Source organism: Pseudopipra pipra, chromosome 6 (assembly GCF_036250125.1).
Source record: "Pseudopipra pipra isolate bDixPip1 chromosome 6, bDixPip1.hap1, whole genome shotgun sequence".
Taxonomy (NCBI): Eukaryota; Metazoa; Chordata; class Aves; order Passeriformes; family Pipridae; genus Pseudopipra; species Pseudopipra pipra.
This window is the reverse complement of record NC_087554.1, coordinates 54,998,572-55,136,244: the sequence shown is the minus strand read 5'-3', so window position 1 is coordinate 55,136,244 and position 137,673 is coordinate 54,998,572. Positions and strand designations below refer to the sequence as shown.

The 137,673-nt window shown below is 46.5% G+C and overlaps 3 protein-coding genes and 1 non-coding gene across 8 annotated transcripts; 1 reads left to right on the top strand and 3 right to left on the bottom strand.

The window, feature by feature from the left end:
* Positions 1–29,543: 29,543 nt before the first annotated feature.
* EIF5 (eukaryotic translation initiation factor 5) lies at positions 29,544–36,974 on the bottom strand. 3 transcript variants are annotated; one of them, XM_064659249.1, is made up of 13 exons: positions 36,779–36,912; positions 36,416–36,608; positions 34,923–35,119; positions 34,120–34,399; positions 33,807–33,888; positions 33,408–33,580; positions 32,996–33,107; positions 32,206–32,345; positions 31,677–31,835; positions 31,331–31,492; positions 30,945–31,109; positions 30,601–30,735; positions 29,544–29,943 (listed from the first exon to the last, which is right to left on the bottom strand). In XM_064659249.1, the coding sequence occupies exons 4-13, from the start codon at positions 34,189–34,191 to the stop codon at positions 29,851–29,853; spliced, it is 1,293 nt and encodes a 430-aa protein (XP_064515319.1). In that variant the 5' UTR covers positions 34,192–34,399; positions 34,923–35,119; positions 36,416–36,608; positions 36,779–36,912; the 3' UTR covers positions 29,544–29,850. The 3 variants fall into 3 exon arrangements, with proteins under 3 accessions (XP_064515319.1, XP_064515318.1, XP_064515317.1); XM_064659248.1 differs by lacking the exon at positions 34,923–35,119 and having other exon boundaries at positions 36,779–36,974; XM_064659247.1 differs by lacking the exons at positions 34,923–35,119; positions 36,779–36,912 and having other exon boundaries at positions 36,416–36,671.
* On the bottom strand, positions 32,546–32,669 carry LOC135416824 (small nucleolar RNA SNORA28). The gene has a single exon (XR_010431761.1). It is a non-coding gene; the product is annotated as a small nucleolar RNA SNORA28 (small nucleolar RNA).
* An 8,923-nt stretch (positions 36,975–45,897) lies between the features above and the next one.
* On the top strand, positions 45,898–88,130 carry LOC135416280 (uncharacterized). 3 transcript variants are annotated; one of them, XM_064659244.1, is made up of 13 exons: positions 45,898–46,035; positions 63,327–63,650; positions 65,267–65,861; positions 67,543–67,660; positions 71,589–71,663; positions 73,820–73,920; positions 74,955–75,047; positions 76,400–76,532; positions 77,513–77,623; positions 79,089–79,244; positions 82,264–82,385; positions 83,921–84,106; positions 86,048–88,130. In XM_064659244.1, the coding sequence occupies exons 1-12, from the start codon at positions 45,999–46,001 to the stop codon at positions 84,099–84,101; spliced, it is 2,046 nt and encodes a 681-aa protein (XP_064515314.1). In that variant the 5' UTR covers positions 45,898–45,998; the 3' UTR covers positions 84,102–84,106; positions 86,048–88,130. The 3 variants fall into 3 exon arrangements, with proteins under 3 accessions (XP_064515314.1, XP_064515316.1, XP_064515315.1); XM_064659246.1 differs by lacking the exon at positions 63,327–63,650; XM_064659245.1 differs by lacking the exon at positions 45,898–46,035 and having other exon boundaries at positions 63,173–63,650.
* A 23,059-nt stretch (positions 88,131–111,189) lies between these two features.
* Positions 111,190–130,259, bottom strand: TNFAIP2 (TNF alpha induced protein 2). The gene is made up of 12 exons (XM_064659243.1): positions 130,132–130,259; positions 124,421–124,769; positions 121,847–122,474; positions 120,121–120,235; positions 118,758–118,883; positions 117,887–117,987; positions 117,700–117,798; positions 117,386–117,509; positions 116,301–116,423; positions 115,272–115,427; positions 113,481–113,602; positions 111,190–113,100 (listed from the first exon to the last, which is right to left on the bottom strand). The coding sequence occupies exons 2-12, from the start codon at positions 124,755–124,757 to the stop codon at positions 112,959–112,961; spliced, it is 2,073 nt and encodes a 690-aa protein (XP_064515313.1). The 5' UTR covers positions 124,758–124,769; positions 130,132–130,259; the 3' UTR covers positions 111,190–112,958.
* Between the last annotated feature and the right edge of the window lie 7,414 nt (positions 130,260–137,673).

Genomic DNA, 137,673 nt, shown 5'->3' with positions numbered 1-137,673 from the left:
AGGACAAAGAATAATGGGTACAAATTGAAAGAGGGGAAACCTAGGTTAGATAATAGAAGTTCTTTACCATGAGGGTGGTGAGACACTGAAACAGGTTGTCCAGAGAAGTTGTGAATGCCCCATCGCTGGAAGTGTTCAAGGCCAGGTTGGATAAGGCCTTGAGCAACCTGGTCTAGTGAAAGGTGTCCCTGCCCATGGCCGAGGGTTGGGACTAGATGAACTTTAATATCCGTTCCAACCCCTTAATATTATATGATTCTATAAACAGGCCCTCAGGGAGCTGCAGAACCCCTATGTGAGAGGAGGCACAGTGTGAGGCAGGACAGAGAGCTCAGGTGTTGGGAAGCACAGTGGGGTGAAACTGCAGAGTGGCAGAAGAAATGGCAGCATCTCCCTCCCTGTGGAAGTCCAGTCAGGGAAAGGGGCAGATCCCACTGCCCACTCATGGCCAGGGACAGGGACAATGACATGGGTACTCCAGAAATGTGTCTGCTGTACAGCTGTATGCAGGGTTCAGTCCTCAGGTCATCTGCCAAAGAATGTCCTCCCTTTTCTTGGGTTTCCCAGCCCGTAGGATGGTGTGTGGTACAGAAGGGAGCCCAACCTGCCAGGGGTCTGAGGCTGGTGTTGGCAGATCTCACTTGGTGCAGTCAGGTACCCATGCAGTGTTCCAGCACTGTGTTTTTGTACCAGTGTGATGCTTGTCTCGCTTGGTAGAGGAGCCTAGGCTGTCAAAACATCATTTGTATATCCAGTAGTTACTTTGCACAATCATTTTTAAGTGTACAAGGAAGATCTTGTTATAGTCATGAGTAGATCTAATTATGAATGAAAAATAAGAAAGAGAAATAACTTCTGTATATTCAGTGTGTAGGTGGTTTAAAAGCAAATCTATTTCTGATTTTTTTTCAGAGAAAATATGAACCTCTGTAGAAAAAAAATGCTGGATCTGGTGGGATTTGTAGAAACTTGGCATCTCTGTGGATCTGGCAGCCTAGCAGTAACATTTTGTCTTTCTAAAGTGTAGTTTATCTGACAAACTTTATGGCTCTCATAAATATTTACTAGCCTAGCCCTGAAATCCATCCTATGATGTAGGTAATATTTTCCTTGCTTTTGGAGATACAAGCATAGAAAGATAGCCTTTGAACACTACCCAAGAAATAAGTTGCACGTCTGTTACTTCATCGTCAGGACTACAAAATTCTCCATAACACCTGACCTGCAGATCTTCCTTCCTTGCTCTCACGTTGAGCTAATGCCTTGGTCTGTGTTAATGACTGGAATTTTGGATTTGAGGACTCGCCTCTTGTGCAAATGATCAGTATTTCCGTGTGTACATGCACATCCATGTGCCTGTTTGCTCAGATGATACATACTTGTAGTAGAGTTGCTCTCCCTGGGAAGCAGGCAAGACCCAGTGGGGAGTGGGATTTGTCCATATCTAGATCTGATTCTGCCTTTGCCGTGGGGCTGCTGCTTCATCCTTTTCTTTTCTGTTGCCAGTAGAATGTGTTCTTTACAATGTGTTTGTAAAACATTGTAACTGACTTACAGCGGAGTCAGAAAAAGGGCAAAAAATAGGTTTACTTGGGTTGTTACCCAGTGCTTTCACCCTGCACTCGTGGGCACTCCAGCCAGCATGAGAAGGCTGAACTGCCCGTGTTGGGGCCAGGGAGTGATTCACAGCATGTGAGCTCTGTAATGTTGTTTGCACCTATGAGTGTGCCTGTCCTGAGCCTTGGCAAAACAGATCTGTGGAAGTTCTGTGCACAGGCATGAAAGGTGTTAAACTTAGCTAAGCATTGTGTTTTACATACTTGCATTGCTGCCCCGTGGAAGCAGTAGTCACTCCGATGAAACCTGAAATGTATAGTGGTGGATAGTCAGGTGAAAATGCTGGGCCTGTTGGTACAGCAGGAGTTCTGCTATCACCCTTGATAAAGCCAACATTTAATACTTGCAGTCCAAATTAAAAGGGGCTGGGGAAAGGGTGCAGGGGGAAGGGGAGTTGTAGGGAAGGACTGTGTGTCTTTCAGAGTCATGTTTCTGATTGACAAAGCGATTTTGAAATAAGAACTTTTGAATAAATGCTTGAGACCACAAAAACAACGGTAGCTGATTTTGCTATTTTCCATTAACTGGAAACATTGATTAAGGCTGATTTTTCTGGTTTTTTTCTGTTGCAAAACTTGCACAGGGAATGACAAACAGCATAGCAGGTGCTTTCTTCTATATTTCTTTGTTGCTATATTCTGTTTCTCCCATTTAAACAGATGAGTTAATTTCAAAGTGTATTCATTGGGCCATAATAAAAAAGCTGATTGCATGGGTTTCTTATTTCTTTGTTGCCCATAAATATTCTGCATATTATCAGGTACTACTTTAGCAGCATTCACAAATCAGAAGGTGATTTTTTTTTTCCTATCTAAATCTTCTGAAAACTCAGAAAGCAGTCTGATAATCATATTATGCTTTCTGGTTCTTGTGATAGTGACAGTGATTTCATAAGGGGGACTTAAATGACAATATTTGTATGTTATCTGGAGTAGGCTGCAATTTGCGCTTTGAGCTTTTCTGGCTACAGTGCTAACAGTAGAAAAAACTTGTTTTTGCCAGTAAAGTTGGAGAGTATGACTCAAAGACATACAGGAAGCAGATCTGCTAGTTAAGGTGCCTTTTTTGTGTCACTCTTTTGGCTGTCACCACACACAGAAAACAATATGATACAGAACGACATCATCATGGTGAAGAGTTTAGAATTTTTTTTCTTCCAGACATTAAAACCCCCACAAAGAACCTCTTAACACTGCACTGCACAGACAGAGTAGACCCTAACTTTAACAGCATTTGTGATCAGAGCAAAACACGTTGGAATTGATTATAATTGCTGGACAAAACTTGAGGATTAATTTTAATGTATTCATATGCACGGGTTTTGAGTCTTAATTCTGGAAGAAGGATTACAAATGCAGAACTGACTGAGGAATTTGTATTCCTCTCATCTCACCTTAAAGGCTGGGGACTGAAAGAAATGAGTTGGTAGAGGCAAGTAGAGAATCAGCTAATGTAATTGTTATAGCTGCCCTGTTGTACACTGCAGCTATGACAGTAATTACTGTCTAAGACTCTGCCCAGATATTAAACCATTTTAGTTTACACAAAAATTCCAGTTTAGACTGATAATCATTAGCCCTGATGGAATTTTTGGTTTTTTCCTTAAGCAAAAGACATCCTAAAATGTTACATCCGCAGGGAAGTAACCAGTATTATTCATTCTTCTTCCAATGCCTTGGTTTTTTTCTTATTCTAAGGTAGTCCCATGCAGTGAAAGATTTCCAGGACTGTTTCATCATCAGTGTTGTCTTTAAAACTGAAGTAATTCCTTGTGTTTGAAATAATTACTTGTATTTGGTTTAAAAATCTTAGCTTCCAGAGAATACCTAATCTTAACAGTGTTTTATGGTAGGAAGAAGTGTGTGATTTTTAAAATGTCAGTGACAAAGCTATTGATAGAAAAGGAATGATTACTGTCTGCAACCTGAATCAATAGTCCATGCTCAATTATAATGAGCCCCAAGTGCAACTTGCTGCAAGGCCAGGGCGAAATGCAGTGTTGGTGGCAGAGAAAACAATGGAAAAAAAAAAGATCTTCCTCCTCAGCTTCATGTCCAGATCTGAAAGGTGGAAGAAGATTCTGGATGTGTTGACTTCTTCCTATGATCCATACAGGAGAAGGGCAAGTCCCCGGGGGCAGCAGAGTGGCCGTGGCAGTGCAGCTGTTCTGCAGTGCTCAGGTGTGGGAGAGGTTCAGGCTCTGGGCTGGGGCGTGAGCAAACAGGAGTGAGCAGTGGTGGTTCCTGAGCTGCACGCCTCATTTAATTCCTTGCCTGTAAGGCCAAAGCATGCTGTGCTTTGCCTGCAGAGCCATATGGTGTGGTGCATGACACGTGAACCTTCATGATGGGATCGCTATCAAGTGCCTGAACTGCACTAATTCCACCACCATTTGACGCAAATGCCTATATGGATCATAGCTCCGGGACAGAATCACAGCGCTCCGGAGAGCCGGGTGAGACCATTGCTCTCATGGGTTGGCACAAGGTCACTGTTTAGAGAGGTGAGAGAATTGAAAATACCTCCTTAGCTTTCCATAACCCTGATGCCACGTGGGTTACAAAGGCAGTGCGAAGGTCAAGGAGCCAGTTGTGGTATTCCTAGCTCTGAATTTGACTCCCTATGTTGGACGCTAAAATAGGTGTTTTATAGCAAGCCTCTTCCAGTCCTACTAGTGCATGACCCCAACAAAGCAGTGTCTTTGCCATCTTAAGTCAGGCATGTTACTGTGGCTCCTACACCATTTCCTGTGTGGTTGGTACTGAATCAAAGACTCCATTCACAATGATGAGAAAAGAATAGATGACTAGCACACACAGTGTTTTCAAGTACAAATTAATAATTGGTGTGCCCAAGTGTTTGTGGGAAGTAATTGTTTTGTAGCAGTGAGATAAATTCCAGGTATTTTGGGCACAGGTTATCTAAAGATGGTATAGGCCACACTTTTTCAAAAAAGGAACATCTAAAATTGTCAACAGGCTAATTAATGAAAAGTACACAGCTTGGTTGAAACTCCCAGGGCCCATGATAAGCCCTGAAAGCTAGATTTTGCTTGGAAACATTTGCCAAGGAGTTGTTAGAGAGAGCTTCCTTCTCTGTCTCCAGCCCCGGAGCATCTGGCATGCAACTGGCAGCTCCTGCCTTTAACAGCCATTTGCATTTTTTGCCATTCCTGTTGGTTATAACCTTCCCTGAACTTCTCTGAAAAGAGTCCTGTATTCTCCAGAGACCTCCAAGTGTGTCTGCACAGGCAGCTCGGTGTACACCCAAATCCATGTGTAAATCCATTTAATTAATACAAGAGTGTGTGTTAAGGTCCAAACTTGGGCTGAGCCTCAGTAGTCTCTGAAGGCACTTTTGGTGAAGACCGAGGTTGTTGCTCATATGGTCTCCAAAACTTTGGCAAAACCAAGCCCTTAAGTCCCTGTGTATGGATTTCCCTGAAGTAACTTGTCTTCGATTTAGATTGTATCTTTCATTTAAACATTGCCAGAGGCAAGGATCTGTGAGCAATCCAGAAAGACTGTCCATGTGATTGTTTCCCCACACTTATAGAAACGTTTACTTCTGCTCTGGATATGCCTGCTAATGACATCTTCCAGCTATGGGATCTTTCCTGCTTTTGTGTCTTGGATGATCAGACTTTTACTCTCAGCCAGGACTCACTCAGCCCACATCCATCTCTTTAAGAGACTGAAGAGATTAAAATCTTGGGATCTGTCTTCAAAAGGCATCCTACTCCAATTTGTAGAGCACTAGTGTGCATGTTTTCTGTGATTCATCTCTACCTTATCTATTGGTTTCTGCTGTGGATACCAGATGTGAACATGGTTTTCCAGCTGTAATAACATGAAACCCAAATACAGACATGACGTAGCTTATTTTGCCGATGCCACAGCCTAAGAATCTGTTTAGCCCTCTCAGATACTATAACTCTGAACTCTGGAAACTCATGTTCAGCTGTGTCTCATGTGCCCTTTTCAGTGTCTCTGCCCCTTCCCCTGTACATGCATATCTCCTATCTCGAAACTACCATTTATTATTGTTCCTACAAGTATGATTTTTAACTTTGGTCATACTCAAATGTGTACGGTTCACCTGAATGCAATTTTGCAAACTGGTTTTCTCTGCACTGGTGACACCTCCTTTCAATTTCCACCTTTTCCCTCTGTCTTGGTGTCACCTGAAAATTTTGTCAGTAATCCTTTCGTTTCTTTATAGTTCTTGATAAAATATCAATTGGTAAAGATGAAGAACTGATTGTGCAGGGTTACAGGACCATATTGCGTTTTTCTGATGTTAGAAAATTGTTGATAAGTAATTGCCACCTTGAAAATTCACACAACGTATCAGCCATCTGAGGATGGGAAAGGGCTAGAGGGAAAAAGACCAACTCTGAGAAAAAAAGAACTCTGAGAACAAAACCAACTGATTGCTGAGGTCTGCCAGCAAGGAAAGGGAAGGGGTGAGAGGACTGAGGGCTGAATAAATGGTTGGAGTGGGACACTGAGCCAAAGGTCCCAGGGTGGCACCCAGGGAGCAGTGCCTGCTGCTCACAGTGCCCCAAGCACCCTTCCAGGAACCCCACAGTGGTGTCTAAGGGATGATTAGGTAGACAACCTAATTTATATGTGTCACGTTGGATTTGTATTGTTCCAGTTTCTTAATCAGCATGTCCTGCTGCAACAAGTTGAAGGCCTCAGAAGTCTGTTTTACATCAGCTCTGTTACATTTATCACTCAACCTTACAATCTCCTTGGTGAAAGATAACAAGTCAGTTTGAAAGGGTCTCTTCCAATAAACTCCTGTCGATTGGCATTAATTATATTTTCTTCCCTTAATTCTTTGTTAATCTACATCCACTTGAGTCATCCCATCCCATTGTACTGCTGGGACTCGTGTCGGGAGACAGGCCTATAAATACTTAGATCCTTCTCTCTACCTTTTCCAAAACCTTTCCCAACATCTGCTTTCCTTTGGAGCTTCCCACTGTCCAAAAAGTTACTGGATATCACACGCAGCTGTAGTGCTATGCTTATGTGTTGAAGGCATCCTTGATAATTACCCAGACAAAGTCAGCCACATTATATGTGCTACTGAAACAAGGGGGGATTGAACAAAGAATTCTATAATCATAAGCCCCATTTGCAAAAGCATGTGAAGAAATATTTTGTTTGCATGTTTGTCCTGAGTTTTTATATCACAGCTTAGTATTTTGGCTACAAAGGGTAGAAGGTCAATAGCTTCAAATTGAACTGGAAAAATATCAGATTAATGCTGTTGCCCCAATCCTGATTATGATTCACCTCAGATAAGAAGATAAAAACACATTTGGAGAGAGAGGGCATATTTTATCATCTAAGCAAAGGACAGTTTTCAAGATACATAGAAGAGCAAAATTATTTAGAAGGAATGTTTTAATATTATCAAAAAAGCAGGAATTAGGACTTCCATAATTTCAAACACACACAAATAATAAACTCAAGTCCTTTATTCATCTGCATTTGTATTTATCTGAACAGGTATCTGAAGTTGCTGGTGAGGGTCAGGTTCCCCCTGACTACCCCTGCAGCCAGCCTGGCTGGCGCTTCCTGGTGGGAAAGATGTACTCCCAGATCAGGCGTTGGAGGAACAGGATGTCTTTGTCCCAAAATAGTCAGGGCACCAACTCTGCTTCTTCCTGGCCAAGAGTGCCAGTCACAGCCTTTTCCTCACCGATGACAATGAACTTTTCGGGATTAGGTCTGCGGTCTGTGTGAACCACAGAGCTCTGTAGGACCTGCTTCAAGTGCCTGGCACTGTATTAACGTAATAAATGAGCAGTCCCCATTGGCAGTGAAGTCCATGCATGCTGCAGGTATTCTCTGTGGAGAAAACTGAGCCTGCAGCCTACAGCTGAAGAGCTTTCTCCATGTGTCACAGAGTTTCCCTTTGAATAGCTTGCATCAGTTTTCTTTTCACACGTAACACAGCATCACATGATTTACAGGCAAACATCTAGCTGCAACTATATGACACTAATCACCATTCATTGCTTTTATTCCCTTTTGCCCTTCTCTCTTTTAGCCTGCTACTTCTCCTGGGACTTGTTGAACCAAAGTCTCCTTTCACCATTCATAAAAATACCATTCGAACAGAGCTGCTCGGAGCGGTGGAGGCTCCAAGGAGCCCTCTGGCCTGGGGAATGCTGCTTTTCGGGGGCGCTGCACCAATCCCCTGCCCTCAGTGAATGCCCACTTTGCCACCTACCTTCTCCCTGGCCCCTTAGCTAGTCTGTCAACAGAGTGATAATTCTTGCTGGCAGGATCTACCCTTGCAAATATAGGATCCCGTTGAGCTAATAAATACTTCCTGTCATTGCCTAAGGTTGCCAACAGTAACATTCCCTTCTCCATTTATAGGAGATGCTGAATATGGCATTGGTACTATTAACACCTTTAGCATTTCTCCCATTAACATTTTCTGCCCTTGAAAGGATTTTCATATTTTCTGTTGGTTCTGGTTTTACTTTCTTTGGTGGCTACTGAAGCTTGAACCACCTGAACTTCAAGGAGTGGGCCCTTTAAATTTGTTTTAAAACTTTCACAATAATTATAGATTTTTCTGTCTCATTTTGAAAAGCAGGATAATATTGGCGAGGAATGTGGGTGTATGACGTTGAATGCTTTGGGAACCTTTTAAATTTATGCTTTTTTTTCCAGCAGCAATATGGAATCATATACCCACAAAAAGGAGCCACCAATAATTATTAATATAAAACTTTTCTATTACTTGAAAGGGAAAAAAGAGAAAGAAAAAAGGGCAGATTGAAAAAAGGGAAGATTTCTCCCTCTGGAAGGTAACAGAATGGAGAGGACTTTGCAGATTTTTAAAGGTTCAGTAAATGCTTGCTCCTGTTTTTCAAATGGCTTTTGCTGAAAGCGTGTCTGTGTGTCTACATTAGCAGATTATATGGTTTCAATCCCAGGAAGCAGGGAGATGGGAGCAGTGCTGGTTCCTGATGCCTTGCCCCAGGAGGGGAAGTGAAAGAGGGGCTGAGTGGGCTGTGTGAGTCTTCTCAGGGAGAGAGGAGAAAGGGAACATGTATATGGACATGAAGGAAGAATTGACAGACTGGAAAAGCACATGGATGTGAGGGATGGGGAAAGAGCTAGCGGCTGGAAAAACATGCAGACACTAAATCTGGGAGAATTCTTCTTTTGAGTAATCTGCTCCTCTCACAAGGAGGAGCGAACTGAGAGGACACATTAGGTCCCATGCTGGTTGTGATCCTGGATGGTCTGAGTTGTTTTTTCATGATACTACCTGGCTTCAGTGAATATTGGGCTTAGTTATTGTGGAGTTGAGCCTCTAGGACACCCTTTAAGAGAAGAAAACTCATTCTGCCTTCTCATATAAGACAGATGACCTGCTAGGGCACTAGTTCCCAGGGGACACTGCTGAAGGTCTGCGGCATCACCTGCAGCCTGGGCTCACCTGGGCCAAAGTCTGACCACAGTGAGCTGAGCAAGGATGCTTGGAGGACATTACAGGGCTCCTTTAATGGGGCTGCCTGTTAGAGGAAAACATGTTGTTTCCACTGAGCTACATTTTGCCATTTGCTGCCATGTCCCATAGCCTCCTCCACGACACTGTACCCTTGGACTTCAGGATCTCAGGGCTTCTCTGAAAAGACCCAGCACAGACTGGGAGAGGACTTGGGAAATGCACTCTCCTCTGGAGACAGTGGAGTGGGGTAGGCACAGCCAGTGCACCTTGGCAATGCTGACAAATGGTATGTAAGCAGACACACACACACATACATATATTTATATCCCTCTGTGTGTGCATACATATAGCAGGAATCCTTCTGCTCCCCTCATAACAGACCCTCCCAGTGTCTGTAAGTGTGACACACGCTCCCCTTGGGAATCCATGGGGGTCTGGGATGTCTTTATTGCATTCTCTAACACCTAGGGAAAAGACTAATACTATTTTCTAAAGTGCTTCATTGTTTTTGGGTTCAGCTATATTGATTTTAATATTTTATGCATGTGAATGTGATGTACTGCAATGAAAACACCCTTATATCTTTTTCTAGTAAGTGTGTCTTTCAAAACAAGGAACGATGTCAAATGATGGAGAGGAGCTCTGGGTCTGGAAGGCACAAGAAAATGCATAAAAGATGAAGGCCTATTTATGTTTCTCACACGCACAGAAAAAAAACCTCCAACCAAAAAAACAACCCACCTACATTAAAGAAACGCTATTCAAGCTACAAAGAAAATCAGCCAGCATGTGGCCTCCCTGTACTTGCACATTAGGATCCAGGCTTTAATTACAGCACTGCATGCTGCCTTTCCAGAGGCCCCTTTGTACAGGACCTGCCCCGGGAGCAGAGCTGTGCGTGGGAGAGGAATCCCCTTTGCTGGGTTAGCTGGGTTAGAGCAGGTACCTCTACCAAGAGCAATATTAGCACAGCAGGGCGGGCTGGTTTCCCCTAAGCTCAGCAGCTAAGCTGCTTTAGGGCTTGTGCAGGGCTGCCTCAGGTATCTCTCCAAGCAGGATTGTTGCTTAGGCGTTGTTCTGCCAGTGGGAACCGTCCATGTTGTGCATGGAGACAAGCCTGGGTGGGGAGCCTTGAGGAAACAGTGAAATGGGAAACCTGCAGAGGCAGCCTTTGCTCGGCATCTCCTGACCCTGGAGCTGTGTAACTTCAGCTCTCGGAAGGTCACTTGCACACACACTCAGTTCTGCAGGGGCACGCCCAGGTTACAGCAAACCTCACACTGGAGCTCCCCAGCAGGCCCACTGTGCCTTGGTGATGGGGACAGCAGCAGAGCCCGAGTGCAGAGGCCACCAGGTAGAAATGTGACGGGATCTAACAAAGCATTTGTCCCAGTGGAAGGCTGCCATCCACAATGTGGCAAATGATGGATGATGGAGGAGAAACACAGATGGGAATATGTTGTTCATCTGAGACAATCCAGGGTACACATCCTAAAGGGGAGGAGGGACTCCTTTCCTCCTGTCCCATGTCCTCTGGGGTCCATCCCTTCCTTTCCCCCAGCTCCTTATCCCAACTTGCCCCTCCTCATCCATCCCACCCCATCTCAGACTCTCCCCCTCTGTCCCCAGGATACCGACATCTCTTCTCTTTACCTCTTCACCCCAGAGCTTTCTCGAAAGGTCAGGGACAAACCTTGTCATCTCACAGCCTCCCCCTTGCCAAACTACCTTGACCGAGATCTCCTGGCGTGGCAGGCAGCTGGCACATCCGAGGCCTGCCCGGGGGGTTAGAGCCTGGCAAAATAAGTCTGGAACAGGTTTTACAGTGAGAACTGCCAGGCCATAGTGACAGCAGGAAGCGCTGCCAGTCGGCAGAGACATCCTGTGCCCGAGCAGCCTGCAAGGCTGGCTGGCAAAGGCAGGGCATGTTCCTGCAGGCTTGATTCCTGGTGGCTATTAGAACACAACTTGTGGATCATTCTGCCTTATTAATCTGGGAAAATAATTGGCTTGCTTCTCATGAGTGTCCTTCAGCACCACCAGTGCTGGGTTCATGGTGAGCCGGTTCTGGGAAGCAGTTCTGCATTTGGGAACAGACATTCCTGCTGAAGTCGGGAGCTTCTGCTTTCCACCAGGCAAGGTGCTGGCTCTGAAATTCCTTACAGTTGCCCTCTTTCCCGAGGAAGTTGAATCCATGCATGATTTTGTGAGCATTTTGTAACTTAATGATAGGTCACATTAATTTGTCTTTTTGCTCTGCCTTTACTCTTTAGAAAGATGGAAGTTATTTTTTAAAAATAAAGCATTGCATATGCTGCATGTGGGAAGTGGTGATTTCTAGCTATGGACTGAGGGGGCAAAATTGTATAATTTATAACTGTATCATAAATAATGAGTCTGATGCCTGTGTTACTGTGATTTTATACAAGTCTAAAAGTGGAGTCCTGAAGCCAAGACTCAGTCCCAATATGTTATCGCTCCGTTGCAGAGCTACAAAACAGTGGGAACTAGATCCTTGGCTGAACAAGAAGAGTTTCATTAACTCTATTTTTCAGTTCAGCTAATGAGCCAGGCTTGAAATCCTTTGCATGATTCAAACCCAGCACTTTTGCACCAGAAGGTAGGCTGGGGTAGGTGTGGAGTCCTGGACAGAAATCAAGGACTGGCAAGATGTCAGGAAAATATCTACTCATCTGGACTGCCTCAGTACAGCTACCCTGACTTGTCCCAACTGATGAGCTGGCCCTGAAGTCACAAGGCAGCTCCCAAACCTGCAGTATGCTATTCATTGCCTCTGATTTTGAGACACGCGTGCAAGGCAGGATGAGGTCCAAACCTCCTCAGCAGTGTGAGTTCAGAGAAGCAGAGATTTGCTGCTGACTTGGCAATTTTTTTGTCTTCCTCCAGCATGCCCACATCTACAGCAACTCCACTGCCATGAGGGGCTGAGATGTTTGAGCCTGATTCATTGCACACATTGAAGCACATAATATGGGCAGGGTGAAAAACCAAACCAAACCACAGCCACACAAAATGCCGAGGTACAGCTGCCCAGATGAGACTTGTGTCCTTCCAGCAGCTGCAGACTCTGAATAGGAAGGAAGATGAGGCCTGCACGAGGTCCCTCTGCTCTGCTGGCCCTTGCTGTGCTCTGTGCCGCTGGGATGCTGTCCCAAAACATGGCAGATTGGACCTGTCTGCAAGAAGCCCAGGGCAGACCACTCGCCAGTACACAGGCACACCCCCTCACCTTCGCAGCCTCTTGCACTGAGACAGAGCCACATGCCATTTGCTCTCATGGGCTTATCCATCCTTACACCCTTGGACTGTTCTGTTCCCACCCCACTGCCAGGAATGTTGCCCCCACTCCCAATGCTGCTGCCCCTGGGTGCTTGCACCCCTCGCTGCCTCTTGCACTGCCCACACATCCACTGCAAGCTCCAGGAGCTCCTCAAAGGCCTGATCCTCCTTCTGTGTCAAAGGGACAGCCAGTATTTCCACTGCTGGCTGCAAATTCTGTTTCCACATTTAAACAAGAGAAAACTCAGGCTCCTTCACTGGGAGAGGATGGCTCCCTGGCCAAGGGAAGAAGATACCCCTTTCCTGCCCTCCTACCAATGAGCCCTTTCCTTACAAGCACTAGCAGTCCTTTCACTACAAGCACACAACAGGGAAAACCATAGGTTTGGATTCCAACCACAAATTTTCTAGTCTTGATGAATCTTGTATTTTTCATTTCCCTGGTCATCCCTCCAGCTGCAGGACCAACGCTGTGGCAGAACTCCTTCCTCTCCCAGTACAAGAAGTATGGGATGATCCTTCAGTGGATTCACTGGGAAGACACCCGGGGCTGTGGCTCCCCATCCCCATGTCAGCCCCCCATCCCCAGGCCTGGCCACCCTGTGCTTTCCCAGTGAGGTTACACAATGGCTGCGGGGAACGGCGTGTTAGGACAAGACGTGTGAGTCACCAAAGGTACCGGAGTCTTACATAACCCCAGCATACATTTTTGGAGTGCACTTCATCTGAAAGGATTGTCAGGAGCCCTGACAAAAGCGACAGCCTGGGAGGAGCAGGGCAGAAGAAAGAAAATACTGCCATTCCTTTGCCTCCCCTCCTTACACTCGATCCTTCTGCCAAGACTTTGTCCAGATCCAGAAGGTCCTGGGCAGCTGTAGGACCAGGGCAGCTCTGACATGTCCTATGGTATGTGACAACAGCTCCTGCAGGACGGGCTTCACTGGGCTGTTTTGGGTCTGAACTTGAGATCTCCAGAAACAGAGTGAATTTACCTTCAAACCCCCTATCCGCTGCTTCTGACCCAGGACTTCATCTTCTCCTTCATCAGCTGAGCCTGTGTAATCCCACTTCTCCCTCTGTGCTCTTCTCTGAGCTGGTATCATGAGCCTTTCCTTAGATTTCTGCCATCCCATCTATACAAACTGCTGGGTCTACTGGAGTACAGCAACACCAGGGCTGAGAACATGCATCTGAAAACCCCTTATACAGGACCCATGTCAGGAAGTCAGGAGGGTCTACCTGGGCAGAAGGGCTTCACTTAGGTCATGGTCCATCCTGCACACTGGCAAAGAGGGATGTGACACAACCCAGCTTCCAGCCTGGGAGTGTGGCATACTCAGAGGTGTAGTTTAGGAGAGTGTAGGCAAGGATCAGAAGAGTTTCCAAGTGATGGGGTAAATTTCTGATTGCTTTAACTTTGAACTGAATGCATCTTCTATTTCCTGCATCTTCTCACATGGTGCAGACGATGTTTCATGTTTCAAGTTCAGCTAAAGTTTAATCAGACGGCTCTTCTGGCTCCAGGATGGAATTTTCAGGCAAATCCAGGACCAGAGGAGTGTGAAGGGTTATGGCATTCACCCGGACCAGCAGGATGCCAGCTCCCATCAGCAGCCAGATCCCAAACTGGCAGGCTAAACAGATGCAAGGTGTCTGAACAGCTCTTGCTGGGCTGGTCACACTTCTCCACCAGCAGAAATGCAGCATTTTGCATCATGATTCCAGCTCTCCAAGGGAGCGGAAAGCCTGGGTCCAAGTTCTGTCCCTGCCGAGGTTGAGTTGTGTCGGTGGAGGTGAACAGACCACTCATAGAGGCTGAGAGAGGGGCAGGAGAGCAGGACAGGGCACTTCTTGTGTAGGGGAGAAAGGGGAAAATGAAGGAATCTCTCATTATGATTCAGATAATTTCTGCATAAACAAACTCCTAAGGAAGTCTCGGCTCCCTCCCAACGCAGAAGGGGAGCGCTGCCTGCAACTGTTACATTACAGCTGAGTCTCCCCGGGCTGGCTGAGGCTTCCTGCGGAGCAGCGGAGCTCGGCTGCTGTGGAGGCAACCAGCACTGCCAGGGACTGACTCCAGCAGCCAGGAGTGACAACACATGGGCTGGGAAGAGCAGGGGCACGGCTCAGAGTTGGACATTGCTGAGCAGTGTCCACCGTGGACACCAGCATGGGCTGGCATCTTTGCAGGGAAGAAGGGACTGGCCCCTGGCACAGCTCCCTCTCACCTTGCTGGGGTGTTCTCTCCATGGAAGAGCTTTTCAGGATTGAGCTTGGAGGCTGCATACATCATATAATGCATGGGATATGTTCCCAGTGGGTGCTTCCCCCAGGAGTGTGCAAGCTCAGGCTGGGGTACCCTGAGCAGCATCTTTCCCCCACAATGCTCGGAGATAGTGAGGAGACCGAGAGCCACAAACACAGGTGAAAAATCCCTCTTCTAGCCAAAAGAACCCAAACATCTACCCCACACTTGCATGCTGTGAACCCAGATCCATACATGCATATCTCCATATTCCACAAACACAGGCCAACCCTGCAGGCATTTCTCATTCTGATGAGCCTGAAGGGGTCCTGCAAAAGAGCCATCTGCTTCCACAGCTGGAGGGAAATGATGTGCTTGGCAGCGCACCCCACGGCTGCAAAAAGAAATGTGCTTGTGCACACCAGCCCTGAGCATCCCTCCTTCCTGGGCCAGCCTGGGCTTAGGAAGGAAGCAGGGCTGAGAACTGAAAACCTCCTCCTGGTGGTGGGGTTGCCTGGTCAGGAGGCTGGAGCTGCCTGAGGCTCAGGTGGCAAAGTGCCACCACATCACGTGGAGCTGGTTCCTGGATCTCTTGCCCCGCACTGGGCCAAGCAGACCTGTCAGTGGAACTGGCCTTTCGGAGTTGTGCAAATTTTGACAGCCCAAGGCGTGTCCCGAAACGGGCTGGCCAGGTGCTGCTGCAGCAGGGCAGGGTGACTCCCCTTCCCTGTGAAGCAGCTAATCTTAACTGGGTACATGAGTGTCAACAGGTGCTGTGGAGGGAAGAGGGACGAGGGGATATTGGTGCAGCTGGAGGAAGTATTTATAGCTGCTTTTTAAAAAACCCTGTATAGATCACATCTCTGTTAACGTATGTAACACAATCGGGAACCTGAGCTTTTCATGATCCCATGGCTGCAGGATTTCCTGTGGAATCCTCTACAGGCCACAAAAACAAGCTAAAAATAAGTGCATTGAAAAGAGACACATACTGAAACATGTGCATGCCTGTGCCTCCTCTCTGGCCAATGAATGGGGTAGTGGCAAGGAGAGCAGGGAAGGGGACAGCCCCTGGAAAACCCTCTGTAATAACTGGTCTGCTGGGACACAGTCCCCGGAGAGCTCCAAGCATGTAAAGGTGAGAGCATTCACTTTGACAGGGGTTTCAGGAATCACAGACATAAAAAGCCAACCCCCACGGGTACCCCCATCGCTTCTCTTCAGGGCCTGTCACTGCTACATCCCTGCAGCCAGGCTCTGGACACCAGCTCCAGACATGCAGCAAGCTCCATTTGAAATCACAGCTGTGATAGGATGCAGTTGAGCTCCTGGAGGAAGCAATGGGGACTAAACAGGACCTGAAGATGATGGCAGCTCAGATTCTAACCCTTCCTTGAGCTACTCCCCTCCTCTGGAAGAGGACTAGGGTACCAGGACACCTTCTCTGCTCTGAAGGGCAAAGCCATCACCTTGCTGCTGCTGTGTGAATCACACATCACTGACACCTGCATTCACTGTGTAGGGTCAGCCATTAACAGGATACGTCATTAACAAGGACAGCACCAGAGCTCCTCAGGGATACAAGCAGTGTCCTTTGGAAGGAAGGGATGGAGAATCCCTGCATCTGAACTGAGCCCGAGCTTCATACCCTCTAATTGCTCCAGGCTGTTGTGATTCTGTTGTTACTTGCAGCAAACACCCTGCAGGCAGCACTGATGGAAGGTGGTTCTTTCTGCAGGTCAATTCAGCCTCTACCTTTGTTCCAGCACCATCACGCTGCACAGCAGCTGCCTACCCTGCATACTCCTGTATGGACTTCTGGCAGAAACACATGCTCCTGGCTTCCTCCAGCCTGTGCCTTCTGTGGTATCCCTCGAAACAGAGGTGCTCCATCCCTGTTCTGTTGTGGAGCTATCTCCTGCCACCCCCACAGAGGCAAAAGCATCCCTGGAACGTGGAGAGAGGGGAGATAATTCTGGTCACCACTCTGGCCACATGTCAAAACCTCTCTCTTGCTAGGGGGGCAGGTAATGTGATTAGTAAAAAGGTGCCTTAGATGAGCTGCTCTGGCATATTTTCCCTTCCCCCAGCACTCTGCTATTAGCTGCCAGAGATGAAAAGCTGCGATGTGCAGAGAGACAGCTGGAGGTGTCAAGGATGTCACCTGCAAGCTGCTCTTTGTGGAGATGGGGATAGGATGGGGATGGGAATGGGTGAGAGCAACCAGCTGGAGGGATCAGAGCAGCCTCATACCACAGGGGAATGCAGTCATGGCTGGGGCTGCTCAGCCTTCTTTCACCCTATGCCCACACTGCATCCCCACCTCCCACCCCACTTATGCCTGTATCCTCCCCCAGTGCAGGGGGTGTGAGCCCCTGGTGTTGCAGGAGTGCCTCCACACCCGGGAGCAGTAGGAGGGAGAGGGGCTGCTGCAGCATGGGGGCTGGGGAGCACAAAATGTGTTTCCTGCGGTCACCAGGAAAACTCCCTTCCCAAGGGGGTGTCTTGTACAGAACCAGCTACAGATGTAGGGTCTGATGCGTTTTTAATGCTTTCTTGAGTGACTTTTAAACAGCACCCAGGGAAGAGGGGCAACTCATCGGGAGAGAAATGGTTTTACCCATTGTGTGCTGGGGGAAAAGAAGATCTACAGGGATAAAGGCTGTTGGTGTCTACCTCTGTTCCTAGTGGTTGGAAGTCAGACCCTGTCTGCTTGGGTATTTCTAGGTACGCAGGCTATAGAAGAGTAGGATAAGATCCTTCATGTCTAGGCCAGCATCATCTCTCATCTTGCATGCTCTAACCTCTCTGGCTGTGATACATCCTCCTGTCATAGCATGTGCAGCCATTCAAAGCACTTCTGTAAAGCTTCTTTTCCTGGCTTGTTGCTTTGACAGGTTTTCTTTGAATCACTTCCCTGGCTCTTCTTTCCTCCTTGCATCCAGGAAAAAGTGATCTGCCTTTTGTGGGGAGGCCCTTTACATCATTTTCACATCGCAGTGCCAACCAGAGACTGATTGCTCCTTTGGTAGAGACTTGCCGAGTTTTCCAGCAAATCTTCCTCCTACAGAGGTATTTCTACCTTGAAGAAAGGTTCTTCCAAACATCTTCTCTTCAAGCCTTCTTTAACAACCTTCCTACTAAACTTTAAACATTAAGCAAATTAAGGTACCCATGGAGTCACACCCACTGCTGCAGCTGTGACCCTCCTGCAGGTCTGAACCCTCCCTCAGCCCCATCCATGGCTGCTCCACACAGGCATAGCCCCTTTCAGGTTTTCCCCTCCTGCAGCAGTTCTGTGAGCCTTGAGGAGCCCCAGGAAGCTCTTTGAACCTCCTTTGAAACCAAATCATCTGGGTTTCTACCCTCACCCTTATTGGCTGTCCTGGGCTTTCCCAAGGTGCTCCGCTAAGCTGCTGAGCTTGCCTTGTCTGCATCCACCAGCCAAACATTTCTGGGTTTGTTTCCTTGCACAGGTGGGTGCCTGCGCAGCAGCCTGGGGCTCTGCTGGGTGTGATGACTCTGAGCTGTGAGGAGGTCTGCTGGGGCCATGCTGGGGCTCCCTGATTCCCAAGGGAGCAATGCACCCACAGCAATGCACAGAGGACTCTGACCCACCCCACAGATGTCTTCAGGTTGATGCCGGGACATCAAGCCTCCAAGGAAATGGCAGTTTCCAGAAATGAGAACTTACCTCCAAATTTTGTTCTCCCTGATGTGGACCAGAGTATTGTCCAGAGAGGGCTGGCAGGTTCCAGCTGCTACAGTGGGAACTAGCCAAGCAGGGTGCATTCAGCATCCCACTTGTCCTAAGCTTGGAGTACAAGACTGCCCAAGCTTATTCCCTGCTGAGGGCAATCTCTGCTTTCTCAGCACCAAAAATGAGATGAATCAGTCCCAAAACACCCTCCCACCCTGGGCTGATATACATTGAATAGTGCAAGGAGCACTCAAAGAAAGCACAGTGCTATTAATGCAAAAGAGAAGGGGAAAGGGTTGTTTTTCAGAGATGGATTTGGGGTGTTTAAATGAGAAAGACTTACTTGCCCTCTGTGGCATTGCAGCTGCTGTGGAGGCAGCCACATTAGACCTCTCCCCATCCCAGCTGGATGGACTAGGCAGAATCCAGTCCTGACAGGACTGCAAGGCTGGGGTTGTTTTTCTGTAGAATTAAACATGAAGGCCCACATCCCTCCATCTGTCCCCCATAAAAACCATTTTCCTATGAAACTGGAAACCTTGATTAACAGCCTGCTAGGGGAGACAAATCCCTGGGGTCTTTCTGTATGCCCAGAAGACACCGTTCCAGGGTAAACCTATGCTTCATTTTGCTTTGCAAAAATCAGAAACAACAGAGCTGTCTTCAAGGAAGCCTACAGATTCACAGGAAAAACTAGGAAAAAAAAAAGGCAGTTTCTTTGGAAGTAATTTTCTCTTAAGAAGTTCTCTCTGCATTTTTTATTAATGATACAACACCCTGGATGTGTCAAAAAAATATGAGAATACATTTCCTGGTGGGGAGCTCCAGCCTTGCAGAGTCAGGCAGTGCAGCTGCGTTGTCATTTGCTTCTTGGAATTTCATTTCCTAATCAACACATCCATGAAATGACTGTATTTTCAAAGCTTAGTTTCCAGAGCTGGTGGGATCAAAGACTGGGGAGGTGGGGGAAAAAGCAGGGAGGGGGAATCTGCCATCTCCGTCAGCAGCTCAACACAGAGAAATACCTGCCTGGGAGAGCCTGAACAAAGGGTAGTTTAATGCCCTGACCTGGGTTTAATGTTTCAGAGACAAACAAGAAAATAGGGAGGCAGAGACCCAGCTCTCATCACACTCACCCTTCGGCAAAAAAAAATAAATCTACTTCTTAGAAACACGAGGGCCACCTTGATATTTGTATGGTCTGGCTGGCCCCTCCTGAGGTGGTGTGACAGAGTGTGACAGAGAGTCCTGGAGCACCGGTCCAGGATGGTGATTCACCTGTCTTTTTGCCTTTGTTGTCCAGCTGGTCCCATGGAGAGACTTGGGCCCAAGCATCCTTTCCCCAGGCACCTGATCTTACAGGTGTCAAGGAAGAGGAGCTCAAAATGCATTAAAATTTCCCAAATCTGAGTGAGACAATCAGGTTTTTGCTTCTCTGACACCTGCAAGACCATAAGTTCCCTTGTGTGGCAGTCACCTTAAAGCTTTCCCACAAGCAGTCTACGCTTGTCTTTCAAGAAGTTAGAAAGACTGGGGGAAAAAAAGTCTTTCATAAAAACACTCAAACCCCTGTGGTATCTTCATTTATCAGGAAAAGTGGATTTGCATCCGCTGATGTTTTGCAGCTGCTTTTTGGGTAGCAGCTTGGTCAGCCCCTCCACTGTGCCTGGCACAGCTACATGGATGCAGCCAGATGCCAGCAGCAAGATTTTAGACAACTCAGCCTCCATCAGTCCATCCCACCACCCTGCACCACCCCCCTCACTGCCCAGGCAAAGCCAAGATGCTCAACCCTGCTTCTCAGGAGCAGTTTCAGGCAGGATCATGTAGGGAGCTCTCTCTTCCTGCAGGGTTGATGCTGTTGCCATTGTACTTTTCATTTAAGTTTTGCTGTGAGTGACATGATCACAGAAAAATAACATCACAGGAAAATGAAGAAAACCAAAAAATAGATTCTCCGATTCATCCTGTCACACTGCTTGGCAGGAGCTGGATGGTGTTGCCATTAGTTTTATTTTCCCCGGGGCTCCCTGTGGCTCTGGGAGCTAACATAGCTCTTCAGAGGTGTTTAATTACATCATCCCAGGTACCAGGAATGCAGATGGAGGGGAGACAATGGAGCAGCAGGGTGCTGCCTGCTGAGTCACTGGTGCATAAGAGGGGACCTTCTTCCTCCCAGCACACATCCCGTGCTGGAGGAGGAAGGGTGAGCACTCAAGATCATCAGCAGGACAGGGCAGGCACTCGTGTGGCCTAAGCAGCACCTGGCTGAGTGTGCAGGATCTCCTCACATGACATTTGGGTGAGTGCAGCTGGTGAAATGGCTCATTCAAAAGATGTGTAACCTGAGAACGGAGTCGGGTAACACAGAGGTGTGGAGATGAGGTAGTCGTTCCTGCAGGTAAAAGTGCTGCTGAGGGTAAGCAGGCTATGTATGGCCTCAATATTTCCTCCACCACCAAGGGCATCATTTTGCCCTCAAAGAAAGTGCACTGAGATTACATGGATCAGGGTTTTAAGCACGTCCTGATGACACAGGTTGGAGGATATAAAAAAGCAAGTCCTCCCTGGGTGTAACATGGATTTACTACATACCTATGGACTGTGTGTGAAGGAGAGGCAACTGCAGCTCTCCATCTCTCTCAAATATTTTCTTGACAGTAGTTTCAGAACAGCATTTTTGCCACCACTCTCACGTCCCTGCCCTATCACACGGCTCCTTGCTGTTTCCCTTTAGAGAGATATCTCCACCACTGCAATGACTGGGCCACCTTAGGTTGGAGGGTGACAAGGTGGCCACTATGCCACCTCCCTATCCCAAGGCTCCCCAAGGTCTCTTGGAGCCACAGGGGTCCCACTGCAGGGGCAGATGTGATCCTGTTTCCCATGGCATCTGCCATCTGGGCAGGTGTGAGGCTGGGGCTGGGAATCCCCTTTCCATTCAACACAGAAAATCTTACACTTATTCCTGAAAAAATATGCAAAAGGCAACGCAAACTCAGTGGGTATTGGAAGAGAGAACACCAGTCTTGCTAGGTCTGTAGCCAGACAGTATCAGTATTCAGGAGTGTGAAAATTGGAGAGAGGGGAGGGGTTTTTGGTGTTTTTTCCTTTTTTCCTTTTTTCCTTTTTTCCTTTCCTTTCCTTTCCTTTCCTTTCCTTTCCTTTCCTTTCCTTTCCTTTCCTTTCCTTTCCTTTCCTTTCCTTTCCTTTCCTTTCCTTTCCTTTCCTTTCCTTTCCTTTCCTTTCCTTTCCTTTCCTTTCCTTTCCTTTCCTTTCCTTTCCTTTCCTTTCCTTTCCTTTCCTTTCCTTTCCTTTCCTTTCCTTTCCTTTCCTTTCCTTTCCTTTCCTTTCCTTTCCTTTCCTTTCCTTCCCTCTCCCGCCCCCAGTTTTTATTTTCTTTTTTTTTTCCTTTGCTTTTATTTTTTTTGGGGGTTTTGTTTTATGCCTTTTTTTTTTTTTTATCTTCCCCCCCCCCTCGCTTTTCTCTCCCACCCGTTCCCCTCGTCTCCATCCCCGCTTCGGGACCGCTCCGGGCCGGGCCGGGCGGGCGCCGCCGGCGCACGGGCTCCTCCCGGCGGCCACTGTGGGGTTCCTCGCCGGGATCCCGCATTCCCGGGACCCCGCTTTCCCGGGACCTCCTCATTCCCGGGATTCCCTCATTCCCGAACGGGTCCCCGCACTCATCCAGTGCCCAGCTCCAGCTCCCCCAGCCCGATCCCGCAGTTCCCCACCGCGACCCCGCAGCCGTTCCTGCCCCTGGGCTGGGGGTGGCGGGTGCTCGGGGTCACAGGTGGCATCGAAGCTTTGTGGCGGGTCACAACCTGCCCCTCTGCCCTTCCCATCGCCCGCCTGGGCTGTGTCCCAGGGGCCGTGCACGTGTGTTCTCCCGTTGGAGGGAGCAGGGCCAGTCCCGGCTGCGATGTCTCCTGAAGCCTGGGGACGGTCATGGGAAATGAGTATTTGCTGCTGTCAAGAAACAGAATTCAGGGAGGAAAAGTGGGTCATGGAAAATTCCCAGCACTGGCGGCTTGTCTGACGCCCAGAGAAGGTCCGCAGGGCACAGACCTCTCCACGATGTCAGCCCTCTGACAGCTTGCAGGCATCTCTGTGACAGACACCAAACCCCCACCGCTGAACAGCCCTGCACCAAGGCAGAGGATTTTTAACACTGAAGAAGAGCAAGTCCCGCGGAGCAGGAAAGGGAAAGCAGTCCAGGGGGGGACCCCCCCTCCAGCAGCTCCTTGCAGGTTACACCAAGTCAGCCCTGAACAGCAGCCGGCCTCTCTGATCCAGGGCTGAGAATGGGTGCATGGGAAAGGGGGAGGACAGAGGAAGGAGCCTGTCATCCCCCATCACCCTCCGGCCTGCTGTGTGCAGGACAGGTTGGGTCATGAGTGCAGCCGCTCCTTCCCCATCCTGCACACATCTGCAGGTTTTCCTGCAGAACAGGTTTTCTGGTATTAGTGATACTGCTGCTTCTTTCTCCCAGTCCCACCCCACAGTGCTGAAAAAAAAAAAAGGAACAAAGGCAACGACAATATCATAAAAGACTGTAAAAAAAAAAAAAAGAAATTGCAGCAGTTATTGCCTTTGCTTGTGAAGCTCCACAGTTCCTCAGTGCACATCCCTGAACGCCCCCAGAAAGGCTCTCACAACAGACAGGTACCTGCTCTCCCACTTTTCCTCCCACCAGGAACACTCAGTTCCTCTTCGATGATTCAGATAAAACCACCCCCTTGCCCAGGACAAGCCTGTTGGTGTTACCAAACAGGAAGGCCTCACTGATCACCTCTCACTCCTCACCACCCACATGTCACAGCCACCTCCGCTTCCTGGCTTCCCTCTCCCTGACCTGGAGCAGGATGCAGGCAGCCATGCCCGTGGTGCTGAGCCTGACCTCCTTTGTGTCTCTCTCTTGCCCTCCCCAAGGGATGGGTCCAGAGCAGATGTTTCACCCAGGCCCCCAAACCTGGCCATGCAAAACTGAGAGGACCTTCAGGTCCACACGAGTGAGGGGGTTCACTGAGGCTGGTTACCCATCTGCACAGCTCCAGGGGCTTCATGAGCAGCTCTTGCTTCCTATGGCATTTTTTTTTTTTTTTTGCCAAAGTCAAATTCATTGCTCCCATCTTCTGGCATCAGTATTGACCAGAAGCTGATTAGGAGAACTCATCACCCCTCCATCCCCTTTATTTTTAGTCAGCATTAGGAACACACAGTTGATTAGTTCTGCCTACATATTTACTGTTTTTATGGTGGTTTTTTCATCCCCAGAATCAACTTCAGCAAGTTTTGCTACTTGCTAAAAACTTTGGCACCTCCATTTGGCTACAAGGTGAAGGTGTTCATGGGGACCTCCATTGGATAGGATCCAGCCTGCTTTCCTTACAAAGGGGTTTCCCTTCCATTTTTCCATACCGCTCCACCCAAGCAGGTGTTTTGCTCTTCTGGAGGTGGTATGCTCCTGACAGCAGCCTCAGTGGATGCAGTTACCACACCATTCATCTTGTCTAAACTGGTTCTTTGTATTTTGGTAACAGTCCACCTGATAGTCAAGGACTTTTTTTTCCTTAAAATTGTCCCTTCTGCATTCTGGATCTTATACAGGAGTCTTTCAGCAGAACAAACAGAAACCAAAATCTAGCCAATCCTGTTCATGGAGAAGGCATGGAGAATGCAAACTCGTGTATTAAACTCCTGTCAGCTGATAAATAAGAATCTAAAAAAGATTGTTTAAAATCCTATTACTTCCCCCACACAGAGCAGTATTTTCCTGTCATTGCAGCTGTGATCCTGCTTCCCATTTCCCCCCGAGTGTGCCTGCCCACCACTCCCAACCACCCCAAGCCCCACAGCACATTCAGCTGGGACTACCAGCTTTTCTGCCTTGCAATAGAGAATATGAGCACATGCTGAAGGAACAAAGGAAGCAGGAGATGGAAGCCTTAAAATCCAAACTTCCCAGCCTCAGAGACCATATGAAAAATCCTTTAGTCTCTTCATTTAGTATTTTTCTTCTTTATTTAGTCTTTTCCTATGCGAACTACTCTGTTCGCAATTGTACGCCTGTGATTTTGTCCATAAGAGTGACTATTAATTAATAAATAATTTATTAACAATTCCCTGACAACACGGGGATGGGATTCTCTGGGGGAAATATACTTTCCTCATGTTTCTTTTAAAGATATCAGATGTCTACCTTAATTGCACAGATACAAAGGCGAACTCCATTGACGTCAGTGCAGTTATCTGGGTTTTATTAAAATCGGATAAATATAAAAAACAGTATCAAGCAAAAATTCACAGAGAATAATAAAACACCCACACAAACCTCCTGCTGAGTTGTTCCTGGTGGTGGTACTTCACTTACTTGCAATGTATGGCTGAAGTGGCTATAGTTCTTGGACCAAAGCTCTCCTTTGTGTCACCTCTTTCCCCCTTGAGAAAGAAAACACTGTGCAGAAAACAGCTCTACCACCACGGTAGTGGGGTGAGATTACCACTAGAAAAAACAGCACTCTCCAGCTCCAGCCTCAGAAAATGTCAGCATCCTGGGGAGCAGGAATAGGCTCTGCAACCTCTTTCCCCTCCTCGCAGGTGTGGGGCTGCCTGTGTTACAAGGTCAGCTCTGATATGGTGCAGCCAAGTGACCTTGGAGCTGAGCAGTGTGGAAGGAGCAGTGTGAGAAAGCCCTGAGAGAAGCCGTCTGGGGCCTCCCCACCACAGCACTTACGTGGGGGCCCTCACAAAGCTTGTGCACCCCCGCCCAGCCATGGGCCTTGCTGATCCCAGCCTTGCCTTACTGACCTGACTTCCTGGCTTCACCCTAGACCTGTCCCTTCACAACTGAGCTGCATGGCCAGCACTGGAAACTAATGGCATCCCACTCACAGAAATACAGGACTCTGTTTTTTGCTGTGGCTATAATACTGAAGAGCCTCAGCCATTGAGGAAGCAATGACTTTGAGGCATGTGCAAGTCGAAAAACTGACATTAGGAAAAGATGGCTTAGCATTTATTGGATTTGCCAGACACTAATTACAAGAGGAAGAACAATTCCCTCTGTTACACTTACAGTGATGAGGTGAACCTGTTTCTTGTGTTCCTAACCCAAAACACTGAACATGTTTTTTTCTTTTGCTCTGGAAAAAATTGAGGAGTTTTAGAATTTTACTGAATTAAAAGCAGCATCACCTGAGTGCTGGAGCCATGTCCTTGATGGATGTCAGCTGCAACAGCTCTAAGGAAGCTGTGGAGATGCCCTGGTGCTGGTCTGCACTAGGTAAGGAAGTGACATCCTGGGAAAGCTGCTCGGTGGCCCCAGAACAGCTCCTCTCCAATTCCAGGTTCGAAGACGAACTCCGACACCTCTGTGACAGCAAGATGATCGTCTTCGAAGTGAAAAACACAGACAATATCAGCAGCCTGTCGAGCATGTAAGCAATCTCAGTGGCTTCAACAGCTTCATAAACCTTAAGCTGAAATTTAAGCATGCAAACAGTATTTCACATACAAGGCTTAAAAGAGCATTGTTTTCAAGCTGCTTTTTGTTGTCTTCAGTTCTGGGTTTTCTGATCCACATCTTCACGGTTCAGTGGTGTGACTGAATGCCAAGGAGCCAATCCTCAGCAACAGCCCTCTGAAGCTTTTTGGAGTTATTAGTTTGAGAAGAAAACAGCTGGAAGACTAATTGGTGGGTCAGCTACTTTTGTTCCATCTCTCCTTGCCATTTCCCTTCACTGCTTTCACTGGGAGCCCGGAGTTCCTGTGACCTTCATTACTACCCTGCAGCAGCCCACAAATGAAAGCATAGCTTCGTTACAGATTGCTACCTTAAGTACTTTTCAGTGGCACTTCTTCTTTTCAGACACTAAGGTTCAGAACTTGCACAACTGAATACACCCACATGCTAAGCATTATTTATTAGAGTTATAAATCAATTCTTTTAACTCTGTGGTACATCTGGACAGCAACAAATCAACTGAGCTGTTTGATTTGGGTGGAGATTTGGATCTCCTGGCAACCCTCTTAACCCAAGGAATGGGAAGATCTTAGCAGAGAGGAATGACAGACTCATGGTAATGCCTCACACAAGCGATCCTGCAGAGTCGATCTCTGGGAGCATCACATTGTGGTTATGCTGGTAGGGGAAGCTGCTACCACAGCGAGGGAAACAAAAAGCATTCAGCACATTCGTTCTTCCTGTTGCGATGCCTTCAAATCCCTTTTCCTTATCTTTATTCAGTGCCTCGCTCCAAGCTTGAGCTGTGCACTCTCAGGAGCAAAGAGCATACTTTTATATAATACGCGTCCTACCCCATCCAGCTGGGGAAGAACTGGCCTAATGACAACTTTTAGGCTTTCACTGATAAAAGTAAAACCAGCCAACTTTACATCTTATGTGCACAACAGTCAGGATTTCAAACTCCATTTGAAGCCTCTGAGCCCCTTTCATCCACTCATGGTGCTGTCCCGAGCAAAGCTGTCAGCTGAGCAGCTCCTGTCACACTGGATGACGAGGAGCCGCTGCTGAACTGCAGGGTCCTGCAGGGAGATGAGGGTTTGTAAAGCCAAGGATAATGGACCTGCCGCTAGACCCTCCACCTGCCAAATGGCAGCACTCACACTGAGCTTCTCAAACAGACTGTACAACACGAAGTGAGGGAAATCACCCAATGCTGTTTCCTTTCTGGGTGCGGAGTCTCTTTGAAGCCTGGAGCAGAGTGCATCTAAAATCCAAGCTGCCTTTTGAAGATGCACTTGTTACTTTTAATCAGATAGCAGTGGCAATACATTTAAAAGATCATGAAACTTCTAAGTCAGGCTTCTTCCTTCTCTAAAGAAATACAAGACAAATACTCAATTTTTATTTGCTGGTGGAATCATCAGTTAATGATCTGAGACAGAAACAGCAACGTGCATGTGAAAATAGGGTGAGAAGTGTAACTCAGTACCAGGAATTTCATAGTGGTGGCCTTGGTGCTCTCAGAAGCCTCCACTGTGTCTGAAATTAGGGTACAACTTTGTAATGCACTTAATCTGATCCACCTGTGGCCTACTACACACAAGAATGCTTTCAGTCCCTGCACGCTCCCACCATGTTTACTCCAAATCTATCATCATATAGCTTTGCTATGGCATCACTTCACTGATCCTATGAAAAACATTTTTGGGTGGATTTGTTTCCTAGTTTCCCTACTGGAAGGAACAGGTCTGTCTTGCTAGTCTCTACATCTTGGGGAAAACAAAACAACCCAGAGATTATCCCCATTGGTGGCAGCCTGCAATTATGATCAAGTCTGCTCTAAAATGGGACTGACAGCCCCCGAAATGGTACCTCACTGTGTCACAGCTGGGAGCAGCCACCACACAACAGGTACCTCAGACAGACAGAAACCTTCCAGTCACATCCTAGAGACAGCACCAACCCGGATCCACAAAGCCACACCTGCAGACCATCGGCACAGAGCAACTGATGCTGTCAGTGAGCTGAGCTGACCTAGACTAGCTCAGAGCCAGGCTCAGAGAACCGGGAGAGGTTCTGCCCACGCTGCAGAGCTCCCTGGGGCAGTCAGGTAACAGCCAGAGCCTTTCTCAGCATGGTGGCTGTGACACACTTCCAGGAAAGAGCAAGGCTTCCCATTATTCCCTCAAAAGGAAGAACTCTGCTTAGAAAGGCAAAGACAACTCAAACCTCTACCTATAAAATGAGCCTAATATACAAGCATCCACCTCCCACTGCAGCAGGTATCAGGGAGGCACAATTTGAGATGTTTTATACCCACATCACCAACCCACCCTGCTACCATGTGACTAAAACCCAGCCCATAGACTTTTCTATAGCAACACCAGGCAAAATCATCAACTTTCTAACAGACATGCTGTGTTCAGCTGGGATTTTTTTCAGATCTCAACCTTCCAGCCTGGCAGGCAAACATTTGCCATGATGTGCTTGCAACAGTTCCATGGAGGAGGTGTGCGCCTGCACCAGGAGGAAACGGTGTATTCCTCAGAGGGCAGACAGGGATTAGTAATATGCCTTCCACGTTTTCAACATGCATGAGAATTGACACCTTGGAAATGCAAACCCAGTTTAAACATAGTGGTGAACAGATTTTCTTTTAGACAGAAGAAGCCAAGAATAAAACCTGTAATTGTGGTTTTGTACTATTGCAATAAACCTCCACCTTAAATGAAAGGGCACTTTCAAATGGTTTCACCCTATCTTTCTAGTACTGTTTGCCACCTGTGCTAGTGCCAAGTGACAGCTCACTGCCAGGGCCACATACAAGTTCCTAGACTCACACCCCCCACCACAGAACAGAACCTGCAGCTCAAGCCACCCCTGATGTAACCATCCAAACACAAACTTCACCTGTGTCCGATCTGAAGTTCAGCTAAAATGATTTGACTAGAAAAAGCAGCTCTGTGCACTGGAGCCTTGACCTCTCAAAACTGCTCAGTGAATCTATAATGAAAGAGACCACAAAAAGTAAACCCAGTCACTCTCTTGCCACTCCTGATTTTGCAGAGCAGACAGCTGTGAATGGCAACACAAACCTTGCCCCAATCTACTCTTAGGCCCAAACCTGTCACAAACCATATCACACTTGTTTTCTGATTTCAGTGGACCAGGTTTCTCTCTGTCCTGTTTTTCGAAGAATCTGATTCCTCAACATTGGCCTTCAGGACACTCACTTCCAGAGATAAGCAGGTCAGCTTTGGGGACTCCTGCACTCAAGGCACCAGATCTCACCCCCTCCCCAAATCACGCTAGAGCAGGACATGTCTGCTGCAGTGACCTCGACACCAACTACAGCAGTACCAGCTCCACAGCTCTAGTCCTGCAGTTGGAGCTGTTGAAAACGCCAGGGAAGGAAAAAACCCTACCAAACCAAAACCTAACTTCTGCAGTGAACACCAGTGGAAATATTTTTTAAGGAAAAAGCAGGCAAGGATCAGAATGCAGACAGCTGACTTCTGTTTTAAGAAGCTGGCAGCCACACACTGTAGATTACTCAACACCTGCTTCTTGCCTAGGTTTCAAATCTCCAGTGCTGGAACAGCCTCCAGGCTAAGGCTTTTTTTTCCTGTCTCATTCAAGAGTGTCGCTGCGTCTTCAACTTCGCAGATTTCAATGAGCTGTGTAAATACTTACTTGGAAAAGCAATAAGCGGGTTGAGTCACAAATGAAGATTGACCAAAACCAAATCCTTTATTTCCACAACTGTATAAATGTGCTCCAAGTATGTGTCCAACACAAGTTAGAAAAACAAAATAGAACATGCCAGTTGCAAACTAGATCAGTTCACTGACGTGCTGACTCCTTGGTATTAGGCTTAGTTACACAAGACCAGTCACAGTAAAAAGATACATTTTAGAGTACAAAGAGTAGCAGGATGTTAAGCCATTTCAGTTTGTGCACATACAAATCACACTTCTGGCAGAAAACGCAGAGAAGTTTGCATTACTATGCTGGAAGCTATGTTGCATCACTTTAAATGGCATCAATATCAATATCGTCATCTTTATTGTTTGCAGGCTTCACAGTTTCAACTTTAGGTACACTGGCAGTTGAAGAGTACACCACCTGTGAAGACAAGACACTTGCTTTTACTACAGCACCGACTGACACTAAGCACTGGACTAACTGTAACACCTACCCACCAACCACCCTCCTGTCCATGGCCATGACCCACTTAACATGCTGCTTTGTAAGGCAGAGCTGTGCATGTGCATCTGCAGGAAGCAGGATCTCATACCCAAGAAGAGAAGTGTACAGTACTGGCAGGAGAATAACCAAATCACCCACATGCAAAACTTGTTCCAGCCACAGCCACCTGGAGTGTAACTAACAGACTTTATCTAGGCCTAAACTGTGAGGAAAATGGTCAGTTATTCTTTCATCAGCTGCTTTAACAAACATCCCCCCACTAACTCATTTAGAACATGCAGGTTTTTGCATGATACCTCCCGTCAACCTTCTACTACTATGTGAGCTGCTACTGTGCAAGAGACTGTACCATTCCAGAGTGACAGTCTTGGGCTATCCAAATGCTCTTACACTTAGTGTAGTGTAGCAAGAACGCTCTGACCAAGCCCTAGGAATGGAGTGTTCTTCCAGTTCCCAACGGGCACAGTAATAAACCAAGGAAGCTATTTCAAATTGCACCAGGAAAAGGTTACAAGACTTAAACATGCAGGAACAGTGCAGCCTTGGAGCTGACAATGAACTAGCCTTTCCTACCTCTATATTTTCATCTTCATCCTCTTCTTCATTACCGGAAGATTCTTCTTCAGCTTCCTTTAGCCATTTAATAAATGGTTCTGCTTTGACACGGATTTCTTTGGCAAGCTCCTTTGAAACGTATTTCTTTGAGGCCTGAAAGACACAGACTTTGGTTGAACACTGAAGAGTTTACACCAGACCATACCCAAACACAGCAAGAACCCAACCTGGACCTCCAAACTCACCCACTGCCTTGAACAGCCCGTTTTTGGAAAGGTTTCTCTTAGCACAAGCTAACACACCAGAACACAGAAGCCAGATGCAACAGACTACATTCACGTACATAAAACACTACCCTTTACCTTTTCTGCCCAGCTAAGGATGACTTCTTCTTCCAGAAGATCTGCATCATACATTTCCTTCAAAATATGTGGTATTTTCGAAATAAGCTGAGACTGATGCATGGCTACCACACACTCAAAGCCATGGAGAAGGTACCTCTGGGCTTTCTTGTTGTTGTGGCAGAACTAGAGTTGTGATAAATGCAAAAGGGATTCAATTAGCTTTTTGAATTCTTTGAACCTTGAATTACAAGGTGTACAGCAGTTCATACTATCCCTCCCAGCAGTTCTCCCTAGGTAAGGAGCAGTTTAAAAGCAAAACGCTACAGTAAGTCTTCTTCCTCACAATACCAAGCTATTGCTATAAAACACTCAGAACAGTGAGTGCAGAAGAAGGAATTGCTTACACGAAGGAAGTGACGTCTGTATTTTCTTATTTGTTCACGAATCTTTTCATCAAAAAGGACTTCAGTGAGAACTAGCGGGCCCATGGCCTTCACATCCAGTCTCTCTGCTTCTGCTACAATGTCTTTGTCTGAAGTATCAATGACACCTTCTTCCTTCTTTTTCTACAGGGAAACGAGTACAGAGAGAAACACTTTAATGCCACTTGAGGTCTGCACCAACACTCTTTGCACCCTTCCCTTCCCACTGCTGGCAGAAACAGTGTTTTGATACAAGCTTAGAGATGTTGCTTTTAGTTTCCTTACAGACACTTTATACCACTAAAGCAAACAACCAGAGAATAGTCACCTTCACAAAATCAAACAGTATGTTGACTCTCTCCTCCACGGTTCTTTCCAAGTCTTCACTAAGCGTGAGGTTCTTTGCATGGTCACTGATTTCATCCATTCTACGCCTCTGGGCTTCTTCTGTTGTGTCCTCACCCCAGTCATCATCATCCTCCTCCTCCTAAAACACAAAAGCAAACCAAGAGATTCAGTGTTACTGCAGGTTTAGTAATAGGCAAGGGTAGAAATGATACCAACTTGAGAGCATTTTTACAAACCTAAAGAAAGGTTTACAGTACAATTTGCAAGTCAAAGACCACAGAAAACAGGAAAGAAGTAATGGAAACTAGAAGCTAGACATTAGTTTATAACCCTCTGTAAGGTTACTTCAAGTGCACTTTTACCTCTCTATATATATTCCAACATATAAGTTTTGGAGACAGTAAGAGCTTTTGGTGCAATGTTGACCAGCAGGGAATGCCAGTGATTTTTAAGTTTTAAATCAGAACAAGACACCACACCCTTATCTCCCCACTTTCCCTTCTACTTACCACAACCTGTGGAGGAGTAATCTCCTCTGGTGGTGGGGGTGGAAGTGTCTCATTGCTGGACACAGAACCATTCTCTTTGTCCTTGCCTTTTCTGTTCTTCTTCTCCTTTTCTTTCTTTCCTGTACCAGTGTCACCACTTTCTGCAAGTGAATTTTAATGTTTGTTCTATGAACTAGAGCAGGCTACAAAATCCCTGCACCTCTGCCAAATCCCTATGTGGGTCTGGATGCTTTCATTAGCAGCAAGTTATGTGTAGTACCAATCCCCAAATACACTCAGGGCAGATGTACATCTGGCAGGGAAACTCCTGGTTCCAGTCACGGTCTTATTTCTCACCAACATTGTCCAAGTCTATATAACAGGTGACCTCACAAAGCAGAGACCCCTGGAATAGGTTAGACTTTTCTATTCTTGCAAGCTTAAATTGCAGCAGGCAACTAGATGCTTACTACAGAGTGTTGCTTGCACAGAACATTACCCTTTTTACTTCCTACTCTTTTACTTCACACTGATTTTAAGGAACTGCCAGGAGCTACTGCTAACTACCTTTCCTCCTCCTAAGCTGTCCTGCACGGGTAAATCCAGCTCTTCACAAATAGTTCTACCTGGGAGGACACAGCATGATGAGGAAAAAGACAGAGCACAGCTCCTCCATCCTGATCCCCAAACATACTCTAGGAGTAGGCTGGAGCCTTTTTACACTAGCTGTGAGCTAATTATTTTTCTTTTTCATTAACAGCACTCATACACAAGTTCTCTTTACTCTCAGCAAGTAAGGAAAGGCACTTACCAGGTGGGTTTTTGAGAATGAACGTGCAGAGTTTATGGTTTGTGTCAAGCATGCCTCGATAGCCACAGGCTTTGCAAGAGTTACCTATAGTTTGTTTCTTAGGATTGACATGCTGCAAGAGAGAACAATCTTCAGTTAACATTTCATTTACAAAACAATTATGCATTAAAGCCTAAACCTTACTTTTACATTATCATCTCCACAGGATTAACGCAGAGGAAGTTAAGTAATAGCAATTTAGCTCAGCAGTTTTTAACTGTTATAGATTTAAAACTTTCCCAAAGAGTGTAAGCATGCGTACTGGGTTTTTTTTTTCATATTCAAGTCAGCTTTAAACTTTGCACCACTTGCACAAACACGTAATGAAGTGTTTCCATAGTGTCACCATTAATACAGACAAGAGAGCACTCACCAGATCAGTTTCAGGATTCTCACACTCAGGACAGAGAACAAATTTTTTAATGAATCCATCCAACATGTCTTGCAGCTTATTCGCCTCATGAGATCCATTGACAATGTAACGGTCATTCTTAACATCAAACTGGGTCTGTGCTCCCAGCTCACAACCAAAAAATTTGGTAGGATCTGTAGAGAAAGCGCAGGAAACACCACTTCCCTTGTATCTTCAAACTGATTTTTAAACAGCCAGTAAATACACTATTGCTTCTTTCTGTTCATTATTTCATCCTCAGATAATCACATTTCTTTCCTACCAATCTTTAAAGAATGGTATTAATGCTTTATTAGCTATTAACACTACCACTTCAAACACAAAAGCATTAAAAATGCTGTGTCACTCCACACTACTTACACGTTGGAGGCCGATTAAGCGCCTTTGCAACGTCAACCATGTTGACTATAACCGTCTTTATTCCATTTCCTTTGCCCTCCACCTAAAGAAAACAAATAGTATTCCAAGTCAAGTGACTGCAACAGTCAAACCCAGTCTGTATTTCCCATTTAACTACACCAGAATTCTGCTGAGAACTGCAGCTCCTTAGTCTGGACAGAAATAAGCAGACACTGTCCCCGACTTTTGAGTGGCCAAGTATTATCATATTCTCACACCTTTCTCCTCTTGGGAGACCAAGTGGAGTGCTTCCCACTAATGCTTAGGAAGTTACCTTGGCAATCAGACGGGGCATTTTGTAGCGATAGAACTGATCTGAAACACTGCGGTTGACGTTGACAGACATTTTGCCTTATTAGTAGCTTTATCAATAAGATGAAGAGATCTTTGATTGCAGTTTTTTGGTATCTTCTGTCTGGAGAAGACGGGATGACATAAACGACTGCAAGAGTTCTCGGTCTCTGACATGAAAAAATTTTCGCCACTGAGGCTGTAAGGTTCTTGCTTGTATGCTATGTTTCCCCAATACAGGTACCAGTGGCTGCGCAACAGCTCTGCAAGTATTAAGAAACAGAACAAAAAATTCATTTTAGCTTAACGCGCATCAATCCGCTCTTGCTACAAAGCTACGCAAGGGTGAAATATAGGGTAAAAAAAAAAAGAAGTATGTTCTTTATGCTATAACTTTCTTCAACCTATGGAACTGAAAATAGCAACCTTGGATTGTACTGCTAAGGAATTTATCCTTAACTACACCTACGAAGCTTTCCACCCTCTCTTACTATCCAAAAACTAATGAACAGCTTAAGACTATTTTCTGTACAATTAACTCCTGCAGGAGTTCTGGGATCAGTAAGGAAGGGCACACTTCTTTATTATGGAGACCCATGAATCTTGCACCATAAGGGTCATGTGGCAGGGCAGAGGAAATCAGGAGAAAGATCTGGAAATCAGATTCAAATTCCACAGCATAGCATGAACCTATCACACAAACGGAAGTCTATCACGATGTTGAGAAATATCAGTAAGATGAAGCAGCAGCAATCTGTAGCCCAACGTAGTTTTTACATGGCTTACCAGTTTTTGGATTGGAGTGGAAAAGAGTTGAAAATTACGTAATTCTCCCTCTCACTTATGGATTCTCATAGCAGCTTCTGTTGAGTTCTGACTTAACAATAAGCCTGATAAAGTCTGACAGAAGTTGCTTCACTGTAGAAAGCCTAGCAATGCAGAGGTACAGAGCAGTGCAGCAGCTTTTCCAGATGATTTTTTTTCTTGTGGGAAGGGGAGGGGGAGGAAGGGGAAGGAGGATGAATCCTATTATTAACGTTACCTTCAGCAGTATTTACATATTTAAATTAACATGTGCCTCTATAATCAGATCTAAGAGTACTTAAGCCACAACTGGCTGACTACACAGGCAACCCTGACTACAGAGCATGGCCACTTTGACACGTCATCATGTTATCATTAATGGCAGAAGCGCTGACACATTAAAGTAGCCTTCTTAGTATTTACACGTAAGAGCACATCTATGATGCAACATGATCCGAGTCCCTCTGGTCAGGTTTACAAATTCTTTACACAGAAGCAGTTAAGACTTGTATAAGCCTTGTGTTCTACATTAGCACAGACGCAGTTTTACCCTTCCTCAGCAAAAAGTACACCGCGGACTCTGTTTCGAACACGAGGTTTCCTTCCCCAGGGATGTCTAAAAAGAACCACCGCGCAGCGTGACCACGCGTTTGCGGCAGCAGCTATATCAGTGACCGAGCACCCAGAACGAGCGCGGCGCTTCCCCTCCTTCCAGATTACCGCTTTTGTCTGCCGCAGGCTGAAGCTCCCTCTCCTGGTCCTTAGGACACCTCATCCCAAGCACCACCTCCCCCCATACGCCTTGCACAGAGGAAAGAGCGGGAAGGCGAGACCCACTCCCTGCCGCACAGCGCCGCGTCCCCGCCCCGCTCGTGATGAGTCATAAATGCAGCAATTAAAGTACTGAGTCAGCGCTGCGAGAGATTGCGGGGGGGGGGGAAGCACCCCCAGCCGCGCATGCGCCCATCACACGGACACCCCCCCCCCCTCCACCCCAGGGCCGCCCCCCGAGTGTCCCCCCGGGGGCGGGGGCCGAGCGCCCCCCCCGCGGCGCGCGGGAGCTGCGCCACCGCCCCCCCCCTCCCCACAGCGCGGGAGGCGCGGCCCCGCCGCCGCCATCTTGTCTCGTCGCATGGCGGCGGCACGAAAATAAATAAATAACTAGGGGGGAAAAAAAAAAAAACAAACCCCAAAGAAGCCTTACCAAAAAGAAAAACCAACCGACCAACAAACAAACGAAAAACCCGGCAAGTGAAGCTCTAGCGGTTTTAGGTTGGTTTTTTTTTTTTAATTGTTCCCCTCCCGCCGTCGCTTCTCTCCCCCCTCTCCTCAAGGTCCCGGACACTTCGTTACACAAAAGCCTCTGCCCATTATCCGCCGTTTACCGACAAGCCGAGGCCCCAGCCTAGCCCAAACCGCTCCCCATAGCCTCACCCCGCTGCCGTCGCCCGCCCTACCCCAGTACTAACACTCACCGTTTTCGTCCAATAAAGACATAAACCCAACGCTGCTCGCCCCGGGCTGCGACGAAGCCGATTGTGCAAGGAGAACAGGGCCGAGGGGGCGCTTATATCCAGGCGGAGAGGGAAGCGGAGGCGGACGCCGCAGCCTCCGGGTCCCGGCGTCCTGGGGCTGGCGGTATCAGCAGGGAGAGCGGCGCCGGGCAATCTGCGGGCAAGACACAATCAGGGGCATCATTAGCGGCGGCACCTGTGAGGGAGAGGGAGGAGGAGGAGGGGGGAGAAGAGGGAAAGGGGGGAGGGAGAGGCGGCGGCGGCGCGCAGCCGAGGCAGGAGGGGGCGGCGGACGGGACCCGGCAATGGCTGCCCCGTACTCACCTCTAGAATGTTCTCGCTCCGACTGAACAACGCCAGAGCTGGGATCAATCAGCCAGCGGCGCGCCCCGCCCACCGACGCCGCCATTGGCTCCCCGCTCGCCTCTGAGCGGAGCTATTGGCCGGGACCTCGCCGCTCCCACCGTCTATTGGCGAAGACTGCCATCAATCAAGGCAGCCCTGGCTTCACCTCCCGCCCCCTTCGCCCTCCCCCCTGCCAGTGCCCCAAAGGACATCGCGTCTACAGCGACCGAGTCTCGCGAGAGAGCGCTGGACGGGCTGGGAGGGGGGCGGGAGCTGCGTAGGCTGAGTCAGTGTGGAGGGGCCGCGGCTGAAGGGTCAAGGCGGCTTGGGGGCTTCTGCGGGGGCTCCGAGGGGCTGTGGACGTTGTGAAGGGGCTCCGAGAGGCTGAGGGGACTCTGAAGGACTGAGGGGGCTCCTAGGGGGCCCCGAGCCCCCTCTAGCCCCACCGCACTGCCCCGTGTACCGAGAGACTTCGCCGTCCTCGGCTGCCCCTCAGGGCTGCCCTCCCTGCCGGGGAGGCGACCGGCTGCCTGGAGGGCAGTGACCGAATGCTTGACATCACTGTAACTATGTCACAAATGATTTAAAGCAATTAAACTTCTGAATAAGTTGTGTTTTTCCTGTACATCCGGCTTTCAGGGTGCAGGGAAGAGCCTGTTATTTAACTTCAGTGTCATAAAGACTCGGCGATGGGTGGCTCTGAGTGCCTGGGCTGCCTCACAAAGGATGACACAACTGTCGTATGCACATACGATATTCTTTATATAAAGTGTTGCCAGCCCTATGTAGCTGATTTGGGACCCTGGGTGAAATGCATGTTTGGATTTACATTCACAGAAAAAGCAGGAAACTTTAGTCCTTTCTTCCCTGTTACCCTTTCCCATCTTCTTCCATCTGCACTCTTGCAGTATCACAAGAACTACATATTTTGGGTATTTTAGATTGTCAATAATGTTCAAGTGGCAAAGAACTTTTTCCTGACTTTATGAATTGATTGGTGAAGCAGCTCTCTTACCCCTTTAAACACTCCCCAGCAGAACAATGCTCCTCGGTTCCTGTCACTGTCTTACTGAATAATGTTGTAAAGCTTTTTGATGGCTCTGTGGGTGTATAGAGGAAAAGAGAGGGAGCAACAATAAAACTAGTAGTGACATTAGATAATGTTATATACTCTGAATCTCTTCCTGCCTGAAGTTAGTTTTGAAGCATAGCTTTCCTGGCTGACTTTGATATCACATCGATGTGGTCACAGGAAACACCCCTCCTGTTCAAGTTCATCTTGGAACATTTTGGGTCTGATATGCAGAAGAACTGCATTCAAATATGAAAGTGACTGATAAACAGAAATCATAGAAGCTGGGCTATCGTTCTGGACACTTCTGGTGACACACAACAATAAAAGATCTTGTTCTCTCAGCTGGAGCAACAGAGAAAAATGTGCTCATCTCAGTGCTTTCTAACAAGACCCTCTTACGTGATGGCAGCTGCCCTCGTTACATGTCTCCTTTCAGCGTTCAGAATAGCCGGTCTTTGTAGCCAGGACACTGTCCTGTAAAGCATCATAGAATAGTTTGGGTTGGAAGGGACCTTAAAGATCATCCCGTTCCCTCCCCCCTCTATGGGCAGAGACACCTTCCACTAGACCAAGTTGCTCAAAGCCCCATCCAGCCTGGCCTTGAAAACTTCCAGGGATGCAGAGTCCATCTTGCGAGTTTGTCTTGGACTTCACTGTCTGCATTTGAAAAAGTTAAAAAATTCTTCAGGATATGTTATTTATCTCCTTGATAAACACACAACACTTTCTGAAATGTGAGCAAGAGCGTTAGGGCAAAATATTGAAGCATCTCCAAAAATATCTTGAGGGGAAAAAAGTCATAAAAAAAGTGGGAGGCAAGAAAAGCACAGCAGGAAATCCTTTGCTGTGAAAATATGCTGCACATATAACTTGCTAAATGCCTCCTGTCTGTGGCTTTAGCTCCATTTTACAACACCTAGGGGGTTAATAAATTACAAGTGTTAAAGCCTATTGCTGCCAACACCACTTTAGTGAGCTGCTAAAGGGAAAAGAGACCCTGGATTTGGTGCTATTTTACATAATGAATAACTGAACAGTTACAATTAGTAGCATAAATAAAGATTTTTTATATATATATAGTATATAAATTGACATAATTTAGTTAAAGAGGTACCTTTTAAGATGATATTTCTTCTGCAAAAAGCAGGCTCCATCCAAGTGAAGTCATATGACATTCTCCTGGATTATACAAACGAGACTAAAATTGTGGATTAATGACTTCTTGTTGCCTAGTTGTTGATTTTTTTCTCAATAGAAAATTCATTAGTATTAAATGTCAGATCTCAAATATTTTCTACTGAATCTTAATATTTGCAGTTTGCTCATTTAAATATTTTGTAGCTTGGACAAGACAGAAAAATCTTTTCTCTCTTCCCACTTTAAAATATCATGGTTTTATGAATCCTGAAGTTCATAGTTTACATTGCTTGTGTGATCTTCAAAATACAGACCACTTGTGTGTTTTGCATTTTTTTGGTAGAAACTAAGCAGGTTTTAGATATACTTTTGTAATCATGATGTTTGAAATGGTGTTAGTAAATCAGGTTTTGCAAGTGGTTTAATGTTTGAGAATAGAAAGTTTTCCACAGTGGACCTTAGGGTTCATTTGCTTATCACAGAAATGTTTTGCTATTGCTCCATTCAGCCTTGAATAATCTAAGTTTGTTCTATGTTGCCTTAGTCAGTTTTTATTAGAAATAACAAAAAATCAGTGCCTGTGGTAATGAAGCGAAATAAAATTCTATCAAAGATCTTAATATATTTAAAATCCAAAAAAATTGGTGTTGTAATCACATGTCTTTGTATCTCTGATTGGCAACTTTTTGTCCTGTCTGTGGTTTACTCCGTGAGTTTGTCCTCTCTCAGTGATGTGGCTGGCTAATTCAGGACCCATTCAGTAACCTTGGCCTTGGAGAATGTTTTGTCTCTGCTATAAGCTGTATGTGTTATCTCCCAGGGGCTGGTTCAGAGCTCTTGTTTTGCCCAGTGCAGGCAGGAACCCTGAGCATCTGAGTAAAGGATTCCTTGTTGTGCCATCTTCACAGTTTTGGCTGTAATTTCTGTAATTTCAGGAGATGGAAGGAGGGTCAAGATTATCTATAGTTAAGTGGAATAGCAATAGCCTTTCTTCTTCCTATCTTGGCAATGTGTAGAGAAAGTTTAATTATTTACATGCCAGGTTGGAATATGCAACGTTTGAGGAAGGGTGGGTCCAAAATCCATCGGGATTTACACTGGACATTGATCAGTCACAAGGGCAGAGGTTAATTCTGGTTTTACTGTTCAGGAGCTCCACAGTCACTGCTGTTCAGCACCTCACTGGTCATCCTGGGGCGACTCACTTTGTGAAATGCTCTCCTTTCCATGCTCTATAACACCATCATTCTTGTTAGCTATTAGTAGTGGTTCAGGAGTTAGTAAACAGAGAAAAAGAAGAGTGCAAGTGTATGACGTTAGACGCACATGTAGCCATTATTTAAGATAGTTGTTTTTATTGCTTCTTTTACTATGCAGAAATGCTAAAATCTCCCAGCTAGTGTTTGGGTGTGAGTGCCCTGAATGTGCTCAGTGTCAGCTGACAGCACGAGGCAAGCTCTGCTCCAAATCTCTTGCTGTCCTCAATAGGCACAGTGAGGTTTCTTCTGCCCTCCCTGTATGTCTGCCTATGTAAGGGAGTCACCTCAGCAAGGGGAGGCAAACAGCTTCTCTGCAGAATATAAACTAGTATTTGATAGCAGCGAAGTCCCTGCCTTGGAGACCTGTCTTTTCTCTGTGTGTCTCAGCAGTAGGTGGATGTGCTGGCGATAGGAATCAGGGAAGCCAGGTTTCTCAGTTTGTCCAGACAGCAGCTTTGGCTACGGGCCTAACTGGCAGCCAGTAGCATTATGCAGCACTCGCATGCTTGTGGTTGGCAAATCTGCCTGCTACATTTATATGGTTGCTGAAAGAAGTGGATGTGGAAGATAAGGAGTCCCTGGGAATATAGCTTCCAGCTGAGAACATGCTGTCAAAGCTACCTGCCTGTTCATTATGCCCATTAGTACCCACTGCATTTACATTTCCCTGCTACTTGTCATAGCCAGGCTTCAGAATAGCCTGTGTCATAGCACAGGCTTTCAGAATCTGCCTGTGCATTGAGTTAAATCTCTCTTCCAGTACCGTTTTAGCAATTTACACTTTCACTTCCATTTCATTACAGAAATTGCTCAGGTCCTCTGCAGCTGTCATGTGCTTTGCCAACACCTTCACAGATTAATCCTCTTTCATCCTCTTTCTTTGGCTTCTGATTGTCTGGCAACCAGTGCTGTGATTATCAGTATTGATTTCCCAGCAGATGTGAACTCTTAAGTAGCAACAAACAGTAATGAGGTATTAGAGTTACCTGTTGGCTAGGAACAGGCTAGAGGAAGGTGTGGTAGCCCCTGATACTGAGACCCTATCTCCAGACTTCCTCCTAGTCTGGGGAGACCTTGAAGATCTTAAGTGCTCTTAAAGACCTTCTCCTGTGAGCATAAATGTGGCTGCTGAGCTTGTTTTTGGGGGTTTGCACTGCTGGCTACAGCATATTTAGCTCATTTGTTCTACTCATTCGAGCATGGAGGAGTTTCTTTGCTTTAGAGCAATACAAGGACATTGCTGGGAGAGCTGGTGTTTGGAGGCAGTACTGAGGCCCAGCCAGGCATGATGTTTGTGCTTCTGCTGGCAGATCTAGAAGAGGAGAAGGTATCCCTGATGCTTGTGCTGAAAGCAAAAGAAAAGGCTGTTTTGAAGGCAAAGGAAAATCTTTGTATTCTCCGAAACAAAACCTTTGAAGGTGCTGCTTGCCTGGAAGGGCAGAGCTGTGCTTTTGGAAACAGACAGCACATTACAGAAAACATAGTTTTTTTCCCTCCAAAGTCTGATTTTAAATCCCTAGAGTTGCCTCTCTTGCAACATTGAAGGTATTTTTCAGGGAACTACAGGTCTTGTAGTGGGTAATGTTGAATTTGTACATCATGGTTGAGAATTTGCTGCTTGTTTGGTATATTTTGCCATCAGCCCGAGAACAGCTGGTGTGAGCTTCCTAATAAAAACACAGGGATTACCTTTTGTAATGAAGCAAATAATACATGACTGGGATACAGTGCCAAAGTCTTTGAATGCTCTGGTGGTTTGCAGCTCAAATATTTATATTACTAAAGTAAATTATTTGCCAAACTGAAAAACAAAGCAGGGGGAGTGGTGCTTAAAATATGAAAATAGAGGCAGAAACTTTGTCCTATGGTTTGCACATGCCAAGTGTTATGTATGCTTAGGGTATTACATAGACTAGTAGCAACGTTAAAATAGCAGATAACACACATGGTTTCCAAGGGTGGTGTAATAAATTAAGTATGGTTTTGACCCATGGGGATTCTTTGATGCCTAAAAAAGCTGACTAGAAGCACTAATAATGTCTCGCTCTACCCATGAATGTCATTGTATTTGGAATTATCTAGTGGGTTCAGGAACAGGTAAATGGGGCTGAAGAGACAGGCAGGTGCATGCACACACATGAACACACACTCCATCATTGCACGAGTCTTACTTGTTTAAGAAATGAGGCTAAAAATATCCTTGAATATGAATCCAGGTCAAGCATGGTGTTGACTGTAAAGTCTAGCATGATTTTATTGACCTAATGTAGACTTCTGTTTTTGAGAACGACCCAGGAGACACTGAAGGCAGAACTTTCTGACAAGGATTTTACTGCCTTGAACTATTTTCAGAACATTTTTTCAAAAGTTCTAAGACACCCAGTTGTGCCAATGAAGGCTCAAAGGCATAATGTAGGCTGAATTTTCCCTTGAAGCTCAAGGATGTTATTTAAAGAAAAAAAATCTTATCCACATAATTGTTTTTGAACTTTTTACTTGAGATAGTCTTAGGAAACAAGCTTTCTTGAAACAAGCCTTTTCATAGAGTTGAATTGATGTAAGAGATGTTAATGATGACATGATTTGTGGCTACCACACTCATATAGGAAACTGTGGCACCAACAACTGAATTACATTATGTGGTAGCTGTAAATATTTTGGTGCTGTAATTCTTTCAGAACTTGATTTTAGGATTCCAAAATGATTGTGTGCATGTGAGATTCACTGGTACAAAGCATTATTCAGCACTTGGGAGTCTAATTTATACTTATTTCACCAGTGTCCTTAACATGCCTTTTTCTTAAGCCTTGTTTGCACAAGTAATTTCAAGTAGAGTAGCATTTTTGCTTCAGTGCCTCATGTAGTCATGGGGCATCTGAATAAGCTGTAAGTTGTGGTTGTACAGTTCTCCATGGATTTTATATCTGGTATGTCTTCTTTGCAGTAAAGAACACAAAGTAGTACTTCTAAAAGTTCCTCACAACCACTTGATCCTCTAAAAGATGAGATACTCAAAGAATATGCTGGCTGTTTTTAGTGTTTTGCTGCACCTCACCCACAGTTTGTTTTTAATCATTCTCATGAATGATTTACTGTTCCCTTTCTATCATGTTACTTTTTCATTGTTGCCTTCAGCGGGCAAAAAGCTTTCAGAGGGTTCTTTAGGGCTTAATGTATTGTTTGTCCTAGATATTTGGCATGACTTATTCAGAAATGCGTAATAAATACACAGCTCCTCTCATTTCTGATTGTTTGCACATTTGACAGATTAATGGATGACCAGGTGATGGATGAATTCTCTGTTCTAGACGAAGTTAGGGAGGGTGTGTGGGTGCAGGTGGGGTCTAAAGGTCATATGTAAATGTATGTAAGCTCATTAAAGTCCCTGGAGATGCAGTATTTTATACCAGTGGATAATGTGCCAGTTAAACTCAGAGACTTTACTTCTGAGGCATCTTTCCTGGTAGTGGCTCTGTGCACTTATCCCTGATTATGGCCATATAGATTTAATAGTTCTGTCTTCAAAGATAGCTTATCCAATTCTTTTGATTAGTTGCATTTACTGTGGCTAAAGAAAGCTCTTATTTTCCCTGCTTGCCTTTTTTTTTCCTGGTGCACTGAGACAAGGAATGCTGCGACAAGGGGTTTTGATAGTTTATTCTGTTTGCTGTGAGGGTAAGTCTCTGTGTGAGTCTTTGTGCTCTGGAGGATGCTTACTAGCACAAGCTAGAAAAAACTTCTTTTTATTTTATTGATAGTGAATTGTGAATCTCAGTGCCACCGCTGCTCCCACAGAGACTTACAGTAAACAGCTGAGTCACACAGATGAAGCCTGAAATTCCTCCTCTCCTAGATGCGAGGGAGTCCCACTGCTTCCTCTGCAGAGAGTCCTGAGCCACTGCATTCTGCACACTGAAAAATGTTCAGGTGGGCAGGAGGGTGAATGATTTGGCCCCTGCCCCTTGTTGGCACTGTGCTAATTTGGGTGCATGGGAGGCATATGCTGTGGTGTGTGCAGGCACTCCCAGCTTACTCTGTTCCTGGAGCAGGGGGGAAGCAGGCAAAGTCGTGGTGGGCTGCCAAGTCCCAGCCTGCTAGCTGGATTGCTTGACAGTCAGCACAAACCTCCTTGTCTCCTACTATGGAGTAAACCACTCAGGTCTTCTCTTACCCTGGCAAAGGTTTTAAAGAGGCAGCTCTGTAGTTTAACTTTGGGTTGTGGCAGATTTGCCTGATTTTTGCCTGTTTGTGCTCCGGGTCTGCAAATAGTGCTGTGTTTGCTGTAGTGGTTCCAACCTACGTGATCGGTGTTGGGGAGGTCTGTCTCCCTGCATCTCTGAACTCTGCACAGGACTGTTGCACAAGAGGCTGTGCAATATATTCTTCCAAAACACCTGCTAATAAGAACACACAAAACAAAGGAGAGTTACTAATCATGGGTTTCCCACAGTGGTCTCTTTCATAGGGCGATAATTAATGACTGCTTCTCAACAGATAAATAAAATATCAGATAAAATGAAGTCAAATTTGTAAGCCTTTACTCAGGACCGACTAAGCTTCAGCCATTTGCTCTGAGCACTTTTGAAAGCTTGGCATGCATCACTTGATGGGAGAGCTGTGCCAGAGCTGTGAAAAGCCGTATGTCTTAGCCCTTGTTCTGTGTCTTTTATCTTATCCATTTCTCACGTACACTAACTGTATTTAAAGGTTTTTGGAGGGCCTGTCATTGTGCTTCCATGCTGCTAAGGCATGAACAGACAGTATTCTGTTCTTAAATCTTGCTTTGAAAAATCTCCTCATAATATGTCCCAGCAGAAACTCCTGTTGATTTGTCCTTTGGCTGTGGCTGGATGCCCGGTCATGGGCCAGAATCAAACTGGCTGAGTACCAACACAGGGCAATTTGCAGTTCCTTGTAAGTGACTTCAGTTCATTTTGGCCATGTCTCTGCAGCATTTCCCGGAGCCAGTCATCTGTGCTTCAGCTGACGGGGGTGCAAGCTGAACTCTGACTTGCCTGGCTGAGCCTGCCAAGAAAAGCATTAGCTAAGCAGAAACAGTGTGTAGCTGGGGGCAGAGGTGAGCGTGCATTAAGTATCCACATCTTGATACAGAAAGGATGCAGCTACAATCAAAACAGGGTAAAGGGGACTGGGCAGACAGACAGCCGCCTGAGGTGACCCAGCAGTGCACGCCACGCTGCTTGCTGAGAAAGGCCTCTTTGTCTCCCTGCATTATGCCTGCCCGATTTGAGTGAGATGCAGAACAAATGCAAGAAATCCAACTGTATGGCCTTGATGACATTTTTCTGGTTTTTTGGCATTGCTTTGTTGTGCTTAGAAAGACCTTGAATATGTCGGACCACAGTGTGTATCTCATCTCCAGCCAGAGATATCTGTGCAGCTGGCTTGCAGTTCCCCTCTCCCTAATGTGCAGGCAAGGGGATGGAGAGGATGTATGAATGCTGGGGCACCTTTTTATCAAGAAAATTCACTGCTGAATCACAGCTGAGACACAGGATACAGAGGCTCAAGCTCTGTTTGGGAAGGAGTGGGGAGCAAAGGTGGGGAGGAGACCTTTAACCATCACCTACCCCTTTATCACTGGCTGTTGTCTGCCTGATCCCATGTCATACAACATGACAGTGTTTGTATTGCTTCCCTGTTCCCATTTAGATTAGAGATTGACCAATGTGACCTGTGTTTCCAGACCTTTGTTTGAGCACAGCTAATGCAAGTCTTGCTCTGGTGGAAGCCCTGCTGTGTCCGTGAGTATCTCTCAAAAAGACAGGCCAGTGTTTCTTATCAGTTTTAGAGAGATAGTCTTATCAGAATTCTTGTTTCACCTGGATATGCACAGTTCCTTTTTGTTCTGACAGGGCTTTACCACTCTGATTAATTCTGTCTGTACCATTAATCCTACCATAGGCTATAGATAACATGATAAAATGGACTTCAATTGCAGTTACCGCTGGTTTTCTTTTCAGACTGTCTTTCATATCTATTTCTGCACTTGCAAAATGGTTAGACTGTAGACCTTGAAGCTGTAAGACTGAACATGAGAGATACCAGGTCTGTGCTTCCCTGAACTTTGGCAGCATTCAAAAGTTTGGATTTACAACTTGACTTCCACTATCTACCAAATGCCTGCTTGGCAAAATAGTTTTCTTGAGTGGCATGCCCTGATTCTGGATTCAGCTTGGTGCTGTTTGGTGAGGCTGTTTGGTGGGGCTGTTTTGCAGTGAGTTCATGTCCAGCCAAGAGATATATTGGGTGTTGTCCTGAGGTAGTACAGTCCTTTAGCAGTCCTGGCTGCTGTTAGTGAGAGGCAATTCTAGCAATGTAAACGCTTATTTCTTTCAGTTGCCTGCTGTTCTGGTGTCCAACAGTGACAACCTCTGAGCCCATTGGTTTTGATCACTTTTGGAAATTTGGACTATGTATGTTCAAAACTGCTCCCTTTACATGGGAGGGCAGAGATAAGCCCCATGTCTGAGCTCCAAACCTGTGTCTTACTTGAATCTTTCCCATTTCCCATTAACTGTACAGCTTTAAAAGTTAAACAGCAAGCCTCTTCAGACTCTCTTCTTTCTTTGTTACTCTCATGTTCGTTCTTATTCCGGCTCCCTAAGGGGAAACCCAAATGTCATTTGCAGTTCACTGCCATGTATTACAATTGTTGCCCCCGTCTTGCTCTCTTTCAGAGCATGAACCCAACCAACCAACTTCTTATCAATTTGACAGGCTGTGACTGTTGTCCTGGTGACCGGCATAGTTGCACTATCATCGGGTACAGAAGGCAGGGAAAGAGATGCCTCAACCTGTGGGTGTAGCTGTGCATGCGCATGATATGCCAGGAAGTCGCTGGGATACATGAAGATAAGATCCAAGTCTTGGGCTATGTGTGTGAAAAATGAGGCAAAAACAAAACAGAGAAGCATGCAAAGTTAATAGCTATAAGAGAAGAAATGGGAATGTGTGTAGGAGTTGTAAATGCTCTGCTCTTCTCAGCATCTGATCTGTGTACCCATAATTTAGTGCATTTGTATATGAGAGATGCTTGCCCGCCAGCCTGCTGTCTTTTTCTACCCACTCCATGTCTCCCATTTCTTGCTTAGGTTTACGGACACGAGAAAGAATAGTGTTAGTAACACTTCTGAGTCACGTTTTCCATCCAGACGCACCATCCTTAACCCATTCATACACATGTCCCTGTACAATGTCGACTCCAGTTCACTAATTCCTTGTGTGAATTGATCAGACTGATTTTGCGGTGCCCTGTCACAGATTATCTCCTAGGCGCTAACAGAAAGCCCTGCTTTGAGCAGCATATGATCCAAGTGGATGCCAAGAACAACAGATGGAAAGAGATGGGTAAGGGAGCACAAAGAAACAGAGAGATATCATTACTCAGCACATAGGCAACGGTGTCAGCGTACCAGCTGCCTAACGCTTGGGACAGCTTTTGCAGGCTACGTGGTGTGTTCTTGTTTTACTGTTGGCTGGTTCCCTTAAATATCGTCAGCTTTCAGCCATTGAAGAAAAGGTGGGATGGGGTAACCTGGATAAAACTAGATCCTGGCTGTTACAGGCTATATGTCAGTCAGGGGATAAGAACTTGTGCAGGTATTCTGCATGTGAAAGGAATGTAAGAAACCTGCCAGTTTCTGTGCTGAGCAGGGACAGCTTTAACATGCTGGGGTGAAAGTGGGGCACAGCCCAGAACATGTTCCGCATGTGTGGTGGTGTGGTTGTGTAGCCGTGGTTGCTATGGGGAGGGAGTGTCTGGTTAATTCCCAACCCCAGTAATCTTCCATGGCTAATTGAGAGTTGAATACATTTGGTTTACTGCAAAAGCTGGCCTTATTGAACACTCATTACCACAGACATCAACTGAGTCCTGCACTAGACCCAAAATCATGGGAAGATACGTCTGATCTGCTGCCTGTCTTGTTTTGCTTGCATATCTGTGGCCTTAGCATTGCCCTTGCCTGAGTTTGCTTATCTGTGACCTCCAGAGGCCTTTCAGCAGATAAGATGCTCTACTAGACCTGCCAGCTCTCTGCTCACATCTGTGTATCTCCAAACAGCTGCGTGGGGTGGATTTCTGTGGGACACATTGGGGGGAGGAGCTGATGCAGCAGATCTGTCTCCTCTAAGGCGATGCTTCAGGGCAGGCTGTGTTTCAGGGGTGGTCAGTAGGGAGAAGTGATAGTCCTGTGAACAACATGAGTCAGACCCTGTGCCAGGGCTCCTGCTGGGATGTGCCGTATCTCCTGGATGAAGGATCAGAGCTCTGATGACTAACGAGGAAAGGATAAAGATGTTGTGGGATGGAGCTTCTGTCATGTAAAATTCATGATACTGGCAGGCCATTTTAAATAAAACATTACCCTCTCTGAAAAAAGACACAAAGTCTTTCATGCTTGTAAAAAAAAAAAGAAAAAAAAGAAGGGCTATTTAAAGAATAAGTCTGATGTGACCTTGAATTTGCTCTCCCAGCAACTTTGCACTGGAATGACACATGCACGTTCCCGTGAGGAAACGTAGCAGGAGGGGAACATCACATTCATGAGAGGAGGTGAGGACTGGTGCTTTCTGTTTAGTGGGAGCAGAGGAGTTGCATTTCTCACCTCTGCAGCAGCCTCAGCCTCTGTGGTGGCTTGATGAGCTTCAGTGACACAGTGCATGGTGCTGGTGGGCAACAGAGCAGACCTGCACCAGCTCTCCTGTTACGGCTCAGCTGATAACCTGGCTCCCATTACACTTCTCCTTCTGCTTTCTGTTGGCCTGCCTGCCTGTGCCTATTGTCCTGCACTCATTAGTACTACTTCTGTTACCAAGAGCAGACTGTTTTTCTTGGGCCACTCATAAGTTTCCTGGGTGTTGTGTATACTGACATTTCTAAGGGACTTGTGAAAGTCCCGTGTACCTTGAGCTAGTAAGGCATGATTGTGTAGCCCTTCCTCTGTAACATGAGTTCTTCCTCTTATGGGAAGCCCGATAAATGAAGAAGATGCTATTGTTTGTTGCTGTTACAAAAGACTATTGAGCTAAATGGGAATCTGGCACCAACTCCTAACTGCATAATTTCAGGAGGGTAACTGAAACAGTTGGAAATCAGTTTTTCTGCTAATGAGTACAGTGAATAATTGCTGCTTTCAGTTCTTTTTTGAGGCAGTATTAGCTTGCTGGTTTTAAAAAATGAGATAGAAAGTGCATGTGTCAGTGACTGACAAAGTATGCTTCATTTGTGCATTAATTGATCAAAAAAAATATAGTTACAGAAAATTCAGTGCAACATCACATGCAAGGTGTTACAAGTTATAGGTAACAGAAGTGACCTGTGTGTGAGTATTACATGGGGGATGGAAAAAAAAAGGAAAATTTGAGATATAAGAAGCTGTCTTCATGATGTTTATTACGTACCACTGGTTTTCCTGAGAGCAATCTTAGAATCGTGTGGCATATCAATGTTAGATGATGACACAGTGACACATGGCTAACCCTCCAGGCAGCTTGCATCACCCATGCCATTTGAGCAAGACTGCAGGATATGTCCCATGTTCTTAAAACACCCCATGGCATCCCTGAATATCATTCTCACTGTCTCCCTCTTAAACAGACTGAGTTCTCATGCTGTGCCATGTGTAAGAGGCCCTACCCTTTCCCTGTTCATTTGTGCTGTTTCTGTTTGCAGGAGAATCTGCAGTTGCCTGCCCTGCGTGGAGGATGTAGTTTGTGTAGCTCCATCTGCAGTGTGTACCTAATGCTCTGTGGCAGCGTGGTCTTGCTGGAGAAAGCAATGTTACTTGTAGTTTGGAAGTTGAGTTGGGTCTGGTCCAGTTGTCTTTGCCTCTGCCTGTGTTGTTTCTTTTGAAGTTCTTGTTTCTTTTTGCAGATACCTAGATGATATCAGCAGTTAGCTCAGGGAGGCCGGATCCTGGCATGGGAGCTTCAGGGCTTGAGATCAATTACAAAGGACAGATGAAAACAACTTTTCTGAATTTGAGTATCTCCAATGTGTAAGTGGATTGCCAAAGAGGCACTTGAGACCCCAAAAAGACCCTAGTCCTGGGCAGAGGCAGAGACAGAGTCAGAAAAGGTGTCAGCAAACACCAGGCTCTCCCAGCCAGCTCAACCCCCTCCCTTTCCCTGTGGCAGGAGCAGCCTGTCCCCATGCTTTCATCCTCTCAGCAGCAAATTCTGATGTACCTGCTCTGTTTTGAAGCCAAGAGACAGAGGTGTTTCCCAGATGTGCAGAAGCCTTGGGCTAGTGGTGGGGTCCTGGGGAGGTGGGCACGCAGGATTCCCATGTGGAACTTCCCTCCTGCTGAGATAACCTGCCCTAACAAGCAACTTTTGCTGCTTCCATTGCCAGATATGCAGCCCATCACTGCAAGTGATTCACCAGGCACACAGCTGACCCTGTGCCCCCACAGATCACATACATCTTGTTTTTTTCATATGAGTGGAAAGCCAGAAGACCCGTAGGCCTGGAGACCAGTTTCTGACACTCTTTGTTGTCATTAATTTCCAGAGATTAAGGCTGTGGCTCACTGCTCTGACATAGATATATCTATGTCTGAGCTACTCATTCTGAATTCCTTCTGTTGCTGATGGAGAGAATTAGGCAGTACTGGTATGCTGCTTGACTGGGCTATTTTGGATGTCTGCATTCACTTGAGAGGAAGGGCACTGCCTATGCCTGTGTCTTTTTTCTGCTTATAAAAGCTGTCTGGGTTATCCACAGAGGTGTAAACTACTTCATACTGACCATGTACAGCTAGTGAAAGGATTCACATCCCCACAACTTAAAGAGCCTCTTAACTTGAGCACTGGGCAAAGATTGGATTCCCCAGATAGGCCAGGTGAAAGCCAAGACGGTAGAGACCTCTATACAAAGGATCTCTGCTCAATCCTGACTGTAGGGGCCTCCCCCTGTCACGGGGATCCAACCTGACTCGTTTATCCCATGGATATCCATTCAGGTTGTGACCACTAACCTGCTGAATGAAAACCTGGTACAGAACTGCATTGCCTCCATTTATTTTGTTTGTGTCAAAGAGTTAAGAAGAGATCTCAGAAAATAAACTTGAATATTCATCTGGACAAGTTTTCTGTTGCTGAACTGGGCTTTTCTGCTGACTTTTGTCTGGTTGCTGTGGACTTGGGTTTACCCTTTCAGGAGTTGTGAATATCTGTATTTTCTATCATCCTTCAAACTCTGTCTGATTTCCCATCTCCTGTAGCCACCTGGCATCTTCTGTGCTCCATATCCTTGTCCCTTGTTACCTGTATCACTGTCTTGCCTTTTCATAGTCTCTCTGTGCCCATGTCTGGTTTGATTTGCTCACTGCTGCCCGTGCTTTGCTTTGTTGACTGTGAAGGAATGTGACCTGCAAGGTCTTCTGATTGAGTCTAACTTTGCCTTTTAAAAAGAAGCCCGAGATCTCAGCAACCTACCCAAAGAACTAAAAAAACAAACTACCCCAAACAAGACAGACAGGAAAATATACAGTGGATCTTTCCGTGTGCTCATAAATACAAGTCAGACTATCACATGGTTTCCTAAAAATAACACCCGTAGCAAGTGTTTTGGTAGGAATAATACTGACCAAGTTTGCATGTTGCCCACATGCAAAAAAAAAAAAATTTGGTTAGGAAAACCCAGAGTCCTGATGCAGTGTTTGCATTTACTGAACCAGATCTGAATTGAGAGGTGGTTAAACATATCTTATAGTCTCTTCTTGGCAGGCTCCTCTGCAGGTTTCAGAGGAGTGGGGGTAGGGGAATGCTCACTGGCAGCGTGGCCCGCAGCAGTTGCTTGCCGTCTGCATGGGCTGGATGTGTGGGTTATGCCTGTGTGGTACAGCCAGTGAGGGTCCACATGAACAGAAATCCTCTTCTGTAGCCTCAGTCCGGGATGTTCATGTCTGGATAATGGGTAGGATATCTCTATGATCAGTGAACCTGTATTTGTGTATATGAATTTAGCTTTCTGTCTTCATCTGTGGGGTAGATCAAAACATTTTGGTATTGATGGAAACCACTCTTGAGTGCCCAGCTCCTGCCCACCCAGGGACTCAGTCTGTGTCCCTATCCTTGTCCCTGTGGCCAGAACTGCAGCATAGCCCTGGAGTAGGAGCTGTACCTTGGGGGACATGAGCGAGTTGCCCCTGCCTGCCAGCTCCTTCTCATCCTGCCTGAGGGGATGTTGCTGAGGTGTCACTGGCCTTGACCTGGAACTGATCTTTGTGGGCAGCTCAGCACCAGTGACAACAGTGACAGGGCTAGTGTCAAGCTGGCATCCCTCACAGTGATGGACATCCTTGGATTTCCTGGAGATCATCCTTGGAGATCACTGGTCTTGTGAGTATTACTGGTTAATATGCAAGGTTACTGAGCCGGGCGTATGGAGAGGCCTGATAGGATCTTAGGGAGCTGAGAGCAAAATGCGTCAGTAGCAGAGGCAGGAAGAAAAGCTCCTGGGCTGACCCACCTTTCTGTCCTTCTGAGCCACATATCACTATCTTTATGTCACTGAGTGCCACGGGATGCACTTCCCATCTCTTGGAGAACTGGCAGGTGGAGAAGTGTCCTGCATGGCTCACCAGTAGGACATAGCATAGCCTCGTTGAGGCCCCCCTAGCTTCCCAGAGGCAATGGATGTGCACTGTGCCTGCAGCTGGATCCCACCACAACCTGGCACTTTAGGGCTCAGCAGACCTTGCTGGCTCATTTCCTCCTGGCATGACGGGAATAGGCAGTTCTTGATCCAGCACAGCCTCGTTGCCGACAGCCCAGGGCAGGAGCTGCCTCCGAGCTGCCGGAAAGCTGTGGGTGGCTCCGGAGCGGCAGGCTGGCCACCCCGCTGTGCGGCCGTGTCCCCCACAGCTTTGGCACAGCTCAGCCTCTCCATGGAGCCGGGGCTGCCTGGCCTGCTGTGTGTGCTGAAAGGAGGGCTGCAATCCTTTCCAGACTCCAAAATGAGAGCAGAAGTGTGTCGGGGAAGTGCTTCGTGGGGATAAGGATAAAGCTTTTATGACAAACGTATGCCATTGCTTTCCCTTGAGATCATATCCTCCAGCTTTTTTCCCTGTCTCTCATGATAAGCGATACATGAGTTTCTGACTCTCTGAGAAGCCTTGATGCTGGGAAATGCTCTCATTCAGGCAGAGAATCTAGGTCAGCTGTTTGTAAGAATAGATCAAGCCTTCATTGAATGCAGTGGATGGACCTTCAGCAGGACAGGTTTTTCCTGGCTTGTTTTGTTCATAGTGAGCTCCAAAAGTTGCCAGGCATTTTGTGGACAGCAGCTATAACATCCTGCCAGCAGGCTAGATGCAGTGTATCACAGGGGAAAATCAATACTATGAGATATTAATTGTGATTTTTCGATTTATTTTTTTTACCCTAAGATAGGGCACTCAGTAATGAAGATCTGTATCTATGGTCAAGAGGATCTGATTCGTGAGAACATACATTACAAAGAAGGGATTTAAACTTTTTCTCTGATTCCAGACCTATAAATAACTGCTCTTACATATGGCACCTAATTATTTAATTGTATATGCAGATTAGATAGTCATTTACATGCTGTCATCAGTGACAGCAACTAATAGCACTGGCAGTTATTTCCAGGCACATATGGTAATGCCAAAGGTTTTAAATATCAGTCAGTACCTGCCATACATATCAATACCTCTCCCCATCTCTTCCCTTCAAAAATATTAGAATAAATTAATAATCACAAGATGCATCTGCTTCTTCTTGGAACTGATTGTACCACGGAAGATCTGTTGTGTTGTATATTTTATATAAAATGACAGTCCAGCCTGGAGTTCCTGGTTTATTGGGGTGTGATGGCCCCCCCGAGACTGGGAAGGAAGAGGAAAGAAAATGTTAATGTGCTTTTTCTCAGTTTACACATGCAAATGGTGGGGGAAGGCAGTTGCTGACATAAAGGACTCAGGTCCCACTTGCACAAATCTGTAGATTTTTTTATCCAGCAGGTATTTCACAGCTCTCTGGCCTTCCCTCTGTGTAGACCTAAATGGTTATGCAGGGTAAGGGTAGTAGGAATCAGGGCTAGGGAGTGCCCAGTCCATCTTATTATCCTCATAAAAAAAATCAGTGCAGTCATATTTTTCCTGATGTAAAACAGGTTTTGTGCATGAAAGCTTATATTTTTGCTGCCATGTGCCCCATTTTGCCCACCTAAGCTATACTGAACTGTGAAGAGTATGGTAACAGCCAAGGAGAGCTCAGTGAACATTTAAGTATTACTTGGCTTAGAAGCTCCACATTAAAACCTTGTGCAGAAAATATAATTAATGAACCATTCATTCAAACAAACAAGCTCCAAGGCAGCTGCCTTAAAATCCAGTGATTCTGTGCTGTGTCAAGATCAGCTGTATTAACTTGGTTTGCAGTTTGTGTGATTTTCAGATGTTGTTGACTCCAAGGCATTTGATGTCATGTAGTCATGGAGCATAACAAACACCACTGTCCACCACTATTTCCTGCTCACTAAACAGATGTGTATGGTTAAGGGGCTGAATATTCTCTTTGAAACTAAAGGAAATAGTCACTTACTTAAATCCTTTGTTGAAATGTGGCCTTAATGCTCTTTTTTATTAATTTTCAAGGGTCTTGGCTCTTGACAGCCAGTAAATAACATGTACTGGAGATCTAAGTTCATAACAGTGCAGAGAACATGCTTGTTCAGGATGGGAAAAAAATAGTGCTTCCTTTTTTAATTTACTTGATAATTTAGAGACATCCTTAGAAATTACCTAATTTTGGTTCCTTTAGGACCACGTCTTTCTCCTTTGCAGGGAAAAAATTGATGTGAGAGATGAACAGAGTGGTTGTGATGGAGGCGGCAGAGGAACTCTGCCAATGTGCTGGCAGTTGGTGCTGTGCAGCTCTCAGGACCTGGGTTAGTGTCTCTGAATCTTTATATAGCACTCCCTCCACTTTGCTGAGAAGTGGGAAGCAATGAAAAGACAAGATACATCTTGATACTGGCAGCAGATGAATGCATTGCAAATACTCTTCCTTTTCCTTTACCTTGCCCGTTCCCGATGCCTCCCTCCCCAAGCTTTTGCCCACCTCTTGCTTTCTTGGTATTTCTTTCATTCCTGTAAGACAAGAAGGGGTCAGAAAATGTTGAAGAATCTCACGGAGTTTCCACATCATGTAGCAGTGATGAATTTTCTAGTGCCATGTCTCTTGTAAATGCTTTTCTGGTTTTGGAAGAAAACACAGTGATGCAGTGTAAATGTTTTATCACCATGTATTTGGGAGGCCTGCTTTATTCAGCCTGAACTGATGCTGATAAAAATTTAATGCTTCTCTTTGTGCTCATACAGAGTTCCTCCCCCAGGTATTTTTCTGAAACAGTTTCAGAGGATGATTAGCTCTCTTGTAGGACCCTTTTGGGTTTCTCTTGCTGTAGCAAGTCCTTCACTGTAGCTATCTAGCTCCAGTGTTTAAAGTTTGCAATAATCTTTTAAAACTGATATTTTAACAGTGTGATTTGGCATCTTCTTGGATATCCTGAGGGAATGGAGTTCTTGCTCAGATTGTCCAGAAGTGACAACAGGAGATGCTTGGTGCTGAGCATTTCTGAAGATTAGGTGTCTATACAAAAGCTGATCTCTTTTCTCCTACCTCCTCTCCTAAATAACCTGTTCAGCAATGAAGATAAGGGCCCTGAGTTGTGTTGTTTATTTATATTAATATATCAATATATTACCACATTATATATGAATATATTGATATGTTAATATTGATACATTAATATATGAGTATTTATTTATCTATACTCATATATCAATATGCCCCATCCAGTAGCTCCAGTTTCAGGTGCATGGGACATTCCTGCCTTAGTTTGTAGCCAGAGATACCTGTGGTCAATGTTAAGTGGAGAAATGTTTGAGCTTTGATTTTGTGTTAATATTTAAACATTCCTGGCTCCTGCCAGGGAGGTCTCGGGATGTCCCAGCAGCCAATCTGTAGTTATGACTTTTAGCCTCCAGATGGTGTCTGGCAGATGTGCCTGTGGAGTACAGTGGAGGTGAAACACTGGAGACTGGAAATTACACAATCACTGGCCTCTTGTGGCAACAGAAAAAAACATGCAAATGATGTCATGTGGATTTTCAGTCCCAAATCTCTGCATATGCTGCTCCGTGCAGGGCTGTGGGTACAGATGTGTGTAGGAAGTTTCCTGCAAAGTTGAACCTTAAGTTTTTACTGCTGGAAAGAATCAATGTAAAAATGCACAGAGGAATCCTGTCAATCTAAGCCAAATGAAGGGACTCAAATAAAATTTTAGGCTTGTCTGTCCAACTGGAGATGGAATATTCATAATACAAGCTTTCTAAAAAAAGCCCATCTGGATAAAATCATGGAGCATCTTGAAATGAGACATGGTAGTGGTTGAGGTAATGTATTCCTCACCACACTAGCAAACAATATCCATAATATACTTTTTTAAAAGCTCTTTCCATCCCTAGGAGAGCAAGCAGCATTGAAGTTGTAGATTTCCTCTGGCAAACCAACCCTTCGATCCTTCCTTGGATAACTCTTCAGAGAGCTTATAGTATTAGAAACCAAGCTGTTGGGTGGCTGCTCTTGTAGGGACATGACTAGAGTGGCAGCCTGCAGCACTGTGATATTTTCTGTGGCAGAAGCACTGCCCTCAGCTGCTGTTCAGGATTTGGGCTTTCTGAGTGCTAAAGTGACAGTGGTGGATCCTGAGTAATAGGAGATAAGGTGTGAAGAACTGCCTCTGGGATATTTTGTCTTCATGTTTTCCTGATCCCCTTTGGGGCAGAGAGGCCAGGTAGCCTGTCCTTCAAACCCCTTCGTGGCAGAGCATTCTCTGCAGTTTGGCATGGGGTATTATATTGCCTGTATTGTTTACACAGAGTTATACACAGAGGGGGAACAAGGTCAGGCAGTATCTCTTCTTCAGCTGCTGCCCATGCAGGACTCTTGAGGCCCGGGGCAAACACAGATTTCAGCAGCTTGCCTCACTTTACGGCCCTCGTGTTTTCCATGCTGGCTGCTTTCCCTGATAACTTATTGTCTATGGAGAAATTGGAAAACAGCCTTCAAACCTTCACAGAATCTTGATGTCATACCCAGTCCATACAGTTGCAAGCAGCGGCAGGCTTTTACCAAATCATGGTGCATGGGACAAGCCTGTCGGCTCCCTCCTCTCTCCCACCTGAGTCTGTGGGCCCTCTCCTCTCCCTCTTTTCCCTTCAGGTGCCAGTGCCATGCTGAGGGCTGCAGCCCCCACCCATCCACACCAATAATACAATCCCAGCTGCTGGCCTGCCGACAGAGCTGAAGGGGCACGGGCACTGACTCCCGCTCCTCCTGCTGGCAGCTCTTGCTGTGCCTCCCCACAGATAAACACAACCTATCTCCAAACACGGCCTCAGGTCCATAAAATACGTGAAAACTAAAGAATTTGCTTTGAAGTATTCTATTACCTCAGCATTTGATCGAACCTAATTGCCCGTTTTTGTGTTCTGGAGAAACTTTTTTTAAAGCAATCTGTATTGTGTGCTACGTACTCTGTCTGGTGGATAATTTTTTCTCCCTCTTCCACTGATGCTGATGGAAACCAGAAGGAAGTTGCAATTGATACAGTATCCTCAGTCCTTGCTGGAGGTCTGTGGGGCAAAACCAGGGAGTGAGAATTCCCAGCAGTGGTACCAGTTTCTTTACTGAAACCTAGTTGCTACTCCAGGAAGTTTCACTTTATTTTTCTCTTACTATGTGGATTAGGATATTCTCAATGCAGGGATTTTTAGGGTCACTTGAAAGATCCCTATTGCTTCACTCTCTACAGTTCATCTTTAAAATCTTGGGGGTTGCATGATTTATTTATTTATTATTACTACTATTGCTGTTGTTGTGAAAAGGGGAAGCATCTTCCTTAAAGCAATGCTGAAAAGAAAAAGCAGAATTAGGCAAACCCCCCAGGAATTAGCTAAAAATGGTCTAAAGGAACAGAAAAGTAGGTTACTAATTAAATGAAAATTGAGGTCATTTCAGAATGGGGTTCTCACAATCAGAAGGAGAACAGAGGCAGTGCAAAATTTTCTTTCACACCCAAACATGTTTCAGTGTTCAGGGCAGGGAAGGTGGCAGTATTCAATTCTTGTCCTTAGGACTTTAGTGTGGTTGCTGAAACTGCTGGGACCATGCAGCCTCTCTGTCAATCCATCTTTCTGTCCTCTCCTTATACACTGAATTCCTCCAGTTTCAGACAAATCCAGAGAAGGATAGAAGTCTCAGATTAGCTTCTGCAAAATGGGATAAAAATCAGTGGCTGAGCAGATAAGAGCTGCTCAAGTGAACACACTCGAAGAGAAAGGAAGAAGATTCCTTCTTTCCCTTTTTCTTCAGCTGTGTCTGAAGGGCAGCTCCAAATTAGCTGCAAAATCATAGCTCTGTGGCCTGTTTGGGGTAGCACAGATCTCAGAGAGGTGAGAGGGTGCAGCCTGCTGCCAGGACCCACCACAGGGAAGCAACTTCATTTCATCTGTAGGAAAAGCTGCCTGTATTAAATATTTGTGCTGCTTTATTTGGTCTTGCACACACATGGCTTAGCTGGAGAGTAAACAGCGGATTTGGTGAGCAACAGAGGCAAGGAAACCATGTTTGTGTACCTTGAGATTGAGCTGCCAGGTGGAGTCTGATGAGTAATAAAGGTTGAGTTCATGCCATGTTCTGTTCCTCAGCAGGAGCAACGAAGGTCTACCCTCCCTCCTCAGCTATGTGTGTCCATGGAGTGTGTAAGGATGTACTATTTTGTGTCAGCCATCTTCTGTCAGTTTGGTTAAAACTGGCTTTAAAAGTAGTTAAAACTGACTTAAAATCCACTCAAGTGCCTTAGGGCAGGGGATCAGATGAATACAGAGACACCTGCAACCTGTGGCTACATTGTCTTTTTTCTTTAGGAAATGGGGTTATCCTTAGGAAAAAAGAATAAATGTATGCTTTCACAGGATAATAAACAGCTAATTGTCCACAACTGACAAAGTCACCTCTTGCATGTGACCATTATGGCAGTGCCAGCTGCAATGTCAAACTAGAGGGGAAGGTGTTTTGTTTTGTTTCTCTGTTGGTTTGTTTTCTCTCTCTCCAAAAAGCCTACCTTGCTTGGAATGGAGACTGGCTGTTCTTTGATTGCTGATGAAATCAAAGATGCTGTGCGTGGGTGGGGGAACACATTGTCAGACTACAGCTTAGCTTCACAGAGTGGTTTTGCATGGATTTATATCCTAGGGAACCAACATCTTTCTGTGCCATACTCTGCATGTTTTATCATCATAATTAATATTCCTTTCTGACATCTTTCATGCCTTTGGTTCAAAGTGGTAGAGAGTACTTACATGTTCTGGAAACAAAGAAGGAGGCGAGAAACCTCTCTCTCCAGATACTGCAGATTCACCTGCCTGTTAGGACCAAGTGTATTTCCTGTAACAGATGCTACTGAGCACAAAATTTCCATTGTATATAACTGACTGTGTTCATGTAGCATCCCTGCAAAGCAAGCAGGGGCATCACTGCATTGCTGGAATTGGAATATTAATGTAATTGGACTTTTGCAAAGTCATTTAATTTGTAGTGCTAGTAGTCTGACCTCATCCAATTAGCATCCAGACCAAACAGCTATTGTCCAAGTCAGGCACACAGTCCACTTATTATGAAGAGATTTTATCTATCTAGGCAAAAGAAATGGGAAACAGCAAGATAAAGAGTTAAGTCAACAGAGAAACAACATAAAAATGTATCCAATATATTCACTCATTTAATGAAAGATCCCAAAGACAAAGGAGGTACAGTTTTTCTGAGATAGGAAAACAGAGTCATAGTGATGTGGAGAGGCTGTGGGCTTTTCCAGAAGCTCCAGGCAATGAGGGAAACTCCTGAATGCTGGGGATGTCCCTAGCAGACAAATTGCTCTTCTTTCACAGTGAGCATACCAAGGGTTAGGGCAGGGAGAAGAACGACCCAGCTAGGGAACATCCCATTGTGGATAAATAGAGGTATTGAAACACCAGGAAGAAGGAGGAGGCAGGCTTCCAAGAAGCGGCTTTTGAGGAAGAAGGAAGTAATTTGGTACACCTGACAAAGGAATTTGTTCAGAAGCAGAACTGTGCTTGTTCTTGGTCCTGTGTCCTAGTGGTTTTCTACTGCCCTTCTTTCTGTGAAACAGCTCCCCTCGGGTGGGCAGCTCAAAGAGCCCATGGAAAGGGCAGATAAAACGTGGCAGTGCCTCAGTTTCCCTGCCCAAAACAACAGGTTTGGACAGCAAACAATCCCTTTGCATTATGTTAACTCTTTGTGAAAGAACTTTGTTCTAGTTTGATCTTGACACTTTTCAGCTCCTCTGCTGTAAAGGCGAAGCTTCCCAGGAAGTTTTGCTTGTTTAGGCATAACACCATTCATGGAAGCACTGTGTAGAAGATGTTACTAGAGATTCAAATTTTCTCCATGTTTTAGCTGCAGAACTTCAGCCTGAGCAGTAAAATAGCATTATAGACAGAGGGGAGAGACCTGTGCACCAGGATGTGCTGTTGAGGCACATGGACCCAGGAAAGCAGACTGCTTGGTGGCCTTTGGGCAGCTCCTTTGTGGCATGTCCTCTCCTGGTGCAGTGCATTCCCCTCAGTGACACCATCCTTCAACCCAAAGTAGTTGTGGGCAGGGGGGTGCAGATAGGCTGACAATGGACTGCCACTCCCACTGTAGCCAGAGGGACGGGGAATCATCTCCTGCTGCTGATGGGCTCAGCGCCCTTGGTCAGAATGACCATCCCCACCCTGCTGTCCCTTCGCAGGGTGCTCACAGCTGTCTGCTCCCCAAGGCTATGGCCTGCTCTGCCTTCACACGCTGGTTGTCCTGGTTTGTGAGTGAGGGGAAGGTTGGACAGAGGGGCCCTCTGGGTTGTTGGTGCTGCAGTGCTCGGGTGGACAGTGACCTGAGGGCACTCTCATCTCAGGGAGTGTCTGCCATGGCCTTGATTGAGTGGGTCCAGTGGTCCATAGGGTAAGAGATGCTCCTAGCTTCAGTAAGTCTGTCCATCTCTGTGCATTCACTCCTTGCTTTCCTCAGGCTCATATTGTATTCCCTTGAAAGAAGCTTTCTGGGAAAACACAGCAATTCCCACACATCATGTTGCCACAGTTTAGGGCGTGATCTGCAGCTGTTGTGTGTTCAAAATCTATATACTGCAGAGAATATTGCCTTCAGGGCTGGCACTTTGACATCCAGTTTCCTTCTACAGAGAAGTCTAGGGAAATGTTTTTTGTTAGAGTCAGGCTTGTTGGAAAAATGCTGATGAAGTGAAACATAAACACATTGTGTTGGAGTTTTCATGGGAAAATATTGCTGAAGGGTTTCAACATGACTGGAATACATCTCTGCAGTACTGACCCCCTCACTCCATCTCGTATTCATACACTGTGCAGCTATAACATTCTAAACAAAACTTTTTAACTTCAGCCAATTAAAAATTAAGGTCAAAATGGAATATGTGTAAAGTCTCTCAATTTTTAACTTTTTTCACAACCTGGGAAAACACTGAGTTTTGCAACCTCAGTATTTCCTACTGGCAACAGCTCAAATGTATGACCACTGCTGGAATTTCTGTTTGCTCTTCCAAATGAAATTTATTTCCTCCTCCCTATTGTTACTAATGAATCAAATGGCTCTGTGATAACATACTGATGGAATTAAGCACAGAGTAAAAGAGCAAGAACAACATAACATTTACTTGGTTTCCAAGTAGGAAACCAGTGGAATTCTACTGTCATGAAAATTTAGAAAATCTTGGAAGAAACTGCAGGCGTTAAACCCAGAAATATGATATCACATATTTGGAATAATCTAGATGCTGTGTGGAAAAATTACTCCTTAAATTCATACCCTGAAAATAATTTTTGCATATTATATAGTTTTGAATAAATACAGCTTGTAATGACTAATACAAACTGTCCTCAGCTGATGAAAATCCTCAAGTTCTCAATTTAATTTTTGTAATAATGGAATGGAGAATTAAACCCAGTTTGTAACTCTCTAGCAAGGGGAGAGTGGTAAGGACAGCATTTCAGCTTCCCTCCAAGTGCACTGCCTTTCTCACAGCAGTGCAGAGACTTTAAAAAAATCTATTTTAAACATGAGTTCCTGGAGTTCAAGCATACTTTCTGTGTAGGAATTTGTCCTGAGGTTTATGGTCAGACATTTTAGCAGCCAAGCAGACATACATCTCCTTTTTCTTCACTGTGGGCATTGGCTGGTGAACAGATCTATATGTGTGCATTACACATATGAACACACACACACATATATGGTGGATAGCTGCAAGGTTAGGCCATTTATATCTATGTGTGTGTATAAAAGTATAAAACAATATATAATTGTTGCTGGAATATTGCACATTCCAGGAGGCTGAGATCACTCTTGTCTCCTCTGAATAGTGCTGTTAAAACATGGAAACCAATCCCCTTTCTCTGGGGCTTTACATCCCTGTTGGCTACCATGAGGCTTGCTGGGAGGTGGGGAAAAAATTGGCTCCAAACCCAGATGTGATCTCTCTGCCAAAGAAAAGCTCAGGTGCAGCCTGGGCACGTGGGGTGGGTGGAAAAGGATGTGTTCTTCATAGAAACTATTAATAATCAACTCCCTTACACTGATAGGATTATCATCAAAATAACTGGCAGCGCAGGGATGTTTTAGTCATTTAGAAAATTCCAAAAATTCCACTGGCTTTCCCCTAGTGCTTGCGGTTAGATTATGTATGAGGTTTTTGACATTATTTTCCTAGAAGAGAGAGGGATTACATAAGAGGGCTGGCAGCCTATAAAAATGTCCTCACTTGGCACGGACAGGAACCAGGTTAGACTTCTTCAAAGACAGCTGAAGCCACAGGAAAAAAATAAATCAGAAGAAGAGAGAACTTTTCTGGGAGACGGATGCTAAGATCACCTTGCATAGAAGTGTTTCTAATGCTTTCTTCTGACAGTATTCCCATTTGGACAGAAAGCCTCTGAATCTGCTTGGATTATGAGGAAGACAAAGCATTCCTGGGCAGCCGTGGCGGGAAGAGGCAACAAGGGGGAGAAAACGGCTGAGGAAAATGCAAGAATACTGCCCAAGACCACACATGAGGAGAGAAAGAAGCAGGAGGCAAAGAGGAAAGGGACACTGAAAACCTTGGCAGGCAAATTGCTAAAGACTGTGGTTGGTGGGAAGGAGACAATGAAGAAGGCTGGCGGTGAGGATGTGGCAGGGAATTTGCTAAAGATGCCAACCAGTAGGAAGGGAGCGGAGAGAGGGACACCTGCAGGTAACCTTGAAGTTATCTTTGGGTCCAGGCCTGGATCTTGTCTGCCTCACTCAGCCCTGCAGGCTCTTGTTTTCATCAGCTTTACACTCTCCTCCTTCCCATCCTTCTCCTGAATTCCCGTCCTTTCTGAACTGTACTCTTGCTCCTCTGGAGAACTGTGTATTTCACTTTGCCTCACAAGTGTTTCTCTTTATTGTTCTCATTTTTATCCCTGCAAAGACTCCTGATATGTCTTGTGAGAAAGATGATGTATGTGTGAGTGACACCCTGTTGGTGTGACTGTGCTGTTCTTCCACAGATGGGAGGGGCAGATGGGTTGTACATGGGCTAGTTGTGCCAATTAAGCATTTCCTATGTGTTGCATGTATCAAGGCAGGCCCCGTGCAGCTTGTAGACCGCTCCTGAACAGCTTGGACATTGCTTTATTGAAGATCCTTGCATCAACCCTTCTCCAGTTCCTTTCATGTTCCTCCCTTTAGTCCTGTTTGGTTTAATTCTTACTACATATATGAGATTTTTTTCATAGAGGAAAGTTAGGATTCAGGTGGAAGATAATGGAAGCTCATACTTTTTCATTCTTCACTCTACACCCAAAGCTGTATCCTGAATTATTTCAGAGTCCCACTACTTCTGGCTTCGTTTAAATTTCCCTGAATCTCTTCAAGTTTGATTTTTCCTCTGGACTCTGCTCCAGGTACCTTTGGACAAATATTTTCAACTCTTTGTTGCTCAATTTTGTCATCTGTAAAATACACAGTAAAAAACCTGCAGCTCTGTGCAGCTGTTGTGAGATTACATCTAACCCTTATTGGTGGGCTAGATGTGATGGGTAAGACATTTTAAAAACAAGCAACAGTGAAAAACTTCTCCTTCCTGCTTCTGAACTTTAAAGATTTCATAATGCCTTGATGGGGTGTCTGGTGATTAGGGCAGTGGCTCTGTCACCACAGCTTCTTGCAGATGTGGAGGTCATGGGCTGTTATGGGAATCCCCTTCTAAGTTTCACTTTTGGGCAAAATAACATGCCTAATCATTTGGCCTAGTTAAAATACCCTGATAAAGAGAGGGCCCTGGACTGCACTGAGCAGTCTCAGCCTAAGGCAAGAGCTTGCTGGCAGGAGTGATACCCTCTGTGTAGCTATGTCAGGCTTGAGCAGGTGAGAGGGACCTTCCAAGGGAGCTTGCAGCGCTTTGGTCCTGCCAAGGTTTTCTGTAGAGGAAACAGAGGATTCCTTCTAGGCTTGACTTTCAGCTGTTGACTTGTTCAGAAGATGTCCTTTCTTTAATGCTTTTCTTTTGGACAGAAGGTGCATTCCTTAAGGAAAGATTGCCATTAACAAACCTGCACAGCCCACATGAAGAGGTCTCTGGGATGATGACCAGAAAACTGCAGATTAGTCTGCAGGCTTGGTTAGCCTGGAGGAGAAGGGATGAAAGAGAGAAAGAGGGAAAAAAGTGCTTGTCTTGAGGAAACTGAGAGGTACTAGTGCTAGACCTTAAGTGAGCTTATCTTAAATACATAGGTATAAACTACATACTTCATAACTTGGATATTAAAGCGATGAGTCCTATAGACGAGCGAAGAAACAGCAAATTGTGTTCTTTCTCTGTTGCAGAGGAAACCATCTGCATATGCATTGAGCAAGGAAAATTTTTGGAAGCTTGTGATCATATTTATAATCTGAAGCATTCTGGAAATGACGGTGTGCAAAAATCTGAATCACTTTATGCGCTGCTGGCTGAACGAATGTGGACTGTGGTGGAAGAAGTGCTCAGGGGAAGTGGTAGGATGTTCCTGGAGCCACTGCAATCAGTGGGGGAGTCACTGATGTGGGAGAAGCAGAAGGAAGCAGACTGGCTTGGCAACAGCCAAGGAATGGATTCTGTTTCCACCTGGAGTCCAAACTTCTGGAAGAAAGATCTGGAGGAAAAACTGATACAGTACGTGACAGCCCAGATTCCCCTGTTTGATTCCCCTGCTAACACAGATGATACTGCACTAAAACAGCATCTGAGTCATCTAGAAACGACATTTCTCCCCAGCCTGGAACACAGAAGTGATGTCTTCAAGGAAGCAGGACTGCTTGTCACCTATGCCCGCTGCTGTTGTGCCTCTTTGTGTTCTCACCTTTCCACACTTACTGACAGTAACCATTTCAGCTTCAGCCAATGTCTTTTAATTTATGAATGGGGCCTTAAAATATACAAAAGGTACGTCTGAAGAACTTTTTCTCTACATTTTTTTTATGTCTCTATTTTTCAGTTCTGAGCACAATCTCCGCTTCCTGATAGCTCAGCGATGCTCAGGGCTCTTGCTGAGTTTAGGCTTGCCCACTGCCTCTTTTATCTTCTGTGCTCTCAGAATCAGAGCCTTTTTTTCGTTGCAGTACTGCCTTTTTCTGAATCCTTAGTAGCAGGCTCAGGGGCTTACCTGAGGCAGGCAGGTATTTCTCCACTGGACTCCTGTTAGATCTGCACAGTTTTCTGCTTTATTGAACAATTTCTTTCCTCGCATTAAGCCTTTTTTAGCAAGGTCCATAATACTTCAATTACTCCAGCCTTTCTGTCAGCAAGGTGCTCTCTGGGCTTCTCTTGTCGTGTCCTTGGTTCTTATGCTGCTTTATCTGGCTTGTAGTTTGCTCAGTTGTTTCTGTGCTTCCTGCATTAGTGTTCATATCACAGGAAAAACATATAGCAGATCATTAAATTTCTGCCCAACTTTGGGAAAACAGATGTGGTTTTCCCTGTGATCTGAAGAGCAGCACATCTGGGACCTTTTGGCCCAATGTGAATTCAAAGCCTGTGGGTGCCATCAAAGCCTGAAGCTTTCTTGTGATTTCTTTTTGTATGGTAGAGGTGGTGTTTGATTCTCTGTGTCCATGGTTTCGTTGCTACTTGACAATTCCAATCTACTCATGCCCTAATAGTTTTCAGCCCTTTGGGGTTATTTGATTGCTTCCATCCAAGCCTACAGCTTCTCTGATCCTTGTATTAATTACACTTATAAACCCTTGATTAGCTCATCAGCAGTTCATCAGGTGGGCTCTTCCCACACCCAGCTCCCAAAGGAGGGAAACAGTGTGTGGGTAAACATTGGCCATAGTCAGACACATGGGAGAAGGGGTTAGGATGCATCGCTTTGGCTGACACTTTTGAAATGGTAAAGCTTTAGAGTAATGTATTGATAAAAGTATTGAAAACTTACATGAAATTGGAGGTGAAAAATTACGTAATTTAAATTTATAAAGAAAATACAAACATTTAACATATAAAGAAAAGTCAAATATAGGAAAAATGTATTATGTAAATGCTGAATTCCTTCAAAAAACCAAACCAACCAAGCAAGAGCAGCACATGACTGTATTAGTCATGAGGTAGTGAAGAAAGTGGAAATGAGAAGAGCACAGATGCCAGCCTTAACTATTTGAATTTTACTCTCTGAATACTGTTATAACCTCAGTGAAAGCTCATGCATAAATGCAGTTGTCCTGGTATATAGCTGCTTTTTATTCCACTTAGACAGAACATGTGACACTTGTAAAATTGTGCATTCGTGCAAGTGTGCTTGGGTGACTCTACCTAAGCCTGGAAAGGAATTCAGCAGCAGCAATGAGGGAAAGGGAAAAGGAAACAACAAAAAAAAGTGTAATTTGGGCAGCAAATATGGGAAGATGGAAAAGAAACAGCATAGAAGAATAGCTGTCGAAAGGACATGATGAAGATCATCTGCATGCTGTGACTGCCCAAACACGGCAAATACAGCTGGGTTCTTGCAGGGCACCCTGTTTTCTTACTATGAGACTGTGGTGCCAAGCAGGAGTTGCCAGGCAGGCAATGGGCTGTGGACCATGGGAAGCTGCCCCTCTGGCTGAGCTCTTGTTTCTGTATGCAGTGGCAGCAAGGCATGTCTGAGATCCAGCCAGATCTCCCAGCACAACCTTTCCCTTGATGGACAGTATCTCATGTGGATTATTTTGAAGACTGAGGAAAAGTTACTTGCAGTCGCACGGGTAAGAACTCAAGGGTTTTACCCCAGTCTGCCTGTTCTGTTCCTGTGGTTTTAATTGCCCTTATTAAATTAGCTGCTCCCTTGCAAGCTGAGCCAGCTCTGCTTAGCTGTGAGTAAGCCCCAAGGTCTTGACCAAGTTTCATTGCAGATGTGAAGATCCATGATTGTCTGCTGCCAAAGGGATGCAACCATGTACTTGTTCCTTAGCAGGGAAAACGTTGGGACATTTGCAAATCTCTCTTAACCCATTGCTGCACCTCCATAGAGCTGCAATCTGCTCTGCTTAGAAGCCCATGAATCTGGAGGAAAGGAAGCCTATGGGTGAAACCCACTTCCTTATTGAGAGCCATTTCAAGGTGCTGTTAATCTTCTATTACTGAGCCCATTGTGTGCAATGGTTGGGTGTTTTTACAGCTGTGTAGGATATTGAGGCTGCTGGGTTTGCCTGTATGTGGACCCCTCACAGCCCTCTCCAGCCTGCTGGATTGACACTGCTGAGGTTATAGCAAAGACTATTTCCAGAGTTCAGCACAAGGAAATGTGCAGCTGGTGCACAGCCAGTAGCCCTCCTGTAAGGTTGGAGGAGGGCATCCTGCCATGTGATCCCACAGGTGACCCCAGCCCTAGGGCTGCAGCGCCTCTTTCTTTTCTCAGCAAAGCTCCCCCTTTGAAGAATTCTGTTGAGACATGTGGAATACAAATGAAGCAGGGAAGATGTGTTGTAGCAAAGGGGAATTCCAGAGGAAATGATGTTGTTTGCAAAACTCAGCGGGGCCTTTCATATTCAGCTAAAGCTGAAATGCAGCAGCAGGAGTTACCACACTCATCTCTCTGGCTTTCCATTTCCACCAGCCCCTAGGGAGGAGAGGAGGGGAAATTCTATGGCAAACTGCTGAATCATCCCAGGGAAAGTACTCTAAATTGCAGAGATTTTCCTCAAGACCTATTCCCTGAGGGAGAACACGAAGGTAGTCACAAACATGGGAGTAGAAGTGCCAGCTGGTGACAATATGCTTAAAGCCTACTGGTTTCAGAGTTTAACATTAGGTATCTTTATGGGCTGTTTCTCATCGTTACCCTGGGGAAGACCACATGTTCTTAAGGTCTTTTTTTAGCACTTGTTTCAATGAAGGAAATTACTTTACTCAGGGTAATGCCACTGAGGTTATTTTAGGGCATGTCTCTGGGTCATTGACAAGCCCTCAAAGATGCTGACTAACAGTGATGGAGAATTTAATTGTTGGGTTTTTTTATAACTTCCCTCTAACATAGTAACTGGAGAAAGCTTTTGCTTAACCGTGGGCTTTCTGCTTTTGTGATGCAGGAAGTGCTGAGCAGGTTCACCTCAACCTGGCAGTGGTTACGAGCACTTATGCCATGCTACCCTGAGTTGACTGTATTTTTTCATGCCACCTTGGATCTGGAAGCATTGCAGCTCTACACAGTGCTGCATTATACATTGAGAGCAGAGCTGGAAGTGCTGGGGAGTGTAGCACAGCACTACCCTGGCTTGTTTCAAACCTAGCCAGCTTGGGACCAGCTCCAGATTCAAGCTAATGAGCTTAAGTGGACATAAGCTGATTCCATATGGAAAAATTATGGATGTCACTTCACTCAGCTCAATGGCATATCTTATAAAACCTGCTTTATCCCTCTGTTTCTGGTTCCAGGATACTTCAGCCCTTCATTATTCCAAACATAGAGGAAGTTGCTATTGAGCAAAATTCCTGTCAGTTATGTCTGAACAATTGTCATGTATAATTCTGACTAAATCACATGGTGTGTGTTTTGCCACTTCAATGGATGACTAAATTTTTCTAAATTAGAAGAGCCTGACCAGAATAAGCCATGGCCTGCTTTGCCTATAAATACCTGGCTTATCACAGGGAGTGCCAGCCTGATATCTCTGCATACTAAAAGCACTTTAAACAGAAATGAGTGGCGAGAACTGTGACCACATCTGAAGGTGCTGAGAGCTCAGGTGTCATGTGGGGTTCAAAACCACTTGCAAACACCTTTGTGGGGAACTTGGTCAGCTCTGCATGCAAGTCGCATTCCCTCAGCCTGGACGTGTCTGGGGCCAAGGGAGCTTTAGACATGAGACTGCAAGGTTGGTGAACTGAAAATGATGGTGCCATCGACTGGGTGGTCAGTCTGTCACCCTGCCCCTGTATTGGGGAATCTGACATGAGTGCAAGGCAAACCTTCCAGCATGATGCCAGTGTTCATTCTGATACTGAGAGGTGAAAAATGAGAAGGGTTTACACTAACCTGCAAAGGATCACTCGGGTCTGTGCCTTTTCCCCCCTAACACCTCTATCTTTTCAAACAAACAAAAAGAGGAGTGAGTAGTTCATGTGCTTTGGAGAATTTGGGCTGAGGACCTTCTGCTGTCCAAACGAATAAGGTTGTGCAGTCATTCTGCCCACTTTCCTGCCAATGTGTCAGCAGTGCACTCGCACCCATCTTAGACAATTTTGACCACACCTGGTAGCAACGTAGGGGTCTCAAGGATGTTAAGTTCTTGCATGTTTTAAAACAGCAACCAGAGAGAAGAGGGACCCAAGCTATAGCTCAGCCCCCTGCATTTTCTGAGAGGAAGTAATTGGCTGGGCAGTCAGCACAGATGGATCCATGGATCTGAGGCTTTGCAACATGGGGTGCCATATCTTGGCCAGACAGGGAGGAACAAGAAGGAAACTGGGCCTGTTTGTTACAGCAGAAATTCTGGTCCTCTCTCCAGCTCAGAGCCTTGGTGCCTGAGGTGCTGGTATCAACGCAGAGCTACAAACAACAAGCTCGTGTTAATTCAGACACATCATCTGGCCCAAAGCAACTAAGTACCATGGCTCAACAAGTTATTGCCTTGAAGTTACTCACTAAACCATACTTTGTCCCATTGGGGAGCAAGACCTTCATGTTGGCTTAAGCTGGCTCATTTTAGTGTGCAACTGGGGCAGGCTGGAAGTGTTTGTGCAGCTTGGCTGGGATGTGTTATCTCAGCACATCGTGTTCACACAATTGCTCACAGTCAGGTGATGACACTCCGGAGAAAAATAATTTTTCTCTGGTTGTTTACAACTGCTTATTTGCCTTTGATTAACACTTTTCAGTGAGTATGGAAGAGCAGTTGTTTTAAATATACTTTTGATGAAATTCTTCAGTTGACAGCCACAAATTTCCTAATTCATCAGCCAGAAAAGAACAAAGAAAAAAAAATGGCAGATCAGACTTTACATTCTTTGGAGGAAGATGCAGGAATGAAATAATAAATAAATGAGCCAGGCTTTTGAGTTTAAAGCTTCTATAAAGGTCAGATCGTGTTTTAAGCAACAAGCCCTTTCTCTGCAGTGTTAGTTTTGTTTTTACAACCCATTCAAACTACTGTAAGCCAGCCAAGTCTTGGGAAATTTCCCATTGTGCGGCCTCATGGGGCTCATCTCATCATGACAGTAGCTTTAAACACTAACCCGAATCCTCTTTGCACTCACAAGTCCCTGGCTCAAGCGAGGGAATGCTTTTAATTAGCGCTGGCTCGTTTATGTGGGTGCCGATTGGAGCTGGGAAGGGTGGAAAATCTCAGCTACAGTAGCTGGCAGCATGGAGCTGTGTGTCTAAGCGTTGTTTTGCTGTGTGGGCGCCTTCATTTGAGCTAAGCTAACTAGGGAAGACTGTAGATAACCCAAGCTGACACTGGGATGAAAGGAAGCTGCAAATCATTTAAACTCAAACAAACAATGTAGAACAAAACAGAACAATGTTATTAGGTCAGATGGAAAATAGCCAGGCTTTGGGTTAAATGAGACAGCCAAAAAAATAGAGGCAGAAATTCATCTAGCCCAAGTGCATAATGAGAGGCTGGGAAACCTAACTCATTATGAATGCCATTGTATCTCAACTGTTCTTTTTTCTTTTCTTTTAATGTTTAGAAGGAAGTAGGGAATGCCCTGAAAGAAGCCTTTGATATTGGGAAACCCCCTTGTACAGATGCCGCAGTCATTCAGGTAAACGGGGCGGAACCTAAAAGGTCTCACACTTAGGGGCAGTCCTGTTTCTGCACACAAATATGTGAATATTTGGCAAGACCCAGTTTTACATGTCTCAGGCTAAGCTCAATGTGTTAGAAGCTTGCCAGTTAGCTGTCATACTTAGACTGTGCCTGTTTGCTCCCAGACCTGTTTTTGTCCTGTGCATAGACAAAGAAAAAAACCTAACTAAAATAAAAATGAGCCTGAGATTAGCTAATTCAAACTGAAGTTGCATTTTCATTTATGCACCTGGATGTTTATGTAACGTTCTGTAAAGTCATCGTGTATGTTAACCACTCTGCTCTCTATGAGTTCTGCAGAGCACTTCTACAAAAGCAGTGAGGGTTGCCAAGCTGTGGCAGGGCCCCATATCTGGCAGTGCAAATGCAGACAGGCTCCCTGCTCCTGTGCTGGGTACAGCTGTGACTGCTGCCCTCATGGGTTGGGTGGTGAGAGGGGATACTGTAGAGTACAGCAAAGGTGAGCGCTTGAAGGGCATTGCAGAAGCACATTCTGCTGATTTATGAGCAGCACATACCACGGCCAGAGGGCGTTTGGATCAAGACCTGCAGAAGGATTAAAACAAATCCGGGAGCTCACATGTAGGCTCAAGTGATACTGGAGATCAGGGGCAGGATGCGGGCTGCCTCAACTGTATCTTTCTTCTCAACTACCACCACCCCAGTGGCAGTCCTCTTTCAGTTCATGAAAGAGGAAATTAGCTCCATGGTCCTTTGGGATGGCAGGCAGCCTCAGGCACTCTATTGGAGGCACTGCAGCTGTCCTTCCTCATGAGGATACAGCTTTAACTTGCAAAAACTAGCTTTTCTGGCCAAACTCAAACCCAGGAATCAAGTGCAGAGCTCACAGCAGGGACTGTTTGCTCCTCGCCTTGCCCTGTGCCCACTGGAGTGGTGGAGCAGTGATGTACCCAGTGATGTATCTGTTCTAGAGTGACTTTTAGCCACCAAGACGATTCATTTTCCTGGTCCTGACTCACAGAGCAAAGGTTTCTAACAGGAACTAGGACAAAGCCTGGTTTGAATCCTGTGGTCCTCATATCTGCAACATCTGGCCATGCTTCAGCATGAGTGGTTTTCTTTGTTGCGTATGAAACTGACGGGTTCAAATGCTCTGGGGTGGGTGATGGAAAAGACTGGATAAATAGGAAACCCTTATGAAATTACTGCCTCCTCAATTTTCACAAGCTGACACTGAAGATCAGATAAAAAATGAAGAGGGTGTCATAGAAACTCATCAGCCATGATTTCCTGACACTTTGGGGTGGCATATTTTATCTCGTCCCTTTGGGTGAGCTTTTACATCTGTTGTGAGCAGTGGAAAAACCCATTCATGATGTGAGCCACCCTTTGTCTCTGGATGACGAGCATTGGGAGAGCACAGCCTATGAGGCCATCTGTCTCCTTTTATCCATCTGGCTCTCCTTCCCTTGCAAGCTTTTGTTTCCACAGAGCAACTAATGGGCAGCATTAAGTTGCCACCTGCTCAAGCCTGTCTGATATGGGGTGAATTTTGAGCTGTCTGGCACAGCCCACCTCCTGCAGACACCTGGGCCACCCAGCTGGAGTCAGGGGCAAGACATAACGCCATAGAGTTTAACACACACTGCTGTGTCAGGTGTGAGCAGTGGTGGCTGAGAAGGTGATAGATGCCCTCTTCAGACATCCCTGGTAGAGACCCTGGCAGAGGTGCAGGGCACACAGTTACAGCTGCCTAACCTCTTTTTTAGCAGCTGCCCCCAGATTTATCTGTGAGGGTGAGTCAGGTAGGAGCACAGGTGCTCCTGCAGATGTCAGGTCTTTGAGCTGAGCTGCCAGGCTGGATGTTGCCAGCAGAGAACATCTGCAGAGACAGGCTTTCTCCTGGACTCTAGCCTGCTGACCACAACAAAAACAGTGGTAGCAAAAACGTAGGGTCAGGCATTAAAATTTGGCTCCTGAAAAATACTTTTATTTCCACTGTAGCTGTAAGGGCTCTCAAAACGTAAGCAGAAGTTGCTGCCTAGAGGACAGAGGGATTTGGAGCAGGTGAGCAGTGGGATGTATTCCTGTTCACTGCATAGGTAACAAATGGCTTTGGCCTGCCCTCCTCTCACACATTGAAATCCACAGATACTAACAGAGAAGACAGAGGCTGCCAGGCATGTCAGCGAGAGCCTGAGTGAGAAGGTGGAAGCTGTGTGCCTGGAGCAGTGCCTGAGGTTCCTGGAGAGGTAAGAACGATGCTTCTTTCCCTCCTTGATAACATTCTTAATACTTAAAAGAAAGAAATCCTTGTGTAGCAACTGGGGATGCTGTATTCACCTGGATCTTTAGTTTGATGGCTGTTTCCTGCTAAGCTGTTTCTGGATAGACAGCGTTTCACCGCTGTTCCATGTGCTCAGCATTTGCTGTTGGGCTAAAGCTGAGGAGACAAAGTGCATCTGGACTTGCCAGGACGGTTTAAAGCCTTGGGGGATGTTCTGGAGAGACTTAGACCTTAAACACAGCCAGGAAGAGGGGCAGCCATGTAGCCAGAGCCCAGGCTTGGCCCTTCCTACCCTGGCTGTTCTTCCCAGGCACAGTGCTTCTTGCTGGCTCCATGAGGCGATGAGGAGCTCTGCTTTGTCCTGGTTTCATAGGAGGATGAATGTCTTTTTCTCATCTTCTGCCCTCTCACTACTTCTTCTGACTCCCTTTATCTTCTTTTTGTACTTGGGCATCTCTCACCCTATGCATACCCTGCATCAGAAAATGCTGGTTGTAGGTGAATGTTTCAGAAAGAGGTTTCATTTAAGATCCTTGGCCCTCCACACGATGAGAGAAAGAAATTCCTATAAAACAAGGTTGTCCAGGAGCCACTCATGAGATAGAAGCTGCAACAAAGCAGTCAATAGACTTTGTGGGTTATTCATACATGCTGAGTCTTCGTTCCACAGCTCCATCGGCAAAGCCTGAGTTGCTTCCCAGAAACAGGTTTTGCAGCAACAACAATTGTAAAATGAACCTCCTGCCTCTTGGTCCGTATCAGGGGCATTCAGGCAGCTTGAGGGCTCTCCCTGTGCCATTCCTGTGCTCTCCTTCCTCACCAGCTGGGCAGGGCAGAGATTGCCTTTGTCATGCTGTAGATCCAACCTTACAGAGTGAAATTGTACATTGAAAAGACAAACAATCACAGAGTATTTCTCTGGTTTGCTGACAGGCTGCTGCTGTCAGATGCATTACGGAGCATGCCAGATTAAAGATATGTCTTCCTGTTTTAATTTAGCTATGAAGATGAAGTAAGAAGCTTTCTCCAGCTTGATGGCTGCCCACCAATCTGCAGCAGCTTACGAATCCTAGAGAACTGCTGCCTTCTCAGGTTAGAAACCAGAGCCTGGGGAGTGAAATGAGTTTTCTGCTGTCTGATCTCCTTCTGAATCTGCTCTGAGGCCAACCTTGCTTCCAGCTGGATCTGGGCATTCGACCCTGTGCACACCAACCCTGAAGCACAGAGGGAACCAGCTGTTGCCAGCAAGACCCTGTCAGAGCTGCCCTGGCTGCCCCAGAGAGAGGGAGGCTCAGATGGGGGCTGTGACCTTGGCCAGAGGGCCACGACTGCTGCACTGGCAGCGCTGTGCTGCTACTGCTTGCCAGCTCCCAGGTCCTGCAGGTGCAGGGGCTGTAGCTGGTAATCTACCATCTCCACCTTCCTGGTGCCCATGGCACTGAGCAGGAGGCTGGCAGCAGTGCTGTCACATGTGGAGACAGTATCCTGGCTACCCCTGTCTGTGTTGTGCTGTGGTTCCTTTCACTGGCCTGATCATTCTTCAGCACGAAAGCCTCATGAAGATTGTGCTGAGATGTGTGTGCCAGTGCCCTTGGTAAGCACAAGCTTCTGTGCCCTGCTGAATGAAGCCCCATGGATCATGCCAGGCTCTCCCTGGGGTTGCTAGGAAGGAGGGAAGCAATAAAGCACAGAAGGGTGGAGGAGGCTGTTTGCACCTATGAGCTAATTTTAGAAGCATTTGCAGCAATGGAGAAAACAAAGTTGCTTCACTTCTTCCTGTGCAAAGTTATCTGGGGATCTCTGGAGTCAGCAAAATGCCAAAATCCAGCATATGCACTGTGATTACTTGACATCAGAGCCTTGTGTTGAGCCTCGGTAGCTGTTTTGTTTGTTTTATTTGCATGTTGCTGATGCTGGATCCCAGACTGCATACTTATGAGTCTCTTTTATGTAATTCTTCACAGTGATCCTGAGAACGAAGTTGTACACTGAACTTTTCCAGATTGTAAAATGTCTGGTTTCAAGCTGGTGATAATTTTAACCAGGATTTGCTGATTTGAAGACTGTTATGATGGGAGATAATTGTCTTGTATTTGTAGGTTGTCTGAGGTACACAAATGCTCATTCAGCCTCCGTTTGTCAAGGCCACTTCATGCCTACTCATTTTTGAAAATACTAGAATTTTTTACTGATCTGATCTCACTAGTGATGAGTACAAGTGGCATTTGTGTGCATTGAGCTTTCCTGTCCTTGTTGCAGTGTCTCAATGAGAGCCATCCAAAAGATGGGTGCACAAATGTGGGTCACTGAGCTAGCCCTGGACCTTAGCATATGTCCATTCACTTACCCAGGCAGTCGTATTGATTACAGTAGGAAGAGTCTTGATCTGAGAGAATAGCCTGATCTGATCTGATCTATACTTTTCATATTTTTTTTTTTAACAGGACTGTCTGGCTTAAGCTAACATACATTTGCAGTGCCAGCACTGGCCAGGATCTTAAGGTAAAAGGATGTCTAGACAGGATGGAAGATGACATTACAGAGCATTTTCTGCAGACAGTCACTTCTAAAGTCAAGGTAGGGGAGATCTGTTTTAACACTGACTATTTTCAGACTGTAGGGCAGATATGCACTTCAGTGTCATGTCCTGCTTTGGAAAGGGTGAAACCATAGTTTGGTCTTCCAGTCCTAAGTCCTTCTCTGCTTTGTCAGAATCTGTGTACGGACAGCTTCACTTTTCCAGTTTTGGGATCCCAGTTCCATTGTTTGTAGTGTTGCTGTTGTGCTACAAGTAGGCACCCCATGGTGCCTCTAGTAATCCAGACCCCAAGGACTGAATTTCACCGAGTACCTGCTCATCCCCAGCAGCTAGGCATCTTCTCAGGGCAGTGATAACTCTCAGAGCCCAAGGCTGTGCTGAGTAGTCAAGAGGCAGAGAAGACTGACCAGAAATATGTCCCTCCCTCGAGATAAGTTCCCCTCCCTTCACACCTGCCAGTATCAGCCCATTAGCCCAGACACCCTTCCGATCCTGGGCTCTGTGTCTAGGTAACACACAATTGCAGGCTCCTCAGTGTGTGGTGTTGTGCATTTCCCTGGGAAACTCCCCTGAGCATCTTCAGGCTCATCACACAAGGTCCCTCGAGTAGGCTGGAGGCAGCAATAGGAAAATGACGAAAGAAACCCTGGCTACACCGTGCAGTTTTGGTCTCCAGAGCTCATTGCTAGCTTGTCCCATGGGCCCACACACTGAGATGGGAACTGGGGATGGTTCTGACAGGGAGCCTGGACAACCCTGGGAAGAAACAGGAGAGCTAGGGCTCAGGTTTTCAGTCTTCCAGGTTTGGACTTAAGAAGTTAGTACATCCTTCCTGAGTTTGAATTGTTTCTTTCTTTTATGTTTTGCTTTTCTTTGAAGTAAAGGCACAGGATGCTGCAGCTTGTGGAGGAGTCTGTTTCTGAGATCAGAAAGAGCAAACGCACAATAATCCGTGTCTGCTGACTGTGTGGTGTCTCTACATGTGCACCCTTTGACTCTATTTGTGCCTTTTCCTCAGGGAACACTGAAGAATCACTTCAAAAAGTGTGACAGTGGTTTTGGCCAAATTCTGGAATCCTTAAAGCAAAGCTTTTTGGCCTTTGGGAAGAAACAAACAGATATGTATGAGGTAAGAAATAAGTAAGAAAGTGAGAAAGAGATGTTACTTAGGAAATCACTAAAACTAGTCCTTGAACCTCTGGATGGAGCAGTATTTGAACATTAACCCAAACTGCAGTTTTGTCTGTTGTCAGAAGGGCTTTTAATTATCTAGTGGTCTCAGTCCAGTTCCTCTATCCAACAGAGTTGGATAGTGACATCTGAGACCTTTCTGTTATTGCAGCTGAGAAACCAGCAAGTGAATAAATGTGGAAACTGAATGTACCTCCTAAATACAAAGGGGGAGCATTGGGCCATCTCTGATCCTACCATTGCCACAATACCATTATACTGGCAATTCTCAGCTTCTAATGTGCTTCAACCTTATTTGTAAGGAATATTTGTCCCTTTGATGGAGGGAGGACACAGAGGAGTGAAATGTCCAGATTCCTAAAGGACACAGAGGGTTGGCAAAGAAAAACCTCACAAAGAGCCCAAGATTTTTCACCTTTACAGTGGCCTAAATAATTAGTCTGGAATCTTATAACACCTTTTGAGTCTGCCTCTTCAGTAATGAGTTTGGTACCTGGGGAACCCTCTTTTGTATTCAGGCTGGATTTGCTGCTGCTACCTGTGCCACATATGTCCCTCTAAAGCAGAGGGCTCTCAGGTCTGAAGTCTCTTTGACAGTGATTTTAGTTAGCATTTTGCAATGTGGAAAAAGGTAATAGAAGATAAAAAAATAGGAGCTATTCTGCTGTTGTTCAGAGCCTGTCACTGGACATTATGTCACATTAGTGCTGGGGCAAGCAGCAGCTTGGTGGTAAAACACTGTGCCAGAGCTCTCTGTCTCTTGCTTTGTCTGTTCTGGACAGAGCTGGGGATTTCCTGTACCCTTGGACTGCAGTCTAAAACTGCTCTCATTTCAATTGCTACTGAAGTGTGGCTTCTGTGCAGCAGCCCCTCTCCCCTTAGAAATGCTCTTCCGCCCTTTCAGGGGCTCCACACTGGAGTTCCTCAGCCCACTGGAGTTCCTCCACACTGGAGTTCTCAGGGTGACTTAGAGGGAAATACCAAGTGACTTCTCTGTGCTCAACCACAGCTGTGTCCCAAGGGTATGGCCCTGTGTCCAGTGTAGATGCTCCAGGGAGACTGGATCTGGCTTTGTCTGTAGTCCAAGCTCTTGCTAGGTGATGTGTTTGTTAGCCATGCCAAGTATCACTGCAGCTCTGGAGCCTGAGTGACCTCTGGCTGAGGTAACCGGTTCCACTGCTTTTGCTCCACATTTACCATCAGTGTTTATGTCGTCCCCATGCAGCTTAGAGCTACCCCATGTGTTAGACCAAGCATTTTAAAGGGATACTTAAGCAAATAAATGAGACAGCCATCTGCATGGACACTATATCCACTGTCTGCACTGCTCAGAGTCCTGTAGGTATGGTCTGGTCTTTGCTTAGTCCAGGGAAGTTAATCTGTGTGTCTTTGCTCTGGAACAGGCCCTCGTCCAGGCTGTCAATGCCATTGTTATTACAGAATATGTTCAGGCTCTCCTGACCACTCCCAGGAAACCATCTTCTGTGCAGAGGAGGAAGGTTGTCAACAAGATAGAAGAAGATCATAGGATGATGCAAGCCATCTTTAAAGAGTGCTTAGTAAGTCTTTGATATGGTTACAGTTTTCCTCTCTTGTCATCAAGAATGGTACCAGCAGAAGAAAAGACTCTGAAAGCAACAAAAAAGCTTAAGAGTTTTTACTGCAGGGGTATCCAGCTTCACAGAAATGACAGTCAGATGTGCTGACGGCACTTCTGATCTGCCAGAAGCTGTTAGTTCATGGTTTTGAAATGTGTGACTGGAGGAGGCAAGTTTCGCACTCCTGCCACTGACATAAAAATGAGGCGTGCTCCTCTGAGCTGGTGAGACAGCTCCAAAGCTGTCAGCTCCCCCCAGCAAGCCTTGGGTACGTGGCATGGAGGGACAGCACTTTCCTTGAGCCTCTTGAGTGATGAACCAAACTGGCTGCTCCACATCTTCACCTGCTCCGTGGATTGCCCTTCACGGCTGCTCCTCCCTGGACATGGGGTGTGCATTGTTATACATCCAGCCTCCTCCCGCCCCGCAGGCCCTTCCCAGCCCCTCAGATCTGGGATAATGGCTGTGTGAGCCATTTCCTTCTGCTGCAGCGTTTCCCCACAGGCAAAAGCATGCTGATGCTGTTGTGGTTGGTGACAGCTGTGGGGAGGAACGAGTCTTCCTGCAGGGTTAACACCTCACAGCACTAAAAGGTAAAGGTGCATTGCAGAAGGGATAGATTAGGTGTAAAAGCAGAGCCACGCCTCTGAAGTAAACCTGTGGCAAAGTGCTAGGGCTGATTTGCAGAAACAACTTCGGAAGCTTAAAAAAGCTTCTTTGCTCAATTCATAATCTGGTGTAATTGGCAGTGCCACACACGGCATCTGCGGATGCCACCAGGCTGTCACATGGGTCCCTTGATTACCCAAGGGCAAGGACTGCAATGGCAGCAGCATCCCCTCCTGCAGCTGCTCCAGCTGGAGAATCACTGCTGTGCAATGTCCCTGGCATGGCTCATTAGCAAGTGCAGGCTGAGAGTGCCTAGGCATAGTGCTTTGTAAGAGGCTGGTCTGAGCAGCACAGTGGTACTGGTTGCAAAGTCAGTCTGGTAACAGGACTCAGATGTGACAGAGCTTATAAGCCCCCTTGGCTATACTGGTTTTAATAATTTCACAAATTCTGAGTAATTCTCACAGCTTGTCAATTTAAGTGCTAGGGACTGAAAATCTATTTTCTCACAGATGAGTCCCCTGCAAGTAATTTGTCAGCAATTCTTACTTTGTCCAACGAATAAAATGAAATCAAAATGATCATCTGTAGGCTTCTCTAAAAACCTCTCTGAGCTATTACAATTTATGCACTAGTTTCATGGTGGAAAGCTGGAAGCTGCCAGTGCTTTTAGCTGAAGACCCACCTCTCCTGTAGTGATCAATCACAAATGAGTCAGTGCTTTGAGCAATCAAGCCATGGGGAATAGCAGGAGAGTTCTCTAATCTTAACTCTGAAGTTTACCAGTAATGCTCTGCTCAGCACTAGCTTTGGCTGCAATATGCACAGAAAGCTGGTTTTATAGTGCAGAGGAAATACAGGAAATCTAATTATCTATTAAGACCCTACATTTAGCTTGGGTGAAAAAAGTCTGCATCTGGTTAGCCCTGTGTGCCCAGTCTGTGCACTTTCTTACTTGAGGTGGGAGCACCGAAAACCTTGGGAATGAAATGCATGAGCGATTTGCAGGGGACAGCCTGATCCTCAGTCGAATGAGGCACACAGTTATGCATGCAAAATATGTACTCTACTGCAGACTGAATTTATTGTGCAGTTGCTGCACAGGCTGCACCTGCTCTCTGCCCTGCTATCACCTCTCTTCAGGCTCTTCCTTCCCCCTCCATCCTGAAAACACATTAGGAAATACCTTCCTTCTCTCCTAAGAGCAGTACATGTCAAAGGCACTTAAACACTGCTGACAAGACACCTCTTTTTTTTTTCCTTTTAGACTGCAGGCTGTTTACCTCTGACCTTGCTTGTCTGTATAGTGCTTAACCAAATCTGACGCCTTCAAATTAATTAGCATTTTGTAATAGTAAGCTTACCAAGTATGAAGCTGTACAGTACTGGTGCCTCGGGAGCTGAGTACAGCTTGTGCACTGAGCCGAGCTAGGCATGCTGTGTGTCTGCAGTGCAGAGGAAGAGGGGGAAGGCTGTCTTCAAACATTACTATTATTTTTAATTTATGTTCGGTGCGGAGGTGCCGCATGGAGAATGTGACCTGCTCTTCCCAGTGCCCTGTGGAGATCAGGGGAACCTGGGCTTCTCCTGCCCCAGTTTGGCATCCCATTCTCCAGGTTTGCTTTGTCACAGAGTCTCTGTTGATGTGGTGGCATCAATAATTCAGGGAAGCAATTTAACTGTATTATGGCACTGACGAAAAATGTGAGCGAGACCTGAAGCTCTCTCTTGGCAGTTCATCTGCATTCTGCTTCTCCAGCTTTGCTGAAAATGCTGTGTGTTTTTTGATGAGGCTTTTTTTTCTCCTGTGTTCTCCAGATTAGAGGGAGCTGATCATATGCAGCATCTACCAGTCATGTCATATTATTTACACTCTTCAGCCCTGCTTCCCTTTTTTTCTGTTAGAGGATCTGTGTTCCCTCATCCTCTCCCTAAAGTCTCTTTTCTGTCCCTGGGCTTGCTTTGGGGCAGCAGAAATGCCAGCATGTTTGGCCAACAGAGCTTGTTTTCACATAGGCCAAGCAGAGGGCTGTGCTTACCTCTGGAAGCAAAACGCTCCCCAAAGGGTGAAATGGTCTTGAAAGGACAGGCAATTTAGAGAAAAATGAGGTACATTTCCTTCGCCAAAGTAAATGCAGGAGGGGATTCTGCACTGCTGAATGTAGTTGCCCAGTCACCCTGGAAGCAGTCCATGACTGCTCCCCAGTTTCTCTTCTCCTACCCTGGGGGCAAACCAGGTTTCTATACATGCATAGACAGTCCAGCAAAATTCCTAACTCACACAGAGAGATACCCAGTCTGATATGAGTCCGGCTCTTAACCCTGTGTGCTGTTTCCCTTGCCCTGAACACACCTTTGCTTCTTTCCTCAGGGTCCTGCAGCTGGTCCCCTCAAGGATCCCATAAAAGCAATTTTAGAACTTATTCAAGCTTCCGATGCGGAGGGGATGGAAATAGCTCTTCTGCCCATTCTCAAAGAATTTCCTGAGCTCAGGTAATGTCTTTTGTTTGTCTGTCTGCTGCACTTTGACATGATTAGTTGACACCAGAAGACCTACAGCAGTATTAGTCCTGTGATACTTTTTGCAGTGTGCTGGGCCAGGCACAATGGCCACCTTTGAGTGTACTCGGTGCTGCCCCTTTGCAGATGCTGATTAACACAGTTTATAACTTTGCCAGATATGAACTGGTGGAGCTGAGATGTACTTCTGTAAAGGTGAATGATGGATGAAATGGCTGTCAACAAAAAAGAAATGCTGTTGGAAAATGCTACCTGAATGGAGAATTTGCAGGCACATATGTGTCAAGTGTAGGTTTCAAAAATATTCTTAATTCAGACATTTCATAACTTCCAAGCACTTGGCTTTTGGCTTCAATACTTTACCAATCCTTGTATAACTGTTTCCACAAAATTCCAGGTGCATTCAACAAGAATATACACTTCCATTTCTTACAGGAAGCTGTAAACAGAAATGAAACACAACTTTTACTAGGAAGGTGAGGTCTTAGCTAACTGCATTTATTCCAAGATCTGTGGTTTATTACATCTATCTTTTGTTCTGATGTGTTGTGCAAGTGATTGTGTTTTTCCAACCTAACATGATTGCAGTGAAGAGCTCTCTGTCATAGGATGCTGTGAAGGCCATAAGTGTGAATAGTTTCAAATGGGGAGCGGACAATTTGTGGTAGATAATTATTTCAATGCCTATTCAATATGACAGTCATGATATAACCCCCAGCAAGGGAAGTCTCTGAATTGTAGACTGCCAGAAGCAAAGAAAAGAAAAAAGACAAAGAGAGATCTTGTTGTGCTTCATCTGGTTTCTGTATTCTTTTCCTAAACATTTACTACTTTTAAAGATGCTATTGAGCTAAAAAGCTGCTTATCTGATACATGATAGTGATTCTTACGCTCTTACTATGTATATACATACATACATACATAAATAATATATATATATAGTATAGGAAGTGGGCATAGGAAGTACTCAGAAGACCCAGGTCTCAGAGGAGGTCATCCTGGTGTGAGTGGATGCACTGTTCTTGATTACAACAGATTTCTGTGTGTTTAAAACTGTTTGGCTTGGATACATTTGCCTTATATCTAATATGGTGCTGCTCAGTGAAGCAATGCTCTGTAGAGCAAAAATCCTTTAACCTTCCAGATGAACAAGAATTAGTGACATTTGCGGGGAGAAAAGACATCAAAAATGCTTCCAAATGGTCAAATACAGAGTTATCTGAAACCTATTATGATAGATACAAGTATTTTTCTCGGAATAACCTGAGTTGAAGGTTTCCACAGCTTCACAGGGATGCTGTGTGCCCTGGGCTTGGGATCCGTGAGCTCAGCCACGTCCCAGACAACCCTTGTGATACAGCCTCCTCCTTCTTAGGTAGCCAGCAGGTGTCAGAAAGCAGCTCAACAGCTTCCAGTCTTTGGTCTTATCCAGCAAAACTGAGTAATAGGAAGCAAGGTTTTTTTTCCTTGACTCATTTGCTGACCTGCCCTCTTACCCTTTTGGAAAGGAAGGAACATCTGAGTGCGGTGCTGGACCTCAAAGACTCACTCAGCCGAGAAGACAGAACTGCTCTCTTGAAGGCATTTGAAGATAATTGCAGGGAATCAGAAACAGAAGCAAACTTACTTTTTGCAGATATAGAAGTAAAACCTAGAAAATATGGGCTCTGTGGCTGCCTCTGCTGTTAGCAAAGGTAGGTGTGTATGTGTGCTTATGTGTAACATGAATACCTGTACAGGTGCAGGCATTCCTGCTCACAGGGAGGTGGAGCAATGATGGCTGTAACATCACCACCTCAAGGTCCTCATTGCTCTATATGCTGGCTCTACTTCCCTTTCCCCACCTTTAGACTTCCACGTCATGGAGGATCATGTTGAAGGCAGTGCAGGGTGCTGAATGCTTAGATGTGTGATTCAGGTTACAGAAGGGACAGAGGAGAAGACAGGGCTCTTCCTCCCCATCTTTCACTCCTGTCTGTGTGTTCCTGCAGCAAAGTCTCTCTGCAGCATCCTCTCCCTCCCAGCTCTTACCCTCTGCATGGACAGGGTCTCCCAGGCAAGTGCTGCTGCCTCCTGGTAGGGCACACCAAGGGATCTTCTTCTCAGTGGTCCTTCTGCTTCCCTGGTGCCGAGGGGAGGGATATGGGAGCCCCACCACTGCCCCCTGCAGTGGTGACAGCTGCATTAATTGAACCAGACTTGGCCCTGTTTAAGTGACTGTGCCATGCTGTGAAAACCAGAGGGAAGTGTACCCCCTCCATGCTGGCAGCAGCAGCTGGTGGCAGAAGGGAGGAGAGTTAAATCAGAGGGATGATTGTCACTGTGAGGTGTTAAATCTCCTGGCGTGAATTGCCAGTGCTCATTTGGAGCACCTGCAATTGCCTTTCAGTCTCCCAAGGGACTCCTACCTACTTGCAAGCTGGGCTTTTTTTTTTTTTTTTTTTTGGGTAAGTTGATGCAGTTCTTGAAGCTGAGCAGTTCCTCATGGTTTTAAAATACTCGTTAGTGGAGAACACGCAGATATTTTCTTCACTTTAAATAATCAGCAACTTCTTTTTAGCAACTTCCAAATTTATCCAGCTCAGAGCCAGAGAATTTTGTTTTATCTTGGCCAGGTCAGATCCCTTGGCTACCAGAAATAGTCCCTCTCACTTTAATATCTACAGATTGTCACCAGTCACCTTCTGTTGGATAAGCTGACTAGTTTGAGTATCTCAGGTTGAGAAGCACAGTCCCTTTCCACCTCCCGCGCTCTCAGGTGTCACCGTTTATTTATAGTTACCCATGTTAGCAGATCAGGGATGAGTTATGCAGGGCTCTGACCTGGGGCCTCCAGGCACAGGCAGACAGCAGGCTGTCCTGGTAGCAGGGAGAGAAAGCAATTAGAGAAACAATTAATAAGCACACAAGCTTCCCCTTCTTAATGAAAACTGATTCTGATATAATGAACTGGCTATCAGCCACCCATTTTTATATCCTCCTTTAAAGAAATTACCCATGGTGTCACCTTTGCTTTATTAAAGATATCCAGGAACATGTTTTTAAAACAATGTAAGTCACTTAATCTCCTATTTTGTGAAGTCCCCTGGGCAAATAGGCTCCCACATCTCAGCAGACCAGGCTGAGTCTGCACTGCAGTGAAAGCACATGTGTAGCACAGGTTGATCAGTTCACCTGAGCTCAGGGGTACTAGAAATGGTGAAATTATGGGATGTGCCACCTTCTTTCTTCCATTGCAGCCCTGGGATTTTGCTGCCATGCTCTGGGGTGTGACCTGTAGGTACTTTGGGAATCAACTGCTTTCTCCTCATCAGGAACACATTTGTCCCCTCTGTATATGGAAGTGGGAGGACTTGGAAAAAGTGCTAGGTTTGGTTGTTTCGTGTTTGCATGAAATGTCCTTCCAGAAGAGGAGTGAGAAGGTTTGTCTAGATAGGGCAGGCAGCAGGGATGCTGCCTGTGACTATGGACCCATGGATTGTGTAGCCCAGGAACTGGAGAATTTCAGCAGGTGAATGTCAATACATCTTCATGCAAGAGTCAGTGCACAGGAGGGATGTTTCAACTGTTTGACTCTCACACGTGTTCTCACAAGTGTTATTTTATTACCCAGATTTTTTCTTGCCTTCCCTCAGGCCTGCTGTGAGAAACGTGAAGCCTTGCTCCCAGGTGGCAGCATCTGTAATCACAGCTCCTTGAAAGCATCAGGGACCCATGCAGCTGGACATATGGAGAAGACTGTCAGCTATGGAAGACACAGTTCCTGCATTTTTGCAGGAAAGCCACGTGGCTCAAATCCTAATCTTCTATGCAAAATCCAGGAGGGAGATGGATGGCATATGGCAGAAAGACATTCCTCCAAAATTTCCTAGAGATTGCCACTTAGCTGAGTCCTAGTAGTTATTCCCAGGATGTGGCATGGTGGCATGTGTGAAGGAGGAAGGTTCGCCCTTACCAAATTTCTCTCTGTTTCCATCCCTTGTTTCCTGCAATCTCACATGAAACCAGGGACTGCTGCACCACACGTTGTCCTAGTGTTGCAACCTCCTGAGGGACTCGGGATCCTCTTGGGGAATCCTGCCTAGCCCATTGTGCTGGGAGTGCTTGCTGGTCTGGGCACCCTGATCCACCCCCCTGAAGCCTGACCCACACCAGGAGGGGTGCAGACAGAGCTGCCTCTTCCCTCACTCACAAAGGCTGTGACCTGCTTCGGGGGCAGCCTGCCATGGTGGGCTGTGGGATGGGGAGCACTTCCTGTATGAGTTTTACAGCTGGCTGTGGAGCATAGTCTTGCATTCATTTTTATCCCTTGGTTACTGGAAATTTCCTCTTGGAGAGGGAGGAGAAAGCCTCATGGGAAGCAGGCAGTGAAAGGAGCTGCTTGTCCAAGCCTCCGGGCAAGGTCTCTGCTAGTTTTCAGATGTAAATAGGCAGTTCTGACAGGAAAACACTGACTTTTCTTCCCAGTTATCTATGGACTGGTCACAACCTCCAAGCTGGATGTGGTTCAAGGCCCTCCTTTGCTATTGTGTGAAAACAGGCCATTAATGCTCCTCTCTGACAGCATAAACAAGCAAAAGAACTCTGCCTCATATGTGCCAGTGCTTTTCTGAGCTGCCATTTTCCCTCGAATCTGCTTCCCTAACAAGTAAAGGGGAAAATCTGTGCATAACCTGTCAGTGTGTGAGGCAGCAGATGTGTCATGCCCTGGGACCCAGGGAAAGCGCAGACCTGGAGGGTTCTGCCACGTTCTGCGGTGCTGTGCCACCATCCCAGGGGCACAGGTGTCCCAGCTCAGGGGCAGCTTCTCTGCCCAGAGCCCTGGGTGCAGATGGGGTCCTGTGAGCTCTTCAGGAGCCAGGCAGGTTTGTAATTGTCACTAGCTTTGCACCTGGTGCAGTGCTGAGCGTGGCAGAGCAGCAGGAAGAAACAGGCTGCTCCATCTCCAGGGAGTCCTCTGTGTGCTTTCAGGGCCCCATGAGACCTTGGCATCGTTACACTGCATCCCTCACGTCACTAAAGGGCAGTGAGAGCATCCCATGGCCTGAATGCCCTTCCTGACTGCATGGCTGCTCCAAAGTCCAGTCCTGGTGTCCCTCACATTTCATAGCTGTGCATTGCAGCTTCAGTGAGACCTTTCCTGGGATGTGGGATGGCTGGGGGAGCTGAGGCAGCTGCAGCCTGGACAGGTGGGCACAGCTGGGCTGTGGGGCTGAGTGGGCACCTGTCCTCCAAAGGGTGCCAGCCTTGCCAGGTACACTGGGCCAGTCACCCTCCCCTCCTGACGAATTGCACATTTTTTCAAGGGTGGGAAGGGATGACAGACCTGCATGACAGACCCTATTGTGACAGCAGGGTCAAGGTCAGCCTCTGCCAATGGGAATTTCAAGCAACAAGCCTTCCAGAGGAAATAAATAAAAATAAAAGCCCCTCTGACATTTCAGTCACCATTGGGCTAAAAATAATGCCACAGCATGTGGACGGCTCTGACCACGTACGTGTCAATGTCTATGTATGTCTCTGCCATTTGACATCCACAGGCAGGCGAGGGTATATTCCACTTGGAAGCAGCAGCTGGGAGCTGTGAGGGACGCTGGGCTTGCCACTGCTGTGTGTGGAGAAACACCCCTTTCAATGAGGCTTTGTAGCAGCAAGTTTATGCACATTGTGTGTAGCATCCAGTCATGGAGAGACTAAATAAAGTCCTGAGTTTGTCCATGAGGCTTAGTGCTGATGGCACATGTGAAGTTTTCCAGAGCCAGAGGGCTCAGAGAGTTGGCTGGGGTGGGGCATGGGCAGTGATGGGGAGAGGTGGCCTGGTGTGGAGGCAGATGGTGTGGGAAGGATGTCCTCTGCCACCTGCAAGTCGCCTGAGGGGAGCAGATGGTGTGTAGGGAGTTTCCTAGTGGATCCCCAGGAGGGGAAGCTGTGATAAGGGGACGCTGGGTCACTCCCTAAGACTGTCTGAGGTGATCAGGGAGGGGAAGAAAGGCTGTGGGGAAGGAGGATGAGGGATTTTCCTTGTTTGGGGGGATTTTAACCCACTTTGTTTTGTGACCTGACCTTCTCAAGTGATCCAGCCTCCTACTTTCTAGCCTTCACCCTAGGCTGGGGTTAAAGCGCTTGTGTGGGATTTGTGCCTCTCTGCAGAGGGCTGGGAAGCAGGGTCACACTCTGGACTACCTTGTGGCCTTGGGATGTGGGCAGGGGCAGCCCTGCCATTGCCATCAGCCTGCCAGGGCCACCATGGAGCTGTGCTGCTCATCTCCCACTTGGCCCTGCATCCAGTGACTCCACCTCTGCGAGCAGGACAGGATCGCTCAGAGCTCAGCACTCAGAGACTCCCTGCATAAAGTTCCCCTCCCATTCCTTTGAGTTTCGCTGTGATCCCCTTGGCACAAGGGTCATGCCACTGCTATGCTCACCAATCATCCAGACATGCCAGCCTTGGTGATGTGGGCATCAGGGACTTACGTGCTGCTCTTGGTGGTTTAATGCTTCAGCTTTTTTGGGAGCTGTGCTCCATTTATCACCTTTCTGGCTCTGCACTGGGCTGGTTGGGTGGTGAGCAATGATTTGTCACCCATGTACCCCACACTGCTTGGGGCCAGGCTTTGTCTGGCTGCTTTGAAGTGCAGCAGAGCCTCGCCAGCCACTCCTGTCATTTGAGCTCCTGTCTCCAAGGGTCACCTTCAGTGCTTAATGCTGAAGACAGTGGAAAACAGATCCTCCTTAATTATGCTGCAAGGTCTGAGGAAAGACCTGACATTTGCTGAGGTGCCACCTGCGTTTTCCTGGTTTACTTAGTGTCTTTGCCAAGGATGTGACAGGGAATGGAGGGCTTGATGGTGAAAAATACAGGTAATGAATACTCTGGGACATGCTGATCTCTGTTGGATATCAAATGTGCATGAGGAGAATCAATCCCTAAAACTATGAGATCTCAGGGAAGGCAAGCCACTTGCTGATTGCAAAATTATATAGTAAATTGTGTTTTATTCCCTTTCCTCCCTCCTCCCAAGGGGAGCCTGTCAATGGTGGAAGCTCAACCACTGATCCCAATATTGATCAGAATAACTTTCACCCACGTTTGAGAGTTTCCTCTCCAACACCCAGCAGGGAGTGATGCCTAATCCATGGGTGGGGAAGGCTGTGTGTGGGATAGGCAGCATGACAAAAGCCATCACGGGTAATTCCCCCCAGCACAACAATGAAGGTTTGATTTTAAGTCTTAAATGTCTTCCTTTACCCCAGCACACCATGGTCCCTGTGGAAAGGAGCAGCAGGAGGCATCCACCTGTGCAGCAGTCTCTGGCTCTGCAGCATGGGCTAGGCTGGATCCCTCCAGTTTCCCTCAGTGGCCCTGGGGACACCCGGACTGGGAAGGGTACACAACTGGTGCCATCTAGTGGCACCGGGACACCGAAAGGGCTGAGGCTCTTTTATTTGTCTTATTTGTCTTATTATTACGGGATATTACAGGGGAATATGCCTGTGTGACCTATTAGTCGTGTGGGCTGTGAGAGGCCCCTAACCAGGGTGTGAGACTTGCAGGACAACAAAAAGTTGGGAATTCTGGTGTAAGTAGGATACACAGAGCATGTAGATGTTTCTTCCAGCCAAACAACCAGCAGTTTTATGGGAAGATCGTAAAAGACAGTGATGAACAGAAGTGTTGGGATGTGCCCTGTGCTTTATAGAAACAGCTGGAGCTTGTGAGCGCAGAGGAGAGGTCAGAAGGCAGCACTGAAGAGCCAGGACCCAAGGACATAATTTCTTCCCACTCCACAGCAGCCAGGGTTCCTGCTGTGGGGAGTAAAGGGCTTTAGGATAAGGTTTTAGTTGGCTGAATCTAACCTAAGGCCCTATGGGCACCAGACGACAGGTTTCTGCCCTCACCTCTGGATGCCTCCCCACCACCTTCATTGCATTGGCTGTTGGGGTCAGCCCCACCTGTGTGACAGAAAATTAACAGCCCAAATAAATAGTTCTGCGTGGGTTTGCCTCTCCTCTTTGCTTCTCAGGAGCTCTGGTGCTATTACCTCCCTCCAAGCTCCAGCTTCCAGCTCCACATCTGCTGACTCTCTGTCTCCTACCACTATCCTGGTTTTCAGCCTGGTCCCAGCTGTCCTCCCCAAGCTGTCCCATTGCCCACTCTGTGGGCTGTGGTGCTGCCTTTGCCTGCCTGTCCTGTCCAACTTGGCTCACACAGCCTGTACAAGGGCATTGAATATTGTCCCAATGGGCTGTTCTAAAAGGGGTGCCAGTCTGCCAGCAATTAAAATAAATGGACTGGGTTTAAAGCAGCTGCTGGGAAAATCCCTTGTTTCAGGGCTGGGACAAAGTATTTGCAAGAGCAGACTGTCTGGAGTGGTTTGTTATATCATACATCCTTACAGGGTCTTGGAAAAAACATAAAGCAACTCTTGATTCACAAATGAGTATCAGATTTTTTTCCTTCACTGGATTCTACTCTCTAAACTTCTCCATGTTGATCTTTTGTACCTAACAAAATGGGGTTGTACTATTACGAATGATGTAATTTTATTCCCTTCCAGACTGTCCAGTGCTGAGAAAGATCCAGATCTCCATTCCCAGACACTTGCTGCAGCTCCTGATGCTGCCACATAGTCTGTGGGCCACTTTGCTCATGTCTGCTGGGGTCTCATTTGGCATGAACCAAACTTCAGAGAGAGAGGAGGGTCTGAGAATGGGAAGGATAAGCCCACACTGAGGTGTTGCAGCACAGAAAGGAGCTGGGGTAGATGCTAAGCACGAGGTCTTCATTAAAAGCTCTGTGGGAGAAGGGGGAGAACACTTCTATGCACAGGCTGAGGGCTGTGCTCTGCCTAGTGTGAAGCACCCATGTAGAGATCGGTGTGGGGAACTTTTGATACTGCACGGGACAGCATTTTGCAATCCTGACATGTCTGTGGCCCTGCCTTTGCTCCACAGGTGATGACATACCAGGAGTGTCCTGATGTGGGTGGCAACCACTGTGCAGCTGTGGCCACCAAGGGCACCCTCATCCTCTCAGGTCTGAGCTTCTCATGCGTGTCTCCTCTGCAGCTTCAGGCAGGGCTGCTTGGTCCAGACACCCAGGGGCTGGTGTGGGGCTGGTCTGTCAGTGGAAATGGGTGTCTGGGGGCTGCTGCCTGCCCTGGTGCCACTGTGGTAGTGGTGGTATGTGGGCAGGAGGCTGAAGCACTCACTGCAACAGGCAGGACACAGCCACAGGTGCAACACTTGTCTGCAGCTTGGTCCTGTGCAGAGTAGGGGACAGGAAAGTGCCCATTCCTCCACTCTGTACTGTGACCTGCCTGCCCTCAGAGATGCCTCAGCTGCTGGGGCAGCTGGACATCTCCTGGTGTCCCTGACAGTGTGTACCCCTGAGTGTGCACTGGTGATGAAGGGCTGACTCAGCCCAAACCCATGAGGTGATGGCCCCAGGGGCCTTATTATAGCCATGGTTCATGGCTCTTCCAGGATGAATGGTCCATGGCAGGTAGTACAGGTGCCTGGGATGTGGTCTTGGGCTACTTGCTGGGATACACAGGTGATGGGCTCTGTCAGGTCTCCTTTGGAGCAGCAGCACGAAGAAAATTGCAAAAATGGAGACCTCCACTGCCAAGGCGATCCTGGGCAGAGGGTGCTGCTGCCTCCCCTCCCTGTCACTAATTCCAGCTGTGAATAGGGTCTGGTGTGACCCCTTGGCCCTGCAGCAGCAGGTCCCCTGGCAGAGGGGCCGCTCTCAGGGCAGCCCCCAGCCCCAGCCCTGCCTGTGTCACCTCATCCCCTCAATAGCGAGGGGGTCTGAGAGCCTCAGCCCGAGCCAAGCTGAGGACCCCCGGGATACCTTCTCCTCGCTGCCGAGCGCCCGTGTGGAGCCGGGGTCCACCACTAGATGGGGGTAAACACCCGAGCCCACGCGTGGGGCGGCGGGGAGAGGGCGGGTCCCCCGGGAGGGCGAGACGGGGGGGTCAGGGTTGTGCTCCGCGGGGGATGCCCATCACCCGGGGTTAAGATGTGGAGGATGTCTACTCCCAAACACAGGCTCAGGACCAGTGCCGACTGTTGCCCGTTGGCAACTGGTATCTGATGTTCCTAAGCCCAGTCCTGCCGACTTTCAGCCTAAAAACTGAGGACGGAGGAGCTGGACTCACTTGCAGAGGCAAATCAGCCTCCTCTTCAGGCACCGCCAGACAAATACATGCTTGAGTCCTGCCCTAACACCAGCTGGGCCCTGGGTGACTCCCTGGTCCCCCAGCCCTGGGGGCTGCAGAGCCCCTCGCTGGCAGGATCACTCTGCTCCCTCCAGCCCGGGTAATACAGGGCGGGGCTGAGCACCGACAGCAGCTCCGTGCCATGGCAGAGGGGCCATGTGGATGTGCTTCCTTCTCCTGTCATGCTTGGACTTAGGTCTCCCATAAAATTTCCACCAGCTCACTCATCTTTCCTGCCTGGCACCTCAGCCTGGCAAAAGTGCTGCCCCAGGTCTGTCCCCATCTACGTGCTGGCCAAATCTCACCACAGGCTCCCAGCTGGAGCCTGTTGCTTCCCTGCCCTGGGGGAAGCCCTGCAGCCAAAATGCTCAGCCACAGCAGCGTTTGCTCATCCTGGAGCTGCAGCTATCCTGGCTGTCCCTTGGCCCTGGCTCAGCCCTGTGCCCAGTGCACGGCAGATGTTGCTGGTGCTGCAGTCCTGGAGGGAGTCCTCTAGCAGGAGTCTGCACTGCAAGGGGAGAAGTGCCGTGAGAAACAGGGTACACTAACTTGAAGCCCAAATCTGTGGTGGTTTCTTTATAGAGGCTGTCCTGGGCAGGTGGGGATGTGGAGATCTTCCTGCAGCTTTATGGCCTGCATGGTCATTGATAACTGCCTTGCCAGATGCTACTTCTTGGCTCTTTCTGAAACCAAACAAGTCCAGGCAGGTGGAGCTCAGGCTACAACATCATAATCAAAAATAGGCACGCCTGAAATGTTTTCCCCAAGACTGCCTGATAGCCACATAGACTGGGATTACTGTGGGCACAGTGGGAAATATCTCTGCATATCCAGCATTTGTCACAGGGAGGGGAGAGAGGTGACAGTGACTGCAGGAGCCAAGTGCCCATGTCCTGTAAGGCAGACTGGGGATCGAGAAGCAGAGCTCTGGCATCATCTTCCCTATTGCCTATTTAAAAAACAGGGCCCTGGAGGAATGTGGAGCTGTCAGCAAACCTTGTGCATTCACAACATATGAGGAAGAATTGAGTGACCAGTTTCCTGAGGTTGATCAGGAAAGAACTGCCTAGTCATGAGACTAGGACTTGGTATGAAAGCCAGTGTGGAGCTGAATTTCCCTGAAGACTGCTTTGCCTTCATGCTTCGCCTTGCCTTCCCTTGCCTTCCCTTCCCACTACTGCATTTCTTTTATAGAAGCAATTTTTAGCTCTTTGAGGGCCAACATCTTGTTTAGCCCTACTTTCTTTCCTAAATTAAGTTGTCTTGGTTTCTTCAATGCTTACTCAGACATTACATTTCTAGTCTGTCAGTCATTCTCCTTGTCTTTTGGACTCTGGAATGCCAAGATTGGACATTGCACAGCAGCAGAGTTTGAGCAGAGGAGTTTTTTTTCTGTGTTGTCCTAGTGTCACCCCTTTTTGCAAGTCCTAGCTAGAGGCTCCCTTTTTCATAGCAATGTGCTGACACAACCTGTTCATGACCTGTTGATACTCCAGAGTGCTTGAATTTTTGCAGAGTCATTACTGAATGGGCAATTTCCTCCCTGTGTTTGTACAGTTCTTTCCTGTCCCCTATCTCCAGCCACCATGCTTGCAGTCCCTGAATCTCTCCTCAGCATTCTTTGCTTTTCAGCATCCAAATCATTAGTGAAGCCAGCTCTGACCAGATTCCTTTGGACTTGTACTCAACACCCCACACAGTCTTGCTCTGGTCACGGATCTCTACTCAGTTTTGTGTCTGCCTCCTAGAAGCCTTGCAAAAGCAGACCCCCAGGTCGAGGTTTGTATGCCCAGAGAGAGGTGCAGTGCTCCTCAGACCTGTGCCAAGCCATGGCCAGAAGCCATCTCTACCTCACTTATTTACGTGAAAGGTACTTGAGACAGTGTTAAGAGCCTTATTAAAGTCAACAGTCCCAATCATCCCATCTGAACACGAGCAAGAATCTCTTTACCGTGAGGGTGACTAAGCACTGGAATAGGCTGCCCAGAGAGTTTGTGGATTCTCCTTCACAGGAGATTTTCTAAAACCACCTGGACACAATCCTGAGTAATATGCTCTGGGGACCCTGCACGAGCAGGGAGATTGGACTAGATGACTTTTCGTGGTCCCTTCCATCCTTACCCATTCCATAATTCTGTGACCTGCAGCTGCTCTGCTTTCAGGGAGGGGAAACTCATGCCATGGAGGAAAAACAAATAGATTTATGCAGAAAAAATTTGATTAAAACAGTCTTGGTATATTGACTTGGTATCATTCTCATGCTTAAAACTCTTTAATTCTACCAATGTAAGCCAAATAAGCCCAGGTCTTATTCCTCCCTCTCTTTTAAGATCAGCACTGCTTGCTCTTGCCCAGGGAGTCACCTCCCTCTCGGCCATTGTGGTGGGTGGCTGTAGGATGCTCAATTTTCCAAACATGCTGGGACATGTTGGGTGGATGAAATCCACCTCTGGAAGTCTCTGGTTTATTTAGGCTGCGGTTGGATGCACAGTTTGTTAGCATTATCTTATTTCATTTAGTTTTTGGCAGCATCACCAGCACAAGCAGCCCTCTCTGCATGTGTGTGTCCCCCCCCCTCCCCCAGTGCTGGTGCAGCTCTTGGGGGCTGGGGAAGTGGCAATGGGGATGACAGAGGCTGCTTGAGCCGAGGCTGCTGCTGGAGCAGATGTGCCTTACACTTGTGTTCCCCTGGTGTTTCTCATCCCTCAGTACCAGCATCTGTGCTTCATCTTTCCAGTTTCTCCCCCAGATGCCTGTACCACAGTTTTACACTCATCTCTTGAAATTCGAACAGCTTGTTTTCTTTCTGTAATTCCTTCTTGAACTTCAAGGGACAAAGGAATTTATGATTCAGCTGAATAGCCATCATGCTGCGCATTCTCCTCCTGCACTGGGAGGCTTCTTCATGCCTTTATTATTATGTCCTGAGGAGCTGCCTCCTCCTCTAAATTCCTCTTTCCCCTTAGACTGACCTGCCCTGGGGTCTTTCCTGTTGTATCTGTGTCTGCTGCAGCCTGCCCCACTAACTTCATTTTTCCAGTTCCTCCTGTCCTGAGAACCAGCGTTTCTCCGGTCTCCCCATACCTGGTTGTATCTTCCCCTGCCCAGAGCTGGATCCTTTCTCCCACCCATGAAAGGGGGGATCAGAAAAGCAGTACTACACCCTGCATACTCAGTGCAGGGGTGAGGAGCACTTTCCAAGGCATCCATGGAGGCTCAGGCTCACAAGAGGCATCCTTGGAGTTGAAGCAGGGCAGCCCACAGGTACGCCTAGGTTGAACATCTCTGGAAGGAGTCAAGGGGATGACAGCAGAGCAGAGGAGCCTGGAAGGAAAATGTGGTCTCTCCAAAATAGCAGTCAGGGGGATATAAGAGATTTGAGGAGGTGGATAGCCCAGAGACTGACAGCAGCCAGGCTGCCTCACACCCATGGGTGCTTCCTATGCTGCCAGCCTCTGCCCAGCACAGGGTCGTTTTGGGAATGGGAACCACCCTGAGTGGGTGAACTCCAGATAAATCACTTCTGCAGCTGAGCTTTGGGCTGAAAAGTCTGCAGAATGCCTGGGGAGACTGAGGCACATGGCCCAGGGAAGAGCTGTCACACACCAACACTGTTCCTCAGTTTCCATTTTAAAGCTGTAGTGCTGCTGCTACACGCCCTGCCATGCTTTGTCAGGCATGTCCCAGCTGGGAGAAGGTGCAGGGGGTTTGTCTGTCCTGTCTCACTGTAAGGTCCTGCAGGCAAGCCCAAGCTGGTGTCTGGTTTGTGTGTGTTCTGTTCTTCAGCAGAGACTGAGCTGCCAAACTCCTGGGATTAAGATGTGTGTTTGGGGCTTTCCCTCTCCTATATAACAGGAAAATGTCAGGGCAGACTGGCCTGGCTGTAAGGATGCAGGAAAAGAAGTGATTCTGGTAAATCACGTGTCCATTCAAGGCTTGGGAAACTGGCTGGGGAAAGGCTGCCAGACATGACACAAGCTCGTATTTCACCATGCTTTAAGGACTGAGTCAAAGCAGGGCTGTAGTTACCAACAAAGGCACAGCATGGCCTTACTCGTTTGATTGGCAAATCCAGATCCCAGCTGCTTCCAAAGGAGCGGCTCCTCCATCCATGGAGAAATGACAGAGTGCTGCCCCAAAGGAACAACACTCTGGGTTCATTTAGACACCATCTGATTTCCATTTTCATAAAAACAGAGATGTTTATGTTAGCCTCGAATGTTTTGCACAATGCTCGGCTCCCATGGTTTCAGTATTGATGAAACTTCCCTTTCACCTCAGCTAGGATGCAGCTGGGTACCTCTCTCCTGGCCATAAGTGAGGGCTGGGGACAATTCCTGTGCTGGCCAGGTTCTCCTGGGGTAGCTGGTCTCTGCCAGCACAGGCAGGGCAGCACTGCCTCAGCACCAGGGTGCTGACTCTTGGACACTGAAAGCAAAGGCTGTCCTCCAGCCTGGGCTGACACCTCCAGCATCAGCACCAGGACTGTGCTGGGAGCTGATGTCAGGGGCTTGGAGACAGGGGCAGCAGATTGTCCTCTAACAGCCACCAGTTTTGGAAAGACACAGTTGTTGTCCAGAAGGATCTCCACTGAAGTCCTCCAGGCAGGAGAGACTTGCTCCGGTAATGGATGTGTGGTCAGTAGAGGATCCAGAGGATGGGTCTAGATCATGTGGCAGTGAACAGAGGTTGGAGAAGCTGGGCTTACTTAACCTGGCAAAGAGGAAGATAAAGGACAGTTTGATAGCAACCTACATGAAGGGTGGTTACGATGGTGACAGAGTCAAACTTTTCTCAGTATCAGCAGGGGATAGACCAAGGGAAAATGAGCACAGGCTGTAGTTTGGAAAGTTCAAGTTCAACACCAAGGAAAACCTTCTTCCTTAGGAGATGGTGCAGCCCAGAGGGGTGGTAGACTCTCCACTTGGAGGTTTTTCAAGACTTCTCTAGGCCAAACCATAGGATGACCTGATCTAGTGTTGGCAGTGGTCCTTTTTTGAATGGGAATGTGAACTGGAGGCCTCCAGAGCTCCCTTCTAGCAGTGGTGTCATCCTGTGAGCCCTGTCGCCAGGCCAAACTGACTTAGAGCTTGTCTGAGTGCATATGTGTAATGAAGCATCACTTCTCACCTGCCTGAAAATAAACAGGAGGTGGAAGCTTTGTGAACGTCATCTGGAAAGTTTGTTCCCAACCATGGTGCAACAGGGAAGTTGATGGAGCAGAGGGCTGGGGTGAGGAACACTCTTATCCATCTTATCCACTGACCTATTGTACTAAGAGAAAGGGCAAACAAAGAGATGGAAAACATAATTAAGAGTTGACTAGAGGGGTTTGCATCTCCTCAAAGGCAGGAGTATTTTTTGTCACCACATGCCATGTCAGGATGGGACCAGATGGAAAAGAAAAAGTCCCTGCCAGGGACCAGATGAGATCAGAGGTTGGAAGAGCGGGAATTTCCCTGGGTCACTGGATGATCCTTCCCACTCTGAAGCCTGTTGGCATCAAGGATCTACATTTCTGTATTGTTTCCTGGGAAGCAAGGCCTTCCAAGAGACTGTGACAAGGGTGGAATTTCCCACAAGGCTCTGTTTTCTCAAGTCATTGAACCAAGAAGTGATGCTTGCTTGGGATGTTTGTTCTTGTTGACATGACTGAAGCATAAACATATGTCCCAGCTGCACACAAGGATGTGAGGCAGAGCCCCAGGCTTCCATAAAATCAGAACTCCAGAGTTAAAAGATTAGGGAGTTTTTTATGAGGTAAAGTTGACTGAATTTAAAAATACAATTTATGGAATTGTAAAGGCATTTTCTATATTTAACGTAGTATCAGCTTTGTTTTGTTTTTCTGCTGGGTGACAAGAAGAAAGAGAACAGAAGATTTTTTTTTGGAAGAAATATGAGAAGGCTGATTTACCAATCTGACTTCCCACACTGCTTTTTGAATTGAAAATTAGTGCAACTGAGGTTTGGCAGAGTCTGAGTGTGACCTTTCATAGCAGCACTGACTGCTTCTCCTGAACCTCTGGGAACTACATCAAAATTATTCAAATAAACACAAAATTCATATAGTGTGGAGCCAAACGACCCAAACCACAAACCTCAAACATTTGGGGTGTCTGGGAGTGGGTGCAGGACATCTGCATGGGTCAAGCCAAACACCTCTCCAGCCCAGCGTCCTCTCTACAACAGTGGCAAGGGTAGATGCCCAGGGAAAGCAGGAGTGGTTGGAGAGGCATGATCCACTCCCTTATACTCTTCCAGACCCCAAACTTTGTGGTTTACACATCTCCTGATCCAGAGCAGTGTCTGTATTTAAGAGTTCTCGATGTTGTTTTGTTTCTCTTGCCCCTTCTCCCTCCCTGACCGGCTGTTTTCTGTGCACAGCTGAGCTTTTAGTAACCACAGAATCCTACAGTAGGAGCTGCTGCAGCCTAATTACACCTTTTGCAAAAAAGGCTTCAGTTTTCTATTTTTGGATTGTGCACCTACTGCCTTCCTCTGATACCTCATGTGTGGGAAGAGACGGTTTTCCTCTTTCCACTGCCTTTAGTCCTCCACTATTCTGCAAACTCTCATCCCCACTCGACCCATTTCCAGCCTACTCTGTTCACCCAGAAACTCTGCCATGTCTCTGCTCTGGACATTCTCCTCCTCTGCTAGCACCCCTTTAAGGTGGAGGGACCCAAACTGTGCACAGCTGGGGCTGCCAAGAGCTTTTATCATGGCATGATTTTCTGTTCCTGATTTGTTCACTTTTTTCCCCTCGTACTAACTCCTCACATTTAATTTGAGATTTCTTCTCTCTTCCCTGCATTAGGTAACATTTCTACAGAGCTATCTGCCCCGGGTCTCCTTTGGTTCCCCTGTTTTGTATGTAAAACAAGAATTTTGCAGCCCTTTGCATAAATCTCTTCTGCCTATTGAACACCTGCTTGTTCAGTACCATAAGGTCACCTTTACTGCCATGAGTCATCTGGTGTCACTTGCAACAGCTGTCACCTGCCTGTCCATCTTACCCAGGTTTCTGCAAAGATCCCATCACAACCCTGCATGGGAGGACAGCCCTACAGTATGAAAGTTGCTCCTTATGTCTCATCTTTGCTCTGTTACTTGTCCCTGTGAGAACTTCTCATTATTCCTATTTCTTTCCAGTTTCTCTCTGAGCCCATGACAAGAGCTTGCCAAATGCCATTTGGAAACCTCAGTAGGTTACAGCCTCTCCTCTGTACTCTCTTGCTCACCCCCTCCCAGAACACCTGTGGGTTGGCAAGGTCCAAAGCTGGGCTGGCTCTTCCCTGGTGCATCACCATGAGACAGGTGAGAAAGGCACCTGCCAAGCGCTGGTGACACCTTATGGGAGGGGCCCAGAAGCTGTGAGTGTCTGCCAGGTTATTTGAAGACATCCCAGGGCTTCTCTTGCTGTAGGGTGCATGCCTGTCGCTCTGAAGACCCTGAGCTGGAGGGAGCTTGCCTGTCCCTGCCCCGGTGAAGGGCACTTTCTGTGCATGGGGCCACATGCAAAGGGGATACTACTGCTTTGTGCTTCTCCAAGGCTCACCCAACAGTTTTATGTCCTTCCCCCTTGAATCTGCTGCAAAAAGAGACAGATCTGCCGGGTTTCCTAAGGCTTCAACATGTTTCTCTCCAAGCATATCACGGCTCTTTCTCCATCCACACATTACATTTGAGCTTTGCATTTCAGGCACAGGCGTCCCTCCTTGTTGTCTCCAGTGTTTTATATTTTGCTTTATGAGAACCACAGAGAGGCAGATGGGGACTTGCTGGTGAGGCTGCTGTCTTACATGGGGGATGTCCCAGATGTGGTCTGGGAGAGTCCATGGCACCCACGACAATGGCATTCCTCCTTCCTTCTGATAACCCTGGAGGTTGTTCACTCAGTTTCAAGCCAACAGGATTTGAAGCTAAAGCTGGGAACACAGGGAGGGGCTCCACCTGTAGATTCTGTAGATGCTTTTTCTCAAATTGGAAAGTCAATATATGAGGGCTATATTGTGGCAGACAGTAGAAGTGTCTGTGGAAGGGACACATGGATGGTAACTGAGGAAATTACTCAGATTATTTTCTGGGGTTACTTAATTGTAAAAATGGTAATTTTCGTTTTAATGGGGAAATGACCCATTTGTGAGTGGGAGGGAGTGCACCTGTTTGAGGATGCCATTCACATGACAGTCATCCTCTCCTAGTGTGCCCTGTGTGGGGCTGGCCCCTGACTGCTGTTGGCTTACAGCAGTGCAAAGTCCATGGGTTCCAGAGAGACCCTCCAGAGCAAGACACAGACAACTTTGGATACAGGAAAGGGATTTAAATTGTCAGATTTCCAGGAGCCCCCAGAAATAAAATAGCTTCAAAGCTGTAGAGTTTCTTTATGAGGGACATGGGGGCTTGGGCAGGTGTGGAGGTGGGCAGCTGCACTGAGATATGGGGTGGAGTTTGGGTTATTTCCTCCACATATTGCCCAGCCTGGCTTGCTGGTGTGTTCTCCTTGGCTAAGAATATGATGAACTTTCTCTATCCCTTCCTTTCTGAAGGGTAGTTTAAAACTTGCTTGTTCCAGTCCGCAAAAGCTAATTTACAAATAAAGTAAAACCTGTAGGGCTGTGATACCCAGCTTCAGCAAGACTAACCTCTTTCTGGAACACACCAAAGAGCTCTGGGAAGAAAATTCTGTTCCAAAACATTGACTTCCTGGAGCTAACCTTCTGAGGAAAAAGACAGTGTTTCATGTCCTAATGGCTTTCCGCACCCTGGTCCTTTCCCGGCACAGAGGCACAGGCAGCTGGCGTGTATTTCCTGGCCCATGTGGCCAATTAAACTGCGTTGATTGAGATGCAGATTGAGCTTGTGTCCGGCAGCTCAGGGGATACCTCAGCCATCCCAACTTGGCGTGAACAGACATGGTCAGGGAAAACGGAAAATCTGCTGTTAAATCCCGTGATAAGAGTTCACTGACTTCGTTCGAGGATGGAAACTTTCAGATAAAGAAGTAGAAGTGAAACTGGACTGGGCAACAAAGAGGAAAACTTGGAGTTGTCCACTGAGAAATGAGTGACACAGGGAAAGTACAGGGGAAGTGAGCTGTTGTGGCAGAGCTGTGGACTCGCTCTGCTAACAAGATAGTGCTGATCACATCTGTTTCATCTCCTGGTCTGTAAAATGCAGCACAGCTCTTTCCCCCAGTGCACAGAGAGAATAAATACTCATCACTGAGCTGTCATCCTGGGCACAAGGGACCATCTAGATAGATGTTTGTTCCAAGGAGAAATGAGGGCAAATACCTCTTCTCCCAGTGAAACAACAGTGTGGTTTGAGTCAGTCAGAGCACTGTGTGATTTATTCTATTGCTATGCATTTGATCTGAAAAAAAATGTTGTCCACTTCTTGAAGAATTTTTTCGCTCGACTTGATTCCACTTACATTGCCAACTGAGGCACATTTCAGTGGTAGCAGGCAAGTGCTTTGCACTAGAGGTATAAAGCAGGCAGCAAACTGTAGCAAAGGCTGTTGAGGCCAGTCCTGTCCAGATTATCTATATGCTTAAATCTATGCAAAAAGAAATGACACAAAATCACTTGTGTAACTAAGAGCAAATATAAGTGTAGCAATACGGACTGTATTATATGAACTAAACTTGCAGGTTTTTGGCTGAGCTATACAGGCTGTTTGCATTTTATTTGTCCCAGCCATTATTAATGAGACTTGAGATTGCTCAAAGTTCTCTTGCCAATGCTTTCCTGTAATGAGGGACAAATTAAAGCAAACAAACCCGAAGTGAAGCAAACGCAATTCAACTGTGTGGAGGAAAGCCAGTAAAAATAATGCCTGATATCCTCATTTTTTGCTTGGTGTGTGCTGACCTAGTGGACACACAATTGTTTCTGTGTCAGCTGGACTAGAGCATGATAATATCTGTGTGTACTGCTCTGACAGAGACACTTGACAGCTCCACTTGGAAAGTGTTTTGGAAAGCAGGTTTGTCTGGGGACCAAGCCAGCCTCACACACAGTAGCCTCTTCCCCAAAGAGATATAGGCTAAGGCGCCTGTTGGACAGGAAGGGAAAGTGAGAGAGCAGAGGAAACATGAGACTGAGGACTGAGAGGGCATGTGCATTCCTGGGCTGATGAAATTGCCATCTGTCTTGCTTCTGTGCAGGGTAAACACAGCACCCACAATGCCATGGAAGCTGAGGTTAAGGACAGCAATTATCCAGCTGCTGGTGTGAGGGATGTTCAGCTGCCACGGGCTCCCTGTGCACCTCTGTGCTCTGTTTGTCCATCACGATCTCTCTATGTAGCACTTGGGAGGAGAAGTTTTTAGCCAAATATACAATTGCTACCTGTGCTAAGACTGCAGAGGTTTCCTCCTCTTCACAGCTGAGCAGCTACTTTGAGGACTTCAAAAATTCACACTATTGATGAACTATCTGTCTCCTCCATGTGATAAGTGAAAAAGATCAATCTGCTTTCCAGAGCTACGAGCTCCCTGCTGAGACCAACACTGTGTGTCCCTGACACTGGCTGCAAGAGGCAGCTTTGTGCAGTGATCCCATGATCTTCATCCCAACAGGGATCTCAACAGGGTGTACTCTGAGCTCCCTATGGCCAGCTCTCTGCGCTGAACAAACACACCCCTAAGTTCATTTTCTCTCCTGGCTTAGGTGGGTTGTTGTCAGAGTTAGCAAGGTAGCAGCATCCATCAGGATGCAGTGGGGATGGAGGTTGCTGATCCCCATGATCTCCACTCCATCAGCTGATGTTGCCCATGCCTGGTGGCCAGCAGAGCTGCTGGAGCAGGATCAATGTCCACTGGGAGCAGTGCCTCGGGATCCCAGCAGACACAGCTCAGCATATTTCTGGCTTGGTGTAAATCACAGACTTTTCTGTCCCATGGCTCTTGTTCTGTGGTCATCTCATTCCTGCACCCCCCTCAACTGATCTTCAAAACGTGCAGCATTCTGACAGTTTGGTCTGGCTATAAGAGGTGAAAAGGGATGCTTGATGATCTTTATTAATGGCATTGCTTTAATTCAACTGGATGAAGGACAGATAAGACAGGAGAGCAGACATATGCCGAGCAACACAGTCCTCTGCCTTAAAGAGAATACTTTAATATGGGCAGATGGCAGCTAAAATCAGGACTAGGAAAAAGCTTTGGCCAAGCAACTCAAGAAGGGCCTCTGTTTTCTGGATGCTGTGACTGAAGATGGGGTTGGGTTTAGGACAAGATGCTCTTTGTGGGACTGGTCACTTACAGACTGGAAGGTGTATCTGCAGGGCTGTGGTTCCTGTGGAGAGGGCAAGTGGAGGGCAGGGTAGGGCACGCCTTCCTCCATGTTCCTGTTACTGTTTAGTTAAATTTGGGCTTGGCACACACTGCTGCCTGAATCTTTACCCTCAAGAGTTCTGGCCTCAGACTGACTTCTGCATGCAACACAGCTGCGGTTGAGAGCACTGAAGGTTTTCAGGTTGACAAAGAAATCCTTTCTGCAAAAGGAAACCTCTGCCTCAGAGTGTGAATACACCACACCATTTCTTGGTGTGCTTGATACTACATAAGGGGAGAGAAATAACCTATTCTCCATTTGGGTTTTTTTCCAAGAGAAATGAAAATACATTAAAGAACTGAAACAGAAACACAGAAACACGTGAGAGTCAGATGGTCTGAACACTGACAACATCTCATCTGTCACTAATAGTGCTCATGTTTGCTTTGGCAGCCGTTGCCTTGCCTATGGTTCAAGGGAAAATGAATATTTGCATGTACCTAATTGTGTCACTGCCACATGTCCTAGGCTGATCATCATCTGACCTTGAAGACAATGTCTCTCTGGCTTTCACTCACTCTTCTGATGTCCCTCCTGTGGCTCTGCCTGTGTCCAGACACTTGCCTCCACTCATGCTGTGTATGAGACCCACCCCCCAGGCCCCCAGGAGATGCCTTTGCAGACCTCACATGCCCTTGGCTAGGAGTATTTGGGGGAGCTGGGCCACTGTGTTATGGTGCTTCAGCCCCTGACTGTGGTTTCATCATGTTTTTGAAGACGGAATGACATGGTCTGTTGAGGATAGCCCATTGCTACCCGGTCACCTCATACTGCAGTCACCCAAGCCAGGTGAAAGTAAGAGAAAAAGCACAGTCAGGTGTGCACCATTTGTTGTTCCACCTGAGAACACCATGGCGTGTACTCATGAGGGATGTAAATGAAGGCAGGAAAAACAGGCAAATGCCACCACCTGCGCGAATTCTCCACCAGCAAGGCCTCCTGCCTCTTCCTGCTCCTGCTCTCTGGCTTGTGCCCATCAGAAGCCTCTGACAGAGGCAATATTTAAAGAGCTTTGCTCACAGACCAGCTCTGGGTCCCCTTCCTTATTCTGGTGCTAGGTCACCCTTCCCTTCCACAGATCACCTGTCCTCTGACATCGTCCCAGGACATGCAGACATGCATCACCTTCTTCCTGGGAACTCTTCTTGTTCCCTCCTTATCCAGGAGATGGACAACCACTTGGTTGCAGCACTGGTTGTTTCCCATCCTTACATACATAGGCAGGAACTTCCCTCATGCAACAAACAGCTGACAAACAGCTCTGCTCCCAGGAGAGGTGATGCTGCCCCTGGCCCTGGGGTGACTCCTTAGCCTGTCCTAGAGAGGAAGAACACCTCTTGCACCAGACCTCACAGGCTGCCCTGATGACATGCAGCTGAAACACCTAAAATAAACAACCATATAGTTGTCACTGGTTCGTGAGACCAGTCACATCAGCCTCTGAGGGGCTGATGCCCACCCTGTTCTTTCAGGCATACCCTGCATATCTTTGTATACCAAAAACTTCAGAATGCAGAGAATTCAGAATTTCAGGACTGATGATTTGTCATTAATGAATTATTTTATACATTAGGTGAGAATTGCACAACTGAAACACAGGTTGTTTATGGCTCATAGACAGAGAAGTCCTCTGCATATTGTATTTCTGCCATAGTATGTTAAAGCTCCTACAACATTGTGAACTTGCATGGCCTGAATTTTCTGATGTTTTCCTTTCAGAGAACGTCAACAGAAGGAACGATGACCAAAACCCATTTGAGCCCTCATTGTGGCAGAGCATGGGAAGAGGAAGGGGGTTTCACACATCAGCACAACCAGCTCTCAGGTCCCAGACTTCATGGACTGAGTTGCCAAAAAAAATATCCTGATTTGCCCACTTTCTGTAGAGAAAAAATGATGAATTTCCAGAAACCTGTTCTTCTAAGGGCTGAAACTGGGCAAAAGGCTGGATGCAGATATGTCTGTAAGAAAAATAGTTGTTATGATAGTAGCATCTGTGTGGGGGCACTGTGTGCATGTGTGATGTGGGAGCCTTTGATTAAGAAATGATCTATATATTCATCACACCTCCCGGTCTGAAAAACCTATAGATTTTATTGCCTCCATTTCTGTCTGGAAAGCACCTCTATGAAGAATTTTTTCTGTGTATAGAAAGGTAAACAGATTGCAGAAGTCTGCTGTGCGTTGATTCTCTTCATGATAATTTGCACATTAACATGGAAGCATTGCTTGTGTACTACTGAAAGCAGAAATTTGCTTTTCAAGTCAAGCTATATTGAAATGCATGAAAACGGGCAATTAGTATCATTTTGAGTAATAAGCTGAAGCTTGCAGTATAGAGTTATTTTTATGACACAGTAGAAAATGATACTACAAATCATACCTGGGTAGATGTAGTGTTATTTTGTACAGAAATAGGGTTTTGTACAGAGATAGTGCTACATGGAGAGATGGGGTTCAACTCCTTGTCCACAGGGAACATGGAGGGTGAGGTTTTGAGGTAGATGGAAGGAAGGTAGAACTTTTCCTTTTCTTCAGTGTGGTTTCCGCCCAAGAAAAATTGGCTGAAGAAGTTGTTCTGATTGACGGATGAATCTGCTCTTTCTTCAAAAGCTGCTATTGATTTTGTGCTGTACGTGCTGATCTGACAAAATGTTCCCCAAGTAAATGCAATCTGAGCTCTTCGAGAGAAGCTTCGTAGAGAAATCAAATCAAACAAAAATGGGAGCTTGGGCAGTTCATGCATTCCACAGTAATACTTTAGTCCTGGTGATATTTTTAATGGATCTGAAAAGGGAGGCTGAGCTGGGCAGTTAAACAAAGACCAACAAAAGATTTTTGAGCACAGACAGAGGCATGGCAGGTACCTGAATGCTGCTCTCCCACTTCACTCTCTACTTCTGCAGCCTCCTAGGTTTCTCTTACTGATACACAGGAAAGGTTATCTGGATTACTACTCATGCTGTGTTTTGTCAAGGACTAACCTGGAGATCTTACCTGTGGCATCTTTGCAAGCTGCCAAGGTTCCTCCAGGAGCAGGTGTAGCTCACCCAGTGCATACAAAAGTTTGCCCTCTTTTTTCAGTAACTCTAATGGGTCTTTTTGCCCTACAAGATCATGGGAGTTGTCTGTGGGTTCTGCCTGCCTCTCTTTACTTACCTGTGATCCCTCAGAAGTGGAATAGGGTGCTCTTTCCTCATCTGCTTCAGGGGATGTTTGAGTTGGAGGTCAGGAGAAGATTCTTCACCCAGAGTGTGGTTGGTCACTTGAACAGGCTCCCCAGGGAAGTAATCACAGCACTAGGCCTGCCAAGAGTTCAAGAAGCACCTGGATGATACTCTTAGTCAAATGCTTCAGTTTCAGGTAGTCCTCTGAGGAGCAGGGAGTTGGACTTGATAATCCTGATGGGTCCCTTCCAGTTCAAGATATTCTGTGATTCTGTGACTCCTGAGCATTCTGAGGGATGGACACCAGGCTGCTCAGAGAGCATTTCTGCAAACCACCTGTGCCCAGGCAGGACAGCAATGACACCACTGAATGAAGTGTGACCTCTGCAGGTGACATTCCTTTCACATCTACTGGCCTCAAGGCTGGTGTGGTCCAGGAGTGTCTGCACAAGCTTGTCACAAGCAGGTGGCTGCCAGGATCCTGCTGGGCTGAATGCTTCCTTTGGGGAATTGGAAATACCTCTGTCACTCCCCACAGGGGGAGTGGGTAGCTTCAATCAACCTTTTTGGGTCTGCGTAGCCCCCATGCAGATTGTGGAGGGGCTGTGTCACAATTAGTGAATTTGAGACCTTGCCAAAGACAAGGGGTCTGCTGTGTGGGAGCACGAAAATAACAGTCCCTGCCCCACAACTCAGGTGGTTGCCACCACTTCCTACAGCCTTGGTGTAGAGTAGAAGGGACTGCAATGAAACCAAAGAGCAGAAACAGCCCTCTGTTAGCCAGGACATACCACTGTTAACTTTATCCTGCTATTTTCTCTAAACTGTGTGCTTGGTTGAACTTTCAGGCCGCACTGCTCTTGCCAGTGGTACTTGGGGGTTGTCCTCCAGCCTTTGGGATAGGGCTCAAAATCTCTTGAAGGCTCCAGGACCAATATTGTTCTACGTAGGAGCTTGTTATAACCTCCTCCCTTTCAGAGCTAATCTTTCCCCTTCACAGTCGTTCCAACATTAATGAGTACTTTTGAGAGCTCAGCTTTTCTGCTAAATATTAAGTTTTCCTCTTTTATTAGTCCATTAGGAGAGTTATTACAGCTCAAATGCTCTGTCTTACTTGGATGAAAACTGCTTGGATAAATAGCAATGAATTCCTCTACCTCAAATGGTGGTTTTTCTGGGTGCTGGTATATAATGTGCCTTTTTGTGTCCCATCTGCTGGATGAAGGGTGAGAAGACTGGGAGAACATGGTCCAAAGGACTACTGGGTAGTGTTGGGAGATATCAGGAGACTTGTGGAGAGGTGAAAGAAGGAACTGAAAACCTGGGGACAAGATCCAGAGAAAAGAAAAATGGCTCTATAGGGAAGTCTCCAAACTGATCAGTTCAAAAAGGTTTTTTAAAATATTATTTCTAAAAGAGAAAGCCCTGGTAGCAGGGAGAGATTGTGTCCAGCAGGTACAAACATTTCCTTCATGGTAACATTAAAAACTTTGTACTGCTTTGAAAAACACAATTAACTTTCTTTTAGTAACATCACCTGAACAGCCTGATGTGTGTCTCTGCTCCATCACATTTCCTCTGGTTTCCTCCCAGGAGGTGGGATTCACCTCCCTTCCTGTCAGTGTGGATTTGCATCTTTGCTAAGTGGGAAATCTGTGGTTCCTGCACTGATGAGTAATTCTTGAAATCCCCCAACATTAACTTCCATCTTTATTATTGTGGCTACAGAAGAGCTATTTTGTGTTTCAAGAATATTGGTGGGGGTGGTTTGGCCACTTCCTCTTTTTAAGTCATGCAGGAAGGGAGAAATTACTCTCATGGTTTTCAATCTACAGCATGGCAAAGCACAATTTCTCTGGTGTCACACTCAAGGTCACTGGCCTCTAGCCCATTCCCAAAATATCCTTCCTTCCTGATGCTCAGGGATGTTGGCTCATGCCCATTTGCTCCCCAGCACTGGCTTTTGACCCAAGCTGTGAGAAGCAGGGGCAGATGATGGGGCAGCAAGTGAAACCATCCTGGGAGATGCAGGACCTGCAGCCTGTGTGCCCTAATTACCTTGGGGAAGGAGGCTCTGCTGTCCCACTCACTGCAGGTGCACCTTTCCTTTGGGACGTTCCATGCATTGCCAGGCTTCAGGTCTCTTCCCAGTGGATTGAGGTTTCCAGGTTTTCTCCTATTAAAGTTCATACTAGCTAAGGCAAGTATGAGATTTGAAAATGGATGTTGGCAAATTGTTGCCACATCCTTTGTGAAGATTTTACTGCACATACTCCTCCTGCCTTACAGCAATTAGTAGGTGAGCAACTGTGTCACCCAGGCATGTCACTCTGCACGTCACTGAAGCCAGGACTGTCCACCTGGAGATGCAGGCAGAACTTGCAAGGGCTCAACTACCAAAGCTCTTTGGTTTAGCGTGTCTCTCAAAAACAGCACATCAAGAAATCCTGTGGCCTTTAGTCCAGTGCTGTTATCTCTCAGGGGATTCTAGAGAGAAGATCCAGGCTCAAAGGGAGGAATTGCAGGCATTCTGGTTTCTTAAGGCTTCATTTCCAGGTCATCAGAACCCAAAATTTCTCGGAAGAGAGGCTCTGACAGAGCACTCCTGCTCACACTGGGAGGAGTCTGTGAGCTCTCTGGATGTTTTGGCTTCCCCTGCAGCAAGGGCAGAAGTTCCCCAGGTGTCACTGGGGTCTTGGCATGCCACAGATGGCTCCTGTGGGAGTAAAGGAGGTGAGGAATGCCTCCATCCACCCCTGTTGTGGTTTGTGTCCTTTTGTCTTTTGCACTGAAAATTACAAGTCTTCTGCCAAATGATGGAAGTGCCTGGTGGGTAGGGAGCCAAGAGTGTGTGTGAGTGCATGTGTGAGCTCAGCCCATGCCCAGTTTGGTGGTTGTTGTAGGCTGCTGTCCTGGTGGCACTGATGACAGTCAACTGGGAGAGCTGCCTGTGCCCAGCAACCACCTTCCTTAACTGTTCTATAAAACTGATTTTATTTTCTTTAATCTTGGCTATCTGCTCTGCCTTCAAGGAGAGGCAGGCATGAGCATCAGCAGAGGTTGCATGATAAAGAAAATCCAGCCACACCGACCCCAGAAAATTTTACTTAGTTTATAGGAGTGCTATTTATCGTATTAAACTAACATTGTTATCAGAAGACATTTATGCAATGTCCTGAAACTATTAGGCTACGTGTAATATGCCAAATATAAACAAATGCCATTGTAAATGTCGAGTCATACGGGAAGATAAATAAATTAGTTTCCTGGGCTTATTAGAGCTGAAAGCTGGACGTTTATAGCAGGAGGGGGAGAATTGCACAATGCAGTTCCATATGGCTTATGAAATGTGTATGAAAACCATTTTCTCCTACCCATCCTAATTATGATACATAAATAGATACACTGTTTTCCTTCAAGTACTTACTTAGCTGGAATATTTTTTTTTAAAGATCAGCACAATACTTCTATTATGTATTTCTCTAGGCCCTTAACAGATCTCTAAATCAAAATCCATTTTTTATAGCAATAAAATGACCTTTCACTAATTGGGAAAGAAAATGTTACCCAATAGGTGACAGTTCTCTTGAGTGCTTAGCACTGTCAGAAGTCATTTTGGCATTTGGCTTTAAACTGTAGCTAAGTGTTTAAATAATAATTTTTTAAATTATGTGTCTATATGAGTTTTGTGTGAGTGTGCTTACATAAGAAGAGGGTGGTTTGTGCTGCCCATGGCCAGGAAGCAACTAAAACTAAAGTGTTCTTCACTCAGGCTACAATTTTGCCACAAAACCTGTTGGCAAAGGACCCCTTCTCCCAGTTTGTGGCACTGGCCACTGTTAGTGAGCTGCCTGCAGCACTCTGTCTGTCTCACAGGGGCTGCAGCAATGCCATGGGGCTAACAGCAACTGTGAGGAGGGTAAAAGGGGGTGAGCAGGGCCAGCTGGGGACAAATCCTGGTGGGCTGCATCTCCTAAAGGCTCATATGAACAAGAGGAGACAACAGAGAGGGAGGAAGGCAATGCCAGAGCAAATGCAAATGTCAAATGCATATCTTTTTATTGTTCAACATTGAGACTGTGGTAGTGCTTAGAGGCTGACATTTTGGATCTTGTTATACCAGATACCATAAACATGGTGTACATGGCAGTCCTTGTTCCGGAGAGCAAGGAAAGCCAGGCTATGAGACCCATACACAGTACAAACAGAAGGTGCCTCTACTTTACCAGCCTGTCTATAGTCCAGCAAGACTCTCCCTATTTGGAACCAGTGGGTGATATTCACCAGAGCAGGCTGGGAGTAGTGGAAGGACTGGCCCTTCGAAGAAGGACATAGGACTACATCTGGCAACACAGTAAACAACAGCCAGAGACAGAATAAATGAGTCAGTTTTCTAGCATATTTCTAGCATACTGTTTAAATATAAACATTGTAAATTAATATCTCTGAGAAAAAAATAGAGTTTGATGCAAAAATACACCAGTGGTATACTGCCTATGCACATAAATACATGATATAGTTTGCACAGTCATCAACATACCTAGATATCCGGTAAGAGATGATGAAACAGATTTGCTAATATTCACTCCTTCCAGAGTGACTTTCCACAGACTAATACAAAAGTTGAAACAGAAAAAAAAACAGAAGGGAAAGGTCTCCAATGAAACACAGTGTTGTTTTGGCAAGGGGTTAGCTTCCCAGAAAAACTGGGCTGTAAGAAACAAAACACAGTTTCACAAGAGACCCATTTGTGTTTTCACATCATATCTACCTCACAGCAAGAGGGGAAAGAGCGAGCAAGAGAACGGTGATACAAACAGGGTGCTCAGTACGTTTTGATGGCATTTGAGACCAGTTCCACACCCCATTCAAAGACTGTGTTGTTAACAGGGTCTGGAAATGTCCTCTCCTTGATAAGGAAGGGCTTCAGTAATATCCAAAGTGTTTTACTAGATGCTACACAATCCATTGCAACAGGCAGCTTGCTCCCAAACTCAGTTAGCAGGGTGCCACTCTGTGCAGATGCACTGGATGGGGTCACTGCAGAGGGGTTGTCTGCCAGGGGGTCAGGTGCTCCCACCTCACAGAGGTGAAGGAAGCACATGCTCTTCAGGGCCGGTTCAGAAACCCTGATGCCCCTGGGCAGTGCTGCTGCTGAGTCAGAGCATGCAGCTGTGGCCACTCTAAGTCCTGAGTCCAGGGTCCTGCAGTGTGGAGGGATGGCAAGAGCCCTCCATGGCTGAACTACAGCTCCTCCTCACCAGAAACCTGGGGCCTCTCCCCTTAGCCTAACGCAGCTGCCGTGCACGGCTCTGAGAAAGGCAAAGGGGGTGCAAACATGCTCACATGGGACTTTTCCAACATCTCTGAATTTTGGCTTGAGTTTTGTTTCTCTCCGTTTCTTTAGAAGACAAAAGAAATCTACACAGCAGGTGCCTGCTTGGTCTGGGCTAGCTGGGGAGTCAGCGTCATGGCCTTCATGGCATCCTGAGAGGTAGATGGAGGTCAGAGCACAGGGGCAGTGTCCAGGCAGAGAACGTGGTGGCACCAAGGAGAATCTGGGGGGGGAATCCATAGTTGGTGTGAGGAGCAGTCCCAGTCCTTGCAGGCACTGCATCTCGTGGGTGTCCCCTCCTCCTATCTTCACACGGAGAACAACAATTCCCATAGAGGTGCTGAGCACCAGATTAAGACAAAGCACTTTCCATAGGAAAAGGTGGCAGTGTGTGCTGTATATTTGTCCAGGGGAACAGTCTCCATCCCTGGCTCACCTGACGTCCAGCACAAGGGGATGCCGAGGGGTGCCTTGGCCTAGGACACGTTTATGTTGGAGAAGAGCATGGCCCTGGGTGGTGTGGAGGCTTTGTTGTCTGCCAAGTAGCCGAGGATGCTTTTTTGTTCACTGCGGGACAAATTGGCTTTGATGTGCAGGAACGCTTCCAGGTGTCTTTTGCTGTGAAAGAGAAAAAAACAGGCAAGTGTTATCTCCTTCCACACATCTCCACATCAGGATGCAGCCCCCTGCCCTACAGCGGGCACTGAGGTCCCTGGTGGGGGCCAGCTCAGCAGCTGGCGATCCCACACAGGACCCAGCACTGTCCTGGGATGTTGGGGTAGGGAAGGGAATCTCCAAGGCAAAGGAGAAAATCAGGGCAGAATTTGGAATATGTAAATAGGCTTTTATTCATATTTTCCTTTGTTGTCCATTTGGCACCGGGATTGCCACAGCCTGGCAGGCAACTCCCACCCATTTCCATAGGCTCAGGCTATTTGTTTCTTGGCTCAATTAAAATTCCATATGAATATTAGCAAATTTGTTTCATCATCTCTTACCGGATATCTGGGTATGTTGTGGCAAGTGTTGCAACTTCAATTTTAATAGCACCTAAATCCTGAAGTCGGATTATTTCAGCAAGTTTGGGGAGCGCTGAATTCAGCCACGTGGCTTGAGATCCCTGCCAGAAGAGAAAGTGGTTAGCAGAGCATCTTGGGGGTGCAAATCTCTGCCCAGCCTAAGAGCTGGCTCCTGAGGACGTTTCCAGGCAAGGAGGAAGGACAGGTCAGTGATTTGAGGTGTCTCAATTGTTTTCAGTGGTGTTTCTGTCTAGGCCAGCCACAGAAAAACTGTATTAGCTTTTTGATGGTTTTTAATCCTCTTACACAAGAGGTGTGGGGTTTGCCATAAGACTGAGGTTTCCACATCCACCTGGACAGATTCCCTCTGTTCTTCCCTCCCACCACGTTTTCTTTTCTTTGTGTTTCTCCGCTGCCCAGTGTGTGTACGAGGTCTGAGAGGCCATGTAACACACTGCCATGTGCTGCTTTCTCCCATGTCCACACACAACCCTGACTTTAGCATCTCCAGGCATTGCCAAAATCCACTCCCTGCCCTCTCAGGTAAAAGCCTCAACTGGACCTCTTTCCTGGCCATTGGAATTCCCAAGATGCAGCTGCCTGACCTCCCATCCACACTGTGTGAAACTCAAGCTTGTTCCTTCTCCAGTCAAATGCTCGAGGGGTGGTAGAGGACAGAGTTTGGCTTAGCTTTTAGCTTTTTTTTCAGGCAAATTTAGAAGCAGGGAAGGAGGGAAGTGATCTCAGAGGACAAAGAGAGGTGTTTCAGCCATGGCTCCTGTGGAAGAACCCCTTGTATACCAGAGACCCTGTGTTGCCTGCTTTAGCCTCTGGCTTAAAAGCAGCAGAGTGAGGGAAAACAGGGGAGAAGGGAAAAATCTGTAAGGACTTAAAGTGCACGGTTGCCTGTGTCAAAACACTGTCAAGGCCACAGAAGGAATTTGCCATCACCAGAGCAGGAACTTGAGATAAGCACAGAAGGAGACAATTATGACAGGAAGATGCTAATTTGAGGCCTTGAGAGGGGAGATCTGGTTAGCACATCCTGCCTGATGTATCTGGACGAAAACTCCCACTATGGCAAAGTGTAAGAAAGGAAGCAACTGTTCATACATATATCATCCCAAGTTTTGGGAACAGCATCTACGATCACCCTGTGGATACCTGGAACTTGGACTGTATAAAGGTGGTACCTCCAGAAGAATGACTCGGGACCCCCACCACTGAGAAGACCAGGATGAAGAGGAACCAATGGAACACCACTGGATTCACGGGTGGTGACTGTCTTCTGCTTGATCTGTCTGTCTATCTCTCTCTCCCTCAACTCTTTTCTATTTTTTTCTATTTCTCTACCTCACATTTACTGTTTATTATTGTCTTCAGCATATGGTCTTGTTTGCACCTTAATTCAGGCAGAGGCATATCTCAGTAATTGGATCATAACACAGTCAAAACCCAGACTTCATGGAAGTTGCACTGAAACCTGAAAAGATTGTGTAAGTCTTCTGGTCCTATTAATATAAACCTTCAAAAAGAAACTGCCTACAGGGCAAAGGAGGATGAAATCATGTCTCTCCAACCAGGGAGGGGCAGGGTGGTAGCAGGAGAGCCCTCCTGCCTTTAGACACTTGGAGACCTCTTTCTGTCTAAGGTTCTGCCTTCCAGGAAATTAAACTGAGTTGGAAAGGCTAATGAGAGGTCCGAGAAAATTTATTTCCTTGGTTTTTAGTGTGTCTGTGCCCTGTGCTCTTGTGTCAAGCACTCACATACATTGCTCATGCAGAAGGCTTCCAAGTCAGCAGCATTCTTGGAGATCTGCTGGGCTAGAGTTTGCTGCTGTGCTGGAGTTTTCAGGCTGACTTTCCTCTTCAGCAGCCTCACGATGTACTCTTTAACCAAACGGGTGTGGATCTTCTCAACAATAGCCTGTTGGGAAGGAGAGGAGGGAATCATCCATCTCTCTTTTGCTTCTGGACAAGACAAACCATGAGGCTGGATGGGAGACAAAATTGTCTTGGGTGCTGTAAGACATGCCCCACCAGACCCTGCTGCTGATTACATGTCAGAACGTTGCTGGTTGCCAACCTCCCAAGGCTGGTTACGCCACATCCTAGATGCCGAGAATTTCTTTGTACTCTAGTGAACTATGGGAATTTCCAAATGTTGTTTCCTTCTGGGAAGAGTTTAAAGTGAAGAAAAGATCTCCATGGGCTTGAGAAGTACTAGTATTAGAGAGAAACAGGAATTCATGCTGCTCTTCCTGTTCTTCTCTCTAATACACAAAACATCATCAATTTGTTTCGGTTACTAAAAAGACAAAGGCAGGAAATCAAATATTGTTTTATACAATGATGTTTCATATATACTCCAGCACCAGTGAAGATGTGGTTTTGGCTCAGTTATCTGGGATTTGTCCCAGTTGCATCCATATCCTCCAGTCCTTAGGGCAATCAAAGGAGAAATGAGATTGAACCATGCAGCTGCATCTGTGTTTCAAGACTGCTAAACCAAATCCACAAATAAAGCCATATGTTGGGTGGCCTCTAAAGCACTTTCTTTACATCAGGGGTAGTTTCCTGTGCAAACACTGCAGCAGAGCTACAGGAGTCTGCTTCTGTCAGAGAAGAGTAAGATTTATATGCCTAATCTAGGTAAACTGCACACTGCCTGAGCAGCTCTCAGATGCCAGGCCAGCTCACCAGCTCAGTGTTGGTCAAGACAACTTGAGTCACAGAATATCAAAGCTGAAAATGCAGCCTCAGCATCCCAGAATCCCTCCAATATTTCTCTTGGACTTACGTGGTAAAAAGGGTCCCTTAATGTCCGGAAGTCTGAAATATGTTTGCTGGTGGTTTTAATGATCTCATTCATAATTTCGTTGCTGGAGTCCCACTTATTTTCTGTGAACTTCTTATACATTGGCTGAAAAAAAGGGAAATCAGTTAAGTTGCCTCAAAGCAAATCCCATGCATGTTTATATTTAGCATTACTATATGTACAGTGTCCTGTATAGCGAGAGGGCAGCGTGCAGAGTCCTGTGCAAAGGTGTGTGACAATGGCTTACAGGGGTGGGGGAAGAGGGGACTGTGTCCCCTTCTTGGTTCCTCATGATGGAGAAGACCAAGGGCTCAAAAGTTTCATATTTTTTTATTTCCACATTTTTAATGTTTTGTTCACACCATCTTGTCTGATTAGAGAATTATGGAACCATCAGGGGGAAAAAAATGAATCATTATGAGAGATTTTCAATTTTTCTCAGCCACAGTAAGTAAACAGGAAAATTTAAAAAAAATAAAAAGCAACCCTGCTCTGTCATGCATTCAAAAAGGCTCTACAGAGAAAGCAGGAGAGATTGTGGCTGAACATTCCCAACTCCTAAACCTCCTTCCCCTCCACCAAAATTGTGTAACTTAAAAAGCTTGTGTTACATACACTAAAAAAAAAAAAAAAAAAAAAAAAGGGAAGAAGCCTAATTTGCCCTTTAGGTCACCTTTATGAAGAAGCCAAAAGCTGTGTAATTGCAGTTTAGGCCATTTGTAATGGCTTCATACATTTTGGAGAGTAAACAGCTGCAGGCTGAGACTCTCCCTCCTGCAGCCCGTTGTCTCAGAGCGATCGGCACGAGTTATGTCACCTGCACAGTCATGCCTGTGCCACTGCACCCATTCCTTCAGGCTTGAGGAACAGCTCAAGCAGAGGTTAGTGGGAGTTTTCTGGCAGTAGTGTGGGTTAGGGCTGACACTGTGCCCTGGCCCAGAGCCCTCCTGAACTTTGCTGATTTGAATCAGAGATTTGAGCTACAGATAGCAGAGCAGGAGAACCGTGCCCTGCCCTGGCACCAGCTGAGCCATGGGGCAGGAGGGTGTGGGGCATGGGAACAGTACCTTCAGCTGAACAAACAGCTGCTGAAGCAGCACATCAAAGCCACTGTTTTCAATATCGCCAAGAGTGCTGAGGATATCGGCTTTACCATCGTCCTTTTCTGCCATGTTTTTCTCCGTGTATTCTCTGCAAGGAAACATCAGCAAGGTCAGAATAGTCTGTCCTCAGATGATAGAGAGAGAAATTCAGAGGTCTCCAAATTTTCCTCTGCAGGTAGATGGATCTACCTCTGCTCGCTCTGAAGTACCTCCCCTCTATCACACTATTATAGGTTGCCTGCAGAGGAAGGAGAAAACTTTTTCTCTTGGACCCTTACCTAAAATTCCAGCAGTTGTTAATATTTGCAATCAGTATAGGCTTGTAGTGTGTGTGCTTCTTACTTTTCTCCTTAAAGTCTTCGAAAGCATCCCTGTAGCTGGAGGGGAGATGGGAAGAGGAGAGGTGGGTGAGTGCATGCCCGGGTGGCTCCGCCAGCCCCGCTGCCCGCGGCTGCCTTACCGCACCTCCTCAGGAAGGCAGGCAGCTCCTTCAACAGGCGCTGAGACAGCTCCTCCCCCACAGCACTGCTGATGTCCTGGGCTCGCTTCTGGCCACTGTAGATGCTCTAAAAAACGAACAAAAAAGCAAGATCAATATTAAATGCTGCCTGCTCTGAAAAAGCCAGGTTGGCTGGTCAAAGAGGCTGCAGATCCTTAACTGAGGTAACTGTACCCAGCTCTCCCGCATCCCCCCTGCGACTGAGCCAGGCACCATACAGAGCAGCTATACTTATTTAGTTTTGAACTTCATTTTCAAATGGGAAGAGGCAAAGAAGAAAGAAGCATGAAAGAAAGCCTGTAAAATAGCTGAGGAAGTAGCAAAAGTGACACTTGGTTTTGTTCTTTTCTTTTTTTTCTTTTTTGAATGTCATATGATGGCATTAAAATACAATTTAATCACAACAATCTCATCATATGAAAGGTTTATTTTTTGAAAAATACGCTTGACTAATTCTCTGCAGGCAGAGGAGGGAAAGCGTTGAGCTTGGAAAAAGGGCAGCTCTGCCTGTGACAGTCTCCCTGAGAGCAAGCAACAGATTCCTTGCTTGGCAAGGAACCTCTTGTCTCTCTGCTACTGGGGATGCAGGAGAGACTGCATGGGGAGAATGAGGGCAGCGTTCCTTCTCATTTTGCCTACAGAAGAGTTTGCCTCCAGCATGTGGTGTACCAGGGCCATGCCAGACCATGGGGGTTTGGCTCCCCTGTATCACCCACCTCTGCTACTGCCCCACAGAAGTGACTTAGCCTTTTGCTTTCCCATAGTGACCATGGTTGGTCTCAAATCCCAAGTAAGTGACGGATGAGATTTTCTATTTTTAGTATAGCTCTGTATTACCTGGATAACAAATATTCCTAGGAGTTCACTCTGAAAATGCCCATTTAGCTTCTCTGGTTCTTTGTCTTCTTTCCATCTTTGGATTTCTTTATCTAAACACTTGCTCAGAGAATTTTTGACGGTAACCTTTAAGGAAGGAAGAACAACAGCATTTACCACAACATGGATGCAGCAGCTCCTGCCTTCCGCGGGTTGTACTTGCCCATCCACCTCTTGCCTGGCTCAGAAGACTTTTTCCTCGGCTCTGGCTGGGAAGGCTCCTTGTTACAAGATGCTTAACCCACCACAACAACACGGACAACCCCCTCACAGTATCCACCAATGCAACAGTGAGCTGAGTATTTCAAGGTAGGAACGAAGATGAAACTCTGTATCTCTGCCCATCACCCCACCACATCCGTGGGGATTAGGAGGGCAGGGAGGGGAGCGGTGAGTAGAAAGGTTGCAGGCAGCTGCATGTGCCAGAGCCCAAGTTCCCCCAACCACACATTGCCCGTGTGTCACATGCAGTGCTACTTGGTTTTGCAATTCTTTTGCATGAGCACTTCTGATGCCTTACAAGCGCTGGAGAATGAAACAAAATGCTCTCGGGTTTTCTCTGCTCTGACCCCTCTGAGTACACACTGCAGTGAGGCTTTGGAAATGGTCTGTACAGTGTCTGGTACATATTGCTGATCTCCCGGTGCCTCGCTCATGGGCTTTGCAGACCTCACACCACCTCTCCCATATGCAAACCATCAGAGCTACATCTAAACCTGGAATTTGTCTTCTCATTTTCCAGGAACTCCAGCCCCAAATGCCAAAAACACTGAGCTCTGGGAGTACTGTAGAAGTTGCTCCTTTTTTCTATTAAGTGATACAAAAACCAGAGCCACTTTTATCATCTGCAGACCAAGAAATTCTCTATTAAACTAACAGATTTTTTTAAGACCAGATCTCCATGCTTTGCACTCACCCATGGTCTGGGACATCTGCAGAGACCAGGAGTAATTTGGGATCCTTTTGATATTACTATGAGAGGGATTACAAATCCCTCTGGAGATTTAACAGGCAACTGGAAAACTGCCCATGAAGATTAGCTGTTGGATTTCCCCCCTTCCCTTCCTACCACGCAGTTTTCAAGAACAGAACAGTTCTTTTCAGATGGCTCCCAAGACTAAGCAGAAGTTTGCTCTGCAAGTCCCATCTAGCAGAAAGCTGACCTGTGCCCCAAAACCAAACAAAAGCTTTTACTTCTCCCTGGAAGGGCATGTGGGGTGTATGGCTCACAGGTGAGAACTGTGTGTTCAGGACAAGTCACAGCTTCTCCAGGAAGTCATAGGGGAGCAGTAAAGGGAAGAGGAGTGACTGAACAGATTCTCACCTCTTCACTGTCAAGGTATTTCTTTTCAAGCTCTTTGCTCAGACTTGATGGCAAAAGGCTTCCAAGCTTAACTTTATCCAACTCCTTGGCTAAAGCATGATCTTTTCTCATATCTCTGGAATGAAAAGAGCCAAACAATCACATTTTCCAAGGGCAGTGTAATTGAAGACAGCTGTCGATGCAAATCACTAACACTTTTCGAGGATCTCAGTGAAAAAACAGAAGGAAATATACATTGTCCTTAGTCCAGGCAAGACTTGGAGGAGATGAATATGTGCCAGGGGTGGGATCTGTGAGGATGGGACTACAGGTAACCCTGGGAAGGGAGTCATGGTCTTCTGAGTTCCTGAGCACCAGCCACTGTGCTCTGATGGGCATGGGGGATCTGAAGCAAGCAGGAGGGTCTAGCCCTTGGGCACGACTTCTCTCCATCAACATAGAGACATGAGGAGATGAAAAGCTGGTGTTTTGTGGCTGGTTGGGTGGTACAGTGGGTGGATTCATACCCTGCTGTCATGTTCCCACCGTGTGCTGGCTGAGCCGGATGCTCCTGAGCAGCTGTGAGGAAGCAGACCTGCGAACCTTGGGGAGCTCAGGACAACACTTGTGGGAGCTGATGTGGAAGCAGCCTGTCCTTCTGGAGCTGAGGAGAATAACCCTGAACATCTCCTGAGCCCTGTGTTTGCACATCACCCAGCTCCACAGGGGTGCACTGCCCTGCTTCCAGCACATGGGCTGTTTCTGGTACAACACTGGAAGCTGGGGCCAGGTTGTTGTGCAGCCGTCCTCCTTCTCCTCATTGTTCCCTTTGCTGCTGGCCATGCAGAGAGGTGATCCCTCAGCGAACACCTGGATGTGACCTCTGGGAACACCCCACAAAGCAGCTGCTACTCTGGCCAGTGCTGTCCCCAGTGCCAGGCTGCGCTGCTCTGGCTGAGCCCTCCTCCTCACAGCTACTGATTTCCAAACACATACTGGTTCAGGCCTGAATATCCTGACCTAGAGCATAACTCTGGAAAACTCCCAGGATCAACACTGACTCATTATATTCTATCAGTGAAAAAAATAGAGGTGAAGGTTGAATGACTTTAGAATAGAAAAAACATTACTGGTTTCCACCTAAGAAATGAGAGCCCTCAATTCTCAATCCAGTACTATAAGCCACAACAAGGAATACTTTCAATTCTATAACATACAGGGTTCGTGAGGATGAAGGGTGACCCTTGGCTAATGATGTCCTCTCTCAAGGGTGCATGCATGGGTCTCCTAACTGGGAGGAGAGCATAGACTGTGGGTAACACCTAAGCAACATCCTCCATGCCCAGGATAATTGCATCTCAGGTTGTTCTATTTATTGTCTCCCCTGTGGTCCAGAGAGCTGAAGTTTCCAGATTTTCTAAGAATGAGTTCAAATGTGCAACTGGAATAGATATCAAGGCAATCAACCTGACCAATTTACCCCACAAGTGAAGCTCTAAACATCTGTGTTTGTTGTCCAGAAGCCTAAATGGTGGGATCAGCCCTTCAGTTACAGACTAGCAGCCTTGAGTGCGTCCCTTCCAGCTGTCCTGGCCAGCTAGTGTAAATCAGCATGTCACCAGTGATACCAGAACCTAGCCAGGTACTGGACTGCCTCGCAGTGATACTAATCCATAAATCAAGCAAATGCCTGTTTTGCAGCCAGTAAACCTGTGTTGGGATAAAAACTTTTAAAAGTCTCACTTACTTTGGATAAATTTTGTGCACCCATGAGAGAAGAAGGTAAATATCCTTGTCTTCCAGATGAGACTCAGCATTTTTCTTTGCCTGGGAGGCAAAATAATCGTGGTAGAATTCTGCATATGTGCTGAACACATTAAACTCAGGAGGATAAAGCTCTTTAATGTACTTTACAACCACTGTCAAATCTTCTTTCATTGTCTTTCCCACGTGCAGGAGGTTTTGGCCGACTGCAGAGAGGTTCTCATTTATGGGAGTACGGCTTGTGTCCTTCATTCGAGCCTCTACCGACTCCTTTACTGTAGCCAGCCAAAGCTCTTTCCATTTTCTAGGTCTAAATTGCATATTTTGGTCAGGTGGATTCTCTGACATGTAGTTCTGATCTTCTCTCTCCTGCTCTTTCAGAGCCTCCACTGCCTGCTGCAGCAGGTCTGGGTTTGTTTTTGCTAGCAGCACGGAGTCTTTCAAGACACTGAAGACTTTGTGCTTCAGAACTTCATAGACAGACTCGATGTCTTCCTGGCTGGTGTTCAGTCCCTCCTCACTTTTGCTAGACAGGCTCTTCTCCAGGGCAATCAGATGTTGGGTGGCATCACAAAGCTTTTGCTCTCCAAGGAGAACCATGACTTGTTTGACTGGTGAAAAAAGAACAGCCTTTCTTTACCCAAGATTGAAGACTTAAATTTATGTTTTATAAAAAATGACAGTTCTGGAATATTTTTTTAAAATGCTTATATTTCTAAAATGCTAGATCTTGGGTTCCTTCACCATATAGAAAATCTGTTTATTTAAAGATCAGATTATTCCTAGCTTGCTTTTAACTGGGGCAATGGCAATTTGAATACCCATCACCAGTGTATTGCATATGGTGAACTATTCATGAGCTACATATAGTTTTTTCCAGAATTTAGCCTTGTGAAGATATTTATTGATTGATTGATTATCCCTTTCCCATTAATATAATCTCAAGTCAGAAGCATGGCTCTAGAAAAAATGCAGATGGAAAGATGTAGCTAAATAAGATGTGCTAGAGGAAATACTACATGGGTTTCCAGAAATAGATTAGCACAACCTGACCTGTGAAATTGTTTTGAAGGACACATTTAGCAGGCAAGATAAATACAATTGAACTATCTTATCTGAACAGCAGCCAATTGCTTGAGACAGTGCAGTCTGGGAAATTATTAGTTAAACTGAAGAAATTATATCCCACAATAAGTTTTGTTAGGTATGTAATGTTTACATGGAGGACCCTGGCTGGAGAAAGCTTACATTATCCATGAAACTCATATTACTTCATATTCTCATTAGAGGCTGTGGCATTAAAGCTGGGAGTGCCTTACTGGCATCTGCTGATTACACAGAGACATTATCGAAACTGAGGGCTTGGTACATTTTACAGGGAGAATGGGATAACTTGAATAGTAAATGGGCTGAAATTTAATAGCACAAAATACAAGATACAAATTCAATAGAACAAAAGTTACTTAGCAACAAATAGGATTTTCTGCTTCAAGCTGGATGTGAATCAGCTTGAGATGGAGGAGGAAGAGAGATGCCTGGAGAATTTGTAAATCGTTACTGGGAAGTGATGGTGAAAATGTCAGTTATGACCCCAGGATGAATCCAGTGAGGAATGCCCAGGTGAGACAGAAAAATGGTAACATATTGTACCGGGCATTGGTGGTATCTTATCTGAAATATTTTCTGCAGTTCTGGTTGCAGACATCCGGAATGGGGCAATGAACTGATAAGAAAAAAGGCACAAAAGGCCTGTTTTCAGCAGCAAATTCAAGGCCAAGAAGGAAAACCACCAGTTAGGGAAAACATTTGACACATGGAGAAGGAGACACCAGTCAGACAGGTAGAGGCTTGTCTGGAAATAAGATAATTTGTACTAAAACAATAAGACTTCATAAGAACCCCACAGCAAAGGAGGCAGTGCTACAAAATGAACGGATTTTAAGGTACAGCTTGCAAAGTTTATGAATGAGGTAACAAGGGACACTTTCCTCTCTTGTGCTGGGTTTCTCTAAACAAGTATTTCTCTACCTCCCCAAGCATCCTGCAGGACCAGTGCCTGCGACTGGAGAAGCTGTATGTCCACATGTCAATCCCGGGAAAGACCTACATGTGGTGCTTACTCCTGTTCCTGGAAGAAGAGGAGATTGGGAGAGCAGAGGGGTTGGAAATAGATGATCTTTAAGGTCTCTTCCAACTCAAACCATCCTGTGGTTCTGTGATTTCACAGGGTGGTGGTTTCATGGAGAAACAGAGCTGAGAGGTATGCCTTGGTTTCTCACCCACCCTCAGAACTCTGTGCCCCCATGAGAGGTAGAAATAACTTTTGGAGAGAAAACCTGCAAACTGACAGTTCCCAATGGACTGTGCCCTTGGTACTAAAGGTCTATGACTTGAGATCATGTCTCCCTCAGCCCATGTTTCCCCAGGCTTCTTGGAAAAGTCACTTCAATCTATTGGTGCCCTCGCTTCTCCGGGGGGCAATTTTCCACCTTGTGCAGCCCCTCTAGAAGTAACTATGGCCCTTGAAGTGGTACAAGGAGGATGGAAGAGCACTTACCACTGGGTGGCTTGGTCTTTTTAATTTTCTTAAATGCACTTCTAAGGATTCCTGTTATTCCTCTGCCCTTTTCAGGGCTGTCTCCAGCAGAGATGCAGCTCTCGTTGCTCGTGATGGAAGAGGCACGTGAAGCTCTGCAGGCTCCCGCTGGCCTTTCACTCATCTTCTCCTGGTTCTTGGACCAGATCTCCTCTACAGAAGATTCAGAACAGGCAGGCACTTGCTCAGCTACTGATGCCGAAGGGTTTTCAAACTGCCTGTTCGGACCAATGCAACCCTCTGATCCACTGCGTATTCCAATAGGACCACTTTGGAGAAAGGGTAACATTTTCATCATTTTCCTTCTAGCCTGTAAATTTCAGAAAAAGAATTGATCAGATTATAACAGCCAGAAAAATACCATGGAAAAACGTGGCAAGGCATACATGCAGGCAATGTGGAGAATGCTGCACGTCTGGAATGAGCACAGCTCTGCAGGGGAGCTCCTGAGCAATGTCACTCCAGGTAACTGAGAGAAAGGAAGCAGCTCTCTGGTCTAATAAAGAACCTAGAGAAAATCAAAGAGTCGTTTTAAGGTTGATTCAGATGGTCTGAGACCTTGAGCTTATATGGATACAGGAGAGCAGAGCTTTCCACAGCTATGGACGTGAGCATGGATATTGCATATGAATATGGATGGGTGGGACAAGTGTCCTGTGCCTCTTCAGAGCAACCACAAAACTCTCATACTGTTATATGGCATTGGGATCAATTCCCACCTTCCTCAGGGCCTTTTTTTGCCGATCTCTGCTAAGTGAAAACAGGAACAAGGCATGAGGATCAGGGTGGTTTAGCCTTGTTTAAACAGACATTATCCTGCTTTGTCCTACTCTACCACCAACACTCCTGTACTACAAGTAAGTGATAACAGGAATTTGTTATTGTTACAACATATTTTCAGAATTCATAATTAGAGTTATTTATGTTCCTGTATAATTTAATGTATTGCTAAATACTTATTTGCACAACTATGACAATTTGTGTAATGATTATAATTATGTAATTATTGCAAATAAATAAAGTGACTCATAGTTTCCAATCCTTATTCTAATAACACTTTAAATAAAGTGACTTTCTAGGAGACCAGAACACTTCTGTATGAAGAACTCTCAGGCAAGAAAGTTTTGGCTTACATGTACTGAGGAAGGGCAGAAGAATTAGGCTTTAAATAAAGGAAGAATTTGGCTTCAGTTATAAGGCCACAAAGTGGTGATCTTCAAATACCCTTGTTAAGTTCATACTGTTGATATGTATCATGCTGATCAAACCATGATACTTATTTCTGGGCAAACTGGTTGGAAGATTGTGGCTTTTCATTTTAATTTTCTTTCCTCCTGTTGGCTCCCAGCAGCTTGTAGAGCTTTGAAACAGCAAGTTAGTGGTAGCAGCTGGATGGTACAGAGAGCAGTTAGAGCCTGGCATCACTGAGAGCTTTTCTTTGCCCTGCTTTGGACGCCAGGTCATGTTCAGGATTAGTAATGCTATTGCCTTTAAAATGCAACGAAGATGAAAACTCATTTGGGAAGAAGATAAAGGGTTCTTTTCTCAGCCTGCATTTCCCAATATATAATTGTGTTTAGATTATTTTTGCCAAATCCCTTCCTTCCTGTTTTTCAAGCACAGATTCAGCTGAGTTCTTTCTCTGTCTCCAATTATTTCATACAAAGCATTTATTATTCTTTTTTGTTTGTTTGTTTTCTAACCAAAGAAAGTACCTCTCCCTTTCCAAAAGCCTAAGGTCTTTTGTTTCGATGAATGATGATCAGAAAGGAGGATTTGTAAACAGCTTTGGTTCTTCTTCAATGCCAAGGTGAATGCAATGTAACTTTGAAAACCATTTAAGTGACACTACACATAAGAGAGTCCATAACAGAACGATTAGGCTGGATAAAAGTTTTTAAAATCTGTCAGAACTGTGTCCTGGTAATAATCTGAAAGAGACAACCTTAAACATCTAAGTAAGGCTGTCAATGCAATAGCTACCATGCTCACTCACATCTGGCCAGCTTGAATGCTTGCCCAGTGATTATCAGTGTGCCACTGCTAGTTGGCCTATGTTTGTATCTGCAGTAGGAAATACCAGCAGTAAATCCCAGCTCCCACTTTTACCTTGAAATGCAGCCTCAGCCTTAATGGCAAGAGGTATTAAAAACTCCTCTCTCCATCTCTTCTCTTTATTGTTAGATAGCCATGCACTTACTGTAAGAAACTTCCTGTAAGAAACTTACTTCCTATAAGAAACTTACTTACTTCCTATAAGAAACTTCCTTATGGAAGAAAACCTCACACTTTCTGGAAGAAATACTCAGATAAAAGGAAGTGGTGCTTGTTGCATCTGGGGGCCACAGGCAGGAAATGCTGTGCTAGCACTGCGCCTTCTGCCTCCATCAGCATCTGCTCCTGCTCTCTGTGGCAGACAGGACATACCAGGAATTTGGCTCTGGCTTAGATGGCCATGGGCTGCTCCTCTATGCCTGTATTCTGCTCTCAAACCAAAGACTGTTAAACTCCAGCAGGCTCCTAACTCTTTTAGCAGCTAACACCAGGGAAATGCTGAATCACTTCCCAGGCACGGAGCTCCAATTCAAGTCTTGGGAAATTTAATGATTTAAGGTCAAGAGCTGACGTTGTTCCCAACTCACTAGTATTATTAATTTACTGTTATCAACATCATTCTCATTATTGTTATGTGGCAGTATGGTTTGTGCCAGGGGAGTCTTTAGCTCCAATTATTTTTGACATAGTATATTCAGCTTACAGTTTCCAAACAGAAGAGTAGCACAGCTCACACAGCATCCTTTGCCACCCTGTACAGAGGTCCTGCAGCGTTAGGACAGTGGTACTGTGACTGCTGGTGTAGTTGCAGTGGGACAGAGCAAGCTCTCCCCATGATGCTGATCACAGCATGTACCTCTGAGCTGGGGCTGTTCTGGGGTGGGCAGAACGGAAAATGGAAACTCTTGGAGCACAGCCATGATACAGAAGGGCCCAGGCCAGACTCTTGGCACGGTGGCTTCCCATTTGCTCCTTTTCCTCCTCAAATGAGGCAGCTTTTGTGTAGCACACTCAGGAACGAGCTCATTCGTGAGGGGCGGCTCATGGCATGCTAGAGAGACTCGGGGAAGAGACTGACTTATTACCCCTACTCTGAAATTTTTTGCTGATCTTTTTTTTTGACTTCTTTTTCCTGAGCTGCTGCCAGTACTAACAAACATTTGTTTGGATTTTTGGTCCTCTCAAGCGGACTGACATCCTAAGTCACAAGGGTTTATCTCTCGTTTTAGTGGAAATTCCCCACTCTCCGAGAGCCTCTCAGAAATCCAGACTTATTTAGCAAAGTTTATTCTCTGCATTTGCATCAGCCATTCCTCCCCCAACTGTTCCCTGTGGAAGTGGGGTCATCCCTGCCCACACAAGAAACTTGCACTGGGTCAAACAATCTTTTGAAGCAGTAGAGCAGTGCAGACACTGAGTTTAATGAACCTCAGACTATGTGGTGACTCCTAAATAAGCAGATAATTAATCAAAGCAAAGAGTATATGTAGACGCCAGCCCCAACCTTTGCAAGTTGGGAAGCCCTCCTAGGAGGTGGGGTTTTTTCCTACAGTTTTGGGTAGCTGGATTAAGTATTGAGTAGATACACCACTGGCTTCCACTTGGCTCTGCCTGGGAAATCGCAGTCTATAGACAAGCTGGGCCACCCAGAGCCCCACCTTGACACTTCACTTGCTGCTCACATCCATGCTCCTGTCTGCAGATCCCTGTGAGACACCCGCCACCCAATGTAGTCCAGCAGCATCCTGATGGTGGCCAAGCTCTGCTCTTAGTGGAGTCAAAAGCTGAGGGGGAACAAAACTTATGTCTCCAATAGAGAAGCTAAGGCAATAGCATAGCCTTCCCAGGGGACTCGGTCCATGTGCCTCAGCAGCTCCGGGCACCCCCATAGGGCTGGGGGTGATGAGGGACCCAAGGGACTCAGGAGAATGGCAGTGGCAGAGCTGCCAGAGGATCCCATGGCATCTCATCTGGCCTGAGATGCTTTAAATCAGCATTAAACCATGCTATCACCTGTCTGGGGAATAGTGTAGATATAGCTGTGCAGTGCCTCAGTAATTTTTAAATGAGAATTTTGTTTCCCTAAATTACTAAAGCACAACAGAAAATAGTCCTGTAAAACAGCATCTCCTGCTATTAGAGAGAATTTTTCAAACAGAGAAAGAGAAAATTATACATATATGTTGTTATTGGAAAGAAGCAGAGAGAATGCACTGTAATATGTTACTTTTCCCTCTTGCTTCAAATCTGGGCAGCATCATTTTAAACTGTTGCTTCTGAAAGAGAAATCAGCTGCTGCTGTCCAGAATTTTGGTTTCATATTACTGTTCCCAAAGCCAAATCCTGCTTTCAGGCCTGGAATTTGCAAAGTTCACTGCTCGAGCTAACAGCAACCGAGAAGAAACACACATATTCCCTGAGAGCCTCTCTTGGCACTTCCAAAATCTTTGGCTTTTCAGGCGTCTTTTTATAGAGAACGTGACTGAAGCAAACCCAAACCTGAGTTTTCCAAAGCTCTCTGCTCCCATTTGATTGGTTCAATTGGATCTGGCAAGCCTCAAGGTCCTTTGATGGGGACGGGCAGCTGAATGCTTTGGAGAATGAGGGTTTCTTCAGGTTTTCTGCTCTGAACTCGGGTGTGATGGTGAGAGACCATGGCTTCTAGATCAGCCATATGCTCCAACCACAGAAAGTCTCTTCCTTACTTTGCAGCAGCCTCAAAAAGAAATCCTACTTTAAGCACACCAAGGATCCTAACCCTGGGGTTGAACCTTTCAATTTGTGCCCGAGGAGCTGACACAGTGGATATGGGGCTCCTGCCTAAGGATAGAAGGGAATTTTGACAGGAATTTTCAGTGCTCAAGGAAAGGACAGGTCCTAGGGGCAGTAGTACTTCCCTGACTAGGAAGAACTACAGTCACAAAATGGAAAGCATGGCAATGCAGAAATGTGCCAGCTTAGCACACTGCCCCTGGTAAGGTGCAGACCACATGGGCTGCCCTGGACCATCCAGGATCCAGGCACTGAAATGGTGTTTTTCCAGTGCAGCCAGGCTGAGTGACTCATAATCCAGTTACTTTTCTGTGGTTTGGGGGAAAATCAGACAAACAGGAGAGGCTGGGAAATGTCACACTGGATTTGGATCCCAGTGCCTGATCTGGGTTTAGGATGCCTTGGTGTCCAAGACCTACATCTGGATTTTGGGGAAAGAGTTGGAGGGTGGTGGTGGGGGTTACAGTAGTCACCACTTGCAGCCTGTACCCTGAAATTTTGGGAAGAAGCAACAGAAATCAGACCCAGCTGTCAAAATGGAATTGCCAGACACATATCCTTGCGGTGTCTAGCTCTGGAATGTGCCTGGAGCTGCTGTCTCGCAGCAGTCTGACTTATTCTCCATTCTGATAATTACCCGGTGAGACTCAAACCTGTTTCTGTGTCCGGGAACCCAACCTTTAGCACCTGCCACTTGTTTCCCCCTCTCAGGAACAGCAGAGAGCCCCCGAGCTCCCCAGACTCGCAGCAAGGCGAGCCGGGAGTCGGGCGGCAACTCGGGAGAAGCGGGAGAGACGGGGAAAGGGAAAGACCCGAGCTCCGGGCAGTTGGCACGAAGGACTTACTCTGCGGCGGCTCTCGGGCGGCGGCGGGGCTGGATGCGGGGCTGGATGCGGGGCTGGATGCGGGGCTGGATGCGGGGCTGTCACCAGTACTGTCAGCGGAGCTGCCGGAGGAGCCGGGGCAGCCCGGCTATAAGGACTCGGGGCGGGACCGAGCGGGAAATCCCGGCTACGCCCCCCCCCGGCCCGTGGGTCGAGCCAAAGAGAACCGAGAAATCCCCTCCGGCGGGGAAGGTGACACGGACGGGGGTGGCTGGCCCCGGGGTCGGTCCCTGCAGAGGAACTGAACCCCAGCGCCCTGTCCTGACAGACCGGTGGATGGAGCACGGGCACCCTGGGCTCACTGCCCCGAGGGCTTTGTCTGTGCGATGTGTCCCATTGTAGGCTTGGAAACTCTTCCAATCGGGATGGAGCAGGTGCCGCCGAAAATGCCGTATTCTGTACCTGGGGTGGTCAACCCCGGATGTACAGACTGGGGAATGAGGAAAGGGACCTGGGAGTCCTGGTCGATGGCAAGTCAAATATGAGTCAGCAGTGCACTGGCAGCCAGTTACTTGGCCAGGAGGGCCAACCATGTCCTGGGGGCACCAAGCAAAGCATCGCCAGCTGGGTGAGGGAGGGGATTGCCCCACTCTGCTCTGCACTGATGCAACCCCACCTTGAATATTGTGTGCAGTTCTGGGTGACACAATATAAGAAAGACCTTAAGCTGTTAGAGAGCATTCAAAGGAGGGCAACAAAGATGGTGAAGGGCATTGAGGGGAAGTTATATGAAGAGCAGCTGAGGTCACTTGGCTTGTTCAGCCTGGAGGAGACTGAGGGGAGACCTCATCATGATCTGCAGTCTCCTCACAAGGAGAAGTGGAGGGGTAGGCACAGATCTCTTCTCTCTGGTGACCAGTGATAGAATCTGAGGGAGTGACATGAAGGTGTGTCAGGGGAGGTTTAGATTGGATATAAGGAAAAGGTTCTTCACTCAGGTTGGGCACTGGAACAGGCTTCCTTGGGAAGTGGTTGTGGCGTCAAGCCTGCCAAAGTTCAAGAAGCATTTGGACAATGCTCTCAGACACGTGGTGTGACTTTTGAGGTTGTCCAGTGCAGAACCAGGTATTGGACTTGATGATCCCTGTAGATCCCTTCCAACTCAGGATATTCTTTGATTGTATGAAAGCTTTGCTCCCTGAGCAGGGCATTGCCACCAGGAGGCTGGTAGGGGTGAGGTGTGTGCCTGAAAGCACAGCTGCCTGTATCTGCGTCCTGCATCATGCCCACAGTGAAGCACCTTCCCCAGAGCAGGGCTCACAGCACTCCCAGAAGACAGTATTATCATTCAGAACCTTCAGTGCTGTGTACTGAAGGTACTGGGAGCCAATGGCTTCCTTCCTCACCCCAAAGTCTCCCAAACTCTGTCTTCCACTTGTGGGTGCATGACCTTACTGAGCCTTTCAGTACTCGAAGGAGACAAACATTTTAGAGGGCCTATTGTGATAGGACAAGGGGTAATGGTTTTTTAACTGAAGAAGGGTCAATTTAGATCATAGATAAAGTAGGCATGTTTTATGATGAGGGTGGTAAAACACTGGTTGCCCCGAGAGGTGAGTTGCTCCATCCCTGGATACATGCAAGGTCAGGTTGAACAGGACTCCGAGCAACATGATCTAGTAGAAGATGTTCCTGCTCAGTGCAGGGGGTTTAGACCAGATTACCTTTAAAGGTGTCTTTCAACACAAACTGTTCTATGATTCTGTGGTTTGTTTTCCTGATTTCTCTTCTTGATGTCTAGGGACCCCCATCCCTGGCCATGGAGTTGTGGTGAGCCTGTTACGCTGTGGAAGTTGTGTGCTGCCACAGCAGGGATGGTTGGAGGGCAACCAGGGGATGTCTGGGTGACAGCAATGGTTGGGGGGGGCCATTGCAGAGGGTCTGTGGAGGCTGTGAGGGCTGTGCTGTCTGTTGCTTAGCCTCAATGTGAGGCATCTTCAGCACACATCTGGATGAGATCTGAGCTGAAGCAGTTACCGTGCAGGCACAAAATCAAAATATTGTGGTCCTGCAGAGCCTACCTCCTCCCTCCTTTTCTGGGAAGCTGCAGTGGGGCAGGGAATGGGACAAGTAGCAAGTCCAAGAGCCTGGTTACTGTGCCTGGAATGACTTCCGTTTTACATCTGACAGCTGTGGTCAAATGCAAAATGTAAGAAAATGGTCCTGAGATTTAAAGCTGATTGTGAACCCTGAGCTTTCCTGGTGCTACTGATGCCCACACTCAGCACCTGTGTAGCTGCACAACTTTTGGAGGGGCTATAAATCTGTGCAGGTCTGGCATGGGGACATCCCCCAGCAGCAGACATGGTCTGAGACCAATGTTTGTGCTGGAAGGAGGTGCCCAGTTGAGCTGGCACAGTGCTGGAGAGCAGATGCTTCCTGTCCACTGGGCCTGTGTCCTGCCCACTGGGGCTGCTGCTTTCCTCTCAGGGACTCTTTTCCCTAAAAGTCCATAGTAGCAGGGAAAAACCTCACACCCAACAATGTCTGCCAAAACAGGAAGCAGAAACAGAGGGGCCGCCCTGATGGGCAAACCCATGATCTCCGGTCTCTGGAAAACCCTGATTCATCTCAGGCCAGCCTTCGGCTGAGCTGGGCAGAGGGTTCCCCTCTGGGATTACTCCAGGGTTGGGTCCCCTTACTACTTGACAATGAGTGACCCGAAACTAGCAATGTCACAGGACAGAAATGCTGGGTTGCCACGCCAGTCTGAAAATCATCGGAAACATGAAACAGCACAAGATTTGGTCCTGGAGTGCAGTAACTTGCTCTATGCTTCATCACTTCCTCCAATGCCAATGTGAAGGGGAGAGAAGGAGGCAAAGTTTGACATCTGCAGTTAGAGCCAGTTTGGGAGCAGCACAGTGCAGCTGGAGGTGAGCTTGGTGCTGCATCCTTTTCATGCAGGAGGCTAAGGGATGTGGTCCCCGGGAGGCACCAGGGAGGCTGGTGTGGTCCAAGGATTACACACACACATGTAACTCTGGGCATGGCTGGAAAGGCAGTGTTTGTGACTGTCTGAAAGCAGAGGATGCTGTTCTGGATGCAGGGAGGACCTGGGGCTGGTTCTCTGCTCACATCCTCAGTTATGTAATCCCTGCGGGATGCAGGGTTGTCTGTCCCAGGTGTGCTGTGAATCTGCATTGGAAAGTGGCTCAATGACAAGTGTCTCAGACACACTGAAACCTCTCTTCAAACATTCAGGGGGTCTTTGCATTTGTCTCTGACCAATGTCTCATCCCCAGCTTAGCACTGGAGGCCCTGACTGTAGGAGACTCCTGCAGCAAGCAGTATGGGAAAGTCCAGTCATCTCTGAGTCCAACTCACTCCAGTGGAGTGGGAACTCACACTTCCTGATGCTCAGCTGGTGTTGGCAAATGTGGCTGCAAATCTGTGGGCATCCTGGGTTGTTTTCTTGGATAAATGTTTGTATGGAATGATTTATGTAAGATCCAAATTAGATTCATGTAGTGGGCTCTGTTGCTGGGCCTCAACTTTATCGGCTGTAAGCAAACTTCATTGGAGTCAGGGCAATTCTGCCAGCAGACAGGGGAACAAAGAGCATCTTGTAACTGGGTCTTAAATTAAAAACCTAGAGCTTAGGTGCCATTGTCTGGGTGCCCCTATTTGTGGAAACCAAAGCTATCACTGCACTTGGACCTTCTGCTGATACACCAGCACGACACTGCTTGCCTATGTAGCCTGATTTCTGAGACAGGCATCTTGTATTTACTTAAATAATGTTGAGTAGTGAGTAACCAAGTTATACTGGGCTGCACATCTTCTAGTGCTGCACAGGAATTTTTCTGTGCTCTGTAGCTACCCAATGTATTGCATAGGGCTACACTGATACTCTGTGTTTATAGTTTGTGCCATATAAGAAGCTATCTAAAGTCTGCAAATTTGAGGAATCGAGGCTTTTACGCTTGACTTCCCCAATATATGTGATATATTTCTCAGCTGCAAGTTACACTTATAAGCACTATGTACTTCAGAGATTTGTAACTTAGGTTTGCAGATGCTTCCTTAAATTGGAACATCGAACTTGCATGGGATCGTTCCTGTCTTCTATATTCAGCATCAAAGTCAATCTCAATAGCAATCCTAATATCCAAATTTAGCTGAGCAGGAGCCTACAGATGGGATATGTCTCTACTGAAAAAACAGTTGTGAATCCTTTGCACTAGACAACGAAAGATTTACTGACCTGTAAAAATGAAGATGCGATAAACAAGAAGTGTTGATAAGGAGATTATTTTTGAAGTGCAGTCCTAATTTCCTCTTTCATGATGCTGAAAAGCTGTTATCCTCATTGTCAGCTAAAGGTGTGTCAAGAAGCAGATTGTTATGAGGGTAAAGGTTTTCTTCCTGGAATCTATTAATTCAGTATGCTTGTTCATTGAATGGTATTTGAGATTTTTGTTCAAACTTGTTTTCATTACCTTTATTACCAGACAAGGAAACTATCAGTTTTCCTGTGGGATTTTCCATGAGCTCAACTCATTTGTCCTAAGTAATTCCAGCTGTGCATGTTTCAAGGTAGAAAAGCAGCAGTTTGGGCTGCAGGTGGCTGGCAGCAGCCCTCTGGGTAAGTAGGTATTACCCTGCTACCTTCTGCTGGGAATGACTTCTGGCTCTATTTTCTTCCTTTCCAAGTAGTGAATACACATATTTTTCCCAGGTCTGTTTGAGGGAGGTTGGCATCAGAGGTCTGACCTGCTGCAAAGCTGTGATTTGGTAGTTTCAAAAGTGTGAACTCCTTTTGAGAACTTCACTGCTAGTGGTACCGACCTCATGTGATGATACTTTTGCCCTCTCTAGTCACATCTGAACCAAGCTAACTACAGAGAGCTTTCATCATTTTGGTTGCTTTTGGCATCGGAGATCCTACATGTCTGAATAATAAGCCAGGAGATCAAACCTGAGAGAAATGTCCTAAATCTTCATCAAAGGAAGGGCTTGTATGCAAGCATGGTCTGCATCCCCATCCTGGTATTTCTGCTTGAGGAGTGGTCCATAGCTGAGGCTGATGACACCTTTCCTGTGGTATTCTGGCAGAGGAGGCATCCATCCCTGAGGCTGCCCTGGAACCCTCCTCTGGTATTTGAGCAAGGGAGGTGTGTATTTCTGTGGTTGCCATGCCACCCTCCATCTGACATGAAGACGGAGGAGGGATCCATATCAGAGATTTCTGTCTGGGCCCAGCTGTCCCTGACATGTTCACAGTGGGCAGGAGACACCACGTGCTGGAAGAGTCCTCTTGACCCAGGAGGCTTGGCAGCCAGCCATTCCCGGTTTGCTGTGCCTGGACCTTCAGCCAGGCTTCTTTATAGCCTGGGGCAAGTCACCCTCCCCCAGAGAATGGAGGGAGGGATATTGTCCCTGTGTTTGGAGCTACTTGCATTCTGATGGGCACCCTCAATATCTGCCATACGGTGACTCAGGGAGGAACAACAGGTGCTGAGGGAAGAGTGTGGCTTTCTCCTTTTCATCTGAAGGAAGCTGGAAGTGTTTTTTCCTGGTGTGGAAGTCCAGTCATCTCTGAGTCCAACTCACTCCAGTGGAGTGGTAACTCACACTTCCTGCTATCCCACTCCACTGCGAAATGAACAGCATGTTGTCGGGTCACAGCACAAGGCTCAGGCCTGGAGTGGGGCTGAACAAGGCATTCAGATCAGACCTGGAAGAGCGTTGGGCTGGGAAAATTGTGGGGGATTCACATCTGCCTGTAGCACAGATGTTCTGGAAAACACTGCTGCTTCGGAGAAGCCTCAGGGGTCCTCTGACAGAAAATCACCTTTTAGCACCCTATTTTTAATAGGTACTTTTAGCACTCTATTTTTAAGGTACTCCAGTGCTTGCTACCCAGTAGTTCTTTCTTTTTCCCAGCTTGCTCTTGCTTCTTTATATAACACTGCTTCTCTGATTACAGCTTCCTAATGCCTCTGGAGTTCAGCATGAACAGACAAGGACAAGGTCTCTGTGCAGCTAGACAAGTGTATGTGTGTGTTCCTATGGGATGCATGCTGCTTTTCTTTTACTGCTCTTGCATTAAATAGGGGTCACTAAGATGGGACTGCTTCTGACTTGAGTGCACTCAGAGGTCAGCATGGCCAGGGGCTGAGGGAAGGCAAAAGCCTCACCAGCGAAGCTAAAAGAAATGGTGCAAGGAGCCACATCTGGGGCAGCATCGGATATCCGTGTTCTCTGCAATGTGGCTCGGTGCTCCCAGATGTGAGAGCACAGCTGTGCTGTGCAGCACAGAGCTGGGTGTCCTGACAGACCTGCTCTGAACCCTGGAACCTGACCTGCTCAGCTGAACCCCGGGGCTGCAAAAACCACCCTGAGGCAGGCAGAGCTGCATAAGCTGTGTCAGCAGAGCTGCTCACACACTCACTGCCTGTGGTGTGGGAGGAATATGCCTATCCATGTTTAAAAGCTGGGGCTGGGACCTGCCTCTCCTAGCTAGTGCTCTCCAGGCACATGGCTGTGCCCTGCTGGCACATGACTTGTTTACAGAGGATGAGAGGCCTAATTTTAGGTCAGGGAATGAAACACTGGAAAGGTCACTGGATGGGACCAAATCCCAACTGGCTCTCACGATGGTACCAGCATCATGTTCAGACCTGGTGAAACTAATCAGGATGCCTTTTCGCTGCAGTTGTTTTGCCCCAGCCCAGACACCTTCCCTGCCCCAGGACTCCCTGCCTTGGGGCATCTCTTTTTGCTCAGCAGGAAAGGCTGCCTATAAATTCCTCGTCACTACATGGTGGAAAGTACTGGGGGAAAGCACCTCAAAAAAGCAGTAGTTCTGTTTGAGGTCTCGAAGGCTAGACACCAAGAAGTTCTGTTTTGAACTTCCTTGTGGGTCCTTGGGATTTGCCCCAGCTGTTCTTGGCCTCTCTCCTGCTGCATTATCCTCTTGTGTCCAAGTAAACTTGGGGTTAGTGAGTGGCACAGAGGGAAGTTTCCAGGGAAAATCCAAGTACCCATGAGGACTCGATAGCCTGTGTTTCAAACCCTCTGACTCAATAAGGAATTCATTGCACTGTTGAAATCAACAGAGTTGTTGCTACCAAATTTACTGGCTGCAAAGAAAGGCACTGAAATTCCCAGTGACCTGGCAATAAAATATTCCTCTTTCCTCAACAAATATCTGAGCAATCTTGGTGGCTCTTCAGAACAATAGCCTTTTTCTTTGCCTAGAGGGATTTAAAAGTCAAATTCAGATTTTCTCTTTTATCTAGAAAGCATGAAACAGCTTCTGAATAAGGTTCTTCTGCAGGGGAAACCGAGGCGCAGTGAGCAAACTTCCTTTCCAGAGGCCAGAGCTGGAATCACATGTCCCACTGCTCCCTGGTAGAGCCTGGGCTTGGGGCTGGGTAGGGTGCTTTTGTCTCCTGGGAGTTTTTCCTATAACACAGCAGCCAGACATGGATCCTTCCTAAACCACTTCCTAAATGGATGAAGTTGTCATAATTATTCTTAACATTCCCTTTATAG

Bases quoted from the DNA above. Each gene is read 5' to 3' on its own strand.
- EIF5 (XM_064659248.1), bottom strand. From the start codon at position 34,191: ATGTCTGTCAACGTCAACCGCAGTGTTTCAGATCAGTTCTATCGCTAC. The intron at 33,108-33,407 runs GTGAGTGCTCTC...TCTCTCTTGCAG, and splicing joins AGAATCCTGAAACTGATCTG to CATGTCAATCCTAAGAAACA. The intron at 29,944-30,600 runs GTAGGAAAGGCT...TTGTCTTCACAG, and splicing joins ATGAAGATGAAAATATAGAG to GTGGTGTACTCTTCAACTGC.
- LOC135416280 (XM_064659244.1), top strand. From the start codon at position 45,999: ATGCAAGTCTTGCTCTGGTGGAAGCCCTGCTGTGTCC. The intron at 63,651-65,266 runs GTAACCTTGAAG...TCTCTGTTGCAG, and splicing joins GGAGAGAGGGACACCTGCAG to AGGAAACCATCTGCATATGC. The intron at 71,664-73,819 runs GTAAACGGGGCG...TGAAATCCACAG, and splicing joins CAGATGCCGCAGTCATTCAG to ATACTAACAGAGAAGACAGA.
- TNFAIP2 (XM_064659243.1), bottom strand. From the start codon at position 124,757: ATGATGAAAATGTTACCCTTTCTCCAAAGTGGTCCTATTGGAATACGC. The intron at 122,475-124,420 runs GTAAGTGCTCTT...TTTTTTCACCAG, and splicing joins AAAGACCAAGCCACCCAGTG to TCAAACAAGTCATGGTTCTC. The intron at 115,428-116,300 runs GTAAGTCCAAGA...CCTTCCCAACAG, and splicing joins TAAGGGACCCTTTTTACCAC to GCTATTGTTGAGAAGATCCA.